The sequence below is a fragment of the Lemur catta genome, chromosome 1, assembly GCF_020740605.2.
Source record: "Lemur catta isolate mLemCat1 chromosome 1, mLemCat1.pri, whole genome shotgun sequence".
Lineage (NCBI taxonomy): Eukaryota > Metazoa > Chordata > Mammalia > Primates > Lemuridae > Lemur > Lemur catta.
Genome location: NC_059128.1, coordinates 116,844,777 through 116,960,116, shown reverse-complemented (window position 1 = coordinate 116,960,116; position 115,340 = coordinate 116,844,777). Strand labels below are relative to the sequence as shown.

Sequence of the window (115,340 nt, the reverse complement as noted above, 5' to 3'; positions counted from 1 at the left end):
TTCTCACAAGCTGGTGTGAACCAGCTTCGGTACACCACCAAAATGTGAAAAACACACGTACAATTCAAAGACTTGTTGTAAACAGGACCCATGTAAATCATTACTCAGATCTGGAAACAGGATGGTGTTAGCACCACAGATATCTCCCCGCCCCGTTTCCTCTTTCAGCCTAACCTCTCGCTCTCTTCAGAGGTAGCTGCCATCTGACTTTTGTCATCATCATTTCTTTCTTTTTCTCTTTCTGTCGTCTTCTTTTTTTTTTTTTTTGAGACAGGGTCTCACTCTATCGCCCAGGCTGAAGTGCAGTGGTGTGTTCATAGCTCACTGAAGCTTAGAACTCCTGGGCTCAAGCGATCCTCCTGAGTAGCTGGGACTACAGGCACATGCTACCACATCTGGCTAATTTTTGTATTTTTTGTAGAGATGAGGTCTTGCTATGTTGCCCAGGCTGGTCTCCTACTCCTGGCCTCAAGCGATCCTCCCACTTTGGCCTCCCAAAGTGCTGAGATTACAGGCGTGAGCCACCGCACCTGGACAACTTAAGCCAGTATCACTTCTTTGCTTTCCATTAATAGTTTTAACACCAGTGTGTTCATCCCTGACACAGACAGTTGAGTCTATTCCATTCTTTTTTGCATTTCTGTAAATTGCATTTTTTTTAAATCAAAGCACAACACAGTGGACACCTAGAAAAATTTTCACAAACTGAACACACCTCTGTAACCACTACCCAGGTCCAGAAATAGAACATTCACAGCCTCTACTCAGGGCAGAGGAATTAAGCTCCACCTTCTCAGGGGAAGAGGAATATGAAAGAATTTGAGTGTGTATGTTAAAACATCCACATTCATTGATAAATACTTGGGGTGAGACACTTTGAGGCTGTGCAAACATCCTGTTTCTCTTTAAAGTTTCCTGCACTAATTTTAGCGTTTATTGGTGGATCTTGTGTAGAAATTATAACTGTGGTGTTTACATCATAGTAATTATCTATGTGCCTTTTTCCTCCTATATTTACTATATATATATTTTTTCAAGACAGGGTCTCACTCTGTCGCCCACGCTGGAGTGCATTGGTGTGATCACAGCTCACTGCAGCCTCAAATTCCTGGCCTCAAGCGATCCTCCCACCTCGGCCTCCCAAAGTGCTGGAATTATAGGCATGAGCCACCACACCTGGCCAGCTATTTTAATATTACATGTGTACATATGTTCACAGAGACACTATTCACAATAGCCAAAAGGTGACAACAACCCAAATAACCATCCACAGGTGAATAAACACAATGTGGCATATGCGTTCAATGGAATGTTATTCAGACATAAAAAGGAATAAAGTCCTGACCCCTGCTATGATGTGAATGAGCCTCAAAAACATGATGTTGAGTGAAAGAGGCACATGAGCCCACATATTGTATTATTCTATTTATATGAAATGTCTGGAACAGGCAAATCCATAAGACAGAAAGCAGACGGCCAAGGGGAGGGGACTGGGGAGTGACTGTTTAATTGTTATGGATGTCTTTTGGGAGGATGAAAATGTTTTGGAACTAGATAGAGGTGGTGATTGCACAACATGGTGAATGGACGAAATGCAATGAATCGTGTACTTTAAAATGGTTAATTTTATGTTATGTCAATTTCACTTCAATTTAAAAATACAGCAACAAGGGCTCTGGTAATGGGCAGGTGTGGATTTGAATTCCAGCTCTGCCTCTTTCCTGCTGTGTGACCCTGGATAAGTCACTTAACCTTTCTGTGCCTTGGTTTCCTCGCCAGCAAAACGGGGAAGAGATAGCGAGTGAGTAAAATTCTTATGACAGTCTCTGGCTTATGAAGCAGGTGCTGTTTAAATGTTATTTCTGCTAGATGCATTCCCTTTGGATTAGAACTTTATCCCTTTGTCCTTTTCCCTGTCACAAACTCCTGGCCCATTACCCCCTGTCGGTGTCACAGGCCAAGGGCAATGTTCCAGAGGCAGAGGTCACATCTGATTGTGCCGCTTCTAAAGGGCTGATGAATAATACACTCTTTTCCTCTGCATCTGCATCTGCATCTTCTCCACGAAACTCCTCAAGGGACATACCCTTCTGCCCTGGTCTGGAGGTGGTGAACAACAAATATGCAGGAAGTATTCACTGCCTGATTTAACTGATGTGTCCAAAACCAGAAGCTTTTTTTTTTTTTTTTTTTTTTGAGACAGAGTCTGGCTCTGTCACCCAGGCTAGAGTGCAGTGGCATCATCATAGCTCACTGCAGCCTCCAACTCCTGGGGTCAAGCGATCCTCCTGCCTCAACCTCCTGAGGAGCTAGGACTACAGGAGCCACCACGCCTAGCTCATTTTTCTATTTTTAGTAGAGATGGGGGTCTCACTCTTGCTCAGGCTGGTCTCAAACTGCTGACCTCAAGCAATCCTCCCACCTCAGTCTCCCAGAGTGCTAGGATTACAGGCATGAGCCACCACGCCCGGCCTAGCATAATGTTCTTAAGGTTCATCCATGTTGTAGCATGTGCCAGTATTTCATTTAAAGGTAGCATGTTTTACACATTCTTCCACACCGTGCTTTTGCCCCCACTTACCAACAAATGCTAGAGATCTCCCCCTATTCAAACTCTCTAAGCATCGTTGTTATCCTATTTTATTTTTATTTTTTACAGCTGCATCGCATTCTGTTGTGTAAATGCCCCATAGTTAATTTCACTCCCAGAGACAAACATTTTTTTTATCGGTTTGCTCTTAGGTGAACACTGCAGTGAAGAACTTTGTACAAACATCATTTCACACATATGCAAGTGTATCTGTGGATAAATTCCCCAATGTGGGATTTCTGGCTCAAAGACTGTATGCATTTGTAATTTTTACAGACATTGCCAAATTTTTCCTCTCAGGGGTTTGATAAATTAACACTCCCTCTAGCAATGGATACGAGTCCTGTTTCCTTATAGCCTTACCAACAGAGGGTATTGTCAAACTTTGGATTTTTGCCAATATGACAGGTGAAAAACAGTATCTCAGAGTAGAGAAAAATTTGCATTTTCCTTACCACAAGCAAGGCAGACCAAAGTCCCATGTGCTTAAAAGCTCTTAGTTTCCTCTCTACTCTCTGATCACCTCCCTTGCCTATTATATATTTGGGTGGTTGATCTTTTTCTTCTTGATTTTATAGGAGATTGATTAATTGATTTACAGAGCCAGTACCAGGAGACAGGAGTTCTTTATATATTAAGGAAACTTACCATCTGGTTATGAAATGAGTTGTAAATATTTTTTCCCCAGTTTTCCATTTGTCCAAACTTCTTCTTTCTTTTTTTTTCTTTTGTTTTGTTTTGTTCTGGGAGACAGGGTCTTACTCTTTTGCCCCAGCTGGAGTGCAGTGGTGTCCTCATAGCTCACAGCAGCCTCAAACTCCTGGGCTCAAGAGATCCTCCTGACTCAGCCTCCCAAGTAGCTGAGACTACAGGCAAGCGCCACCATGCCCGGCTAATTTTTCTATTTTTTGTAGTAGAGACGGGGTCTCGATCTTGCTCAGGCTGGTCTCGAACTCCTGACCTCAAGTGATCCTCCTGCCTCAGCCTCCCAGAGTGCTAGGATTATGGGTGTGATCCACCACACCTGGCCATCCAAATTTCTTTAATAATGTCCACTAGCATTTATTAAGGACTTGATCCATGCCTGGTTTTGTCTTTTTCTTTTTTTTTTATTGGATATGCCTGGTTTTATGCTAAGTGATTTATACACACTATCTCATTTCCACTCTATTGATGAGTTTTTACCTCTAAATACTACAGCTTGCATCTTTGAGAAATAAGAACATTTTCCTACATAATCACAATACTGGTGTTTACAATCATTCCTCAGTACTATTTTATACCAAGTACATATTCAAATTTCCCTGAGTCTCTGAAATGACTTTTTACAGTTAGATAAAAGCAATGCTGGCCAGTGAAGCTTTCTCTGATGACAAAAATTTTCTATATCTGTATTTTCTAAAACAGTAGTCACTAGCTCCATGGGGCTATTGAGCATTTGAAATGTGTCTGGTACAAATGAGGAACCGAATTGTTAATTTTATTTCTTTTTAGTTACTTGTAGTTTTAATAGTCACATGTGGCCAGCGACTACTATAGGGGACAATGCACTTTAGAACCTGGCTTCCCAACCCAAAGACGTCTCACCTATACTCACTATCCTCACTTCTCTCTTCTCACCTGGCCCTCAGCCTATTGCAACGTGGTATCTGGCCCCCACATGGCAATGAACCCCAGTCCCATCCAGCCCAGCCTTTCCCCAAACTCTGTCACACTTTCAGTGGTCCACGAAAAACCCTCACTTGTTTAATCTGCACCCCTCCATCTCTAATCTCGAATCTAGGACCACTGCTAGCTTCTTCACTGTGTTCCAGGTAGATGCCCTTGAATAACAAGATGTTTCATTTTGTATACTTATATGTTTCTTTTGTCTGTTTGTACAAGTATGTTGTAATTTTCACAATAGCATTATATACTAGATCTTAGTGTATTTTATATACAGAGTATATCTCAGTGCTACATTGTTTCATTTTGGTTTTTAGAGTCAAAGCATTTATTAACTTACTTCCTTCAGGCTCTGCCCAACAAAATGTTGCCTTTCAGCAGGGGGAAAAAAAAGACAGGTTGATAAATGTCCCTGCAGATATGCATGTGTCTGGAGCATTTTCCCTAAAATCCCAGGTATTAATATTTAGGGGATTACCTCTCAGGTTTCGTTTTTGTTTTTGAATTTCAGTCCATCCCTTTCTTTCCCAACTCTTCCTTTAGTTAGGATGATGCAGCACCTCCAGGAGTCGATCTCCAAGATGGTCTTAACTCATCAAAACTCTGCTTGTAACATATTTTACAAAAGCTGTTTGTTTGTTTTTTTGTTTGTTTTTTTGAGGCAGAGCCCTGCTCTGTCACCCTGGCTAGAGTGCCATGGTGTCAGCCTAGCTCACAGCAACCTCAAACTTCTGGGCTCAGGCGATCCTCCTGCCTCAGCCTCCCGAGTAGCTGGGACTACAGGCATGTGCCACCGTGCCCAGCTAATTTTTCCTATATATTTTTAGTTGTTTGGCTAATTTCTTTCTATTTTTAGTAGAGACGGGGTCTCGCTCTTGCTCAGGCTGGTTTCAAACTCCTGAGCTCAAAGGATCTGCCCACCTCGGCCTCCCAGAGTGCTAGGATTACAGGCGAGAGCCACCGCGCCTGTCTGACAAAACCTGTTTAGGGGACTGTCCCCTGACACTAGATTCTATTTTATCCATGGATATATCTGCACAGTGTTTATATATTTAAACTTTTTTCTTTTATGCTATCGTGTACGTAGTTTGAAAACTTTGTTAGAAAAACCAGCCTGTTCGTCATTCTCTGCAACTCGTGTAGAGTAAGTAGAACTGTTCCAGCTTTTATGATGAATTGCCAGTGTCACAGAAGGACATCTTGTTCGCATTTTGACGTGCTAAGTGTCAGATTCTCATTACATGAATTGTCCGCACATTAGTGGGTGGTTTTTAATTTCTTTCTTTTTCTCTACCACCTCCCCCTCCTTTTTTGTTTGGCATAACAGGGTGGAGACCTCTTGCCACTGGTCTCAGGAGAGCAAGGTTGCAGTTTTGAAAAATGCTATAGTATCTGTGTCTCTCTTCATCAGTGCTATATATTTTTTTAAAGAGCTACTTTGTTGCTTTCACCAGTTTGTTTAGTATTCTGTCCCACAGCAGCCTTATTATTCAAACTTTCTATTCCCCCAGGGATGGACATCTACATTGCCTTTGACTGTCTGCCTTAATGAACATCCTTATCTGGTGCAAAACTCTCAATAAATGTAAATACTTGGAGCAAGACTATGTAGGTCTTAGATCTCCCAGTTTAACAGGGATGCAATAAGTGGCTTAAACAAGAGAGAATGCTTATTTGTCTCAGCTGGCAGACAGCCTGGGAACCCGGGGTCCTTGTTAGTTGCTTCCCCATCCTCCAGGGACAGTGGTTCCAGACTGGGGGTGTTGGTGGTTTTTTCTTTGTTTGCTTGTTTAGACAGTGTCTCACTCTGTTTTCCAGGCTAGAGTGCAGTGGCATCATTATAGTTTACTGCAATCTCAAACTCCTGGGCTCAAGTGTTCCTCCTGCCTCAGCCTCCTGAGTAGCTGGGACTACAGGTGTGTGCCACCACGCCCAGCTATTTTTTCTGTTTTTTGTAGAAATGGGGTCTTGCTATGTTGCCCAGGCTGGTCTTGAACTCCTGGGCTCAAGTGATCCCCCCACCTCAGCCTCTTGAGTAGCTGGGACTACAGGCGTAAGCCACCATGCCTGTCTAATTTTTCTATTTTTTGTAGAGATGGGGTTTCACTATGCTGCCCAGGCTGGTATCAAACTCCTGGCCTCAAGCAAGCCCTACTCCTTTTTTCAATAGCAGACTTGTCAAAGAGACTGGGACAGTTGTCCTCTAGAATACCTCACCTTCTGGATTTGCCTGTTGCTTCTTGATGTCATTTAACTTGTTCCTCTACCCCTTCTATTTCCTATAAACTGGAGGTTAGTTCAAGGGACTTGATTGGAGTCAGGTTTAACATCTTGGCAGGATGTGTCCTGAGAACTTCCTTGGGTCTGCTTGTGCCTCTGCTGTGATACTCAGCGTCACCACGGCTAACGCTGGTGACAGTCTGGCCTCTGTGGTGAAGTCCACTCCCCTACACCCAGCAAGCCCTCTGGCAGGTCATACTCGGGTGCCCTGAGCAGACCTTGTTTGCCAGTGTCCTCTCACCTTACGTTTTATAGCACCCATACATGATCACTGCCTAAATTGATGATTTTGTTGGCTTTTGAAAAATGGCAATTTCCTAATTCTCTCTTTCCTTCCACGTTTTTTAAATTTTCAGCTGGCTGTTTGGTGGCCTTGAAACACAACTACTACTGGGAAGACAAGACTATCCTAAATTCCTTCCTTGTAATTACCAATATTTCTAGGAAGGAGTTGGTTGAGAGCTGCTTCCAATGGCATCATAAATGCGTGTGTATTTTTTTAAACTGTTAAACAACTTGACTTATGTATTTATCTCACTGCTTGTGTCTCCCTTACTGAGATGCAAAGTCAAGGGACTTGTTTGTTTTCTTCACTTTTACAGCCCAGAGCCTTGCACCCAGGAAGCACAAAGTTAGTTGAACTAGGAAACTGAAGCTCAGAGAGGTGGAGCCACTTTCTCAATGCCAAGCAACAGAGCTGACATTAGAACCCTGGTGCTCTGAGCTTTTGTTTCTTTTTTTTCTTCCTTCTCCACCTTCATAGGGATAAAGGTGCAAAATTTAAGGGGGTGCCAAAAAACTCAGTAATCAGGATAATTCACAATTAAAAATTTATGTATATAAAACACACATAAAGTGCACAGATCTTGAATGAAGAGGTCAGTGAATCTTACATCTATACAGTTCCTCCTTTGGTATCCACAGGGCGTTTGTTCCAGGATCCCTCAGGTACCAAAATCTGCAGATGCTCAAATCTTTTATATAGAGCATAGTGTTTGCATATAACCTATGCACATCCTCCTGCATACTTTAAATCACCATTAGATATCACTTATAATACCTAATACAAATGCTATGTAAATAGTTGTTATACTGTTACTTTTATTGTTGTATTTTTATTTATTTATTTTTCCAAATATTTTCGATTTGTGGTTGCTTGAATCCATGGATGAGGAACCTGCCGATACACAGAGGGCCGACTGTATACGTGATGTGCAACCACTACCAGATAAAAACAGAGCATTCGTAGCCCCCGTCTTTTGTTTCCTGCCACGAAAGTTTATACTGAATGTTTTTGATGAAAGACATGTTCTCTGGGCTTGGCTGTGCACATCTTAAGGTTTTGGGACTTCTGGGACGTGGGGAAATGGGTTGGAGGTGGAGGTAGGGTTTCTAGGTTCCCTTGCCGACAACAAAGACCCCATGGCTGGTCCTGGGACAGTGATCTGCTTCACGGAAGAAGTGGCAGGGGCTGATTGACTTGCACTGCCAACTGGGATTTGTTCCTGTGGTGCCTCCTGTCTGGAAGTTTCATTAACTCTTGGGAGGACTCGTCAGCTGGCATTTTCAGGCGGACTGGGGCTGCTGCTACTGCTCCTCTCCCATTGCGGGTCACACCCAGGGCACTGGAAAGTCCCATCAAGGGAGACAGGCTGCCTGGGCTCTGTCTGCCGCCTCCAGCTGCCTAATCCTGGGGGAGCTACTTTCCTGCTCTGAGCCTACATTTGCTCACCTGTCAAGTAGGGGGGAATGTTACACTTTCTGGGTTTTTGGAAGGACTTTTCCGATCTCACCGCCTGATGCTTTAACCAGATGTTCCTGCCCTCAGCTCTTTCCCTCTGCAGTTCTCTCCACCTAAGCTTTATCAGGTTCACTTCTTCTCTCACCACTCAGGCTCATTCTAGGGGACACCTCCTCACATAACGCTGGCTACAAGATCCTTGCACCCAGGAAGCATAAAGTTGGTTGAACTAGGAAACAGAAGCTCAGAGAGGTGGAGCCACTTTCTCAACGCCACACAGCAGATGTAGAATTAGAACCCTGGGGCTCTGAGCTTTAGTTCCCTTTTTTTCTTCCTTCTCCACCTTCATAGGGATGAAGGTGCAAAATTAAGGGGGTGCCAAAAAACTCAGTAATCAAGATAATTCATATTTAAAAAATAAAAATTAATGCAAAAACTACCAAAAAATAAAAATATTAAAAAAATTTTTTTTAAACACAAGATCTGACTCTGAGCTTGCATGATTCACCTCACCCTAACCCCAGTGCTGGCAGATCTTGTCTTTATTTAAAATTTTGATGTTTTGTTGGTCATGGAATTCCCCCCGTTAATAAATCTTGATATTTAAAAAATACTGCATTAGAATACTATTTATGTTGATGACAGAGTTTTTGCGCCCAAGGCTCACCCTAGTCCGGGCCCTACTTCTGTCCCTTCTGCTCCTCCGCCTGTGCCTGGGCGGTCCTCTGGGGAAACTGAGGCACAGAGCGTGTGTGTGGGAGGGTGCGGTGTCCTGCTGGGCGGCTCGAGCTCCCCCCGGCAGAGGCCGGGCGTGACCTTTGCTTATCGCCCGCGGTGGAAGCCGATAATTAAGTCCCCCGCCTTGGAGAGACCTTTCCGGGGCGGCCGCGCTGCCTGCGGGGCCGAGATAGCTGCGGTCGCCCGGCAGTGGTGACCTTTCTTGGCCCGATGACGAGGCAGGGAGGGAGGATAGGACGCAGCGGCCGCGCTTTCGGGCCGACCTAGGCGGGGAAGCTGGGGGGGGGGGGGTCGCCGGGGCTGGGACCTGGAACTGGGACCTGGAACTGAGCCCCGCCTCGGTTGCCCGCGTCCACCGCGGAACAGCGCGGTAGGCAGTGGAGGACGTGCTCCCAGTGACGTCATCGAACCTCGGGCCCAGCGTCAGCCGCTGACGTCACAGAGGGGCTGGGCAGCGTTACCGCATTCTTTCCCTGTCGTCAGCGCAAGAGGCCAGAAACTGGCCCACCGAGGGAGCGAGAAGTCTGAAGGCGGAGAGCTTTCCTTTCTCGCCTTTTTTATTCGGTAAGGCCTCTAAAGTACGTAGGAACGGACTACAACTCCCGACTGGCCTTGCGTGGGGCGCGTGCGCAAGGCCTCCGGCCAGAGAGCGCGGCAATCCTTTGGATAGATTGACGTCCCTTCAGTCGAACCAGAAGGCAGATTTTACAGTCGCTAACCAATCCCAGCCTCACATATCCCACCCCTTTATTCTTAGTCCGCAGCTTCCTTGTGGGAGTGACGGGCTCCGCGGCCTTTGAAGGTTCAGTTTTCTTTGATGGACATTCAAACCGATGAATCAGAGAGCCGGGATGTCGAGAGGGTGTTGAAAAGCGTGCCTCGCGGCTAATAGCTTAGCGGCAAGGCCTGGCGCCGTCCAATCACGTCTCCCTGCGTCGCCAATCACCCATGGCCCCGCCCCCTGCGCGTGACGTAAGTAGGGTGGGTAGCAACAGTTGCCCCGGTGAGGGAAACGGAGGCGCCATAGCCACGGTAGTCGTGGCGACCAAGCAACCCGGCAACGCGAGTCAACAACAACAACCGACCGGCCGACCCCCACCCCCACCCCCCGGGCCCAGGGACCCCGGCACGTCCCGTCCCCCTCCCAACATCTACTCTGAGATCTCCGAAAAGCCCTTCCGCGGACAGAAAAGGGGAAAAGCCGAGGTAACTGGGGTGGCCCCGGGGAGGTGGGCCGGGCCAGGGCGGGCGGCAGGGCCGAGGCGGCTGTGTCGCTGTAATCACAGTCCAGGGGGAAGGGGCGGGCGGTCAAAATGGCGGCGGCGACTGTCTGGACCGTGGGGGAGGGGGCCAGGGCCCGGCTGGGGCGACACCACCCGCCCCCAGGTCCAGCGGCCCGGCCCCCGCGAGGGGCGGGCGCTTGAAGGCCAGCGGCAAGTTGAGGTCGGCTGGCCGGGGCAGGGGGCTTTTATAGGTCTGGAGATGCGAAGGGGCGGGCCTGGGGAGGCTGGGCCAATGGGAACGAGGGAGGGACGAGGTGGGGCCAAAGTGGATGGGCGGGGCCAGGCGGGAAGGTGTGGGCGGGACCGGCTGTCCCCCAGACCCCAAACCCACGTAGGGCAGCCACCACCCTGCCTTCCCGATTCCCAAGCGATCCTCTTGCCTTCTCCCTTAGAAGCCTCGCGGTTGTCCCCTATCCCAGGACTGAGAGCTTGGACAAGTGCCTGTTACATCTGAGGTCTCAGTTTTCCATCCTGTGAAATGGGGAGAATCACTGCCATTGCCCCTTTTCGACATTACAGGGACTCCTAATTCCTTCCAGGAGTTTTTCTAGGGCTCATCCTAGAGCCTTTTACGCCATCTGCTGTTTCTGAATGTGATTTGATAGATTAACTATTAGCTATTATTAATTTCAACACTACATTTCACTCCAAAACCTGCCTTATTTTCTCTGGGAGGAGGCGAAGGAGAGACAGTTTCCTGGAGTTGTGGGGCTAGGAGTAGACTTGTCTTTAGCCTGGAGAATTTGGTTCGCAGAAATCGAAGTCTATAGCAGAGATGAGTGATCGTTGAGTGACTGATTTAGAGGAACAGAAACCTGATTGCTTCTCCCTGGGCTGCTGTCTTAGACCTTGTGTGGTCCCTGGTTTAGGGGGCGGGGGACTTGTTCCTGGAGATGGGATGTTTACTTGTCCTGCCCGTCAAGGTATCCTGTTCTCAGAATGGGGAGCAAATGGCGCCTGAGGAATTTTCTTAGATTCCTTAACCCGCTTCTCTTGGCCAGACACATGTTTTTGTGTTAAGTGAGTGTCAACAGAATCATATGTCACTGAGGAGGTCCCAGCCTCCAGAGCCACGTGGGCAGGAGTGGTCAGAGGGAAGGGGAAGCTATCCACTTTTGTGAGAGAAGAATCTTTGCTACTGCTTTTCAGGGTGACAAGATCCGCCTGCTTGGGGAAGAATTTTTTTTTTTTTTTTTAAAGTAGCCAGCCAGGCAGGCCAAATCTACTTGGCTTGTTCCCTGTCTCGCTTTTGAGCTTGGCGTCAGCTGTGTGCAGGCGGCAGTCATTTTCTTTGAAATCAATCAATAAACTCCAACAAAAAGGATCATTTCAGGCTTTTCCCCCAATAATTTGAGTTTAGTCTGGGGAGTCTCACTTTTCTCCAGGGACTTTTCTTAGGCCAGGCCCTGTTTGAGAGGAGGCAGGACTCCTTGAACGTTAGGACAGGTGGAGATTAATTCTCGGTAAAAATATAGAAATACCAAGTTGCTAGGAAGATCATCAGCACCTGTTAGAAAGGCTATCTTTGAGCAGAAAGTGATGTTACCAATTATCTGGTCCTGTTGAGTGCCTCAGATTCCCCGCCCCCAATAACTTTTATAGGAGAAGGGCCAGAGCTCGAAGAGTCATTTGACTATGGTAGGGAGCACTGGCTTGGTTTGCTTGTCCTTGAAACAAGTCAACTGTTTTCTACTTGTATGCTGTTAAGGCAAGTTCCTTAACTTCTCTGGGCCTCACTTTGCTCTCATTTAATCTAGGGGCAGTAATCCTTGGTCATCATTTTAGTCTCATATTACTGTGCTATGGATCCCATAAAATAATACACGTTGGGTATCAAATGCATAGTAATTTGTCAAACTGTGTCAGCCTCTGCTGTCATTGTGACGATTGTCCCTTCCTGCTCAAGCCTCGGAATTACACCGTTGGCTTTTATTTTTGTCATTTTGAATCCAGTGAGAGCCTCGTGGCTTTTAAAACGTTGACTCACTTGCCGGGCCGTGTGGGTCGATGACAGGGATCCAGGAAGCCGGATGCCAGCACTCCAATTTGTAGTGGGAAAGTGTCAGTCCCTTTGCTGTGAAATGGCCTTTCTCTGGCTTTAGGAGAGTTGCCAGAAAGAAAAATCCTGCTTGGGCCCAGGCTCAGACTCAGTCTGAAGCCTCCCAGGAGGCAGCTGGGTGAGTTGGGGTATAATATCATGGGAGAGGTAGGGGGATCTGGGAAGGGTGTCTCTGAGCTGAGGTTTTCACCCTCCTCCTCTGTCACATGCCTGAGCATCTTGAGGCAGGGCATGGCCAGGCAGACCCGCCGGGGGACGCTGCCTTCGGATAGCAAGAGCACAGTGCACAGTCTTCCTAGGCTAGAGAAACTTTCTCCTCCTTGCTGCCCGGGCCTGTTCTGGACCAGCAGGCATCGCCCACCCCTGTAGCCACTTCTGGGAGGAGGCAGTAACTTTCTAACACAGTCTCACCAATCGATAGATTGGAACTGGCCTCTGATTCTCACTAGCAGTGTTCCTGGCACATTTATGCTCACCGGACAGTAGGAGTTGAGCCCCACCATGTGCCCCTCAGTTTTCTAGGTGCTGTGATGGGGACCTTTGGCAGTTTCTGAGCAGAGGTGTGACAAGATAGGATGTATGTTTTCTTTCTTTCTTTTTTTTTTTTTGCATTTCCAGTAAGTTTCCAGGTATGGATCTATGTTTTCAAAGGATCTTGTAGACTGTAAAGGCAAGAGTGAAGCCAGGAGCTTCATGGGTCCAGGCAAAAGATGACAGCAGCTCTGATCAGCCCAGTGTTGGTGAACACAGAGAGAAGTGCCTAGCCTTAGGAGAGGTTTTGGAGGAATAATTGACAAGTCTTATAAACAAATTGGATCTAGAGGACAAGGGAAACATACATCATTACATTTGATCTTCTCATTCTGGGGCAAATTAATTAGTGGAGCCATTCTATAGATGAGGAAAGTGAGTTTTCTTTCCATTTCCTTGGGAGGGCTTCACCCAGGATGTAAACTATTTGGTTATAAAAACTGGTATCTAAATCAGGGGTTGGCAAACCATGGCCTGCCACCTGTGTTTGTATAGCTGGTGAACTAAGAATCATTTTTAAATGATTAGAAAAAAAGGAATATTTTATGACTAATATTTCATGATGTGAAAATTATATGAAATGCACATCTCGGTGTCTAGAAATAGAGTTTTATCGGCACAGGTCCTGTTGTTTTGTTTACCTGTATTGTCTATGGCTAGTTTCAGACTACGGTGGCAAACTTGAGCAGTTGCAACAGAGACTGCCCACAAAACCAAAAATATTTATTGTCTGGCCCTTTATAAAAGTTTGCCAACCCCTAATCTAAAGTAATTGATTCAAATATCCTCCAAAAATAGTTGGTGGCTTTGAAGATAGGCGTAGCCACTAGTCCTTTTCTTGGCAGATTCATTGCCAAGGAATAGTTTCAGCAATTCCCTTGTTGTATGCGCCATGCTTCATAAAGAAAGGGGTCTCATGCTCAAATATATGGGGAATATACTTCATACTATGTAGCTATATGTGATTTATTGCTCTTTAGAGAGCACACCAGTGTAACTGCCTAATGCAGTCATCCACAAATGGAAAGAAAGTGTTCCGTAGTCAAATAATTATGGGAAACAGATTGACAATGAAAGTGCTGAGAAGTAGAGAAGTTGGTTTAACTCTTCATCGTTCTCCGGCTTTCAGGAACTCATCATTGTCTCCTCCCCTTCCCCCTGAGTGGAATGGACGAGGCCTGCTGGCTTTGTGTCCCTAGGGGGAGAAAGAGCCAGCCAATGAGGAGCTTTTAAAGCCCTTTCCTTGTGGGCGGGGCCACGGGGGGCATCTCTCTCAGGGCTGAGAAAGTCTGGGCCAGGGTTTCTCAAAGCATACCCTCAGGACCGCCTGCTTTGGAATCATCTGGGGGGCTAGCTAAAACAGACTCTGGAGCCATCTCAGACGGGTCCCTGGGCAGTGGGGCCCAGGAATCTACATTTTAACCAGCTCCCCAAATGCTGGTGATGCTGATGAATGCTAAAGTTGGATTTCCTCTTGACGCATCCTTCCGAGAATTAAAGGACCCTGTCTCCTTCCACCTTTATCCCCACCTGACATGGGTATTTGTTGAATGAATAATAAATAGCACCTGCCACTTGTGAGTGCTTCTTGGGTGCTGAGCTGATCTCCTTGGATCTTCACAGCAACCCTATGAACTGGTTGTTCTCATCATCCCCAGGTGACAGATGGGCAAACTGAGGCCTAGAAAAAGGTTGGTAACATGTTCCTAAGTTAAAAGACAGTGTCAGGGTTCATGTCAGGCAGGTCTGACACTAGGCAGATGGATGCTGATTGGCTACAGTGACTCGAGTACCCAAGCTGGGCCAGACTTGGACCCGAGGGTGTGAGGAGCCCCCAGGGAGGCAGCCTCTCTTTTGCTGGCAGGAAGGAGTTTTGGGGAGGGCAGGGACTCAATGAAGATGTATTCTCCTTGTGCAAGGCAAGCAGCAGCCTCTTTCTTCCCCAGGTGGGCAAGTTCCCTGCTGCCTGAGTCTCTGGGCAGGGGAGCAGTGAGGCTGGCCACCAGCCAGGTGGGGAAACCTCAAACAGTTCTCCATCCTGCCCACCTAGTGACCTGACCTGGCAGGGAAGGTGGCCCTAGGGCCCTGCTGGCTCTGCCCACACCAGCTAGCAGGAAATCCTCTGGCCCCTGCCCAGCCCACTCCAAGCCCAAGTGACAGACCCCAGTTTCCTTTGTCCTGAGCAGCCCAAAGCTCTGGCCACTGAAGGGAAGGCAGGGCCAGGAGGCTTTTTCATCTTTCCTGGAACCTTGTTAAAGGTTCCAGGGCAGTGTTGAGAGCCAGAGCCCTTTCCTGAGTGCTTCTGACATGCCAGATGCTTGGCAAGGTGTCGCCCACATGATCAGATTGAACTCCTCAGCAGCCATGCATGGCATAGCCTGCTGTCTTCCCATTTCACAGATGGGGCAGTAGAGGCCCTCCCTGAAAGCCATACAGCTAGGAGGTAGCCAAGTTCAAGTCATGCATCCGGCCCTGTCCAGGGCCTGTCTCTCACCTGCCTTGCCCCCTGCCGCCTCTTGAGTTTGGCATCACAGGGCAGAACCCAGATGCTGGGGGAGGGAGATACGGAAGGCATGAAGAATGTGCTCGGCCTCCCTGGGGCTGCTCAGGCCGGCTTCCAGCTCCCTCATCGCGCTGCCCTAACTAGGGCCTTGAGCGGGTGGCGTAGCCTCTGCAGGTGGTGCTGAGGTCTCTCCTTCAGAAAAATGGGGAAGATACCGTTTACCGATTGTGAGCAGCAGATGAGCCCTGCGCCTGGCATCCTGCGTGGGGCTGGGGGCTGAGAGCATGTATCTGGGGGCCAGAGAGACCTGGGTTCAAGTCCCTCCCTTACCGGTTGCTGCGAGGCTTTCAGCACTCCCTCCTGAGCTTTGGCTTAGCTCCCCTGCGAAATGGGCGTGCTGGTGCCTCCAGCATGGGGCTGCTGGCAGGAGATAATCCCAGTGGAGGGTTCTTGGAAAAACAATAATAGTTGTTTTTCTCCTCCTCCTTCCCTTAAAAATGTCCCCCTCTGGGTCATCCTGTGGCTGGAGGGCCGCCTGGGTGCACCGCACACAGGTGCTCAAGGGTGAGTGCAGAAGAGCCTCCTGTTTAGTGCCAGTGGGGGCTCAGAGTTGCCCAGGGTCACAGCCAACTGCAGGCAGGGCTCTCAGATGCAAACACCTCCAGACGCCAGGCAGGGGCTGTGACAGTGCAGGGGGTTGGAGCTTCTTCTCTTAAGCACTCATTTGTTCCACTGTCTCTCAAATGCTCAGGAGCTGGGGACAGGCTTCTTAGTGCAGGAGCCCCCAAACCATCTGCCCATCCCCTGCTGTGGCAAGAGTGAGCCAGAGGGAGGCTGTGCCCAGCCCAGCACCTGGGAGAAGGACCATGATCCTTTAGTAGCCAGAAAAGCTGCTTCTGCCACCCAGCTAGGCCCGCCCCATTGTGAGGTCAACAATGGCTTGTCCCCGGCCTCGGAAGGGCACCGTCCCCTGAGGAGCTTACATCTGGCATTGAGGCCCATAACCATCCCCAGGCAGAGGGCCTGAAAGCTCCTGTGGCCACAACCAGCTTAAGGGGGCGTTTTAGCCTCACATGCCTTCCCGTGTCTGGCACCCCACTGGGAATGATACCCAGTCGAGCATCCAAGTCCAGATGGTGGGCACGTAGGGAACTGGCATGGGTTTGCTGTGAGGGACGGCTTTCTGGCAGTAAGCTGACTAGTCAGGGGTGCAGAACACCCAGGGTTCAAAACTCAGCCCTGCCACTTACTTCCCTGCTGTGTGGCCTTGGGCAAGCACCTTAACTTCTCTGAGCCTCCGCTCCCCATCTGGCAGACCACACCCAAACCCAGATGTGGTGGTTGCAAAGTTTAAAATGAAATAACATAGGGCAGTGCCCAGCACAGTGCCCAACCTACACAGTGCTCAGGAGATGTCACCAGGCTCCTCGGCTGAGGGGAAGGAGGCAGGGAAGAGGCTGCCTCTAGCATCTGGGAGCCGGACCCAGTGAGAACTGTACCATTCATCTCCGGGTGAGGGCACAGAGCCACCAGACATGCCCGAGTTCCCCCCCCCCCCCCGGCATGGGGAAGTGTGACCCTACAGGATGTGGGGGTTCCCTGGGTGCCAGGGGCAAGGAAGGAAGAAGGCAGGAGTCCGGCCTGGGGTGAGCAGAGGCACAGAGTGCGGATGCAGCCTCGGTCCATACCCTGTTGTCCTGCTGGGATGGGTTGGATAGATCTGGCCACCAGCCTTGGTATTTAATTAAGTTACTGATGAACCCAAACGCATCTCCAGGGAGCCGGGAGGTGTCCCTGCTTTCTTCTTCCTGTAAATTAATTCCTGTTTTTCCTTCTTTTGTTTTTTTTCCCCTCTCCCCCCTCCCCTTCTTTCTTCCCAAGGAAGAGGAAAAAAAGCCTTATTTATTATCATTTTCCCCACCGTTGGCATGGCAACACAGGCGTATACCGAGCTACAGGCAGCCCCGCAACCATCCCAGACACCGCAGGCCCCGCCACAGGCCCAGCCCCAGCCACCACCCCCGGCGGCGCCGCAGCCCCCCCAGCCTCCCACCACTGCCGCCACCCCCCAGCCCCAGTATGTCACTGAGCTGCAGAGCCCCCAGCCCCAGGCGCAGCCACCGGGCAGCCAGAAGCCGTACGTGACGGAGCTCCCGGCCGCGCCCACACCCTCGCAGGCGACCGGCGTGCCCACCGCAACCCCTGCCTCCCAGCAGTACATCGTGGTCACCGTCTCCGGTAAGTGCCCTGTGCTCGAAGCCAGGGACTCTCTGAACAACTCTGAGAGGAGTTTGTGGGACATGGGGGCATCTCTGGGGCAGGGGTAGTTAGGCCAAGCAGGGAAGCCTTGGTCCCTCCACACCCCTTCCCACCAGGGCAGTTCTTACAGCTGTTTTTATGTCCATCCCCAAGTAAGACGTCACCAGAAGGAGGATTGGGCAGTGGAATCAAAGTTTGCGACAGCAGCGCACCAGCCCCCTGGCCTCCCTGCCCTCCCTGCCTGAGTTTCCTCATCTGTGAAGGGATCTTCACAGCTTCTGGTGCTCGGGGGACATGTGAGAAGTGCTCACAGCTGGGCCGGCCCAGAGTGGGCACTTCAGGGAGGTCAGCTGGGGGACCTAGAGGTGTCAACTCCCCTTCCTAGAAGAGCTGCCCTGTTGTTGCTGGCGGGATCTAGGGGCCAAGCTGGGCTGTTGGCTGGGCAAGTTTGTGAGTGTGTGGCTGTCCCTTGCAGCCTTGGGGATAATGACCAGGCACTTGGGTCATGGCGCCCCCAGGGTTTTGTCTCCCCCACACCCTGGTTCCTTCCAGGACATGAGCAGGCTGAGTGACAGGGAGCAGAGTGTAGGGACAGGCAGTGACTCCTCCAAGGGACAAGGGAGAAGGACTGGGCTCAGAATCAGGACTGGGCGCCATTAGTGGTGGTTGTTTTTTTCTTTAGTTTTTTCTTTATTTTGCTTTCGTTCTCATGACATACGCCGAGGCACACAGGACTTGGCAATATAGCAGCACTGCCCTGGGATGCCAGCACCTTTCTAGCTTGCCTGGGGCTGCCTGAGGGCAGGTCTCCGTCCCGCCTGACCCAGTGCTCCGAAGGGGACGGCAGCACAGCCCGGGTGTCAGGCTGGATTAGCTCAGTTTTTAATGTGCTCGAAGCTGGCCCTGGTCCTTCCTGGAGTGGAAAAGGAAGTGGCCAGACCGTCAGGGCATCCTGAGAGGTGTGGAAGGGGCAGATCACAACAGGGTTGGGGACCATCAGGCCATAGAGAGTCACCAAAATATATAGCAATTGACATGGACCTGCAGAACAGAAGAGATGGGGCTGGGGCTCTGGGTGGTGTCCCTGAGGCGTCTTGCAGAGTCTATATGGGAGGTCCAGGGTCCCTAGGGAAGACTAGGGGCAGGGACATTCAGGGGATCAGGGCAGTGACTACTGTATGGCTGGTAAGGAGGAGTGTCCACACTTAGTGCCTGCCTGTGTGGACACAGCCCTGCCTTGGTAGAGGTCACAGCCTGGGTCATCAGGCTGAAACCGCCAGTGGGTTCCTGGTGCTGCCCCACCCCGCCATGCCGTCACCTCTGTCACCTCTGTCTCATGCTGCGCTCCTGGTCCCTGACGCTACAGTTGACCTCATGGGGGACAGGGTACCATCAGATGACCAGAAGGACCCCTTCTCCTGCCCAGGTCCTGGGATCCATCTGCACCCACTTGCTCTGCCTTCTTGCTGCTCCTCAGGGGCAGAGGGGCCCCATGCCTGTCTCTGGCCACCCCCTCTAGGACTTGCTCCTGTGATTGTTCCTACTGATCCCCACTTTGTGGCTTGATCTTTCCCATCCACCCATAAAGGTGGAACAGCCCCACTTGCACCAGGAACTTCCAGTTCCTGCACCTCCTGCAGCTGGTCCCTTCCTCCCAGAGATGCCCTCCTATGAGGCCTGCAGGAGCCCACACTGTGCCCAGGGTCTCTGCCCACCTCCCGGTGGGCCCTTCTTGGTTCTCTCTGCCATGTCCTCCTCATCTCCCCAACCTCGTTAGCAATGGAGGATGAGTCCTGGGCTCACCATTAGTGGTGAGTAGTTTTTCCTTCATGGTGGCCTTGTCCCATGTCACAGCTCTCAGTGTCCACATTGAGGTCTCCACCCTGTGCCTCAGCCCTGAACCCCAGGATCCCGTGTGTAGCCACTATTGGCCCTTCTGCTCAGGGGACAACAGGCCTCTCGAACCAGCGAGGCCAAACTGAATTCTGGATTTCTTTTTCCCCTCTTCAAATCTTCATTCCTTGGAGATGTCCTTGTCCTTCCAGGCCCAGGGTCAGCTTTGATTCCTGTCCTATTCATCCTTGAGCTAGACCTCTTGGCTCTACCTCCTAAACCCATCCAGAACCTGCCTGCCTCTCCACCTCCACGGCCTCTGCCCTGGTCCAGCCTCTGCCCTCAAAGTCTGTCCCCCCACAGCAGCCAGAGGGAGCCTGTTCACTATTGTTAGTTAGGACCCCTCACATCCTAGCTCAAGGCAGGTGTGCCTGGGGCACTCTTTGAGAAACCCTGGCCTAGGCTTTCTCAGCCCTAGAAGAACTAGCCCTTTCCCCCCTGCCCCACCTGACCAAAAAAAGGGCTTTAAAAGCTCCACACATCCTTTGCCTCTGCTAACAAATGCCAAGCCCCCCACCTCTGGCCTCTCAGCCACCCAGCCCCACCCACCCCCTCACGTACTTGCTCCAGCGCCTCTGGCCTTCCTGCAGTTCCACAAACCCACCAGGCTCAGTCCCGCCCCCTGGCCTTTGCACTTGCAGTGCCCTCTGCCTGGAGTACTCCCCTCTCAGACCTTCTGGCAGCTTGTCCCTCATCTCCTTCAGGTGTCTGCTCAGATGCCACCTTTCTGACTTCCACACCTCTCTATCCTCCCTGCCGCCACTGTTCACTCTCTGTCTCTATTATTTTGCCTTATTCTTCCTAACACTTACCACCACTTAAAGTTATAATGATGATGATGGTGGTGGTGGCGGTGGTGCCCATCCCCATTGCCTGTGAGGGCCAGGGCTTTGTCTGCTAAGTCTTTGTAGAATGACTCCTGAACACCAGCCTGACCCAGAAGAGCCCTAGAGGAGGAACACCTAGCATAGCCATCGTGTGACCAAGAGCTTGCAGGAGGCCTCACCTGTCACCAGTGTGTCTGATTGGTCCTGCTCCTCCTGCTGGATGTGGGTCCTTGCTGCCTCAGGATCCGAGGTGCCCAGAGCAAGGGTCTGGAGGGGCATGCAGTTCCAGGCCCCAGCACATAGGAGGGACAAGGAGTCCCTCCTCTCCTTGCCTTGGCACCTCCAGCTCTTCCTGGTTCTCCCCCGACGAGGCCTGGTGCTTAGAGGTCATGGCCTTGGTGTGGTCTTTGGGTTGGACAGACCGAGGCCAAACTGTCACTAGCTATGGGGCATGGGCAGGTGGCCTCCGTCTGCCCACCTTGGTGGTGGTCCTTGCGGCAGACTACAGCAACCCTGCTGTCCACGTAACTCTCCTGGGCTCACTTGTTTTGACAGGTGGTAGTTTAGTCATCTATCACAGTGGTCCCAGGGAATTTCATTTCCCTGCTACCAGCAGGAGCGAGCCTGTCCCCGGAAGGGTCACCGGGCAGTGCTTCCTTGATTTGTTCTGGGGAAGAGGAGGTTGGCTTGAGCCCTGTGGTCCGCCCCCGCCTGCAGTGATTTCCTGGCCTTTCTCTGTGACCCTCCTAGGAAAGTGTCCCTTGTCATCTAAGGGCAGCCAGGGCCACGTGAGCCAGTCCCTGGGGGAGGGGGGTAACTGACACCAGCAAGCCACCTGGGATGCCTCCAGAGCCAGGAGCAATTGGAGATGGCCAGGGATGGCGGGGAGTCAGCAGGTGGAGGGAGGGAGGGTGGGCCCTGGGCGAAGACCTGGAACCCAGGGCTGGAGGCCAGCTGAGAGCAAGACCGCAGGCAGCTCCCCAGCCCTGTCCTGGCACGCCCTGCCCTGCCCTGTGGTGACTTTGGAGGTGGTGGGACGAAATCTCAGGTTTCCCTGGTCAGGAGCAATGCTAGATCCAGAGATCTGCATCCTTAGGCCATCAGACTCCTGCCCAAACCCCAGGTGGGAGGAGGGTGCTGCGGGCCCTGGCAGCCGCCCCCAGGAAGAGGAAACTGAGTTGGTCTGAAGGGGATAAGAGCCAGCCTGATGGAGGACAGTGTCCAGCCTGTCCTCCTGCTGTCTCTCACTTGGGCTTCTTGGGAGTCCAAGAAGACTTGTGTCCATGACAGGGAAGTGGAGGGTGTTTGTCAGCATCCTCCAGCGCAGATGGGGAAACTGAGGTCTGAGCAGACAAGGGACACAGGTGCCTGGGGCAGAAGGGGCCCAGAGGCGCTTCTGAGAGCCCCTGACTAAAACCGTCCCTGGGAGTAAAGGAGCAGGAAGGGGAGGGCCAGGTGGCCCTGTCTGTCCATGGGGAAGAGGGGCAGGGGATGCCGGGGCCCAGCCTGTCCCAGCTCGGAGCCCAGCCTCTCAGCTCCCTTCATCTTCCCCAGGTAGCTGATCTGAGGCGTGAGGAGGTCTAGATGGGGAAGTGCGGGGCCCAGAGACGTTCGTTTATCAGAGTCAGGGACAGGAAATCAGCCACCACTTCCGGACCTGAGACTGAGACAACAGGGGCTTCCCCGGCCTTGTGCACGTACCCAGAATGGAGATCTCAGGCAGGCAGATGCAGATGGCTGTAGACTCAGTGCTCCCCGCCCCATACACTTCCCTTCCTGGCTCCCCCACCCCAAAATGCAGCCAGGGCCAGGCACAGTGGCGGAGGGGCCCTGCCCTGGCCACAGCAGGCAGGGACGCACACACAGGAAGCCCCTCCTCCACGAGAGTAGACTCACCTCTCATCTTCATGGTATATCCTGTGGTGCCCTCCTGGCCTGGTGGGCATGGGGGTCCCAGCCTTGAAGGCTACCTCAGAAGCAGGAGACAGGCGGCTGAGGGTCCCACTCAAGAATCCACCAGCCCCCCACTCACTGCCCACCCGGAGCCAGGCAGAACCCTCCATGGGCTTCCTGGACCAGGCACCATTCCTTGGACTGGGCCTGGCTCGTGCCCACAGATGCCCAGGTGTGCAGGGCCCTCACGTGACTCAGGCCTGTCTCGGGTTTCTCCCAGAGGGGCTGTCTCAGTGAGGGCCTCCTCCCTCCTGGCTCAGGGAACCCTAAAGCAGATGTGAGGGAAGATTCCAGCAAAATATAGGGATGGAACCTGCCAGAATTGGCTGCACGGGCAGCTGGCTGAGCAGGCCTAGGAGTGTCCAAATGCTAGTGCCACAGCCCGACATGTGGCAGCAGGGAGACTTCCCCTGACACCTCCCATATCTGGCAACCTCTGTCCCCAACACACACACCCCGTGCTCTGCCCCCAGTGTGGCCTTGAGGTCCTTGCACCTACCCAGGACAGCCCTCCTGCCCTGGCCAGGCCCCTCCCCTGTGTCTCCTCACACATGCTCTGGATCTTAAGGTGTCCCCAAAGACCCCCAGCTTACTTTTCTTCCTATGCCCACATGCTTGAGTCTGCACAGCAGTGCCCTTGGGGCCCAGCCCATTCAGGACCAGTGAGTCCAGATGGGGGCCTGTGTCTTGGCCTGCCAGTTCCCAGCTGGGTGACCTTGGGCAAGTCACTTCCTCTCTCCTGGTCTCTGTTTCATTACCTGAAAATGGGTAATAAAAGCTCTTACTGTCTCCAGCTGCTCAGAAAGAGCCTAGCCTGTTACTCTGTCACTTCTGTCACTCCTCACCCACGGCCCTTCAGTCCTGCCAGGGCTAGATAAGCCCTCTGAACCCCCACTGCAGGGAGGGCAGGCACACGTTTGCCCACAGCTCAGCTCCACCTCTGGAGCCACTGGGGTCAAGCCAGGCCACGTGGAGGGAGTGGGATCAGAGGATGGCTGGAGCAAGGGTCTCCTGGCCAGTGCCTCTTGGGGACACTCCCTGTTAATCATGCAGGAAGATGTACATGAAATTTGACCTGTGCCCGCCTGATAGCATCACCGAGCACCAGCCTCCGTCCTCACCCCACAGCACAGTGCTGTCCCGGCCTCATGAAGGCCCCGCTTGGGAGAGGAGTGTTTATTCCAAGACGGCAGGCAGGTGCTCTGCGTCCGCTGGGGGGATTAGCTCCCCAAGGTTGTGGGTATAAAGCCACCTGCTCACCCTGCTGTTCCTACAGAGGCGGGCAAGGATCGAAGAGGGCCAGGCAGGCACCCCTGGACAGACAGACAGACAGACAGAGGGGGAGGGGCGGGCCAGCACCATGTTCTATGATTGCTTCTTCTCAGCTGCCTGTCAGCGTGAGTAACCGCCTCCCCAGCTCGCCCCACCCCACTGAGGACAGGAAGGCTGGGAGCGGCTCTTGGCAATAGGCCAGCGAGGCCCCCTGGAGACCACTCCTCTGACCAGCTTCCTTTTGTAGGAAGCCAGGGGTCATCCCAGGGAAGGTGGTTCCAGCGCTTCAGTGATTCCAGAGCTGCCAGGACCTGGGGGGTGGGTGTATCACTGCTTGTCCACAAGTCCTGTCTGCTGGGAAAAGGGGTCCAGCCCTCTGGGCAGCCTTGCTACTCTGCAGTCACCCCTTTTCCTGGTCTGGCTTCAGGACAAGGAAGGTAGGGGGGCTGCTTCCAGACCGTAGGGATCCTGGGCCTCCTGCCCCTCCTCTCCCTGCCACATGGAGCCCTGAGAGGCATGGTCAGGGCTGGCCAGGGGGCAGGTAGGGCTCTTGGAGAGTCCTGGCCTTGTTGAGGGGCAGCTTCAGCCTGTGTCGTCCCTGCCAGATGGGCCCAGGCTCTGGGTGGGAGCAGGGGCACAGGCAGAGCTGACCCGGTGACCCCTCCCCACAGAAGGTGCCATGCGGGCCAGCGAGACGGTGTCGGAGGCCAGCCCGGGCTCCACAGCCAGCCAGACCGGTGTCCCCACTCAGGTGGTTCAGCAGGTGCAGGGCACCCAGCAGGTAGGACATGGCCCTCCCCAGGGTGCAGGGGAGGGCAACTGAGGGGAGTAGTGCAGGCTGGAGCCCCGAGGGCCTTGTCTCCCCTCCCTGCCTTCCTGCCAGAGCCATCTGCTCACCTGCTCTTATCAAGATGTGCACTTCAGCCGCCCTCCACCCGCCGGGCCGGGCCTTCCTGGGGAAACAGCCTGGCTCAGCTCCTCACACCTTGCCCCCGCAGCGGCTGCTGGTCCAGACGAGTGTGCAGGCCAAGCCGGGCCACGTGTCACCCCTCCAGCTAACCAACATCCAGGTGCCCCAGCAGGTAAGGCCACCACATCCGGCCCTGGTCCTGGAAGCGTCCACCAGGGTGGAGGACCAAGCCCCGTGGCTGGCTTAGATCTGCCTTGGCCATGAGTGAGGACCTGGGCCCCACCCAGCGGCCACCACACCCCACCCCATCTCCTGGCTCTGGGGAGCCACCTCCACAGGGTGAGACTGTATCAGTCAGGGGCCACCAGGGAAGATGGAGCCACATGAGTCATTTAAACAGAGAGAACAGGATTAGTAGTTTGGAAGCAGAATCCAGGGCCAGGTTGGAGTTAAGAGCCCATAGCTGGCACAGAGAGGTCCATCCCCCAGAAGGCTGCAGACAGGGTGCCGGGCTCACCCCCATTTTCCGGCTGATCAGCACAGAATTGGACAAGGTACTGCCAGGTGTTGAAGATGATGACACACTCTACCTGGCCTGTGGAGCCAGGCTTCCTGGCCACCAACTTCGGCCCTGCTACTTCCTGGCTCCAGGCCCTCAAAAAGGCATTTTTGCCATCGTGAGCCTGGTGTCACCCTCCGTGAAGTAGGGGCAGTAATTGTGCCGCATTGGGGCTGTCAGGACGATGCTTTGAGCTAACCAGCGTGAAGCACTTAGAGCGTCGCAGTCACCTGGCACTGCGTAGGTGCTCCATTAAGCTGCACAGGCTGTTGTCAGTGATCCGTCCTCCCTCTCCCTCCCTGGCTCCAGGCTCTCCCCACACAGCGTCTGGTGGTGCAGAGCACAGCCCCAGGCAGCAAGGGCGGCCAGGTTTCCCTGACGGTCCACGGTACCCAGCAGGTGCACTCGCCCCCCGAGGTAGGTGGTGGCCCTGTACTCCCGAGTCCTGCTGTCCTGTGCACCCCAGCCCCAATGCCATTGTTGAACCTGGGCTGTGTGGTTTACCTGCCCAGTTTCTGGCCCTGCCAGCTCTGAGCTAAGCAGCTGTGGAGCCCTGCTCTGGGAGGAGGAGGTGGCTTCCCCCCTGGGCTGAGATGGCCCTCACAGCTCCAGCTCAGGGAACCACATTCCAGGAAACAATGGGCTCCTCTTCCCTCTGCAGAGTGGGTAGAGTCTCTTCTAGGAGGCCTCAGACCACAGAGTAGGGCTTGGGGACCACAAACACCTATGAGGATATTGAAGGCAGGCAGGCCTTAGATAGCCCAGAGCACAGGTGTCTAGGGCTCGGGGTCAGATGCCTGGCTCAGCTACTTACTCTGGGACTCGGGGCGGGCCTTTGAGCCTTCCTAGCCAGCTATTTCTATGTGTCAAAGAGCTACTGATTTCGGCCGCCCACTGGCTGGCTGTGAGAATTACAGCCTGTGGCACAGTATGGCAGGGGGCTCTGTAACTGGGCCAGCAGGGGTCAGCACTGTGTGCCACCACTCAATGCTGTGTGTCCATTCTGTGCCTCAGTGGGAAGTGGGGATGTGGTGGGGTTCCAGTGCATACATCTGACATGCTCAGAGCAGTGCCTGGTGGGAGTCAGCCCAATACCATGGTAGATGCTGCTGCTGTCGTTACTGCTTTGAGGGTCAGCCCCAAGACAACCTCAGATTAAGGAGGCTGCAGGTGGCCCTGAGCCTCTGGGCCAAAGCCCTAGCCTTGCTGGGGAGTGACCAGGGTTGTCGCATTTGGATGCATGGCATGTGTCCGGTTACCAGCCTAGGTGTTGGGACACATCCCTCTGCTGGCTGCCGCCCTCACCAAACAGCCCTCCTGAGAACGGTATTTGTTAGGCCCCAGGTGCCCCAGAGGGGACCTGAGCCAGCCCCAACAGCGCTCCCATGTCTCTCCTTTACAGCGGTCGCCGGTGCAGGCCAACAGCTCTTCCAGCAAGACAGCTGGGGCCCCCACGGGCACAGTGCCACAGCAGCTACAGGTCCACGGTGTCCAGCAGAGTGTCCCCGTCACCCAAGAGGTGCCAGGCCAAGGCGGGCAATGGCTGGGACAAGGGGTTCCCAGCCAGATGGCCTCTGCAGCCTCCCAAGGCTGTGCCTCTGGTGTGTTAGAGCCAAGCTGATGGGGGTCCAACCCCCTCGTGCCCCTGGGTCTTTGGCAACATCTCCATCTCTCTCCATACTCAGCGTCCTGGGGGAGGGGCTGCTGTGAGGACGAAAGTTGGACCTTGTGGATGGTGCCTGAGGCACAGCAGGCTCTGGGAACAGCTTGGAGAAACCACCTCGGGCCCATTTGCCCAGAGGAAGCTGAGAGGCCAAGTGCCAGCCCATCCCTAAAGGTTTTGGGGAGGTGCCACAGCTTTCCAGAGGGGCAGTCCAGCTCTGAGCCACCTCTATGGCAGCGGCAGTGGAGCAGGTTAAAAAGCTAGGACTGGCTGGGCGCGGTGGCTCACGCCTGTAATCCTAGCACTCTGGGAGGCCAAGGCGGGTGGATTGCTCGAGGTCAGGAGTTCGAGACCAGCCTGAGCAAGAGCGAGACCCTGTCTCTACTAAAAATAGAAAGAAATTATTTGGCCAACTAAAATATATATATATAGAAAAAATTAGCCGGGCATGGTGGCGCATGCCTGTAGTCCCAGCTACTCGGAAGGCTGAGGCAGTAGGATTGCTTAAGCCCAGGAGTTTGAGGTTGCTGTGAGCTAGGCTGATGCCATGGCATCACTCTAGCCTGGGCAACAAAATGACACTCTGTCTCAAAAAAAAAAAAAAAAAAGCTAGGACTGTCTGATTGTTACCCCTAAAGTTAAGGGGTTCTCAGTCCCTCAAAAAATCGGATGAAAGCCCTTCCCCAGATGAAAGCAGAAACTTCATCCCAAAGGAGTCACAGATGTCCCCCTGCCTGGTGCCAGAGCCCCTTGGAACCTCCAGACCTGGGTTGGAGCCCCAGGCCCTCAACTCAGCACTGCCCCACGCCAGCCTCTGTCCCTCACTCTGTGTCCTGGGGATAATGCTGGCATCTCCCCTAGCATGCAGTAAGAGGAGTTGGGGCAGAAGATAACCCAAGGCCTCCCCTGCTGGTTTCTGGCACCCCTACAGGGGCACTTGGTAGAGGGGGTGGAGAGCAGGGACCCCTCAGTCAGTCCCAGGTTCAACTCTCAGCTCTGCTGCTTCCTGGCAGCCTCCCCTCGCTGAGCCTCAGGTCTGCACCTATGAGTGGATGACAGTGTCTATGCGGGTAATGGACCCGGAAGGTGCTTGCTGCTGGGCAGGGCATGGGGAAGCTCCCTCCTCATTTGGCTGGGGAATAGCGGCCTGTTTCTTCCAGGGCCGCTGTGAAGCTTACCCAAGTTCACAGGCACGGGTGGGGGTTGGGCAGCCAGCACTGCCATAGTTATCATAGTCCCAACTGCCTTTCCCTTCCCAGAGGTCCGTGGTCCAGGCCGCTCCGCAGACGCCCAAAGCCGGCCCCGTGCAGCCGCTGACCGTGCAGGGTCTCCAGCCAGTCCACGTGGCTCAAGAGGTGTGTGTCCCCCTCACCTACCCTGGAGGCAAACTGGGGCTGGGAGACCTGGCCCCTGAGGCCGCAGGGAGGGCATGGAGCCCGAGCCTGGTTCCACCTCTGGCTGGGGGCTGCAGACCCTGCCCCATCTCTCCCCTTGCCCGGCCCCTGGCAGCTCAGGGCCCAGTTTCTGCTAAGAGAGACCTGGGTTCGAATTCCGCTTCTTTCTTGCACTGCCCTGGGTCACTTCCTCCCTTCCCTGAGACCGGGGCGGGGATCTTCCATCGGGTTGCTGCAAGGGCTGTCCCGGTGACCCCCCAGTGTCTCTGTTTGTCCTCCAGAGCTCAGGCAGTCAGTTTCCCGCTAGGAAGGCAGAGCAGCGAGAGCCCCGGCCCACGCCGCCGCCGGAGCCGCCGCCCTGGCCGCCCACGCCCGGGCCTGGGCCGGGCGCGCTGGGCCCCGCGCCGCCGCCGCCGCTTCCGCCCGCGTGCAGCGGCGAGGCCCCGCAGCTAGGCAGCCCCGAGCCGCCACCGACCCATTACGAGCCAGGCGCCGAGCAGTGGGTGGAGCTGGTGGGCATACTGCCCCCCCACCTGCTCCTGCCGCAGCAGAAAGTGGTCCTCGAGCCACTGCCCGGGCTCCCGGCCCGAGCCAGCCCCGACCAGAGGGTCAGGATCCAGAGAGTCCCCCAGGTGCTAGTGTTCAGCACGGCCGCCACGGCCCTCAAAGTAGGTGGCGGACACACGGGCGGGGGGCAGCGGGCGGGCAGGGGCGGGGGCGCCCAGCCGGGCTGCCTGCCAGGCCCCGCAAGCCCTGTAGACCCCATCTCCGCCCGGCAGGTCGGTCTCGGGCCCGCCTCTGAACCCTCCAACCCTGGTCCAGGTCCCAGGCTCTGCCCCGGCAGACGCGGGAGGGGGACGGAGGCTGGGTGCTCAGGCCCCGCCCTGAGGCCCTGCCAGTAATTCCAGCTTCTGTCCCACAAAACTGGGCCCCAGGCTCCTCCCCTCACATCCTGTGCCTGATCTCCAGGCCCCGCCCCCGGAACTCGCCTGCAGTTCAGGCTCTGGCTCTAGCCACCGCCTTGTCCCCTCGCCTGGCTCTGTCCCTGGGGTCCAAGCTTCACGCCCACTGTAGAGCCCTGTCTGGGATCCCCTCCACTGTCAGGCCCCACCCTTGCTGTCTCCAGTGAAGCAGAGCCCTGGCTTCCCTCACACGTGTCTTCCTAATTCCCACCTGTGGCACGGCCGGCAGTCGCTTGGCTTTTGACCTCTGGCCCCGTCCAGGGTGTGTTGTGCAGACAGCCCAGGCGACACCCACCCAGTCGGGGAGCTGGGTATCAGGGAGAGCCTGGGTGGCTGCCAGCCCTACAAAGGGAGAAGTGAAGGAGCCGGTGCACCCCTGACCCCCCACACGCCCTTCTTCCTGTCCCAGGTGCAGCAGCTCCAGCAGGTACCTGTCCCACACGTGTACTCCAGCCAGGTGCAGTATGTGGAGGGTGGCGATGCCAGCTACACAGCCAGTGCCATGTAAGTGGGTGGAGGGCTGGGGGAAGTGCTCAGGTCTGCTCTGGACCCTCCCTGGGCTTGCAGTACACTAGCCCCGAGCTGGCCTTCAGGGGCTCAGGTGCAGGACAGATGGCCGGGCACTCCTCAGGGGCACCAGCAGCCACCAGGAGGGGGCAAAGCAGAGGACTCCTGGAAGGTCAGAAAAGGCATCCTGGCACAGCTTAGGGCTGTGGAATCAGATGGGCCTGGTTCTTAACAAAAAAAAAAAAATTGGTTTTTAAATTTTTACAGGATAAAAATTTCCAAATAATAGAGAATATTAAACACTGGGAAAAAAAACCCACTTTCACTCCTGACCTCCAGCCCTGCCCCAGATGGGACACTGTGACTTGTTTCTTTGTTTCCTCCCAGAGATGCTCAGAATAGAAACTCTCCCCTTCCCTTGTTCAGAAACACAAGCAGCGTATTCCATGCTGCGTTTCTTCCCCCAGCCCTTCTTCTTCTTGTCCTCGTGGGCCCTGGTCACCCTCCTAACCACGGTGTCATACTCTTCTGTGCACGTGCAGCGGGAACGACATACCCCAGGCAACACAGAGGTGATGTTCCTTCCCTGGTACTGCACACAGTGCAGCATTAATGTCCTCGTGTGTGGGGCACATCCAAGCAGATGCCACATCCCTGGCCTGACCAGTCCCAGCTCTGGCTCCTTCTTGCCAGGAGTCCTCTGCACACCGCCTTCCCTCACCATCCTCCACACAAACAGTTCCAGGACTGTAGTCATTGTCGTTTTAGTTCCTAGAAGTTTCACTTGCTTTTCTCTGCATCTGTCTGCATTTTTTTCTTTTGTCTCTGCTACCTGTCCTTGTGGGCACAACACTGCAAAGCTCTTAAAGTGACTCAGTCCCTGGGGTGTCCAGGCACCTGAATTGTAGGGCCCCGTCCACGGCATCCAGCAACCTCCCAGTTCCATCAATTTCTTTCCAACACCACTAATTTCTCCCCTGTGCAGTTGACCTGAGCTGGCAGGGGCCAGACAGGGCATTGCAAAGAGGGGCCACTGTGATGTTAGAAGCGGCACCAAGCCACACAATAGCCCAGGCCTGGAGGGCCCGGGCAGGCTCCTTCTGCCTTCCCTGGTAGCATCTCTCCTTTGCTTCTGTTTGAATTCCCTGATTGTAGTGTGTGCGATCTCACCTAGTTCACTGCTATCAGAGTCTTCAGCTACATGAAGTTCTCGGGGGCCAATCCTGCCCTCGGCTGTGTCTTCTTTCTCTCTTCCCCAGTGGATTGTTCTCGGGTTCCCAACCCTTTCCAAGCCTGGATCCCTGCCCTGGACAAAGCCACAGCCCCTGGGCCTCTGTCCCTGGCCTTGTCCAGGGTGCATCAAGAGAGACACACATTTATTTACTTAGCAAGTATCTACTGAAGCAATGTTTTTGGAGCATGGGTTGCAATGCTGGACACTGGGCTGGGGATTTTTTAATTTTTATTTTTCAATTTTTTTTTTTTTAATTTTTAGAGACAGGGTCTCCCTCTGTCTCCCAGGATGGAGTGCAGTGGTGTGATCATAGCTCACTGCAGCCTCAGACTCCTGGGCTCAAGCAATCCTCCTGCCTCAGCCTCCTGAGTAGCTGGGACTACAGGTGCATGCCACTATGCCCAGTTAATTTTTCTTTTTTGGGGGGTAGAGATGGGATCTCGCTGTGTTGCCCAGGCTGGTCTGGAATTCCTGACCTCAGGCAATTCTTGCACTTCAGCCTCCCAAAGTGCTGGGGTTACAGGCATGAGCCACCGTTCCCAGCCTAAATTTTTATTTTAAAATTCTTAAAAATTTTCTATTTGAGATGGGGGTCTTATTGTGTTGCCCAGGCTGGTCTCCAACTCCTGGCCTCAAATGATCTTCCCACCTCTGCCTCCCTAGTAGCTGGTATTACAAGCTCACACTGCCGAGCCTGGCCTGGATTTTTAAATTTTAATGTTACATTTTTAATCACTGAAACATCGAATGTGTTCAAACATCAAAATTAGGTCCAACAATGTCTAGTGAGATGGCGAGAGAGGTGCCCACTGCCTGTCCCCTCTCCATGGAGCCCTCCACGCCCACAGATGACAGACATACATATGAAACTTGGTGGTGTCTTCCCGTCCCACCAGCCACGCCCTGCTCTGACTCTTGCTACCTTATGGTATGTTTTGGAGCTTGTTCTTTGGTAGAACCGCAAGACCTTCCTCATTATCTTTCAAACCTGTGTAGAGTCCATCATCTTTTAGCAGCCCTTAAAGAGGGACCCTTGGTGGTTTTTACTCACTTGCTACGATTTGCAGCCTCAAGCCTGCATCACCCAGTGCATGTCCAAGGATGGCTGAGGGAGAATTCTCCATTTAACACCTGGGCATGTGCTACCTTCTGCTGTGACCTCTGTTTACCTTTGCTCTTGGCCTCTCACCTGGCTCCCCGGGGGCAGGGGCTTTTCCGTCTCATCCACTGTTGTGTCCTCGGTAGCTAGAACCATGCCCAGCACACAGCAGGCACTCAGTAATTTCCTGGTGTGAAAGTGTGTGGTCCAGTGCAAGTTCCCCAACTTTTCCATCTCAGTTTCCTCACTCCCGACATGGGGAAGGTGACTCTGGTACGGAGGGCTGCTTTTGCAATGAATGAAAAACTGCCCAGCAGGCACTTGGGAGGGTACCTATTCTGTGGTAGGTGAATGCTGGGATTCCATCCTTGCTGCCCTGGGGCTGCTGCTTCCTCGGTCCCCTCCTGGGATCCCCCTCTCCCTGCAGGATGCCCCTCAGTGATGTCCCTCAGCCGCCCAGGTCTCAGCCCCCTGACACTCCCCCACCTCTGCCTCTTCCTAGCCGCTCCAGCACCTACCCCTACCCCGAGACACCGCTGTACACGCAGACAGCAGGCACCAGCTACTATGAGGCCACAGGCACAGCCGCCCAGGTCAGCACCCCTGCCACCTCCCAGGCGGTGGCCAGCACCGGCTCCGTGCCCATGTACGTGTCCGGCAGCCAGGTCGTCACCAGCTCTACCAGCAGCGGGGGTGGGGCCAGCAACAGCAGTGGCGGCGGTGGCAGCGGCAGCGGCGGCGGAGGTGGAGGCGGAGGCGGTGGTGGGGGTGGCAGTGGCAGCAGTGGTGGCGGCGGCAGTGGAGCAAGCACCTACGTGATCCAAGGTGGCTACATGCTGGGCAGTGCCGGTCAGTCTTACTCCCACACCACTCGTGCCTCGCCAGCCACGGTGAGTGCCTTGGCTGGGCGCCAGAAGGTGCAAGTGGTGGGGTGCCCTGGGGCAGACAGGGTGGGTGGTGGACACTAGAAGCCCAGTCAGTGGCTGTGGTTGCTGGCCATTGTTAGCAGGAGCCTGTGTGACCTAGTGATAAAGTGCTCATTTGCAAATGGCCTGCGATCAAATGCTTGCTGTGTGGCATCGGAGAAGTCACTGGGCCTCAGCTGATATGCATGAAGCTCTTAGAACAGTGACTAAAGAAGTGCCCTCTATTCTGATTATAATTGGTAGGGAGGACAGAGAGTGAGGAGAGAGAGAGGCAGGCACTGCCATGGGGGAGCTGCCCTGAGCAAGGTTCTTTGTGCATCTGGAAGGCAGGTGCCATAACGTCCCTCTGTCCAGAGGTGGCCTCGTGTACACTGGTATAACGTGTGTTTTACTTCTGAGTCTTTTATCGTGTGTGTCAATTTGGGAGGCCACCCCCATGGTCAGGATACAGAACTGTCCCATCACTCCAGAGATCTCCCACCCGCTACCCCTTGACAGTGACTTGCTGCAGCCTCCCTCCCAACACCCCCAACCCCCGGCAGCCATAAAGCTGTTCTCCATCTCTGTAATGTTGTCAGTTCAAGAATGTTCTATGAATGGATTTGCACACCATGTGACCTTTGGAGATTGCCCTTTTTTTTTTTTTTGAGATTGGTTTTTTTTCCACTCAGCATACATTAATATAAATTTGTATTTGACTAGCTGCATGTGTCGGCTGTATTGGACAGTGCAGTTCTAGAGAGTTCCTTGGGGAGAACTGCAATAGGATGTCCCTTATGGCTGGGCTATCAGGATCACAGAGCAAAGTAGATACAGACAGAGCACATAGCCACAGCTCTGTCTCAAGACACAGAAGCGATTCTGAATGATACACACCTGTCTTCCCTCCGGCCCCAGGTCCAGTGGCTTCTGGACAACTATGAGACAGCTGAGGGCGTGAGCCTGCCACGGAGCACCCTCTACTGCCACTACCTGCTGCACTGCCAGGAGCAAAAGCTGGAGCCCGTCAACGCCGCCTCCTTTGGGAAACTCATCCGCTCCGTTTTCATGGGTCTGCGCACCCGCCGGTTGGGCACCAGGTGGGGCCACCCATCCACCCCCACTGCCCTGGCGGGCTCACAGGCCATGCCCAGGCTGTCTGGGACACTCCACTCCAGCCCATTGGCCTCTCGGAGGCTCCTTTGATTCATGCGCTCATCCCACCCCAGGGCCTTTGCACTGGCTGTGCCCTCTGCCTTGTGTGTCCTTTCCACCTCCTTACTCAAATGTCCCCTGGCCGCCTTACCATTGAGCACCCTCCAATGTGCCTTTCATGTTACTTACTTCTCTTGTTTCTGATCCGTCCGAAATGCACATACCTTGAGGATGTGGGTGCTGCACACAGTTGGTGCTTAGGCCCTATGAGCTGGCAAATTTGTGCCAGGAGGCACAAGAAACCATCCCCTGAATCCACCCCTCGCTTCCTCTCCTGGCGACCCCCCCCCCAGGTTCCCGTACTCATCTCTCAGTTCCAGTTCCCAGCTTGGGTGTCACCTCATTCATTCATTCATGCATAACCTTGGGCCAAGGATAGGATCTCTCCTGACACCCACAGCCCCTTTGTGTCCCCTGAGCAGCACACCTGGCTCTGCAGGACAGGGGTATCTCCATTCAGTCCCCTAACAGTGAATGCGGGTGTGGTGTGAGGCCCCCCAGCCCGGCCCTCACCCTCCACGTCCCTCCCAGGGGCAACTCCAAGTACCACTACTATGGCCTGCGCATCAAGGCCAGCTCGCCCCTCCTGCGGCTGATGGAGGACCAGCAGCACATGGCCATGCGGGGCCAGCCCTTCTCGCAGAAGCAGAGGTAGGAGGTGGGGCCGGACCCCGAGTGGGGCAAGCAGGGAAGGGCGCATGGGGGCCTCCCACAGCCGGCCTGCTTGCCACCTCATTCTCAGGCTCAAGCCCATCCAGAAGATGGAAGGCATGACCAATGGTGTGGCTGTGGGCCAGCAGCAGAGCACGGGCCTGTCGGACATCAGCGCCCAGGTGCAGCAGTACCAGCAGTTCCTGGGTGAGCACTCCCTAGCCTGCAGGCCCAGAAGAGCACAGGGTTCCCAAAGCCAGCGGGGGTGAGGGTGGGGCATGAGGGGAGGGCTGGGTGAGAGATGCCTAGGGAGTTTGGTGAGACATCATAGTCCTTATCCACAGTGACGGTTCCATCCCCAGAAACCCTCTCTGAGGTGGATTCCCATTTGTGTCAATGGGCAGCTTTCCTCTGGGTTTCTGAACCCTCCAACAAGCCCCCTTTATGCCACATGAGATCTTAAATCCCACCCAAATGGACTTGGTTACTTGGATAGTCCATGGTAATCGTCAGTCCGAGATACAGCGGGGCAGTTACCTTCCCTCGTGGGCCCTTGTGCAGTCCGCAGAGCTGGGATGTCCATGCAGTTAGTACCCCTCACCAAGAAGGCAGGTGTGTGATGTCCAGGGTTTCTAGAAGTGAACTTCTAAAAAAAAAAAAAAAAAAAAAAAACAAATGCAAACAACAGTCAAGGAAAATGTGACAAAGTGATGCTAAGTAAACAAGCAAAGGCCAAGAACCCAGCATGTACCAGCCACACATCCTCAACAGTGACCCCGTGGTGGCCCACTTCCTGGGGCTCTCCTCATCACGAGCCCCAGACTCCCAGGCTGCCCTGTCAGGGAGGAGCTGACACTTCTGGTACAGTCGAGGGGTGTCACCAGGATGACTGTCCATGGCTGGGCCCTCCCTGGGGCCCTCAGGCTCAGGTCAGCATCCCTGTGGCCCTGGCTGGGCCCTGGGGGCCTGCTCCCTGGCCAGGTGGGTGTGGGGGTACAGCCTGGACTCAGGGTCCCATGTCCCAAGGGGGTGCCTGGTGCCACCACTTGGTAGCCAGGGCCAGGCCCGTACAAGGCCATCGTGTTCTCTGTGCTGAAAGAGTGTGGGCTCTGGAGTCTGCCCCCATCCTAGGACCCCTGGCCAGGCACTCACCCTCCCTGAGCCCTGCCATCCTTCACTGCATATGGGGGACCCCGACTTGGTGGGAAAGTGATGACAACTCAGTAGGCTGGTGGCGGGGGCTAGGCAGGCTGCGATGAAGGGCCTCATTGTGCCCCCACCCCCCAGATGCCTCTCGGAGCCTCCCTGACTTCATAGAGCTTGACCTCCAGGGCAAAGTGCTGCCTGAGGGTGTCGGGCCCGGGGACATCAAGGCCTTCCAGGTCCTGTACCGGGAACACTGTGAGGTAGGACAGTTGGGCGGGGGCCCAGCCATGAGCGGGGGAGGGCCATGCAGCCCCCAGACCCCCCTGAGCACCTGCCTCTCCCACAGGCCATTGTCGATGTCATGGTGAACCTGCAGTTCACCCTGGTGGAGACGCTGTGGAAGACCTTCTGGAGATACAACCTCAGCCAGCCCGGCGAGGCGCCGCCTCTGGCCGTGTGAGTCCCACAGTGTGACGGGCAGGAGGGCGTGACCCCTCCCAGGGGAGTCAGCCGCCCAGGGGTGGGGTGGCCTGACCTCTGGCATCATGCAGGAGTGGGACGCCTGCCAGCCCCCTGCAGCTTGTGGGGTGCACATGCCCTTGCCTTCCCAGAGCATGTGTGTGTATCCATCTGATGTGCCGGCCAGGGCGGGGCATGTCCCACCAATCCCAGGCGTGCTGGCAGGATACCATCTGCTCTCTGGGGTGGGTAGGTTCCGAGGCCCCTTTCATCGCATTGTGCAGGGGGGGAGTGTAGGACCCCCCTCTGACCCCTCGGGGGTCTGCACCAGCCTGACCCCGGGGATGCTCGGGTGGCAGCGAGTGCCTGCCTGACCGTAGGGTGGGGACTTGGGGGTGCCTGTGCTTTTCTGACCCTGGGTGCAGGACCATGGAGTGTCTGACCCCAGGGTGGGCTGGGTGCCTACAGGCACGACGAGTCCGAGAAGCGGCTGCCCAAGGCCAGCCTGGTGCTCCTCTCCAAGTTTGAGCCCGTGCTCCAGTGGACCAAGCACTGTGACAACGTGCTGTACCAGGGCCTGGTGGAGATCCTCATCCCCGACGTGCTACGGCCCATCCCCAGTGAGTGTTCAGCCACGGCAACCCCCCCAACCCTCCAGCACCTCAAATGCACCACCCCCTGCCCTGACCAGCCCCCACCATGGCCCACAGGTGCCTTGACCCAAGCAATCCGGAACTTTGCCAAGAGCCTGGAGAGCTGGCTCACCCACGCCATGGTGAACATCCCCGAGGAGATGCTGCGGGTGAAGGTGAGGGCGTGAGGGCCAGCCTGGGTCGCAGCCAGCTCCTCCTTCCTGCTGCTGGGGCCGGGGGCCTTGGTCTTCTCTGTTCCGTGGGGATACTAAGATTGGTCCCCACACCTGTTCAGGGGATGGCAAGCATGGGCATGGGGAACGGGGTCTCCGCATCGGAGAGGGCCCTGGGCGTTGTTCACTAACCAGCTTCCTCAGGTGCCCACTTCTTACACACAACCCCTTTGTAGTGTGATTTTTGGACTCAAAACAGCATCTTAAAAAAATTCAAGTGGGCCGGGCTAGGATCACGCCTGTAATCCTAGCACTCTGGGAGGCTGAGGTGGGTGGATCATTTGAGCTCAGGAGTTCGAGACCAGCCTGAGCGAGACCCCATCTCTACTAAAAATAGAAAGAAATTTTATGGACAGCTAAAAATATATATATAAAAAATTAGCCAGGCATGATGGTGCATGCCTGTAGTCCCAGCTACTCAGGAGGCTGAGGCAGTAGGATCGCTTAAGCCCAGGAGTTTGAGGTTGCTGTGAGCTAGGCTGACACCACGGCACTCACTCTAGCCTGGGCAACAAAGTGAAACTCTGTCTCAAAATAAAATAAAATAAAATAAAAATGGAATGCAAATTGACAGTAGTTCTCCTCAGACAGCTTGGCTAGAAAGCGCTTTAGGTGTTCAAAAATAGATAAAACGTTTCTTAAAAAGGCAACATCTGTAAGGAAACAGAACAGCCCTTTTCATCAGCGCTGCACACCTGCTAACTGCTTAGACAAGAGAATGGGCTGTGCTCGTTCCTGGAGGCCAGCTCTCGTTCCTGGGGGCCTGGAGAGCTGGCGGGCTGGACAGCAGGGGCTGGGTCCTGTGGGAAGAGTAGAAGCCCTTCAGGCGAATTGGCAAGACTTGTGTATTCATTTGTTCAGGCAGCACACATTTATTGAGCACCTATTTTGTGCCCAGCCTCATTCTCAGAGCACAGCAATTGACAGAAATGGACAAAACCCTTGTCCCTCTAGAGCTGAGATTCGAGGGTACAGTATTGAAACAAAATGAAAACAAATGTTTATTAAAGCAGTATTTGGCCTTGCTGGGAAGTGCCCTCCATGTTTTCTATTGTGTTCTTTCGTTAAAAAAAATAACGATGCTGGGCAAAACACAATAAATCGATTTTTTTTACCCACACTGGTGGGTTGACACCCAAAGTTTGAAAATCTTAACCCGCTGGTTTCGTAACAAAAGCAGGGCTGCGCATCCCTCCTTTTTTAGGAGAGGAAACTGAGGCTCAGAGAGGTTGCAGCGGGTGGGGCAGAGGCTGGCGGGCGGGGTTCTACAGAAGCCACAATCCCTACCCGCACGCAGGTGGGAGCGGCCGGAGCCTTCGCGCAGACACTGCGGCGCTACACGTCGCTCAACCACCTGGCGCAGGCGGCGCGCGCCGTGCTGCAGAACACGGCACAGATCAACCAGATGCTCAGCGACCTCAACCGCGTGGACTTCGCCAACGTGCAAGTGCGCGTGGGGCGCTGCATGTGGTGGTGGTGGGGCAGGCAGCCTGGCCGGGTGAGCCGGGGCGGGCGCGGCTGAGCTGCTTGTCTGCTCGCTGCGCCCTAGGAGCAGGCCTCGTGGGTGTGCCGCTGCGAGGACCGCGTGGTGCAGCGGCTGGAGCAGGACTTCAAGGTGACGCTGCAGCAGCAGAACTCGCTGGAGCAGTGGGCGGCCTGGCTGGACGGTGTGGTGAGCCAGGTGCTCAAGCCCTACCAGGGCAGCTCCGGCTTCCCCAAGGCCGCCAAGCTCTTCCTCCTCAAGTGGTCCTTCTATAGGTGCGCGCCCGCCGCGGCATTGGGCGGGAGGGCGGGGCCAGAGAGGGCCCCACCTCCCAGGTGAGCCAAGGGCGGGATCAAGAGAGGCCCGGCGCCCTGAGGCAGCTCAGGTGCTCTTCCAAACAGACGGGAGCCTACGGGTGGCGGACGGTGCCGGGACCTCGGCTCCCAAAGCTGGACGCCCTAGGGAAGCCTGTGCGGGGCCAGCCCGGGTCGTTGAGGTTGCTCGAGGCCCGAGGGCATTGCAGAGGGCAAGGGGGGCGGGGGCCGGGGGCCGGGCGGGGACTGATGGGCTGTTATACGTTGCTATCTCCAGCTCCATGGTGATCCGGGACCTGACCTTGCGCAGCGCCGCCAGCTTTGGCTCCTTCCACCTTATCCGGCTGCTCTACGACGAGTACATGTACTACCTGATCGAGCACCGCGTGGCCCAGGCCAAGGGCGAGACTCCTATCGCCGTCATGGGCGAGGTGGGCGCAGCGGGGCGCTGGGGGCGTGGGCGGGGCGCCAGGCGGCGGGGCCCTCACTCTCTTCTCCCCTCCCTCCAGTTCGCCAACCTGACCACCTCGCTGAACCCCCTGGACCCCGACAAAGGTAGGCGGGACATGTTCCCACTCAGGGCTGGGGGGGCGGCGGCGGACAAGGCGGCTCGGGTGGAGGAGGAGCTGGTGCCCCCCGCCCCCCGCCAGGCCCTGCGCTGAGCCGGTCCTGGTCCATGTGTCCCAGACGAGGAGGAGGAAGAGGAGGAGGAGAGCGAGGACGAGCTGCCCCAGGACATCTCGCTGGCCGCTGGCAGCGAGTCGCCCGCGCTGGGCCCCGAGGCCTTGGAGCCGCCGGCCAAGCTGGCGCGGACTGACGCGCGCGGCCTCTTCGTGCAGGCGCTGCCCTCCAGCTAAGCCCGTGGCCTCCCCCGCCCGCCCGCTCGCTCGCTCCTGCCCCCGCCGCCCCTCCACGCCAGGGTCCCTCACAGCTTCAGTGGCTTCGCTGTCACCGCTCCAGCCTCGGCCAAAACGGGGAGGGGCCTCCCCCTGCTCCCGGACGGGGCTGGCACAATCACTGGGCTGGGCGGAGCCGCAGCTGCAAACTCTGACACAAAAGACGTGCCTTAAGGAACCGCCGCCGTGCCCAGGTGCCCCGCGGGGCGTCCAGCTCGGCCCCTTGGCCCCCCACGAAGGCCGCAGCATCTCCCTCCCTCTCACTACCCCCGGGGGCAGGCAGGCAGGCCCCCTCCCCCGCGGAACTTTTAACTTATTCAGCTCGCTGGCTTTGCACAGCCTGACCTGGGCCCCGCCCTGAGTCCCCTGGGCGGGCGCAGGTGGGCGTCACCTGGGGACCCCTCCCCCAGCACCCCCACTGCTTCCCCTTCTTGGTATTAAGTGCAATTAAAGCCGTGGGTGTCGCATCTTCTCCAGCGCTGGGCTCTCCCGTGCCCCGCAGCCCGAGACTGGGCCCTGCCCACCCGCCTGGGGGGTGGGGGCGGCGGGGGCGGCGGGGGCACGGCTTCCAGCTTCCAAAGAGCCGCCGGCAGCGGAGCCGCAAGGTGACCGCGCCTGCCCGGCCTGGGCCGGGCGCCCCACGGCCTCCGCGCCGCTGGTTTGTAATGGAACCTTCTACTCTTCCCGGAGACTGTGCTTCTCCTCTGTGCCGTGCGCCCCCCACCCCATGACTATTGTTCGATTTGTGAGCGCCGCCCAAGCGGAGTCGGTAACTTGTTGGTTTTTTTTCCAACCATCATGGCCTTATCTGTTCCAGTTTCCTCAGTGTTTTCAACCTGTGAGATGTTTATGGCAAAAACAAAAAACGCAACAAAAAAGGAAAATCTGACCTGTTGTATAAAAATCACTATTTTGTGTACTCCGCGTGCTACAGCTTTTGGGGTAGCCCTGCCCAGGGCCCCCCCTCCTGGCGGTGAAAGTGTCCACACGTGTGGTAGTTTAGTGTGCCGAGCTGTTTTCTACCTTTTTGTAGTCTTTCTTAAAACACAATAAATTCCGCTGTGATATTTGTCTACTGCTGACTTGCCGGGCCTTGGTGGGGGCCTTCTGTTGGGCCCCCAGGTGCAGTCACAAGAACTCGCTTGGGGAGGTTCGGAAATTAAACATTTATTACATGAAGAGGACGGAAGTGGGGGTGGTCACCTGGGGGTGAGGGGCTGGGGGCGGGCAGAGGGGTAATGGGGTCCTTTTGGCCTCTTCGAGGGCAATGTTCACACCTGTAGCTGGGGAAAGGGGCGAATGCACAAGGAGCCTGGGCCCATGCCCAGCTTGGGGTGACAGCAGGGTGCTGGAGGCCAGTGGGGCAGGAGGCTCCCTCCCTCTGCCCCTTCCCAACTTAAATAGGCATAAATAGAAAGCGTCCAGACTCTCAGGCCACCAGGGGCTGCCCCGTCCAGCCCCCTTCCCACAGCCTAACACTAGTGCCGGTCGTGGTCGGCTGGCCAAGAAGAGGCCAGCCCGGGGGCGGCCAGCTCCCGGGCCGCGGAGGTAGTTGGAGTCAGTGTCCAGGGCGGCCGGGCCCTCACAGCACGATCCATGTGTATCGCTCGCTGTCCGCCAGAACCTTTAGTGAGCACCCTGCAGGGACAGGTGGAGTCGCTGGCTGTCTAGGCTCCACAGCCACCCCCCAACTGACTTGATGCTAGACCCAGAAGGTAGGAACCCCACTGAGTTCATCTCTGCCTCCAGCCTGCTGCCATAAATGCCTGTCTGTCGAGTGAATGAACAACTGGCTGAGGGCTCCCAGGCCCCACACCTGCCGAGCTGGTCTACGCCCCCCTCACCCCCATCCCAGGAGGTCCACTGGTATGGCCAGCCTTCCCATCCGTTCAGCCAACACTCATGAATCCGCCTGCTCTGGGCCTGGCCTGGCACCCAGGTGAGGGTGCACGTCCCTGCTGCTGACGGCCTGGCCCTGCCCATCCCAGGGTCACCAAACCCCACCTTTGTGCAGGGCCTCGTTGGTCATCCTGTTGACGTAGCGGCCGCTGCTCTCAGGCACCAGCCACTTCATGACCATGTCCACACAGCTCTTGCGGTAGGAGCTCCAGACGCTGCCGCTGTGGGGCAAGGGGATGAGTGGCTCTCGTGGCCCTACCTGCTGCCTCCACCCCCAGCCCCTGGCCCCACCTCACCTGGTCTGCCCTTTGACCTCAGTGAGGTCGCCAACGCTGACTGTCTCAAAGATGCCCGTGTTGAGGTCCCATGCCACCTTGAGGCTGGTATGATAGGTCTTTGGTCTACAGCAGGGAGGGAGGCAAACAGGAGCAGGGCTGGAACTACCATGTCTCCAAGCCAGCACCTAGACCAGCCTGAGGGGCTTCTGTCTTTGGAGAAGCAGTGGAGGGGCCCATCCAGGTTGTGGCACAAAGGGCAGCCTTCTCATGTCTCCTCTTGCCTAAACTGAAGGGTGTGAATGCGGCCGCTCTTGGGCAAGGGGGAGTGGGGGCTCCTGCCCACTCACCGGGGCTGGCCCTCCTCAGTGGGGGACGGGAATGCTAGGAGCAGCAGGCCAATGTTGATGAGGACCTGGTTGGTTTCCGGGCAGACCTGGGGGTGGTGGAGGATGGCATCAGCTGCTGAGGGGGACCTCAGCGTGCAGAAGGCCCTGGGCCCACCCTGCCCAGCCCTGGGCCCACCTCGAGAATGACTATGTCATAGTCGCTGAAAGAGCAGAACTGGTGGCCCCAGGTGGCGTCATGGCGGATGACCTCGTTGATGACATACTCGAAGTCCAGCGTGAGTTGTTCCACTGTCAAGTACTGGCTCTGTGGGCAGGTGGACACAGAGACCAGGGGAGAGTCACACCCACTGCCCCTCAGCAGGCGCCCTGGGGCTGCCACTCAGTCTGCCCGGCACCCACCTGGACAGCGGTCCGCTCCCGCATGGGCCGAAGGTTTCGGCCACGGAGATCGGTCACCACGAAGGGCAGGGAGATCTTGTCATCCTCGAACTCTGGAGAAGCAGGAAGTGGGGATAGAAGTGGTGGGTGGCCCAGGAGCACCCCCGCACCGGGCTGGCCCCCTCCCTGCCACTGGCAGGCTCCTTGCTCACCATCCTCTGGCTCCGTCCCTTCTCCCGACTCCAGCACATAGTACAGCTTAGTGTAGTTGACATAGCCAGGCTCGGGGGCAGGGGCCTCTGCTGCAGGGGGGCTGTCCTGGAGTGCTGCCTCCCCACATAGGGCCAGGGGCTCAGGGGGTGCAGGGCAGCAGCTGCCTGAGGGCCCTGGGCAGGGGGGTGGCCTAGCTTCCTCGGAGGCCCCACCCTTGGCCTCTTTGGCCCTGCGGAAGATGTCAGCCACGAACTCCTTGGCTTTGGCAATGGCGGGGGAGGGCTCAGGGGCACCAGAGGGCTGGGCTGGGGCCACGTCGTAGGGGCAGAAGCTGGGGAGGGTGGGGGGCAGCTCTGGGCTCTGGGGCTCAGGCGGGCTGGGAGATGCCGGGGGGCAGGTGGTGTGGTCATACAGAATTTGGCAGAAACTGCTATCGCCTGGAACAAGAAAAGTGATGAAGGTGGGAGAAGGGGTCAGTAAACCAGTTCAAGTTCAGGACATTCTTCCGCCTTCCCTCACTGCCGGGGCTCTTAGAAATCCACCTTGAGGAGACCCTTCTAGAAGACTTACCTATGTCTGAGAGATCACTTTGAAACACCCAGAAGGGAAAAGACCTTTACACACACATGTACCACGCACACGCATGTGCACAGACACATCCATTCAAACCCCCTTCCTGTGTATGCCCCACACCGAGGGCACAGGAGTGAACAGGACAGACAGAACTCCTGCCCTCGGGACGCTGAGAGTCTACAGTGAAGACGGGCAGAGCCACTAAGTGTCTACTCCACAGCCCTCTCCCTCCCAGCACACGCCAGGCCAGCGTGGCACAGACACGCTGAATCTCCACCCATCTGGAGACCACACGCTCCTCTGAGGACTGTGGGGGTCACATAGGGAACCCCAACATGTTCACTGAGCACCCTGGGGCTAAGCCCCACACAAGCAACCCTGGGAGAGGGGACCCATGTCCTCTAGACTGTGGCTCAGAGAGGGATTTGTCCAGGGTCACACTATGAGAGTCCAGGCTCCTGTCCACCACCGTGCTGGCCCACCATGCTGGCAGGGAGGGGGGTGAAAGTTGAAAATGGCCAAGGAAACACCCTCCGGTGGTATGTATGTATGCACGTCTTTGACACATGCCCCGTGGACATGCGTTCGGGGGCTCTCACTGCTGCTCTCCCAGCTGCCCCCCACCCCACAGGCCCTACTTTCCCAATACCCAGGGATGGATGCCAGGTGGCCCCCACCTCCGCCTCCGCAGCCTTGGATGTGTTCCTTATGGACCCAGTGAGAGTCTCCCAGAGGGAGAAACCTGAGTGTGGATCCACTGGGTCACAGACACAATTCCATTCCAAGTGGCCCCGAAAGCCCCCTTCTCTCCCACTGCTTCGAGCCGGCAGAATTATCTGACCTTCTAACATTTGTCACCATCAAGGGACATCTTGTGATTTGCACTGGCATTTCTCCAATATCAAAGATGTAAGACAGCCGTCTGCCCACCAGCCACTCCACGAGATGTCTCATTAGCACTGCTCTTTATAAGAGAAAGTGGTGCTTTGCTGCCCAGCCACATTGGGCTACTTCAACTTAAAATAACTAAAATTAAATAACAGCAGAAGCTCAGTTCCTCGGACACATGCGCCACATTCCAAGTGGCTACTGGAGGTGACCGTGGTGGAAACAACAGATATGGGACATCCGGGCCCTGCAGAAAGTTCTAGTGGATAGCTCTGTGGGGTGTGGCTGCGTTTGGACCCCAGCATTCCCACTTCCTGGCTGTGTGACTTTGGGCAAAAGGCTTCACCTCTCTGTGCCTTAGTCTCCTAGTCTGTATCTCGGGACTGGAACAGGACCAGCCTCAGAGCACTGCTAGGTGGAATGAGAGGATAATAGGCCCAGGGCCTTGCAGCTGGTGCTGGCCTGTCCTCAGACCACAGAGGACCTACCTGCCGAGTGGACTGAGACTGCGCAGGCCACCAGGGAGTAGCTGGTGTTGAGTAGCACCACCTGGTCCTTCTTGAGCTGGAAAGCGGGCTGGAAGGTGGGGAAGGGGTAGACCACCTGGTACTTGGTGTGCAGCATGAAGCCGTGCCGTAGGCACTGTGCGCTCGGGTCGCCTGCAGCAACACAGGCCACAGCAGCTCACCTGCAGCCCCAGGACAGGGAGCAGCAGCCTGCACCCCCGGGGTCCCCAGCCCCCTCACCTGGGTGGGCCCGGCTGGCATCCTGGCAGGCAGCACAGCGACCCAGTGGTGGCACAGCCACCGTGCTGATGTAGATGTCACGGTGGTTCTCGTCACTCATCATCATCATGTTCATGAGCATCCCATTGGCCGAGCGCGTGCTGGGGACCAGCACACCCTCAGCCACCTGGCCCACACCTAGGGGCTGGCTACAGCCCTCCCCTACCCATCCACGGCCTCCCCAGCCCCAGGTCTCACTTGAAGCCAAAGACGATGACCTTGGAGGCATCACTGGGCCACTCACACACTGTTAGGTACAGATCACTGTAGATCTCCTCGTCCTGGAAAAGCCGGACCTGCCGGACCTGAGCGGCATGTTCATGGTCAGTCCAAGGTCAGGAGCAGTCCAGACCTGAGGCTGCATGACGCCGGGCTGGAATCAGGGCTGGAACTGGGCAGGCAGCCCTGGCCAGACCCCTGGGCCTTGCCTGAGGACAGGCTGGGGAGGCCAGGCCCAGGACGGGACACAGCTGATGGGAGCCCTGTCCCGGAGGAGGGGACTTGGCCAGACATATTGGTTCTAAGCCCAGCCTACCCTAAAACCCGTTCACCTCTCTGAGCTCATGTGTAAACAAAGCTAACAGCATCCACCTCCTGTGGAGGTTCAAGGAGGTCAAGGTTAAAGCCAGTGTGGCAGCCTGCATGGCCCTGATACAGCTAACACATCCCACCTGGCCCGAGCCAATGATGTTCTATGGGCTTTATATGCTGTGCTGAACCAAATGGAATTGCCACCATTTACCTATTTTGAAGCATAAAAAAGTGGTAATTTCACTCTGGGAGGCCAAGGCGGGAGGATCGCTTGAGCTCAGGAGTTTGAGACTAGCCTGAGCAACAGCGAGACCCCATCTCTACTAAAAATAGAAAAATTAGCCAAGCGCAGTGGCGCACATCTTGAGTCCCAGCTACTCAGGAGGCTGAGGCAGGAGGACTGCTTGAGCCCAGGAGTTTGAAGTTGCAGTGGGCTACGATGACACTGTACTCTACCCAGGGACCTGGGGTGACAGAACAAAACTCTGTCTCAAAAAAAAAAAAAAAAAGTGATTTCATATGGTTCAACCTCACATGTGGAATCTTGACAATGACCTCATGAATACATTATGACCATTTAACACACATGGAATCTGAGGCTCAGAGGGGTGCTATGACCTGCCAGGTCACACTGTTTGAAGGACAGGATGACACTGGAACCTCCCACAGGGGAGGGTCTGGCCCTACCAGCTTGAGCTTGCTGTGGACGTTGAACTCCCACCAGTACAGGTGGTAGATGTAGAAGGAGAAGTCGTCATCCCCACTGCTGCTGGTGTAGGAGAGGACATAGCGGCCACACTTGGAAAAGCCCAGGAAGATGTGTCTGTGGGGGTGGAGGGAGCACAGTGGCCAGGTCAGGGCGAGCCCACTGCTCCCTGCCAGGTGCACCCCTAGCCCGGCCCCAGCCTCACCCTGCATAGAGAAAGTCCTCATCCACAATGTTCTTGAGGGACACGCAGACCCGGGGTGGCAGCTTCCGGAAGAGGCGAGGGGACAACTGCCCGCTGATCTGAGGAAGGGGCGGCCGGAGCTCTTCAGGCACCATCTGCAGCCCCCCAGCCCCCTCACCCAAGGCAGAGAGGCAGAGCGGCACCCAGGGGCCAGCCCAGATGCACAGGCCCACTTCCTGCCCGCCATAACAGTCAAGGGTAAGCCAAGCTCTGGGAGGTGGGAACAGCTGAGGATCGGGAAGCCAGGTGGACCTCACCTGAGGTTCCACCTCCACCTGAGACCCACCCACCCTCGCATCCTCACTCACATCTCTTCAGCCTCGGTTTCTCCTGCCTGACCCCAGTGTCACCTCCCCAGGAAGGCTCCTCAGTCACCTTGGCCCATGCCGGGCCACTTGGCTCCCTCCCTGAAGACTGTCCCATGGTGCACTAAGCTGTGGGTGTCCATCCCACCAAGGAGGCTGGGATGGGGGCCTGAACAGCATTCACCTGTCCCTGACCATCCCAGCCTATAAACAAGGGGGGCTCAGGCTCTTTGGGACAGCCCTGGCCTCAGCTGGGGGCCAGCTGAGGCAGACAGAATGGTGAGCCTAACCAATGACCCAAAACTCCTGCGGGATTCCCTCTTCCCAATTAACTGCTACCTTCCACCCAACTCCCTCATCCCAAGGAATGTCACCAAGGAAGGATTTCGAGGGACAGACAGGCATAAGCCAGGCACTAGGGGATCAGAGCACCTTGAGTCTTCCTACCCAGGTTGATGGGAGACAAGCCCTGCCTTCAAGGGATTCCAATCTGGTGGGAAAAAGCCCTGTCTGGGGAGCTCCCTGACTGATGGCAGAAACAGCCCTGCCCTCAAGGAGATCTCAGTCTGATGGAGGAAACAGCCCTGTCAGTGAGGCCCAGGCTGAAAGAAGACACACAATCCCAAGGAGCGTTCAAGCTAAGGGCGGAGCCACAGCCAAGCCCCGGGAGCTCCCAGGCTGAGGGCGGAGACTGTCCCAACTCAGGGAGCTCCCAGTCAAAAGGGGGAGACACAGCTCTGCCCTGACAGGGCTCCCAGCCTCAGTCTCTGTTCACAGAGACAGTCTTGCCCGTTACTGCCCACCTGACAGGAGAGTCACACCTTTGCCCTCCTAAAGCTCCCAAACGGATGGGGGAGATATCCCCCAGCTCTGGGAGTTTCCAGTCTGATGGGGAAGACAGAGCCCTGCTTAGGTAGCTCCCACTCTGCGGGGGAAGACTCGGGCCTATCCAGGGACCTCCCCCGCATGCAGTGGAGGAGGCCGACCCAGGTACAGGAACTCCAGCTCCCGTGTGGTCGGAGCTGGGACAGAGAGAAGGAACACCGGGTGGAGGAAGCCGAAAGCCGGTGGTAGGGGCTCTGCAAAGGGGGAGGGAAGGTTCCATGACGGAGGGGCCAAGGGAGCAGGGCTTTGAAAAATGGGTCTCAACCTGGATCGCCCATTCCTCTTGACTTCCTGCGGCCTCTAGGGCTCCCTCGCTAGGAGCCTCCTCCCCGGGGTCCCGCCCCCAATCCCCTCCATCCAAGCCCCTATGCTGGCGACTCGCCCCAGCCTCCTCCATCCAAGCCCCGGCCTGGGCTCCCTCCATTCAAACCCCCTCCCCGGGGCCCCGCCCGGCCCCTAATCCAAGCCCCCTCCCCTGGGGCCCCGCCCCCAACCCCTCACTCCGCGAACGCCCTCCCTCCCTCCGCCTCCCTCGTCCCTACTCCCCACCCTCCGGCGCCCTCCTCCCAGGCTCCAGGCCTCACCTTGACCCGCTCCAGCTGCTTGAGGACATGCTCCCGCCGCCGCCCTGCTGCGCGCTTCCCCCCGGCTCCCCCGGGGCCGCCGCCGCCGCTCCCGGCCCCGCTGTTCCGCTCCGATTTCGAGCTGGGCGCCATTTTCACCCCCTCCCTCCACTTCCGGAGCAACCGGCCCCTTCGCCCCACCCCCGCCGTCTCCTCATTGGCCCATTCTCGAGACAGCGGCCCGCCGGTTCAGTGAAAGCCCGCACTCGCGCTATGCCTGTCCATCAGAGCCGTCTCGGCTCTTGATTGGTAGCAAAGATAACAGCCCCTGCGGCCCGTCGCCGTATTCCCGCCCTCCCCCAAGGACGCACCAATTAGGAGCCCCGTTTGCTTTCCTCGCCCAGAAAACTTTGATCTGATAGGTGAAGATAGCTGTCGATCTCAATAGCGTCTCAGTCCCCCCGTGGCTAGTGGGTTTCCATGGAGACCGCGGGCGGTCCAGGTCTGTGGGCTGGGCGATGGGAGCCTGTGGTGCAGAAGGGCCAGGAGTCCCCAGCCCAGGGCTATCTGCGCCCAGACCCGGTGGGCAGAGGCCTGACTAGCATCCTTGGCGGCCGAGCCAGGCCAAGGAAAGGGATTTGCAAAAAACAAAATTAAAAAATAGAGAAAAGGTGAGATGCGATGAAAGCATCTTTCCTATGTGAGGGCTGGTGGGCTGATGAGAATGACAGTGATAGCATCAATCACGTATCGCTTTATATGTGCAGAACACGGTTCCACGCTTCCAACAGTTCTATGTGGTAGGGCCCTGTTATGCCCATTGTACAGATGGCGGTACTGCAAATAATTGTTGAATGTCAGCTGTGAGCATAGTCTTCGTGTACATTAGCTGATTTCATCTTCCGAACAGTCTTGGAGATAGATTATTTTATCTTCATTTTACACGTGATGAAACAGAAACCTAAAGTGTAGTTTTCCCGAGTACTTGGCACGTGTACACCATAGATGCAAGCTGCTGTTACTATAACCAGAGAGGAAATAAATGCCCCTCTCTCTCCCTGCTCTTCTAGGCTTATGCATTCATTTAGTCAACAAGTATTTATTGAACAACTACTATGTTCTACATTCTGGGGTTACAGCAGTGAGCAAGACAAATGATACACAAAGAAATATATATCTAATTCCAGTTAGGGTATGAGAGGGGAAGGAAGAAGATTGTTTACACAGGTCAGTTGGAGAAAGGTCCCACGAAGGTGAGGAGGAGGAATATTCCAGCAAAGACAAAATTTCAAGGGGGGCAGGCACGGTGGCTCACGCCTGTAATCCTAGCACTCTGGGAGGCCAAGGCGGGAGGATTGCTTGAGATCAGGAGTTTGAGACCAGACTGAGCAAGAATGAGACCCAGTTGATACCAAAAAATAGAAAAAATTACCAAGGCATGATGCTGCACACCTATAGTCCCAGCTACTAGGGAGGCTGAGGCAGGAGGATCTCTTGAGCCCAGGAGTTTGAGGTTGCAGTGAGCTATGATGACACCACTGCAGGTGACAGAGTGAGACCCTGTCTCAAAAAAAAGCAAAACTAAACAAAACAAAAAGTTTCAGGGGGATTGAGGTGGTGCGAATAAGTGATTTTATTGTATTTTGTTTTATTTTTGAAACAGAGTCTGACTCTGTTGCCCTGGCTGGAGAGCCATGGCGTCAGCCTAGCTCACAGCAACCTCAAACCCATGGGCTCAAGCAATCCTACTGCCTCAGCCTCCCGAGTATCTGGGACTACAGGCATGCACCACCATGCCTGGCTAATTTTTTCTATATATATATTTTTTAGTTGTCCAGCTAATTTCTTGCTATTTTTTTAGTAGAGACGGGGGTCTCACTCTTGCTCAGGCTGGTCTCGAACTCCAGAGCTCAAACGGTCCACCTGCTTTGGCCTTCCAGAGTGCTAGGATTACAGGTGTGAGCCACGATGCTCGGCCAAGTGATTTTAAATAAACTGGTTGGGCCACGGCAGGAATGAGCAAGGAAAAAAGTGGGCAAGGAAAACAGAGGACCTCAAAATATGTAGGGAGTTTAGGGGGCTTGAAGGTAAGTAAGCATATAGATTTTACCCTTAAGCATAAAAGGAAGCCACTAGAAGGTTTTCAGTAGATGATGGACTCTGATATGAGATTGAAAAGATCACTGTGATCCAAAGAATTAAATAAATACTCATGAGTTTATACTGATATAAATAAATGGTTGAATAAATAAATGGGAAGAGGAAGAACCAACCTTCCTTATAGAAGATGTCTTATTAATAAATGTAGAAGGAATGAGGGAAATGGAAAATCACCCTTAGGCAAACATCACAGTGATAACTGCAGCAGGCAAGATCCACCAATGGATGCTAAATGTAGTAGATGAAACTTTAAGGAGAAACAGGACATTTACCTACCCTCCATGTATCTCTCCCAAAATATTAATTACCAGGGGATTTTTAAGATATGTGCATAAATTATTTGCTACTCCTCCCTCCAAGAGCTTAATTCCCCTCCTTAAGTATGGGCTGGATTTGGTGACTCACTTCTAAGAAATAAAGCACTGAAAGGGGGAAAAAGGTAACTTGACACTGGAGACACCTGGAATCTACTGCCTTAACCAAGTAATCAAAGTCAACATCACCAGTCATGTTGACATCATGGGCCCCTGACATGTGAAGGGGAGGACACTTGGACCTGTCTGATACCATCCCCAAAACCTATAACCTCAATTGAATCATGAGATGGCATTAGACATTTGTCCCAAATTGAAGGACATTTTACAAAATACCTGACCAGTAAGTATACTTCCAGGTTGTCAAGGGCATGAGAAAAAAAAAAGACCAAGAAACTGTCACAAATCAGTGGATACTAAGGAGATGTGACAACTAAATGTAATGTGATGCTTTGGATAGAACCCTGGGCCAGAAAAAGGACATCAAGAGAAAATTGGTGAAATTGAAATTTAAGTCCACAATTTACTGAATAACACTGTAACAAGGTTAGTTAATCTCTTAGTTGTGACAAATGTACCATGGTTATGCAAGATGTCAACACCAGGGGAAGTTGGGTGACAGATATAAAAGAACTCTCTGTACCATCTTGGCAGATCTTCTGTAAATCTAAAATTATTTCAAAATAGAAAATTTTTTGGCTGGGCATGGTGGCTCATGCCTGTAATTCCAGCACTTTGGAAGGCCAAGGCAGGAGGCTTGCTTGAGGTCAGGAGTTCAAGACCAGCCTGGGCAACATAGCAAGACCCCACCTCTATAAAAAATACAAAAAATTAGCTGGACGTGGTGGTGCACACCTGTAGTCCCAGCTACTCAGGAGGCTGAGGCAGGAGGATTACTTGAGCCCAGGAATTCTAGGTTATGGTGAGCTGTGATTACACCGCTGCACTCCAGCCTGGGCAACAGAGCACGACCCTGTCTCAAAAGAAAAGAAAAAAAAATTAAAGAGTGGGGCAGGGGAAGGGTTTCAGGTACTAACAGTGAAAATGGAGAAAGGTGGCCATATTCAGAGCAAATGGGTCATGTTCATGGACTAGATATTGGGACAGAGGCAAGAAGAGCAGAATTAAAGATGACTTTAGCATTTGGGTGGAATATTTCGCAAAATGGTACTGCCATTTTCTGAAATGGGGAAGACTCAGGAGAAGTTAGTTAAACATGTATATAGGTGAGAGAAAAATCAACCTGTTTTTCTGCCCAAGTGCAGTGGCTCACACCTGTAATCGTAGCACTCTGGGAGGCTGAGGTGGGAGGATTGTTTGAGGTCAGGAGTTCGAGACCAGCCTGAGCAAGAGTGAGACCCCCATCTCTACTAAAAATAGAAAAATTAGCCAGGCGTGGTGGCTCGCACCTGCAGTCCCAGCTATTTGGGAGGCTGAGACAGGAAGATCCCTTGAGCCCAGAAGTTTGAGGTTGCTGTGAGCTAGGCTGACACCACAGCACTCTAGCTGGGGGGACAGTGTGAGACCCTGTTCCTCTACGCCCACAAAAAACAGTTTTTCCTTCTATACTCACATCACTCTCAGTGCTTCAGTTCTGACACCAGATGATGGTGGGGGGATGCTTCTCCTCTATCATACAATCCTCCAGGACACCAACTTGGTGTCCTGCAATTTATCCCAATTCTGGAAGGATCTATCTGGAGATAGTATCAGGTTAAGGGCTCAGTCCCACAAGGCTTCCCCCCCTCCTTCCTTATGGTTAATCATTTGCTAGAATGGATCATGCAACTCAAGAAAGCACTTTATTTACTATTATGCATTTGTTATAAGAGGACACAACTTGGGACCAGCCATATGGAAGAGATGCCCAGGGCAACATTTGCTCTCTGGGCACACCATTCTTCCAGCCCCTCCACGTGTTCTGCAGCCCAAGAGCTCTCCAAACTCTGACCTTTTGAGGTTTCATGGAGGCTTCATCATGTAGGCATGATTGATTAAATCACTGGCCATCGGTGGTCAGCTCGACCTTCAGCCCCTCTCCCTTCCAAGGTTGAGGTCGAGGGTGGGGCTGAAAGTTCCAACACTCTAATCACAGGGTTGGTTCCCCTGGCAACCAGCCCCCTTCCTGAGGCCCTCCAAGAGCCCCCAGCCACCAGTCATTTCCTTAGCATACAAAAAGACACTTATACTTTGGAGATTGTTAGGTCGGGATCAAATCTGCTGGTGACAGATACAGGCCAAGAGGGCAGTTCCTAGGAGCAGAGAAGTGAGGTAGGGGGTTGGGGATGGAACCAGTCAGGAAGGGACTCCAGGAAAACACCAAACACTTGACAATCGTGTCTATTAATCATCTGGTAACATCCCACACCTCCTGTAAGCCCTCCCCCAGACCAGGCTAATAAAAGGAAACCACCTGGGAGTCCTTAACCTCCACTCGTGGAGACTGACCCATTCCTCTCTCTGGAACGTATTTTCACTTTGTGTAGCTTCCTTCTTTTCTACCATCTTGTAGCTTTCTTCTCTCTTCCTTCTTTTCTACAATGACAGCAGTTTGTGTGGAATTCCTTCCTGTCTGTGTTCACTCCCTTGCACAAGCCCTGCTTGTGATTCTTCCAAGCAAGGAGCCAAAGAAACAGGACAATATTTCTCTCTCAAAACCCAGCCCTGACAGAGATTCCAAGGGTTTTAGGAGCTGTGTGCCAGGAAAGCTGGACAAAACCAAAATATATATTTCTTATAATATCACAATAACAAAGTGTGTCTTTAGCAGGAGGTTCCCATGCCTCCTGCAGACCCTAGGTCCTTGGGGAACAAAGCCTTCCCCAAGAGTTGTTAGAAACCCAGGCTAGGTGACTTTCCAACACTGTGGCCAAGTTTCTCTTGTCCTGGCAGCCTCAGGTCCTCTCTGCCAGTGACCTCCTTGCCTGGAATGGCAAAACTATGCAGGGGTCCCCTTCATCTCCTTTCCAGACCCTTGTCTGTCCTTACCCTAGTGGAAAAGATTTTGTATGAGTTCCTGTGTAACAAACAACCCCAAATACAGCACTGTAAAACAACAATACCCATTTATCATTATTTTTCTTTCATAGTCCTAAGTGCTGACTAGGCTCAGCAGGGTGGTTTTCACTCCAGGTCTGTCAACAGTTATAGTCATACAGTGGCTGGAGCCAAAGCCACCTCAGAGGCTTCCTCACTCACTTGCTGGTTGTTGGCAGGGACCTCAGCTAGAACTATTAGTCAGAATAGAACAGAGTGGATTCTCCAATTGTCTTGGGCTTCCTCACAGCATGGCAGCTGGGTTCCACTGGCAAACCCTGAGAGACAGAACCAGAACCAGAAAACATTTGTATCACCTGTCATGACCTAGACTCAAATATTGCAATGTCTGAGGCCCACTAGACTCTATTGATTTTATTAGGCACAAAGATCCACCTGGGTTGAAGGGAAAGTGATTTAGAAGCCATTCCTTGATGGGGGAAGCCAAGGGCACACTGTAAGAAAAGCACGTGGTATATGAGATATTGTTATGGCCATCACTGAAAATCATAATACAATCTACCCACAGGCATCTTTTATCAAATATTGAGAATATACAAAATATTTTAAAATATATGTACACTCCACCTATATAAGAAGAAAAATATTACTAGTATCCTTGAAGACCCCTAACCTTATCCTCTGCTAAGATAACCACCTTCTAGAATTTTGTTCTCTCTGTCCCATAAGTTTGTATCTGTACATGATATATTATTTGTTTTGCCAGCTTTGTCCTTTCATACAAATGGACTCATAATGGTGGTAGTCTCCTATAACTTGCCTTTTATACTCAACAGTATGATGCTGGGAATTAATCATATTGTGTGTAGTTGGGGTTCATTCATTCTCACTTCCATGTAGTGAATGTCCTGTGATGAGAAATGTGGATATTTCCAGTTTGGAGGCTACCATATTAAGTGCTTCTAGAACACTCATGTACATATTTCCCCAGGAAAGAGTTTCTCTGGGGCACATACATTGGAATGGAATTATTGGTATGTGCCCAGTTGTTTTCTAAAGTGGTTATACCAATCCACACTGGTAACAATATAGGAGCATTCCAGTTGCTCTGCATCCTCACCAACATTGGACATTGTCACAGGTTTTTTATTTGTTTCTATTTTTTTTTTTTAATAGACGGGGTCTCATTCTGTTGCCCAGGTTGGAGCATAGTGGTATGATCATAGCTCACTGCAGCCTCCAACTCCTGGGCTTAAGTGATCCTCCCATCTCAGCCTACCAGAGTAGCTGGGACTACAGGCACACACCACCACATTCAGTGAATTTTTTTTCAGAGATGGGGTCTCACTATGTTGCCCAGGCTGATCTCAAACTCCTGGCTCAAGCAATCTTCACACCTTGGCCTCCCAAAGTGCTGGGATTACAGGTATGAGCCACTGCACCCAATCAGTCTCAGTTCTTTAGATAGGTCAGAAACACAGCAATGATGTATCATTTATTCCTGTTGAGAGCATCCCGATAAATTTATCCATATTCTAGTTATTGAAAAAAGATGTAACTTTTTCCAGGCAGCCTCCTGAGACCTCCATCTTCCAAGCTGGTTTTGGTGCCCTCTTTGTGCTTTCTTCTCCTTTCATATCATTGCTACTGCCTCAGTAGAGCTGTGGTTTATGCACATTTAAGATATGTATCTTCTACTAAACATGTAAAACATATAGAAGGACATTGTAGCTCCTGAAGAGGAATCCACCTGCCAGTACACTTGCCTGGGGGTGGCAGGGACAAGCGTGGGAGACTGAGGAGGGCGCGTGACCCGCCCCTCAACTTCCATTTGTATCTCATTGCATAAACATCTTGCTGCCCAAAGTGAAATTTGGGGGCTCATAGGTGAGTTTTTTGGGTATGCCATAGCACCATGGTTTGAATGTTTGTACCCACCAAAACACATGTTGAAATCTGATTGCCATTGTAACAGGAAGGGCACTAATTCCATTCATGAGGGCTCCACCCTCGTAACCTAATCACCTCCCCAAAGCCCCACCTCTTAATATCATCGCCTTGGGGGTTAGGATTTCAACATGAAACTGCCCTTTATAAAATGAATAAAAGGCTGCAAGATGGGAACTGTGGTAGGGGCCTGAACTCTGCAAAGCTACAGGCATGGTTACAAAAAAAACAAACCTAGCCATTGTTCCCTGGCTTGCCTTCCTGTATTCACTTACTGCTTAAGAGTCATGTATCCTTGACTGGTGTGAGATCTGTGACTTCCCCAGTCGCGTCTATAGATTGCTATTGTAAAATCTAAGACTAGTCTTTGAGATACCTTCCAGACTCTGCATTTGGGAAAACCAACAGATACCAAAGGGACCAATGGGCATATGTGGGAACCGATCCAACAGATCTGGCAACCCTCTGCCCCAGATGTCTCAGCCAAGAAGACAATTTCTGCTTCCCAATCCTATGAGTTCATTCCCAGTCCCCTCCCTTCCCCCCTCCCTTCCTTCTTTTTCCTTCTCTCTCTCTCTTTCTTTTTTTTTTTTTTTGAGACAGGGTCTCACTCTGTCATCCAGTCCTGAATACAGTGGTGTCATCCTAGCTTACTGCAGCCTCCAACTCCTGGGCTCAAGTGATCCTCCTGCCTCAGCTTCCCAAGTAGCTGGGACTACAGGTGCATGCCACCAAACCTGGCTAATTTTTTTTTTTTTTTGAGACAGAGTCTCACTTTGTTGCCCGGGCTAGAGTGAGTGCCGTGGCGTCAGCCTAGCTCACAGCAACCTCAAACTCCTGGGCTTAAGCGATCCTACTGCCTCAGCCTCCCGAGTAGCTGGGACTACAGGCATGCACCACCATGCCCGGCTAATTTTTTCTATATATATTTTTAGTTGGCCAGATAATTTCTTTCTATTTTTAGTAGAGACAGGGTCTCGCTCAGGCTGGTCTCGAACTCCTGACCTCGAGCGATCCACCTGCCTCGGCCTCCCAGAGGGCTAGGATTACAGGCGTGAGCCACCGTGCCCAGCCCAAACCTGGGTAATTTTTAAATTTTTGGTAGAGACGGGGTCTCGCTCTTCCTCAGGCTACTCAGCGTTTCCCATCCCTGTGTCACTGCCTATCTTCTCTGGAATAAATGCACTCAATCCTCATCTCAAACTCTCCTTCTGGGAGACCCCAACCTCGTCCCTGCTCTTGCCCAGCCCAGCCTGGTGTCTCAGCCACTCCCAAGCTGAGCAGACACCAATCTTAGAATGTTCTGCCACTACCTCTTTTTGCTTCATGACAGCCCTTTGAGGGAGAGGGCTCTCTGTTGTCCCCATTTTACGTGTGGGAAAGCTGAGATTTGAGCAGGAAGGGGACTTGATTGAAGTCGCCCCCTTGGTAAGTGGTGGAACAAGGGGATTTGACCTTGGGCAGAGACTGGCTTCCTCACCACCATCCCACGGCACACCCCACTCCCATGTTGAGGCTTCATCTGCACCCCCTCATTCAATCCTTACACCACCACTGTGGCGTAAGACAACCACGATCCCACCTTACAGAGAGGGAAACTGAGGCCCAAAGAGGTGACAGGGCCCAGGTTTAGACCCAGGCAGGCTTGCACTGAGTTCACACCCTTAACCACCAGGCTGGTGCCTGGATACATGTAATTTCCTTTTGAGTGGCTGTGGCCATTTGGGGAGGGGGGTGTCTGGCTGCCAGCGGGACTGCCCAGCAGAGGGGAGGAGGGGCTGAGGCTGCAGACCTGGTCCAGAGCCCACCCACCCCCAGGCTGGTGTCTGGGTGGGAGGGCTGAGCCCAGGCTCCCCTCCTGACCCCTCACTGCCGGCCCAGCTCCTCCTTGGGGATGCCCCTGTGCCCCAAAGCCTCCCCCACGCCTCCTTCCACACCCCTACTCCTGTGGTCGGCCCAAATACCAGACAGGGCGAATCTCAGCTTTTCCCCAAACATTCCTTGTTCCCGAGGCCCAGCCCAGGCTGGCTGAGGTTACGAAAGCAGAGCTGGGGTGGTTGTTGCGGGGGGGCGAGGGACCGAGGGGACGGGCTGGCCTGTCCTTACCACCCCATCCGGCCGCCTGCCCGCCCTCCCCAGGGCTGAGAAGCGGGTGGGCCAGCGTCCCCTGAGTCCTTGGGAGAACAGGCTGTGTGTGTGTGTATGGGGGGGTGGCCTGGGCTGAGAGATGGGGGGCGGTGGCAGCCACAGCAGAGGCTCCAGGAGGTGACCGCCTGGTTTCCATTAGGAAGCCCTGGTCGGCAGCTCGGGCGAGACGGCAGAGTGGGTCCGGCTATGGTAAGGTGGGGCACGGGAGGTTCTGAGGGTGGGGCCTGCCTGCCCCCCCCACCCCAGCTCTGCCAGCTGGCTATTGCCACCCATGCCTGCCCTGCCACCCAGTCCCTCCCCGGAGGAGGGGATGCTGCAGTCGCCATGGCGACCCTGTGCCCAGCCTGGGGACCCGCTGATCCCTCCCTCCCCTCCCAGTGGCTAAGCCTGCTGCTGCTTCTGCTGTGGCTGGGCCCCCTGGCCACCCCTGGCATGGAGGATGCCGCCTTCCCCCACCTGGGGGAGAGCTCGCAGCCCCCGCCCCGGGCCTGCCCTCCGCGCTGCTCCTGTCCCCGGGCAGACACTGTGGACTGCAATGGCTTGGACCTTCGGGTGTTCCCAGACAACATCACCAGAGCTGCGCAACACCTCTCTCTGCAGGTGGAGCCCCGGGAAGGGACTCCCCGGGAAGGGTGGGGATCAGGGGGGTGAGACCCAGAGGCCAGAGGTGCTGGCAGGGCGTGCACAGAGCCCGCCTGCGGGAGCGAGTGAGGAGGTGGCAGCGCTGGAGGTTGGCCTTGACCGCGTGCCAGGGGACAGAGGGGTTGGGGATAGAGACACCACGTGGGCGGGGCTGAGGGTTAGGGGGTGTTGGGGTCAGCATCTTGGCGGTTATGGGGTTGTTTGGTGTCGTGTGATGAGGAGTTTGGGGTTGATTATGGGGGCATGGGGTGGTCAACATCTTGGCATTTAGGTGATGTTTGGGTGGGATTGATTGTGGGGTGATGGGGTGTTGGGACCAAGGTCTTGGTGGTTATGGGGTTGTTTTTGGTCAAGGTCAGTTGATGGGGCATTTGGGGTCCACCGTTGAGGTGTTGGGGCATTTGGGGTTGATGGTGGGAGTCTCAGGGGCTCAAGGCCTTGGCAGTTACAGGGCTGCTTGGGGTCAGGGTGACTGGGGTGTTGGTTGGGCTTGTCTGCCTTCATGGGGAGTTGAGAATCAGGGTTTGGGGTCACTTGGCAGCGAGCGGTCCCAGGGTCAGGGGTGTGACCGTCCCCACCCCCGTCCCACAGAACAACCAGCTGCAGGAGCTGCCCTACAACGAGCTGTCGCGCCTCAGCAGCCTGCGGACCCTCAATCTCCACAACAACCTCATCTCCTCCGAGGGTGAGGTCGCAGCTGCCGGCCCCCTCCCCCGCCCAGGCTGCGGGTAGCTCTGTGGCAGTTCCCAGAACTGCCCTTTGCTGAGCAGGACGGAAACTCGGGGGGGGGGGGGGGGCCGCGGGGAGGCTGGAGGGGGCGATGTGGCTTTCGAGTAGGGGTGGGGGCAGGAGGACTTGAGAGCCGGCGGAGCCTCTGTCAGTTCTCAGCGTGGGGCCCTGGGGAGCCCAGCCCCCACCACCACCACAGCCAGCAAGGCCAGGCCTGGGGGCCCCTCACCACCCCCGCCCCCCGCAGGCCTGCCCGATGAAGCCTTCGAGTCCCTTACGCAGCTGCAGCACATCTACGTGGCCCAAAACAAGGTGAGTCCCCAGCTGCATCGAGGCCCCGCCCAGCCAGGGAGCAGCCCAGGGAAGAGCCCGGGATGGGATGGGACGCACAGGGACCAGCGCTATGGGCTGTGCTCCCGCAGCTCTCCGTGGCCCCCCAGTTCCTGCCCCGCTCCCTCCGCGTGGCCGATCTGGCTGCCAACCAAATGATGGAGATCTTCCCCCTGACCTTCGGGGAGAAGCCGGCGCTCAGGTAGCCCCTGGCCCCGCTTGGCCCCAGCCCCCCACCCTCAGGTGTGGCAAGGGTCGCTGTCCCATTCTGAGGGGCTGGGGGGGCGGTTAAGTCCTTTCCCTGGGGGTATGTAAGGGGGCAGAGTTCTACCCTGGGGTCCAAGGGTGCAGAAAGGGCCCGCTATGCTGTGTCCGGAGAACTGCAGGCTGCAGGCGGGTACACACATGCACACACATTCACATACACACACGCACCCACACACTCACATTCACATGCACACCCACCTATACGTACTCTCTCATACACACATCCAACACACATATATACACATGCACACACACACTGATGCACACATCCAATGAACACACTCACATATACATACATGTGCATTCATTCACATACACACCCACCTGCACACACAGTCTCACACTCATCCACACTAACACACTCATATATACACACATGCATATTCTCACATGCACACACGTGTGAGTGTACTCAAACACACTCACAGGCTTACAAGTGCCCACACAATTACACACACACTTGCACACACAGTTGGACACTTACACACACACTCGCACGCTGAAGGTGGCCCTGAACTGGGTTTGGGGTGGGAGTAGGGGGCTGCGGGGAGGCGGGGGGCTGGCCGGTGGCCGGAGCCTGGCTCCCCTCAGGTCCGTGTACCTCCACAACAACCAGCTGAACAACGCGGGGCTGCCACCCGACGCCTTCCACGGCTCCGAGGCCATTGCCACCCTCAGTCTCTCAAGCAACCGGCTCAGCTACCTGCCACCGAGCCTGCCGCCCTCCCTAGAGCGGCTCCACCTGCAGGTGCCCCTCCTTCACTTCCCTGCCCCGTGTTCCCACCGGGGCTCAGGCCCCCTTCACCTCTGCCCTGGGGCACCCCTCACTTTCCATTCTCCCAAATGCCCCCCAAATCCCAGCAGTCAGAATGGCCTTTCTTTGAATCACTTCCACTGACATGGGTTGTTTGCAACACTCGCTGGGCAGCCTTGCTCAAGGCCAGCTCCCTGCCACTCCCTTACTGAAGAACCTTCTGTGGCTCCCCTCTGTCATCTCTCCCAGACCCTCTGTCTCATCCTCTTCTCCCTTCTCCAGAACAATCTCATCTCCAAGGTGCCCCGCGGAGCCCTCAGCCGCCAGACACAACTCCGTGAGCTCTACCTCCAGCACAACCAACTGACAGACAATGGCTTGGATGCCACAACCTTCAGGTGCCGCCTCATAGGGGTAGAGGAGCCTGAGTATGTATACTTTGGAGGGTGTCCCAACCTTCTGTCCCCCTCCCCTGTATGGCTCCTAACTCAAGGCCTCATTTGGTGAGTGCCTCCTGCACACGGGGCAGGTGTCCTTGTTCCCTACTACCTTGCACTGAGGTTTCATTAGCTGATGTCACAGCTGCCACACCCATTTTTCTTGGACCCAGGACTGTCTCCTGGTCCTCTCCAGAGCTCTCAGGCTGGGATCTGCCCTGAGCACCCCAAATTTCCCTCCCACCCAGATCCCCCAACTCATGACCCTCAAGTTGAAATCTCCAGCTTAAATCTGAGGACCCCTCCCCATCATTGTCCCCTGCAAGATCTGTCAGGTCCCTACTCTGAGTGCTTGGCCCGAAATTGACCCTCTCTCCCACCAGCAAGCTGCACAGCCTCGAGTACCTGGACCTGTCCCACAACCAGCTGGCCACGGTGCCCGCCGGCCTGCCCCAGACCCTGGCTGTCCTGCACCTGGGCCGAAACCGCATCCGGCGGGTGGAGGCGGCTCGGCTACGCAGGGTGCGGGGTCTGCGGTACCTGCTACTGCAGCACAACGAGCTGGGAAGCTCCGGGCTGCCCACTGGGGCGCTGCGGCCACTGCGGGGCCTGCACACGCTGCACCTCTATGGCAATGGGCTGGACCGCGTGCCCCTGGCGCTGCCCCGCCGCCTGCACGCCTTGGTGCTGCCCCACAATCGTGTGGCTGCGCTGGGCGCCCGTGACCTGGCCTCTACGCCTGGCCTGGCGGAGCTCAACCTGGCCTACAACCGCCTGGCCAGCGCCCGCGTGCACCGCCAGGCCTTCCACCGGTTGCGCAGCCTGCGTAGCCTCGACCTGGCTGGCAACCAGCTGACCCGGCTGCCCATGGGCCTGCCGACTGGCCTGCATGCTCTGCGCTTGCAGCGCAACCAGCTGCGGGTGCTCGAGCCCGAACCACTGGCCGGCCTGGACCAGCTGCGGGAGCTCAGCCTGGCGCACAACCGGCTCCGGGTCGGTGACATTGGGCCCGGCACCTGGCATGAGCTGCAGGCCCTCCAGGTCAGGGGCAGGCTGGTTAGCCATGCTGTCCCCACCCCTCCGCTGCCTGCCAAGTTCTTCCCCATGCCAAGGGCCTGTCCCCACTATGGGCCAGCCCTGGGGTAGCTGAGACAGAATGGGCCACCAGGACTTTGCCTCTGTTGTCCTTGACACCTGGTCCTCTGCCACTATCCCCTCCATCTCCCTAGGGAACACCTCAGCTTCTAGCTTCTGGCACTACCATTTCCACTTCTAGAAGCATCTGTGGGTGCCAGGCACTGCTCTAGGCAGCGGAGATGCAGCCACTGGGCACTGAACACCACAGCTCTTGCCCCCCAGCCTCCCAAAACATCTCAGTTACGGAGCAAGGCAATAGATGGCCATCAGGCCATCATAATCAGTAAATGACAGTGTTAGAAGGCGATGAGGGGTGTGGTGTGGAGGAAATGCCACCTTCGTCAGTAACTCACTGAATTAGGCGGGGACCTGTCTGTCTGTCCCCAGTGCCTGGAACACGGCCTGCCCCAGGAGGGCCTGTGAGGAGAGGGGCTGGGGGCTGCTGAGCCCAATGGCCCAGGGACCTGGGGCCACCATGTAGCTGACTCTGCCCTGCCTGCCCAGGTACTGGACCTCAGCCACAATGAGCTGTCTTTTGTGCCCCCGGACCTGCCCCAGGCCCTGGAGGAGATGCACCTGGAGGGCAACCGCATCAGCCACGTAGGCCCTGAGGCCTTCCTCAGCACGCCCCGCCTGCGCGCCCTCTTCCTCAGGTGCGGGGTGGGGGGGCAGGGGAGGGCCCGGGTGGGTCAGGATGGTGGCCACCCACCCCTGCCACCTGCCCTGACCGCCTCTCTGTCCAGGGCCAACAGGCTTCACATGACGAGCATCGCCGCCGAGGCCTTCCTGGGCCTCCCACATCTGCGCGTAGTGGACACGGCAGGTAACCCGGAGCAAGTGCTGGTGCGGCTGCCGCCCGCCACCCCACGTGGGCCACGGGCAGGAGGCTCCTGAGCCTGGAGGGGCCCAGTGGAGCAGCCCCGACCCCTGGGGCACTGCTGGGCCATGGACTGAGGACACAGCGCCCACCTAGGGCCCCCTGCCCAGCTCTCCCGGGCCTCAAGGACTGGGCTTGCTCTGCTCGATGCTAGGGCATGGGGGAGGGGCTGAAGCATGCAGCTGACACACCCCAGGTGCACAGACCACAGTGGCCCAGTGGGACACACCCTCCCACCCCCCCCATGCAGATGGAGATGGCAACAATAAAGCCTAACACTCTGAGTGCTCACCATGGGCCAGGCACCATCTGGGGGGCTCTGCCCACTGGCCCTTCCCCACAACCCTGCAGTGGCAGCTCTCACTCTCCTCTAGTCCAGCTGGGGAAACTGAGGCTCTGGGATGCCAGGTCCAGGCCTCTGGGCCAGTGAGCAACAGGGCTAGATTTTGAGGTCCCGAGGCACACCAAGCAGCACCACTCATGACCCAGCCACATGTAAACCCAGAAACGCCTAAGGCCACCTGCTGAAGAAACACAGGGTGACAGATGCATGGACCCTCCACAAGCACACTGTCCCACCCAGGCCTGCTACTCTGGAAGCACCTCCCCAACCACCCTCGGGGACACTGGGGTAGGGTGGGGAGACCCAGCCTGGCCACCAAGGGCCAGAGCAAGGAACAAAGACAAGACAGAGCTGAGCCGGGTGTGGCCCTGGCTGTTTATTCTGAGTGTTGGTCCTGGGGGTCCAGCTGGGCCAGGGCAACCCCCTGCCAGCCTCAGCGCTTCTTTGGGGTATAGGAGGGTTCGGGGTTAAGGCCAGGGAGGGACAGGAAGTAAAGTGCTCACAAGGGCCCTTGGGGCTTGTCCCAGCTGCCCTCTCCTCTCTGGGGCAGGCCAGAAGCCACACACCCCTGGACTGTGCAAACAGGACTCTCGGGGGCCCCCAGCCAGGCCTGGGTGAGGGGCTGGCCAGCATCGTCCCGACACTCCCAGCAGGGAGGCTCTGGCTGGGCTGGAGGCCGACTGTCTGCTGATTGTCTACGTGTCCGGTGGGTGGCCATGTCAGCTCTTCCCTGGGCCATGGGTCTGCTACCTGCTCCTCCAGGGGCCGCCTGCCCCGTCGGGCCCTCACCTGCGGAGCCGCTGCAGCTGGGGGACAGGCCACTGGGGTCAGGGAGGGCCATGACCACAGCGACCCCAACCCCCACCTTCTGAGCCCCTCACCTCACTCTCGACCAGATTCCGCCTGTACAGCGCCTCCTTGGCAGCCTCCTGGGGGGATGGGGGGTCAGTGGGCGATCCCTGCCAGCCCCACCCTGTGGCCACCTGGTGCCTACTTGGCCCGTGCCCAGCTCACCCTGCTGCCATCATTGCCCAGGCGCCGTGCAGCCTCCGTGTAGAACTGCAGCTGCCGCTCTAGCTGGGCTGCGTACTCTAAGGGGTGGAGGGGGGTCAGGGTGGGAGCAGGAAAGTGTGGACATCCAGTGGGGGAGGGACTCAGGGTCCCCGCTCCCCCACCGTGCCTGTCCCAGTCCCCTCCCCCATCAGATACCCATCCCTGAGCCCCTCCCCCCCAGATGCCCATGTCTAAGCCCCTACCCCGCCGGATGCTCACGCCTCCCTGTTCCAGCTGTGCCCTCTGCCACTGGCTGCGTTGCATGATGTCTTGGTACTGCTGGGCCACTTCTGGGGGCACTGGCCGCCGTGCCTGCCGGAGGGCCAGGATCTAGAGAACACAGAGGAGGCTGTCAGGTCCCTGCCTGGGCCTGCAGACCCCCAGTACTGCCCCACCGAGTGCAGCGGGGCGGGCACTCACCTTCCGCTCCAGACGCTCTTGGTCGAAGGCCAGCACGCTGAGGCTGTGCAGGTTCCGGGCTGATCTAAGGGGTCGGGGAGGGATGAGGGGCTACAGGGACTATCCCTGCTCAACCCTGTCCATTCAACGTGCTGGGCATGGCGCTGCAGTGGCAGACAAGCAGTGTTGCGGAGCCCACAGCTTAGTGGGGATGATGGCTACACACTCGGGCAACTCTGATGCCTAGTGGTCAGAGAAGGTTTCCTGAAGGAGGTGACAGTCAACTTGGGACGCAAAGGAGGAGTCAGAGTTGGTCAGAGGAACAGGAAGCAAGGGTGGTGGTGGGGCACTCAGGGTACTGGAACACAGAAGCCCAGAGGCCAGTGACAACTATGCATGGCCATGACCAACAGGAGGGAGGGAGTGGGGAGAGAGAAAGCAGGGTATGTTGATAATGGTCAGATCACAGAAAGTCTTAAAGATCAAGCCAAGGAGTTTAAACTGGATCCTCCAGGAGGAGGGGTGCCAGGAAAGGTTTTAAAGCAGGAGAGGGACATGGTCCAATTTATGCCTGCTGGGAAACTATCCAGGAAGGGCTGAGAGGGTAAGAGTGGGTTCCCTCCAGTGTGGCCTGGCCCAGTCACCTACCTGTTTCCTAGCTCCCTTGCAGGGACAGGCACAGCGGGGGCCTTCCCTTTGGGCCCAGCAACCTGCTTCAGAGGAGAGAATAAGTCCTGTGAGTCCTGGGCCCCCTGAACCAAACCTCCCCCCCTGGGGTTGCTGGTGGGCAGGGGTCTCACTGTGGGCACAGCTGCTGGCACAGGGTCGATGACCAGCCACCTCTCAGTTGTTGTCTCCAACTGCTGGGCTGTCAGCGGTTCCCGAATCCGGACCATCACCTCGAGCCGCCCCCCTGTGGGGCGGCGACCATCCAGGACCTAGGTGGGGGTGAGAAGACGCTGCAGGTGGGAAGCAGGAGGTGGCTACAGGCCCAGGGATAGGGCCAGGCAGAACCAAGGTGATTTCCAAAGTACGAGCCCACGGGTATGGCTGGGACTTGACCCTAACAAAGCAGGGTGCTGGAGTACTTAGCACTGGGTGGTAGGGCTGTCTGGGACCCTGAGGGAGGGGCTGGGTCAGCAGAGGGGCCCTTGGGGACTTGAGGCAGGCAGTGTTTGAATAATGTTAATGCACAGCATGGCCATACCGGCATGTGTGGATGAATGTCCCCTCTCACCTCAAGGACCTCCCGAACCTCGCACGCTGTCTCCAGGGCATCCAGCTTCAGCTGTGCTGTCCCCAGCACCCGGTCGGTCTTGAACAGCCCCCTGTATGTGTGTCGTAGGGGGACAGGATGGTTGGTCCAGGACAGCTCCCCATTCCTGGAGCCCACCCAGCGCCTGTGGCCCTAGCTCACCCCTTGTGGACCACTTCGAACTTGATGCCTTTGGTCTGGATGGCCCGTCGGAAGCCGCGGTGGCTGCGGTTGATGCAGAGTTTGAACTGCTCCTTGAACTCTACAGGGGGCGCGGAGGAGGGAGAGGGGAGAGGAAGTTGGGTGGGATCAGACCATGGTTGCCTGTTCCTTCTCCTGCAGGGGGAGAGGGCTCACCAGGGGCGTCAGTGTTCTTGATCACGTTGGTCTTGTCTTTCTGAGCTTCTTCCTGTGACCAGAGAGGAGGGCCCAGGGCCTGGCCTTGAACAACCCACCTGTCGGACTCACCTCCTCGCTCACCGGGGCTCCAGCCCTCTACTCCCTAGCTCCCCACGTACCACATTGGGATAGGGGAAGTCGAACCGAACAAAGACATCCAGGTCGCCAGGGGACAGCCCTGTGGACAAAAGAGGGTCACAGCTAGGCAGAGAGTGGTGCCCACGACCCTGACCCCAGCCTCCAGCCCCCTCACCTGCGGGCGTGGGCAAGCTGATGCCCTTCATGATGAATAGGAGCATGTCGTTGCTACTGAGGTCAGGGAAGATCCTTCCGTGCAGGCGGGTTGGCAGGGAAACAGAGGCATCTCAGCCCCACTGCCCGCCTGCCTTCTCTTCCCTCAGTTGGGGCAGAGGATGGACCCCACCCTGGTCTTTGGGGATGTCCCAGCTCCTGGGCCCGAGTTTTAGAATCAGACAGATTAGAGTTCTCTGTTCAGGTCTGCCATTGGGTCTTTTCTTCAGTCTGCACATATTCAATTAGTACCTACTATGCACCCACCAGTGGCCTCACTGCTGGAGGACCTTCCCTTCACTGAACAATATTTCTTGAGCACCTACTGCGTGCTGACCAGTGTCCTAACAGCTCAGGACCATTCCTTTGCTCAATATTTCTTGAGTACCTACTGTGCGCCAGCCAGTGGCCTTGCTGCTGGGGGACTTTCCCTTCATCTGACAATATTTCTTGAGCACCTACTGTGTGCCAGTCAGTACCCTAGCTGCTGGGGGACCACCACTTCACTTGCTAGTTCTTAAGTGCTGTTAAGCACCAGACAGTGTCCTCGCTGCTGAGGGAACCTCCTTTCATTTAACAACACTTTTTGAGCACCTACTATGCACCAGCCTTGCCGCTGGGGATGTAGAAGTAAATCAGACAGTGCAGGTCCCTGTGCTCAGTCTAGCTGAGCGGGCCGATGACCACAGATATACAAATGGAGAAAAACAGAGCAACTTTGTAGAGAATTCAAACAGGGAAGAGAACGGAACATGCTTGGAGGGGCTGCTTTAGACGGGGTGGCCAGGGAGGGACTCTCAAAGGGGAGGTGACATTGTAGGTGACTCTGGATGTCAAGAAGGAGCTGCTATGTGCTGGGTGGGGATGTACTTGGTGAATGTGAGGGAGGGAAAGGGGTTTTGTGCAGCAGGAGCTGAGTGGACGTGGGGGAGCTGGGGCAAGGGGTGTGGGTCATCCCAGGGGCGGCTGCACCTAACCTCATCTAGACACTGGAGAAAGCAATTTCCACTCCTCAGGGTGTAGAAAAACTTAATAGAAGCAAGACCAACAACCACCAAAACCGTACGACGTCTCTGGGCTCCCTCGTCCCCAAAAGTATTCCAAATGTGTCACTGTTACTGCCACCTTCATCATCCTTCACTCGCACCTCATGCCTGCCCCAGGGCCTTTGCACATTCTATTCTCCCACCACGCACCCGAACTTTGCTCCAGAGGCAAGTCCTGCACTGGCTTCTGGGAGCACAAACCCCTCCCCAAAGGGGTGTCCGGGCCAGGGGGTCATCGGAGCCTTACTTGATGACACTGAAGGTTCTCTGCTCAAAGCGGGCGGCAGGTGTGGGGAGACCCCGGGCGAAGGCTTGTTTCAGGGTGTCCATGCTTCGCTTACAGTCTTCTGCCAGCTTCTCGAACCTGCCAACAAGGGGGCTCCGCTCAGGTCCCCAGCCGCAAGGGTGGGCTGGGGGTACAGATGTCTGGTGGAGGTGGGGCACTTACTTGCTGGTTTCAGCGATGTTGCCCAGGTGGGTGAATTGGTTAGAGTGGTTCAGACACATCTGGGAGAACAGAAGGGGCAGTGAGGGGAGGGGAGTGAGGGTCATGACCGTGGGGGCACAGCTGGCTGCCCCGGGTTGGGGGCCCACTCACCTCATGCTGCTGCCTTATCAGCTTGGTGAGGTCACCATAGTGCCGGATGGCCTCCTGAGACAGGCCGGGGCCAGGCCGCTGAACCAGGGCAAAGTCGTCCTTGTTGATGGGGGCAGGTGGCACCTGGGGAGGACGAGGCTTATGGGCAGGGCCCACCGAAAACTCTACAGAAATGTCACCTCTCCTTGGGGAGGCCTTCCCTGACCACGGCTCTGTCCCCTGCCCCCTACTCTTTCCTCTTGGTCCTTCCACTGTCCAACATCACAAGATCATCCCTCAGTCATCCAAGAAATCATGTATGGAAGCCCCACTACGCTCCAGACTCTGTTCTGGGGCTGGGGACAGAGCAGTGAGCAAGAGAGACCAAATCCCCTGCCGTCGTGGTGCTAACGTGCTCTTGGGAGAAATGAGTGATATTCAGAAGAAATCAGTAAATCACATGCTAGAGTAGAAGGTGATAACGGCAACAGGAAAAGCAGAGTTGGGAAGAGGAGCAGAAGGTTCCAGGTTAAAGGGAGGGATTTGAGATAGGAGGTCAGGGGAGGCCTCCCAGAGATGGTGATGTTTGAGCAGAGACCTAACAAGGGGAGCAAGTGAGCCAATCAGGTACTGGGGGGAAGAGCATTCAGGCAGCAGGAACAGCATGTGCAAAGGCCCTGAGGTCATACTGTGAAGAGGAAGTGATGAACAGATCGTGCAGGGCCCCTGGGCCACGAGAAGGGGCTGTATTTATTTGTGTGTTTCTGTGGTCACCCAACTAGAATGTCTGCTCTATGAGGGTGGGAATTTTTATGTTCTGTTCAAGGCTATGTCCCCAGTGCCCAGCACAGGGCTGGACACTGGGTTTGTGTTCCATAAATATTTCCTATTGTGGATGCTACTCCATGGCATGAAATACTGTGGCTGTGTTGTTGTTGTTGTTTTTAAGCAACAGGGTCTCACTCACTTGCCTAGGCTGGAGTGCAGTGATGCAATCATAGCTCACTGCAGCCTCCAACTCCTGGCCTCAAGTGATCCCCTTGACTTGACCTCCCAAAGTGCTGGGATTATAGGCATGAGCCACCATGCCCAACCTCTTCTGGCTGTTTTTCTTGGAGGAGGAAAATAATGCTCAGAGAGAAGTGAATGGTCCTGCCCAAAGTGGCAGAATGTTAATGTCTCCCCAAATCTGATCCCTTCTCCTTCCCTAGTAATGGAATTCTGGAAGGACATATGGTGGCCCAGCAAGAAACTACATGTCCCAGACTCCCTTGTAGCTAGGTGTGGCCATGTGACTTTGTTCTGGCCAATGAGAGACAAGTAAGTGATGTCACTTCCTTTAAAGGAAACCACTAGCTCTACCTTTCTCCCCTTCTCAAGGGGCTGGACAAGATCCGCTTAGATCATGTGGACAAGGACAACCTCCCACAGTGTGGCAGAACAGTAAGATGGAAAGAACCTGGGCCCTAAAGGACCTGCTGTTGCAGAGCCCAGACTGTCCTGAGTGTTACATGCAAGAAACATTAAATGTCTGTCTCATTTCAGGCTTAGGGGGGCCTATTTGTTATGGCATCTTAGCCTGGCCCCTGACTAATACATTCCAGGTCATGTGGCTGCTAAGGGGGCTGGAGCCTGACCAGCAGGTGCCTGGGCAGTTCCCGCAGAGGGCTGGGAGATTCACCTTGGCGATGTCCACGGGCAGCCCATTGCGCGAGGCCTCCAGCATGGGCTCCAGTCCCTTGGCCTGGCGCAGGTGCATCTTGGCACCCTCCACATCATTTTTCTGCTTGGCTCGCAGCGCGGCCTGTAGGAGCTGCTTCTTGCGGCCCTCCAGGAAAGCCAATTGTTGCTGGGCTGTGGGCAGAGGGGCCTCTGTGGGTGCTGCCCGGCCCACGGCCAGGAATCAGGCAGCCAGGGTGCAGAGGGGGCACCTACCTCTGGTGGATGCGCCTTTGGGGGCTGCTTTGGCTGCAGAGGCTTGTCCTGACTGGGGAACCCTTGAGGATGGGGCCTTGGGCTGGACCGTGGAGGCCGCAGGGCTGTTCTGCTGCTGACAGAACAGAGAGGACATCAGAGATTTCCTAGCAACTGCGACGAGTCCACTCCCCAAGGGTCAGGGCCCGACACTGACCACAATGGCCACCTTAACGGATTCCCAGAACCTTGCCTGGCTGCTGTCCCCTGCCTCAGCCCCAGACCCTGGCCCCTCATACCTTCTTAGACACCTCATCCTCTTCATCCTCTGGGCCTTCATCCTGGTTGGCCAGCTTCATGGCAGTCTCCAGGACACCCACCAGGCTCTGCGGGGAGGGCTCAGTGGCCTCCAGGCCCTGGATGGGGGGAAAGCCTGGGCGGCCAATTGGGGCCTGGTCAGGAGGGAGGGCACCTGTGCCATCAGGGCAGACGTGCATTTCCACCCCCACCTCTGGAGTGGCTTTTGTTTTTTAATCGAGACAGACTCTTACTCTATTGCCCTGGATAGAGTCCAGTGGTGTCATCATAGCTTACTGCAGCCTCAAATTCCTGGGCTCAAGAGATCCTCCTGCCTCGGGCTCCCAAAGTGTTAGGATTACAGGCGTGAGCCACTGCGCCTGGCCATCTTGGGCCTTTAAATCTACTTGGAACCCAAGGACAGAGCTGCTGCTGGTCCTGTAGATACCAGGCTGTTCCCAACCTCCCTCATACCTCTTGGCTTCTCTTGCCTGACCTCAGGCCTTGACAAGGACTGGGGCGTCCTGTGCGAGGTGGTGCACTAGACACTGGGCCTGGAGGGGTCCTGGAGGACCAAGATCCAGGGAGATAATTGCTCTCTGAGCTCTGAGAACTCAGAGGAGGCCTCCGACCCACTGGGGGCTGATGGGAAGCTAAGCAAGTGTCTGCTGAGCTGAAACCTGAAGACTGGGGAGGAATGAGTTGAACAAAGGAGAAAAGGCCAGTGGTGGGCTGGTAATAGGCTCTCAAAAACATCCCCTCATTTTTAGCGTTTATTAGTTCCCATTGTGTAAATGCTTCTGTTATGAACAATGTCAAGCTATGAATTGTTTAACAAGCTTGCAAAACTCCCGTGTGTGTAGCAGCCAGCTCCTCGAGCCTGTGCCGTCAGAAGGAACAGCATTGGCAAAGGTTCACAGGCAGGAAGGGCAGAGGCTGGGAGTGGGGCCTTACCTGGGGGCACAGGCAGCTCTGCCACATCCACTGCTCGGCCAGCCTTGTGGGCTCGGATGGCGTCTTGGTATTGCTGTGGGGGATGCAGGTGTCAGGGCTACCTGGGGGAGGTCTCTGGGGGCTGCCCACTCACCTGCCCGGCCCCCTCACACCTTGACGATGCGCTCATGCATGCGAGCCTTGCGCTGGTCGCCTTTGCTCTTGGCTTGGGCCGCGGCCATGTGGTACCGCTCCATCCGCTGTTCCAGAGCCTCCAGCAGGGTCCTTGGGGCTGGGGGGACCTCTGGCCCAGACAGAGGGCAGGGTTAAGAGTCGAGGGAAGGGGAGACTGTCTTGCCCCAGCCTGCCCACCCCAGAGGGTCCCGGGAGTCTACCTGGTGTAGTGGGTGCTGTAGCAGGAGTTGGAGGCTGTGGTGTTGGTGATGGTGGGTCTGGGGGCAGCTGGTCTGGGGACAGAGAGGTCCAGTCCAATGAGGGGCTTTGCTTGCCCACACCCACCCCAGGCTGATCTGGCCTGAGGAGGTCTCTGGGCCTGACCAATGGGGCCAGCAGCATCAGGGAGAACTTAGCAGATGCCTCAAACTGTCCCAGAGGGTGGGCAGGACGGGGTCCTCACCAGGTGGAGGGGGTAGGCGGGACACGTCCACGGGCTCCCCCCGGCTCAGAGCCTCCAAGATGGCATCAAAGCTCTGGGAGAAAAAAGGAGATCAGGGCAGGAGGTTGCAGTTGGGGGCCAGGACCCTGCAGGAGCCCCCACGCCCTGCCATGCCACAGAGGACTCCTGGCTCTATTGCTTCTTTTGCTTCATCTTGCTCAGTCCTCTTCCGATACTTACACCCATTTTACAGAGGGGGAAACTGAGGCTCCAGGAGGTACAGCAAACTATAGCTAAGGAGTGACCAAGCTGGGATTCAAACTTGGGTCTGCTTGACTCAGCAGCTCAGGGACTTGGCCACCATGCAATGTCAGGAGCATCCTGCTCGCCCCCCAGGGCTGTCTGGACGCACCTTGGCCACGCGGAAGTATCTGGCGGCGGCAGTCATATCTCCCTGCTGCTTGGCATGGAGGGCAGCCAGCTTGTATTCATGCTGGTGGCTCTGCAGCTGGGCCGGGGGGCTAGGGCTGCAGGGACCTGGAAGGGGAAACAGCGTACAGGAAGCCTCTGTTGCCTGGGCCAAGTTCACTGCACAAACCATTTCTATTTACATCTCACAACAAAGACTGGGGTTTGAGGCCATTTTACAGATGTGACAATTGAGGCTCAGAGAGTAGATGTTGCCTGCCCAAAGTCACACAGCCTACAGACGGCATGCTGAGGACTCACTGCCCCAGGCCTGACAGGCTCTAGAGCCACTGTTGTTTTGTCCCCAAGAGAATTTTGGAAAACTTTATTTATGCACCCTTCCATGCTTTTAACTTGACGTCTGTCATTTTTCATCTTGAGTTTAAAAAGTGGCCAAGGTTTTTATTTCCAGTGTCTTGCAAATACTGACAACTTGAAAAGGAAAACTGTCACACCACACATTTAAATGGGATTAATGTCTTTTAACTACTTTGGCGAGTTGAAACTCACCAACATACCAACATTCACTTCTTACTTTTTTTTAAATTCTGGTAAAAGACACATAAAATTTGCCATATTTTTTTTTTTTTTTTTTTTAGAGATGGGGTCTTGCTATATTGCCCAGGCTGGTCTTAAACTTCTGGCTTCAAGCAATCCTCTCACCTTGGCCTCCCAAAGTGCTGGGATTACAGGCTACAGGCATGAACCACTGCACCTGGCCAAATTTACCATCTTAACCATCTTTAAGTGTGCAGTTCAGTGGCATTAAGTACATTTACATTGTGGTGCAATCATCATCACCATCCATCTCTAGAACTTTCTCATCTTCCCAAACTGAAACTCTGTCCCCACAAAACACTAACTGCCCATCCCCTTCCCCAGCCCCTGGCACCCATCTTTCTACTTTTTATAGATCTGACTGTTCCAGGAACCTCACATAAGTGGAATCATATTGCATTTGTTTTTTTGTGATTGGCTTATCTTATTAAGTGTAATGTCCTCAAGGGTCATGGATGCTGTGGCGAGTGTCAGAATTCCCTTTCTTTTTAAGGCTATATAATATTCCATTGTATGGATAGACCACATTTTGTTGATTTACTCATCTGTTGATGGACACTTGGGTTGTGTCCACCTTTTGGCCATTGTGAATGATGCTGCTGTGAACACGGATATGCAGGTATCTGTTTCACTTCCTGCTTTCAATTCTTTTGGGTACATACCAACACTTTTGAACCATACCCTGGGTTCTACTTTCAGCAATTGGGAATCTTCTCCTCTTATTTCCATCCATATTCCCTACAGCATTTTATCCTAACATGATATATCTGTGTCCTTGAAAGCCTTTTTTGCCTACCCTATCATATATTTATACAACCAAAATAGATTTATGCAATGTGTTTGCAAAAGTTGGGAAATCCAGGACTTGCTCCTTTTTAAACAGTGTGTTAGTTATAGTTTCAAATAATATGCTCAATGTTTTCAGGGGAAGTTTCTCTAAATTTAAAGCCATAAATGCAAATTTTTTTTTTTTTTTTTGAGACAGTGTGTCGCTTTGTTGCCCTGGCTAGAGTGAGTGCCATGGCATCAGCCTAGCTCACAGCAACCTCAAACTCCTGGGCTTAAGCAATCCTACTGCCTCAGCCTCCCGAGTAGCTGGGACTACAGGCATGCGCCACCATGCCCAGCTAATTTTTTCTATATATATTTTAGTTGGCCCGATAATTTCTTTCTATTTTTAGTAGAGACGGGGTCTCGCTCTTGCTCAGGCTGGTCTCGAACTCCTGACCTCGAGCGATCTGCCCGCCTCGGCCTCCCAGAATGCTAGGATTACAGGCGTGAGCCACCACGCCCAGCCAATTTTTTTTTTTTTTTTTTTTGAGATAGACTCTTGCTCTGTCACCCAGATTAGAGTGCAGTGGCGTCATCGTAGCTCACTGCAGCCTCCAATTCCTGGACTCAAGCGATCCTCCTGCCTCAGCCTCCCAAGTAACTGGGACTACAGGTGCCTGCCACCTCACCCAGCTAATTTTTAAATTATTTTTTGTAAAGACAGGGTCTTGCTATGTTGCCCAGGCTGGTCTCAAACTCCTGGTCTCAAGTGATCCCTCCTGCCTCGGCCTCCCAAAGTCCTGAGATTACAGGTGTGAGCCACTGTGCCCAGCCTAAAATGGTAAATATGATATATAGTACCATAATGACACAAATACCTCTCTGTGTGTCTGTGTCCCCCTTGGAAAGTACTCCAGGGACATGAGGACTCCCGGTCAGGAAATGTTGAAAATATCTAACCATCAGTGCAAGGCCTGCACCCCTACAGAGTGGCCTACCACTGAATAGCCCATCCATACCCCACATGAGCCTGGCCCTGCCCAGCCTACCTGGCGGCAGCTGGGGCTTGACTGAGGCTGGGGATGAGGCTGGGGCGGTGGGAGGAGGACCCTCCAGGGTGACCCTGGGCTCCGTGGCTGGTGGGATTGAAGGGGCTGGCTGGGTGGGTGCAAGGCTATGGCTGAGCATGGCTGCTGGGCCCTTCCCTATGGCCACGGGCGGTGGGATGTCCTCTTCGTTGATAGCGTTGCCCTTCCGGATGGAGGCCAGCAGGTTTTCCAGCGTCTGAGACAAGGCATTAGGGTGTGGCTGGGAGAAGCTGGGAGCTTGGTATGGGGGGGTCCCAGCACCCTGCCCTCTGCCTACTCACATTAAGCCCCCGGTCATAGCGCCGCATCTTGGCGCTGTCTCCAGCTTGCCTGGCACTTTCCATTGCTGTCTGGTAGAGCGCCAGCCTCTCCTGCAAGGTGGCCTCCACCCCCGGGGAGGGGGCTGAGGGCTTCGTCTGCAAGAGGGGTCAGGGGCGGCGTAGTCTGGGTGGTGACCCCACTCGGGCTGCTGCCACCAGCCCCTCCCCACACAAACAGTCAGCCACAGGTCACCCCTGGGCCAGGCTCTCCTGCCTTGGTGGGGCAGAAATCCAGGTCCCTGTTTCCCAGTGGAGGAAAGTGGGGTCAGGGGCATCATGTCACACAACCGAGAGGGACAAGGTGGGCCTTGAAGCCCAGGCTGTTTGTGGGGCTGCGGTTCAAAGGAGCAGGGCTGTCGGAGCTGTACCTGGGCCACAGGTGGCTGGGGCTCCGACGCCTTTTGCTCTTCTCCAAGGACCTCGTTCAGCTCTGCCTGCAGGGACACATGGCCAGGGGTGGGATGTGAGGGCCCAGTGGGTGGGGGCAATGGATGAAGAGCACCCCTCACCCCGCCGTGGGTGCTTACAATCAGGTCGTCATCCGCCTCCACGTCCTCCTCTTCTGTCCCCTCCTCCTCTTCCTCGTCCGGGTCTCTCATGCACAATCTGGCCATCTTCTCGATGGCCTCCATGGGCAGGGGGCCTGGCAGCAAGGGGAGGCCACAGCTGGACCCAGATCCTCCAAGAGCCGCCCACCTCCCCATCCTGGAAAGCCCTGGGCCCGCCCTGCGTGACCCCACCTCTCTTCCTCATGCAGCCCCAATTCCCGGACCGGGCCACCTGAGTTTGAATCCCAGCTCTGCAACTTTCTCACTGTGGGACCTTGAGCAAGTCGCTTTCCCTCTCTGGGCCTCAGTTTCTCCATCTGTTAGATGGGGGTAACAACAGTTTCCCCCTTATAGGTAGGTTGGGGGGATGAAAGGTAAACAAAGCTCTTAGCACAGCGTATGGTCAGTATCTTGTTATTTGTGTTAGTCTCATTATTTGTGGTACTTATGTGCTATAAAGTGGCCTTGAAAACTGAATCAGTGGCTCCACGGGACCATTGCTCCTAGGGGAGATTCAGGCTTAGGTTCCTATGAGCCTCCAGTCACCACATTTTCATCAACTGATCAATACTTTATGTGTGTTTCTGCTTAAAGACACCTTCTCAAATATATATATATATATATATATATACACACACATATATATAGTTAATTCATTAACTTTAAACGCACAGCCAATAGCACAATAACTCACGCCTGAACAAAGCTTCTCTAACACTCACACTTTCTGCGTAAGGCACATAACAGCCTTCTGGCGCTTAGGCACACTAGACAGCCCTTCTGCGTTATGTCTGGAGCCATTATGAACAGCGAAATTACCAACAAAAAGCCCCAAAATGAGAAAAATATGGCACTGAACAGACTCTAAAAGAGACCCTTGTTTACAGTATAAAAGCCGAAAGGAGAAGACATAGCGTTGTTCCACTTTATGCGTCAGGCGATTCAAACTTTTCACTGCTCTTCGTGCATCCATGAATGACCACTAAAGGGATGTACGATTATTGATTTTGGGCTTACAAACAAATTTGAGGGAGTCGTGAATTCACAAATATGAAATCCACCAACAATCGGGATTGGCTGTATTTACTAACATGTTTAAAGTTTCCACTTCCCCTCTGGGCTTCAGCTCCACTTGATCCCTTCAAGGTCCTCTGCCCTCTGCCATCTGCCCCAGGGCCTTTGTACCTGCTATGACCCCTCCTGGAAGTGCTCCCACCTCTTCACCTGGCTCTCCCCATTGTGGGTACTTCCTTTAGCAATCCCACGGCTACTCACAGGTCTCTCCTGCAATCCCAGACCTGATCAGTGGGTTGGACTGATGAGGACATGGTCTTATTATGTGTCAGGTGGCCCTGTGTGAACTACTTATGGACCCTAGAAGATTAACTCCTGTCATGTAAGCATGGTTATTGTTCCCACTTTACAGATGGGGAAACTGAGGCCAACACCAGGCCGGCCATTAAGTGGCACAGCTGGAGTTCAAATCCCTGTCTGGGTGCAGAGTTGATCGCTTACCCTCTTTCTTACCCAGTCTGTGGGGTCCTAGAGGGCAGGGGTCTTATCTGTCTTCTAGCCCCCATATCCCCAGTGCCCATCTCTGAGTCCAGCCCACAGTGGGAGATAAAATGTTCAGAGGTTGTTAACCATCTTACCTTTGCCTTTAAGCTTCTCCAGGGCTGGGGGCTGGCCCCCCACCAAGGCCAAGAACTCAGCCTCCAGTTCCTCATTGTTAACACTGTCCTCAGGGATCATCAGGCCATCTGGGGAGAGGTCAACCAGCAGGCCCATCTGGGGGAACAGCGAGGGTCCAGTAAGACCTGGGGATGCACCACTAGGCCAGAGGCAGCCATGATGGACCCAGAGCCTCCTTGGGAGGAAGAAACCAAGGTCTCCTGGGGAAAGCTGTTTCCTGGGAGACTACCAGGAAGCTGGAACAGGCCCAGAACAGGTGTCTCAAGATGGGCCAGGCCTTCTGGCATAGATCAACACGGGGCAAAGGGCAGGCAGAGAGACCCAGCTCCCTGCTCTGAGTCCACAGCTGTGATGTTCTGCTAGCCAAGTTCACTGGGAGAAGCAGGCCCCACACCCAGCCAAAGCAAAGCTGCTCTGCACACCTGGGCTTTTCCTTCTAGCATCCTCATGCAGGAAGCCTGGAGCATTAAGAACAACTAGAGCCCCTGACAACAACGTAGAAGTCAAATGTGGGGTCTCTGTCCTGCAGACTTGTCTTTCTGTTTTGGTTGATGACCACTCATGATGCGATAATATTACCTTGAACTGTATGAAGTTGCCCTTCCTTTGGTCAAAAATGGCCAAATATTGGCAATTACGTATGATTCCACCTAACAGTAATAATGATGACATTTATGGAGTGCTATGCTCTAGCACTTTCTATAAACTATCTCAATGCATCTTCACAAGTGTCCTGGGATGTGGGGGTCTCTAATGGTATCCATTTTACAGATGAGAAAACTGAGGCTCAGAGCTGTGAAGTCAAGTGTCCAAAGTGCAGAAGCCAGGAGGGAACTTTAAGTCAGCCAGACTTGAATATCTGAACACTAAGCTACGCCCTGGGCTCCTTCCAGCAAAGCTGAGAAAAATCAAACTCCCCCCATGCCTGGGGCAGAGGAGTTGGAGAGTAAGAAGGGGCCCAGCCACAGTCCTGTGGGCTTATGGCTGTAGCTCTGGATTTGCATTTAGATCTGGGCAAGCTGTTAAGCCCTATGACCTTGGGCAGATGTTGTCACCTCTCTGAGCCTCAGTGGGTGCCTCAAGGAGTCTGACATGGCCCGACTGGTGCAAGGGTTTGACAAGCCAGGTCCGAGGACTGATCCTCCCCTCCCCTCCCCGACTGGAGCTGCTGTGGCAACAGGTGGCCTCGAGCCCCGGGCACGACGCCAAGTGTTGGGGGGAGCCAAGGCCACAGGCCGCACATTGGGGGCGGAGCCTCATCTTGGGGGCGGGGACTGGGGCTCACTTGGGGGGGCGGAGATCGGACTTCCCTTTGGGGGGGCCCTGCCCAGGGCCTGTGACGAGGGTAGGCAAGGATTCCCCCGTTGGGACCGTGGAGCGCAGACTCACCTGGCGGGCGGCAGCGGCGCCTCGGCCTGGGGGTCCCGGGGGTCCCTTCCTCCTGTGCATCTTCCAGGCTTGATGCCCGGACCACCGGCCCCGACGCCCGGCCTTGCCCTGCCTCCTCCCCGGGGGCCTGTCGTCGCGCACGCGCCCTTCCTAAGCCCTGCGCCCCTCTTCGGCGCCTCGCGACCGCCAACCCCGTGCCTTCGCTTCCCGGGTTGGTCGCCCACTTCCGCCTCGGCCTTTGGTCGCTTCAACACCTGAGCGCAGCCACTGGACGCGCCGGGCCCGCCGCACCGAAACTACAAATCCCGGCAGGCCGTGCGCGGATGCGCATGCGCCCGGTGGGGCGGTGCCGCGAGATTCGCGGGGAAAGAGGCGGGGCGGGTGTGAGCGGCGGTGCTGGTATCGCGCGTGCGCGGGGCGTGGCCTCGCGAGGCGCGGGAAAGAGGTGGAGCGCGCGCAGGTGTGAGGGGTGGTGTTTGCCCCGCGGTTAACTGCGCGCCGTGGTCTCTTACGGGCTCCAGGCTCATCTGGGCTCCGGATGTGAGGAATCCCCCCCACTTTTCGGTTGCCAGGGTATAGTGTTAGTGGGCAACTGGTCACCAGGAGCCGGGTCCACAGCGCCCAGGCCTCGGGCCTCCTTCACCTCCTGACTCTCGGCCCAGGCTTCCGCGAGGACCAACTTGGTCTTTTATTTTTTTCAAAAAAGTGTAACGCAAATAATTTAAGCGACTTATCCCCCAACAGGCCCAGGCAGACTTTGTTCCTGATAAGGACAGAGAGACTTCAACGACTTCTGCGGCCCAGGTCCGTTTGGGCTTGCCTGGCCCCCAAGGCTGGAAGAAATCGGCCTGTGCTGACTCCTGTCCCTCCAAGGCCCTGGCTGTTCCTGGAAGGGCCCCAAGTGGCCTCTCTAAAGACCCCAGATAACCTTGAAGGGCCCCAGACGACCCCTGGAAAGACCTCAAGTGTCCCTGGAAGGGCCCCAGATACCCCAGCCTGGATAGAGGGGCTTCAACCCAGGGACCAGAGTTGGGGTCCCCAGGGCTTCCCATGGAGGACTCGCCTGGGCCCATGTACCTCTCAGACCCTGGGCTGAAGAGGGGCAATCCCCTCTGCAGCGTGGAGGAGGTTTGAATTCCTACCTGGCCATGGCCCTAGGTGGCTCTGATCCTGTGTCCCACCCTGTGTCCTGTTGGGGCTCATCTGACCCCTTGGGGCAGCAAGATGGGCTGAGTTGGAGGTGGAGGGTAGCCTCTTTCCTCAGCCAAGCCCACTGGATAGGGACAGGGACTGCTTATAATGATGAGAGATTCTGCTTGTTTTCAGATTTTTCAAGGGACAGATAAAATGAGTAAGAGGAAGAAGCTTCGGACCTCAGGTATTTTGTTTATTCAAGTTGACACTTCTTGATGGGTGCTTGTGCTTATAGGAGGAATATGGGTTTATTTATTGCAGAAATGGCTAACATGACACCCCAAGCTCCTTAAAACAAGGATTTAATACACGCTAAAAAGAAAAATAGAAATTACAGAGAAGGACATACAGGAAAAAGTAAAAGTTTTCTGGAGCTTCCGCCAGTCCCTGATGGGGTCCCACAGCTTAGGGAAGGCCCCCCAGTCTTCAGAGCAGGGACACCGTGCGAGATGACCCCTGAGTAGAGCTTGATGTGCTGCAAAGCCACTGGTATGTGGCCATTTCACTTTGGGATCCAAAACCTGGGTTCATCCCAGCTCTGCTGCTCACTGTGTGATAGTGGATGGCGTACTCTGTGCCTCAGTTTCCCCCTTTTGTAAATTGAGGGTAATACAAGCGGCTACCATTTCCTTTAGAGCAGTGGTTCTCAACCTGGTGGGAGGGGTGGTTTGCCCCCTAGAGGACAATTGGCAATGTTTAGTGACATTTTTGGTTTTCACGAATGATTGTGTGTGTATGTTGTTTGGTGGGGGTGATACTGGCATCTAATGGGTGGAGGCCAGGGGTGCTGCTCAAAATCCTACAATGCACAGGATGACCCTGACCACAGAGAAAGATCCAGACCCAAACGTCAACAGTGCCAAGGTTGCGAACCCTGCCCTAGAGCACACATGTGGATTAGTGTATGTAAACCACCAAGAGCAGACCAGAGATGGTACCCAAATGTATTCTGCGGTTAACGATCATCCTTCCAGACTTTAAAAAAAACTTTTTATTTTGAAATAACTGGGGGCTTACAGAAAGATAGCAAAAATGGTTCAGAGCTCTAGCTACCCTTCCTCCGGCTTCTCCTAATGTTAACATCTAGGACAACCATAGGACGATGATTAACTATAATACAGTACGAAAAACACCCTGATCTCAATACACTGCTTCTTCCTAGAATTATACTGTGTATACATGAATATGGTTTTACTGGAAAATAGAATCATCCCACTGCAACCGCCATTTTTCACTTGGAAGTAGAGTGTAACCATCTTGTCAATATATCTATAGAAAAGAAAAACACCCAATAATGATAATATGGCTCCATTTCCCTGTCATTCTCTTAAAGTAACTTCTTAAAAGTTCAAAAACGATTTTTTAACTTAGTGATGAATTTAGGGAGTGGTGCTCGTTTTCTCCCACAAGATGTGGGACAGAAAAATTATCAACAGATTGGAAATGTTTTGTAGAGAGATGAACAACAAGCTGCTTGGAGGCACAGGAATTTCTCTGACCTTGGAGAGGGAAACTGGGGAGAGCCAGGCCCACCCACGGCAGGTCATTTGGGGCCTCTCTTGGCAGTGGACTCCTCATCTCCATGGACCTCTGGGCTGGCCCTGGACAGCTCTTTCTGTGTGTCCTGGGTGGGGTGGGGAGAGAGGAAGAAGGTTCTGGCAGGTGGTGAAAGAGTCCTTTCCCCCCCCAATCTCTTCAGCCTGTGGTGTTGAACACAAGGTTCTGCCTCATTTTTTCTTAAATGAGTCCCATGGGGACAGATCACAGGAAGGAAATAGGAGGCTCTTTGCTTCTGTTGATATTTTTGCTTTTTATTTGGTACAAATGTCCATTGGATCACCCAAGTGAGCAAGTGTTTGGGAATCTTAAGAAACCAAATAAACAAAGCTGCTATAATTTGCCTTTTCTGGCAGACCACAAGGTGGGAATGTGTTTGTGCAAGCAACATCCATCAGAGGCTTACTCAGGGTGCAGGGCTCACTGGGGTAGGCACCTGGGGGGGGGGGCGGGGTAGGGTGAGGATGAGCTCAAAGGGTACAGGAGACTCAGCTCCTGCCCTGGGGACCCTCAAGATATGGTCACGGGGGAAAGGAAAATGCTTCTCACAGAGATTGCTAATCAAATACACAGCAGTGGGATGAGGTTCTCAATGGGCACACACACACTGTAACTGAGTTAGAAGAAATTACAGGAAAATCGCTGTGGTTTAGTGGAGCACAAACAGCTGAGTGAGGACAGGGGAAGACTCGAGCAATTGATGTTGGAGGCAGGGGGACTCATTCAGAGGGTTTACTTGGAGATGTATAGGTGTGTACGGAGCTGGAGTTAGGAACAGTCCAAAGTCTGCCTGGTTTTTTTTTTTTTTTTTAAGAGATGAGGTCTCGCTCTGTCACCGAGGCTGGAGTGCAGTGGTGTGATTATAGCTCACTGCAGCCTCGAATTCCTAAGCTCAAGCAATCCTAGCCTCAGCCTCCCAAGTAACTAGGAGTACAGGTGTGCACCACCAAGCCTAGTTATTTTTGTAGAGATTGGGTCTCGCTATGATACCCAGGCTGGTCTCGAACTCCTGGCCTCAAGTGATCCTCCCTCCTCAGCCTTCTGAGTAGCTGGGATTGCAGACACGCAACACCTTGCTATCAGTTTCTTTTTTTTTGTTCTCACTGCCTGGTCAGAAGCCCAGTACGTAGCAGGTGTTTGGTCACCTGCTCAAGTACTCTTAAGTGTGTCACCTTTGGAGGTGGCCTGGGTCCCAGTCTTGGTTCCTTGGCCTGCGTGTGCCTCAGTTTTTCCATCTGTAAGGCAGGCATAACAGCAGTACCCTACCTCGAAGCTTTATCGTAATACACATAAGTTCTTAGGACTGTATCTAGCGTGGAGCTCATTGGGGTCAACCGTTATCATTTGCTCATTGAATATGTGATTAAATTGGGGCCAGGTTTGGGGAGATCTTACAAGCCAGCTACTATTGGCAATTTCTATGTAAGGGAGTTTCCTTCATTCAACAAATAGATATCAATAAGCACCTTTAGCCTATCCAGTATAAGAAAAAGACATACCCCAGTTGCTTTCAGTGATGGGGAAGGTAGAGCAGAGATGCAAGGGACCAAGAGGTAGCTAAGGTATCACCTCTTTAGCACCTGGTGACTCTGGGTCCGTTTTTCCAGGATGGATATTCTGCAGGTGTTGCGGAAAACTAGAGTGGTGCGTAATTTAGTCTTGCCTACACCTGGTGATGTGCATTTTCTACATGCATTTATTCAGTCATCTACTAAGTATGTATTGAGCCCTGACAGTGTACTAGATGTTCCTCTAGGTACTTGGGACCCAGCAGAGAGTGAGATGGATTAGGCCCCTCCTCACATGCAGCCCAGTTATAGTGGAGGGGGCGAGGGAAGTAGATGACCCTGTACAAGGGATACTTGCATAAAAGCTGAGAAGTGACTATTACAGACCCATGGGCCAGTAAGAAGATGCTCTATGGAGAAGTCAGGGAAGGCAGCTGTGCAGGGCCATTTGAGCGGAGACCCACCACACACCTCTCGCCACTTCCCCAGAGAGAGAGTCTGCTGAACCGGGTTGTCTCATGTAGTTTGGAGCCAGGCCACACCACCTCAGGAGTCAGCTCAGTCAAGGCCAGTCCATAGGTAAAAAAAAAAAGCCCTTGAGTAGTCCCAGCTACTCAGCAGGCTGAGGCAGGAGGATCGCTTGAGCCCAGGAGTTCACGGCTGCCGTGAGCTATGATGACACCGCTGTACTCTAGCTGGGGTAACAAAGGGAAACCCTGTCTGTAAAAAAAACAAAAAGGCCCTTAAATCCCGTGGCCATGCAAACTTGTAGGTCCCACCTCCCGGATGAGGTTCTATCCCATCTTTTGCTCACTTGGTGAGCAACAGAGCAGGAGTTTCATGCCCTTGCAATAAGCTTGCCCACTTACAGTGCAGCAGTGGCCTTGCCAAGTTCGATTGTCAGCCATGCCAGTGCATGCTCCCAGTGTCTGCCACCCCTTCATCTCCCTCCTATCCCTAAACCAGGAGAAAGAGTCCGTCCTTTAAAACCTCCAAAGAACCCAAGGCTAGGAGACTCTGACGGGGGCCCTCAGAGTTCCAAGTCGGGCCATTTGCGTCACCTTGAAGAGTCAGAAGGCAAGCCGGGACCTGCTTCCTCTACACAGCACAGCAGGGAGGAACCGGGACGGGCAGTCTCCAGGTACGTGGCTCAGAACATTCCAGCAGGCCTCCTCACTGATACACACAGCCGCCCAGTGACCAGGGATGCAGTGGGAAGGGAACCAACATGACCCATCCAATGATATGAGCTCCCCCATCCCTGGAGCTCAGGGCCCTCAGATCTTGCTTCTGGTAGCTTTCCTCGCTGGTAAGAAAGGTTGTTATTTTAACTACAGGGCAAAGATAACATTGAATTGTTCAAGGTTACAGAATGAAACTCATAATCTGTCTGCTGCAGGTCAAATATGTATTTCCTCCACATTCCTCCTCCTTAACCAAGAAGGGATGGAAGGAGTCACTGGTCTGTGAAATAATAACCAATAAAAAAGGAAAACAATGAGTATGTAACAGGCAGTGTGCTCCTAAGCTTATTAAATCCTTATGTCGCTATGAAATATGTTTTTTTAATCCCCAATTTACAGGTGAGGGCCCTGAGGGCTTGCCCTGGGCTGGTGAAGGCAGGCTGGGATTCTGGCTGCATCCATTTCCTGTGCTCTTGACCACTACAGATTCCTGGGTCCCTCATTTCTTTCATCAAATATGTAATTAAGCCTGGTGGAGAGGAAAGAAAGACTTCGAGAATGGTTCAGTCTGTCCACAGGGGTTAAACTGCATACATGTTATTACAGCAAAGTAGGAAGAGTTAGCTGGAGTTAGGAGAAGCAAGCTTCCTGCCAGCTGAAGTCTTCAGAGAAGGCATTGTGGATTGGACTACCAAATTTCCTCAGGAAAAAAAATTGAGGCACCTGGTTCAACCAACAGAACTGTTTGCTGGGGGGAGTGTGCATATGTCTGTGTCTGTCTGATCTTAGGTCATGACAATATTAGGACTAAAGACTAGATCACAAGGCCACAAACATTCAGGACCTTTGGCAGCCCTGCTGTGTGAGCTGTGTGAAGAGAGGCTGTGTGTCACACCTAGTCATCCTCTCAGACATGTGACGGTGTCACTGTGCTCCTCTCTCTTGGATAGGCCAGTGGGCTGTCATGCTCATGGCCGCTGCCCACCCAGCCTTCTAAGTCCACAAGAATGGTGAATTCTGTGGAGTCCCACCCTTTGTTTGTTTGTGTTTTAAACATTGCATGAAGAAATACCATGTACACAGAAAAAGAGGAAAAAAACAACATAAAGCAAACAGAGCTTAAGATATTTATGTTGGAAAATGAAATCTTGCCAGTGCCCCAGAAACTGCCCCGATGACCCACCCCAATTTTAAATTTTCCAACAGACTCTTCGTACCCATGCCTTTGTAACCTCCCTGGAACAATTCAGGCCCGTTAGGGTATCTTCATGCTCTTCGGAGCTCCACTTCCAAAGTCAAACTTACCTGAAATTTTAGTTCCAGATATTGATCCTTTCTTTTCTTTTCTTTTCTTTTCTTTTTTTTTTTTTATAAAATATACACGTTTATTTAAATATAACCCTGTCTCACCAGTTTTTCTAGATGTATTCTTTTTTTTGAGACAGGGTCTTGCTCTGTTGCCCAGGCTGGAGTGCAGTTGGCATTGTCATAGCTCATTGCAGCCTCCAACTCCTGGAGTGCAGTTGACATTGTCATAGCTCATTGCAGCCTCCAACTCCTGGGCTCTGGTGATCCTCCTACCTCAGCCTCCTGAGTAGCTGGGACTACAGGCACTGGCCAATATCGTATTTCTTGTATTCACAACTTCCTTTCTCTACAGTGTGCAATATTGGGGGCTAGAGTGTCTGTCCAAATGACAGTCCCCATTCTTGGCAGGGTGTAGTCGCTCATGCCTGTAATCCCAGCACTTTGGAGGTGGGAGGAGGATCTCTTGGGTCCAGGAGTTCGAGGCTGCAGTGAGCTATGATCATGCTGCTGCATTCCAGCCTGGGCGACAGAGAGATACCCTGTCTCTTTAAAAAACAAAACAAACAAACAAAAAACCTCTGTTCTTATGTCAGGAGTCAATTCCTGGGATTTTAAAAGTGCTGCCAAATTAGGTCGTTTGTATTGTTGATGTGAGACTCTGTGTCCTCCTTGGCAGTTAAATATGATCAGGCCACTCACTGCCCTTCCTCCATCCCACCCTTTTGAACTAGGTCTTCTGGGGCCTCCCATCTAGGAACCTCTTAGCACCCATTTCCTCATGTATTTTATTTTCTGTTTGTCTTAATACTTGAGTTGACAGCCTGGGGGGACTTCAGGTGCCCCTCAGTTTTGTCTCTGTACACACAGCTCCCCTGATGAGGAAACAGGAGCTCCATGCAGGCTCCTTGGGCCACCAGAAAAGGAGCCACCTGCCCTTCCTCCTTCCCAGGTGAGCCTGTTCTGTGGCCTCGGGGATGTGTAAGAGAGGCTGCCTCCCTTAAGCTCAGGTTCCCTGTCTCTATTCATCCTCTAGAGCTGCTCATGGCCTACGGGGGCTGGAGGGAACTGTGCACAGGAGGGCCGGAGGGCAAGGACCAAGTTCTTTCAAGGCCAAGAGCAAGGAACCGGTTTGGGATTGTTTTTTTCCTGAGACCTCATTCCTTCCTTATCTTTATTGCTGCTTTGTTCTTATTGTATCCGGTTTAACAGAACTCAGTTGGGAGGTTTGTCCCCCAGTTTTCAAACCCCAGGAAGACAATGGCAAGAAAAGCAGAGACCAGGGAAGAGGACCTCGGGAGTGGGGCCTTCAGCCTGGTAAGGCCCTACAACCCGACCGCCTGAGAGCCCCACACACATGTAGCCTCTTGGCCCCGCCTCTGCAGCCACGTTGAACCTTGGTTTTCTTTGGCTATGGCTAGGTCTGCCCCTCCCCACCTCTAGTGCTCAGTACATGGCAGCTACGGTTGTCTTGTTGGGTGTGCACCTGCCTTGGTGTTGGGAGCTCACAGGCCTGTTGGATGCATTCAGAACAACTGCACCTGCGCTGCCAGGGTCAAGGCCAGAGCCCTCTTGCCTAGGTTGCATGGAAATAGTAGATCTCAGAAAGGCATTATGTGCCAATTAAAGATAATAATGTTTTTTAAAAAAGGCAGCCCACATTCTATCCCTGATCCCCTCTGTTTCTCAGGGGCCTTTGTGCAAGTCAGGGCCCCCTTACAGGTCTCTTTTCCTTCCCATCATGAGTTCTGGGGGAACTCATGATGAGCCTCTGGCAACACATGCTCCTAAAGAAAAGTAGGTGGTGAACATTGCCAGCAGTTGTGTTTGCCATCACCCCAAACTGGGAACACCCCGGATATCCTTCAATGCATTCAACGAACCGTGGTCCATCCACTGGGAAACAAGACTGAGCAATCAAAAGGAACAAACTCTAGTTAGTGATGCATGTGACAACTCGGGTGGCTCTCCTGGGTGTCATGCACAGTGGGAAAAGCCAGTCCCAAAAGGCTACCTACCATAGGATCCCATTTACATAACGTTATTGAAGTGACAAAATTAGAGAGATGGAGGACAGATTCGTGGTTGCCAGGGGTTGGGGACAGCGTGGGTGGGGCATGGGAGTTGGATGCAGCTAGAAAGAGCAGCTGGCGTAAAAGGATCCTTGTAGTGTTAGAACTGTGCAGTTGCTTGACTGTGGAGGTGGCTACGCAAATACACAACCTGCACAGGTAACAGAACTGTGAGGAACTTAATACACACCCTCAAACAAGTTTGGGAATGGGAAGATCTGTATAAGGCCAGTGCATCTTATCGCCGTCAATATCTTGCTCATGACACCATGTTTGAGTGACACAAGAGGTTACCATTGGGGAAACTGGGCAAAAGGCACGAAGGATCTTTGTGTATTATTTCTTAAAACTGCATGTAAATCTACAATGATCTCATAATTTAAAAGTTTTATTGAAAACAAGAAGGGGCATTAGCGTCACCATGGATTGAAGATGTGTGATAAGGGCTGTTTGTAACTCAGCAGGCTAACAGGTACATTTCACGTTAGGTGTATTTTACCACAATGTTTTTATTATCATTATTATTATCAGAGTCTCACTGTGTTGCCCAGGCTGGAGTGTGGTGGTAAGATCATAGCTTACTGCAGCCTCAAAATCCTGGGCTCAAGCGATCCTCCTGCCTCAGCCTCCTGAATAACTGGGACTATAGGCACACACCACCACGCCTGGCTAGTTTTTCCTTTTTTTTTTTTTAATGGAGATGGGTGTCTCACTATGCTGCCCAGGCTGGTCTCAAACTCCTGGCCCCAAGCAATCTGCCTACCTCAGCTGCCCAAAGTGCTGGGATTACAGGCGTGAGGCTTGTGCCTGGCCAAGTGAGTTAAAAAAAAATTATGGTAAACTAGCCTGGGCAACATAGTGAGACCCCATCTCTAAAAAAAAAAAATTAAAAACTTAGCCAGGGCAGCTGAGGCGAGAGGATTGCTTAAGCCTGAGACTTTGAGGCTGCAGTGAGTTACGATGACACCAGTTCACTCTAGTTCAGGCAACAGAGTGAGTGAGACCCTGTTTCAAAAGAAAAAATAAAAGTTAAGATGGCACATTTTATGTGTTTATTTTACCACAGTTTAAAAAAAAAAAAAAAACCAGTACAGAGAGAGGTTCCAGTGTTCCCTCTCCCAGCTTCTCGCATTGGTAATGCCTCCTGTAACTTCTGCCCCCATCAAACCCAGGCAGTTGGCATTGGTACAATCTGCATGCCACCTTGGTTTTTATACCCCTGACCCTCCAAGTGCCCCAGTGCTGGCAAGGAGAAGAACCTGGTAGAAGAAAAGGTTTCCGTACTGGTACTGATGCCTATTTCGGTGCACAACAGTCGGTGCCAACATCTGAGTCTTTAGACAGGGGCAATCAGGACTAGAAAATTCTTCAGAGCACTTGATGATTGAAGGCCCCCAGGGCTGAGTCTTTTTGTCTCCACAGGAAATACCTCCAGAGCTCAGTGCCCGGCAGGCAGGGAGCCAGCCGCCAGAGGAGTCCCCAGGGCTGGCTGTCCAAGAGGCCAGGGACCCGATGTGGGCAGATGGCGCCTGCCCTGAGCAGAGCAGTCAGGAACCCACGAACCCCCTGCCCAGCCGTGGGGATGCTCGGCCCAAGGCCTCTCTAGAAGGTGGGGCAGAGCCTGCTGCCCCGGAGACAGCCAGCCAGGACCACCTGTCAGAGCCAGGGACCAACGTGCTGCTTGGAGGAAACTTGGGGAACAGCGGCCCTGAGACAGAGAAGGCCTGGGTTCCAGAAAGTGGTGGCCAGAAAGGGTACCTGCCGAGCAGCGATGCTGAAGGGAAGGAGCCAGATGCAAGAACCCCCCAGGGGGGAGGTGCCCAAAGAGGGGTAGAGGCTGACCTGCCCGGAGGGTCCCAAGAGGAAGGAGGTGATGTCCTCAGCACCCCAGCATCAGCTTCTCCCTCAGACCCTGCTTGGGGACTGGGCCCTGCCACTTGGTGCCCAGAGCCCAGGTTTGTGGCCCAGGGTCCCCCTGACCCCTGGCAGATACCCCATGGGACTGGCGGCGATGCAGAGCGGAGCCACAACAGCCCAGAATGCTCCGCCCTGGGGGAGGTGGTCATCGCAGACCTGAGTGTGGACCCCCCAGAGCTGGAAAAGAGGGCCCTAGAGGTGGCCAGGCTAGATAAGCAGGCCAACGCCAGGTTGCCTGCCTCTCCTGGGGGGAAGGTCCCTGACGGAGGCCACAGGATGGCCCTCCTAGGCTGCACACCCCTCACCAGGGTGACCGCAAGAGTCAGAGGGGAGGTGGGGCAGGAAGACAAGCCCCCCAGCAACATCCCGGTGGGCCCTGCGACCTCCCTGGCTCTGGCTCTTGGGAACCAAGAGTCCACAATGGGCACTGGAGATTCTGGCCATCTAGCCCCAGATGCAGGTCCAGGTGTCAGTCAGAAACAGGTGCCAGGCCCTGACCAAGAGGCAGCGGAGTTAGGCAGCCGGAGCCACGAACAAGACCCCAAGGGGCTCAGTGTGTCCCTTCAAGCCTCTGGTCTGCTGGAGCACAGAGAAGCGGCAGATGGCCCTCAGGAGACCCGGGCCCTCCAGGACAGTCCAGACACTCCTGTGGACCCAGGGACACCACAGCCCGACCACCCTCATCCTGCAGACCAGGCCACCTGGGGGGACTCCTTAGCCGTGGAGCTCGACTTCCTGCCAGATAGCCAGATACAGGAGGCACTGGACGCCTCCGACTTTGAATCCCTGGCTGAGCAGGTAAGAGCTGCTCCGAGTTACAGACTGGCCCAGGGCAGGCGCCGAATAGCCAAGAGCCTCCTCCCCAAACCGCCCAGCGATGGAGGGAAGGTGGGGCTCATAGTGTCCCATGTACATAGCAAACCAGGAGTTGGGGTCGAAGCTCTGCTGGGCAGGCTTTCCAGAAAGGGCAGACCTGCCTTTCTGCAAGGGACCTGTCCGTGAGGTTGCTGAGGAGTCCCAGGGTGGTGACACACAGGTACTTTGTCAGCCAGGGCCCTCCTACACTTGAACTGGAACCCCCAGGGGTGCCAGCCCATGGCAGCTCCCTCATTAGCACCTGATGGTGGCCACAGGCTCCCGAGGGGTATACTGAGGGCAATGGACCCAAAGGGGTGACCCAAATAAGCCAGTTATGCTCTGGTTTCTCTTCAGATTGTATAAATCTTTCGCCTTTTACCAAATAAGCCAGTGACTTCACAGCTGGGCCTGTGGAGGGGAGTTCACTCTCAAGCTGGAAATGAGCCTTTGCTTGTCTACTTAGGGTCACTGGGGAGTCCTGGTATGATTCTTTTTCAAACATAAAGAATTCTGTTTTTCTGCTGGAATTTCTAAGGGCCTTGCCTCTGCCCACTGGCAGGCTGCCCGGGTGTTGCCTTCCCTGACTGCAGAACCTGTGGCAGTTGCTGGTGTTCACCTGTTGAGGCAGGTGGCAGCATGACCGTCCCACAGTTGGCACACCTGAGCCTGGGCTGAGGGCTTTACCGTTGGGCCCTGGGAGGTAGGCGGTTCCCTTCCCACACACTGGGTGCGGCAGCGAAGAGGCTGCAAAGAGGCCACGCACCTGCCAGAGGTGAGGCAGGTGGGAGGGCAGGAGGCTGGGTTGGCACTCGGGTCCACCTGAGTCTGAAGCTGCACCCCAGCTGCCCTGTTCTTGAACACGGAGCCCAATCAGCTTTTCAAACGTCAGCCTCTGTTTCTTTGGGTGTCTCTGTTGAGATGTTAAACAAAATTCATTCAGGCTGTGCGTGGTGGCTCCTGGCACTTTGGGAGGTCGAGTTGGGAGGATTGCTTAAGGACAGGAGTTTGAGAACAGCCTGAGCAAGAGTGAGACCCCATCTCTACAAAAACTAGAAAAATTAGCCAGGTGTGGTGGTGCCTGCCTGTAGTTCCAGCTACTTGGGAGGCTGAGGCAGGAGGATCGCTTGAGCCCCGGAGTTTGAGGTTGCTGAGAGCTATGATGACGGCACTGCACTCTGGCTGGGGTGACAGAGCAAGACTCTATCTCAAAAAAAAAAAAAATTCATTCAGTATGTATATTTCTTGAGAGCCTGCTCTGTGCCAGGGGACAGTGGTGAACAGATCAGACATGTCCCTGCCCCTATGGGGTCTATGGTAGCCCTGTTCCCGCCTGCATCCCCCAGAGCGAGCATTTTATACCATCTCATTCCGGCACTTAAAGAGTGTTTTCATAGGCCACATTCCCCGCATGCAAGTGAAGGATTTCATCTGGTGCTCAGCTGAAGAGGCAGCAGCTGTTCCCACTTTGGAGGGGAATGTGGCTGGGTCCAGCTTGTCAAGAGGGTGGCTGTGGGTCTCCAAGGCACTGCTTTCCTAAGGGATTTCCAGGGGTCCTTTGTGACCCTCTGCGGTGCCAGCCTGTGCTGTGATTTTTCAGCCCCTCCTGCCACACAGAGGGCACAGTGTCCCCTCTCTGCCATCCTGAGCTCCTCAGGCCCACCGGTTTCAGGTTGTTGTCATCACCAGATGAATAAGATCACTGAAAGCAAGTACGGTGTGGTTCAGCCACAGTTTAAACACCAGCGCTTGGGAAAGGTGGGAGCTCAGGTGCTGGGCACGGGTGAGATTTTATAACGAGCCTCATCCCTTGAAAAATGCAAATCCTGCACTCGGGGAGAAGAACTGCCTCCGTTGCCTCCAGTCTCTGGCCTCACAGGCAGCGGCTAGGAGAGAAGGCTGGGACGTGCTTGGGACATGTGGGGTCGGGCATGCCCAGGTGGCATCCAGTAGGTGAAGAAGTCGGCCCCCCACAGAACAGGTCGCCAAAGCTTCAGAAAGGTCAATGAAGTCAGGACTTTGGGGGACCCGGGACAGACAACCAGCGTCACCGCCTTTCCCCAGCTGGGGGAGGAGGTGCCGCCCTGACACACCACCGATGCCCGGGCGTGTTTGGTTTTGACACTGGGTGTTCCCAAGCAAGTCAGGGCAACCCAGGCAAGGAGCATGTTCCCGTGGGAAGGCTCCAGATGGCCCCTGGCGGGAAGGCAGAGGCACCTGGGAACAGAGCAAAGATTGACCGAGAGGACAGTCACGGTGGCCTCCTGCAGACCTCACCAGAGTCACATGCTGTGTTAGAGGAGGGGACTCAGAAGTTATATAGCAGTGACACAGGTTTTGATCCTCAAACCAGAATTTCCTCACAGGAGAGTTTGGTTTCACCTTCTCATAGCGTCTTTGCACCCACTCTCTGGCCAGTGAAACTGGCATAGGCTGCACACGGACTCATTTAAGAAGCTAAGGCTGGGCACGGTGGCTCATGCCTCTAATCTGGCACTTTGGGAAGCCAAGGTGGGAGGATCGATTGAGGTCAAGAGTTTAAGATCAGCCTGGGCAGCACAGCAAGACCCCATCTTTACAAAAATTTTTAAAAAATTAGCCAAGCATGGTGGTGCCTGCCTGTAGTCCCAGCTACTCAGGAGACTGAGGCAGGAGGATTGCTTGAGCCCAGGAATTCGAGGCTGCAGTGAGCTATAATCTTACCTCAGCACTTCATCCCGGGTGACAGAGCAAGACTTTGTCTCCAAAAAAAAAAAAAAAAAAATATATATATATATATATATATATATATACACACATATATATATCCAAGCTAGGTGCAGTGGCTCATGCCTGTAGTCCCAGCTACTTGGGAGGTTGAAGTGGGAGGATCACCTGAGCCCAGGAGATGAAGGTTGCAGTGAGCTATGATAACGCCACTGCACTCAAGCCAGGGTGACAGAGCGAGAACCTGTCCCCAAAACAAAACACAAACTTGCAGAGACTGCGGCAGGGTCAGAGCCAGAGAACTTGGTGGCATCACCCACTACACAGCAGCCTGCGGGAGGGTCGGGGCCCAGCACTGCCATGTCCGCTTTCTTTATGAGGGGGAGGGTGAGAGCAGCCCCAGCTAGGCTACTCACCCCAGGTGCAGCCATTGCGGTCCCCCCACCTCTGTGCTTCTCCTGCAGAAGTCCTGGTGTGAGTTTTGCTTCCGCCTGCAGGGCTCACCCAGTCGGTGTGTCCACAGACTATGCTCTCTTTCCAGCTGCTTCCTGTGGGGAGCAGGCTGGGCCCCTGCTGGCCTGGCCCCAACCCATGTAGCAAGGGAGACCCCATCGAAGTGGCCAAGGCCCAGCCAAGGTAGGTGCAGAGTGGGTGGGACACAGCTCCAGGACCCTCACCCATTTTCCCAAAGAGGGTGATGGACCTCAAGGGCCTTCCTTTTCTCCATCCCATAAGGGAGCTGAGCCCCATCTTTCAAACTGTGGGTGCCCCCTGCTCCCAGACGTGGGAGACCAGCAATCTACATCCAAAGCAATGTCTCCCTCCAGGAGTCCTGGGATGATGCCCCCAGCCCTGCGGGTGGTTTCAGTCCACGCACGTAGGTCTCTGGGAAGAGGGGCCAGAGCTTTCCCTGAACCTCAGTGGAGGGGAAGGGGACACAGGGCTCAGAGCCAGGAACTGAGACAATCTTGGCGCCATTCTCAGGGCTGGCACTGGGCAGGGGCTCGAGGGACTCTGACCTGCCCTTGTCTCCTTACCTCCCCAGTTGACTGCACCCCAGGAGGGCCACGAGGTGCACCGTCTCTCTGGCCCACTGTGTGTGTGTGTGTGTGTGTGTGTGTGTGAGAGGAAGGCACCTCCTGCTCCACCCCACACCTTCCTCTCGCGTCCTTCCTCAGCCCTGCCTGCAGCCAGCACTGGGCAGCTTTTCTCTCCTATTACCGTGTACTTGAATCTGCCTCTGCACAGGCGGCAGCTTATCCATTATTTATGGCCAAGTTTCTGTTTCTGTCTGGCAAGCATGGAGGAGGACTTGGGACACAGCCCTCAGCCATGTGTGGCCCCCCTCCTGCTCCTCTCAGCAGAGGGTGGCCGAGTTCCTACCTCCTGCCCTCGCACACTCCCTGGGACCTGTTGTGTTCCTTGCACCCCTATACACAATCTGCACGTGGACCAGAGGCAGGTTGGTCAAAGTGACCCCGCTACCGTTTGAACGAAGAGGAGGGAGATTTCATGTCTGAATCTCCAACAGTCTCACTGGGTCAATGTGACCCCCTTCCATGGATGTCTGGAAGCCCCTGGTGAGGGTCCTAGGGTCCAGTTCCATATCCCGAGGCTGAATGAGACACACGGGGCGCTGCAGGCCGGTGCAGTAGGACCGGGCTTCCCTCCTGACAGCCCTGAAGGTGTGGCCAGGCCTGAGCTGTGGCGTCTTTAGGGAGGGCAACTCCCGCCCAGACAGGGAGGCCACCACGCTCCTGTCCGTCCCACATCTGAGGGGGTACAGAGCCTCAGGAGGGACTACAGCTGGGCCAGGTGTCCATTGTCACAGCCCCTGGTGCCGTGTGGCAGGCAGGCTGTAGGGAGAGGAGCTGGGAGCCAGAGGAGGTGGTGGCAGCCGTCATAAGTGGTTGGATTGTGGGTAGAGCTTGGGGGCTGGGCTCTCAGGGCTCTGCTGGTGACCAGAGAAGGGCAGGCTGTACATCTGGAAAAGAAGATGGCCCAAGGCCCAGCGAAAGCCCCTCCTCTTGACTTCCTTCCTTCTCTTCCCGCCAGTACCCACGTGGGGATCCAGGCCCGTGAGGCCCCCGGGATGGAGGATGCCACAGATGTCGTGCGCGGCCTCGTCGTCGAGCTGTCCAACCTGAAGTAAGGGCTGGGCTGGACCCACAGGGGATGGGGAGAGGGGACGGGGCATGGGGAGGGCCCGGCAGGCCAGTGAGAGACTGAGGCGCAAACCCCCAAGGTGGGCGGCGAGGGCTGGGCCTCCACTGCGGCTGCGCCCTTGTGCGTAGACCGTCCGGGCGGAGCTGTTAGGGTGGGCAGAGGGGCCGTCCCAGCCTGCTCTGCAACAGGCCAGTTCTAGCGTGTGCACGCGTGTGTGAGCAGCCCGGACATGAGAACCTGCTTGCTGTGAGGGGCGGCTTCCTCCATCGCATGCGGAGCGTGCCGAGCCCTTCACAGCCGTGCTCGTTTCCACCACAGCCGGCTGATCATGAGTGCCCACCGCGACCTGGAAGCCTTCAAGCGCCTCAGCTACCGCAAGGCAAAGCCAGCAGGGAAAGCCCCTCTGCCCTACTCCTCCAAGGGGGCTGGGAATGTCCCCCGAGGGGAGCAACCCTGGAGGGACTTGTAGGCTGCTTCCCAGGGGCCTGTGTGTGCACGCATGCAAGTGTTTTCCTCTGCACCCCAGCCCATGCCATTGTGGGCTACCTGGTGTTTTGTTTCCCCTCCAAGATACTCCAGGGGGTCCTAGTGGCCCAGTAACCTCCCCTCAGCCAACCTGGCAGTCAGCCTGGCAGGAGCTACACACAGGAACCCTGGGGTCCTCCCCGACCCAGCCTGGCACGGGGGAGGGAGCCTGTGTCCACCCCCCCCCCCCCCCCGCCATAGCCGCAGGGCAGCCGCTCCAGGTGGCCCCTGATCTGAGGTTATGAAAGGTTCAGAAATTGTTTCTTTCCTAAGTAGAAAAGTGCTCCTTTGTTGTCTTTCTCCCCATTTTCATTTTAGTTCTCCTGGGAAGACCAGTAATAAATGATCTGTCACGAGGCCCCCCAACCTGTTGCTTGGGGTTGAGACATTCCGGTCTTTCATGTCCCACCAAACCTCCCTGACAACTTCTTTCTCCTGGAGTTTCACTCCTTGGCCTCCCTGGGAAGGCCAGCTGGGCGAGTCTCCCTCCAGGAGCAGGTAGCTGTGCGTGCGCACTCCAGCACACATGAGGTGTCTGTGGAACAGTAAGCCCACTGAGACGCCGTGGGTGACCACCCAGCTGGAGAGCTTCAGTCCAGCGCTCAGATGGCCCGGCCCGACCTCCACGGGACAAGCTGCTTCCGAGCGCCCACCCAGGAAGGTGGCGATTCTGGGAGATGACACAGCTCAGGGCACACACAGCGCCAGATGCCGTCTTCCCCAGCTTCAGAAACTGGTGTCTCTGTGAAATCGCTCACTGCAAGGCTGACCAGACCTGAGATGTCATTAGTGGCTCTGCCTGTGGCTCCTGTACCTGGCCTCCCACGGCCAAGGCAGAGTCCCCACCCCGAATCTTATACCCAGGGGATGCAGTGCAGAAGGACAGCCAGGCAGGCCAGGGCCCCCCACCTGCAAGGCCACACCCTGAACGCTCTGACCTATGCAGTTAGCAGTTTGTATGCAGCTGAGAGGTGGCAGGGTGTTGTGTCCCACCCAACTCAGTCACAGACCCTTGGGGCTGCTGGGGTCTTTCTGTGTTTCCTTCCTTCCCCTTCCTCCTCCCCTCTCCCCTGCAGGTCTTGGCGGCAGGCCCTCCTCAAGGACTGTTAGTAGCTCCCATGCCCAGGCAGAGGGAACCCACGAAGTCCAATTCCTGCTCCCATACCCAACCCTGGGAGGCTAAGTGGGCTGGAGCCCAGGCCCTGGGGCGAGTTTAGGGCATGGCCATACTACCCTGGTGAGGTCTGGAGGTGGAGGAAGCAGGTGGGGAGGGGTTCCCCCAAGAGCAGCCACTGACACCCCCAGAACTGGGTCCCATTGCTCTTGAGCTCCTGCCCAATCCAATCCCTCAGGACATAGTCCCACCCCTGCCCCCCATGTGTCGCCTCCTTGTCCTGGACTGCCTTGACTCCTGCACTTGACTCCTAGGCACTGGGGCATCCAGTGACATAAACAGTCTCCGAGGGGCTCCTCAGTGAGGAAGCTGGGGGAAGTCTCGGCCTAATTGGCCCTCAATTTCCCCCTCAAATCAAGCCCCCACCCCCAATGCAGGGCTTGTGTGTCAACACGCAGGGGGTGGCTGCGATGTCTGGAGAAAGGGCATCCCGATGCTGACCTGGCCCCAAGTGGTGTGTTCGGAGGGCCGGGCTGGACGGCCTCCCGGAACCCCACAGCTACGCTGTGGAGCCCACTGCTGTTTCTTGGCACCAGGCAGCTCCTCTACAACCTGGGGTGAACCGAAATTCAAACAACCGTGGGGGTGGGGGAAGGAGGTCCAGGTACAGGACCTGTCTTTGCAAAGTTCACATGACCTTGTCCCAAGACCGGGCCTTTTCGGACGTTGGTTGATCCATTCATAAGCATTTATTGAGCGCTGAGTGGGTGCCTGGCACCGGCAGAGATGATAGCTGTGAGCAGCATAGACTGTCACTGGGCTGTCAGCTTGGCAGGGAGGGTAGGGTGCCCAAGAACCGGCTCCTTACGGGGGAGGGAAGGGAATGGGGGCGTGTTCCCCGACCAGCCTCAAACAGCCGTCATGCCCCCCACACATAAGGAAGGGTCCAGGGGTGCATCCTCACAGGGTAGATCTTCCCGGAAATCCAGCCTCCACCACAGCGCCTGGGTCCACGTCCCCCGGGGAAGGCGGCCTCCTAGGTGGAAGTGGAGGGGCAGCAGGAAGAGGGCGATGGTCCAGGCTTCCCAGCACCTTTGGAACCTCGATGTTAAAGCAGAAGGGGAGAGAGAGAAGCACTTAGTCACGGGTACTGATCAGTCCTCCCGGAGTACCCTGGGTTCAGCCCACATGGCTGCTGGGGCTCTGGCACCACCCAGGGGCTGCTCCTAAGATAGCAACCGGTGACATTCCTGGCCTGGGTGGGATCCAGAGCCCAAGACAAAGCACAGGAATTCCAACTCCGGTGACCATGCTGCCTCCTGGTGGCTGCTGGGCTCTGGGGTCCTGGGATCTGTTATACCCAGAACAAGTTAATCTGGGTGGCTGGGCACTGGCAGCCTTTCTGGGCCAATATGGTGGTCATCTCCACTCCGGTAGGCAAGTTTTCCTGTTCCCCAGGACTTAAGCGGATAAAAGGAAAAATCTGAGACCATCATCAGCTTCTAGCGACTGGCAGTGGGCCCTAATCGGACCTCCCAGGGAATACTGTCTTCTTCTAGAGGCACTTTCATGCCTGACAAGCCTTCACTGCTGGCTGCGCCACTGGGAGGCGGTGCCCAAATGCGCCGAGTCAGACCCAAATGCGCCGAGTCAGACCTGCCGCCTCTGTTGGCTGGCTTCCTCCAAGGCCATTAAAGTTGCTAGAATGGGTTTCTCTTAAAACCCCACAGGAACTGAGGTCTTCTGCATTTATGATAGTAACTGCTGCGATTTCAGCCCCAGGCTGAAAGCTTCAGTTCCCCAAGCAGCTTAGAAATGCAGATGCCCGGGCCCCACCCACACCTGGGGGTGGGAACCTGCATTTGAGGAACAAGACGTGCAGTCTAAGGAGAGCCTGCCTGCTCAGGCCTCCTGGGTACCGCTCTGTCCTAAGATTCAGCCCCACCTGTCCTCCTGAGCTTACCCCACACACAGCAAATTCAAAACAGGGTGCAGCACCTGTCCAACCTACTGTTCCCCTCTCTTCTCACTGCCTTGGACACCTCTGCCTGGAGGAACATCACAGCTTCCAATGCCCTCGAACCCAGTTAGCTGTGGTCTAGCTCACTGCTGCACACAGCCCTGGTCTTGCCCCCTGGCTCCCTAGTGCCCAAGTCCAAACTTTAAGTGACCCCCCCCAAGGACCACAAGGACACTAGCTGTCCCCTGAAATCTGACACCTCCCCTCCACCTTACAAGTACACATTTCCTCACCCCAGACACCCTGAACTTCACTAAGCTCCTGAACAAGCCCCAATGCCTAAGCCACACTTCCCAGCCCTCCAAAGAACTGAATTAGGCTACCAGAGAAGTCACTTCTTGCAGGACGCCCTCACCTGCATCAGGTGCTTCCTCTAGACCCCCTCATTAAGCACTCTGTGTTTTAACTGCCCCCTCCCGTCCACCTTGTGCACTGCCAGGCATGCAAACTGGCGTATGAGTGAACACATGGTGAATCCAGATTCAGAGAGGCTGAGTAACTTCTCTCAGGCCACACAGCTCTTAACTGCCAAGCAGAACTGGAATGCCTGCTGTACCTGCCCCAGGGTCTCCCTGCCAGACCACTCCATACCTGGGAAAGGCCGGCATTTTCCCCGTGGACCAAGAGAAGGAAAGTGACTTGCCCAAGATCACACAGCAAACCCTTGTCCCAGCTCCCCACCCTGGCAGCACTTCTGGAATGCTGTTCTAAGCTCTCTACACAGATGATCTCCCCCAAACCCTCAGGGGTGGGTGCTGGTACGGCCTGGGACAGGTCCCCTCCACAGCAGATTCCCACCACCTGTGCAGGCACCTGCTCCTGCTGCTGCTCCTCCTCCTCCTCCTCCTCCTCCTCGGCGGTGTCCGGTGTCCTGCGTCTTCGCCTTGTCAGGCCGAACCAGCCTCTTGCCGGCGGAGTTTCGGGTGGTGTAGCTGTAGACGGAGGTGTAGCCCTGGCCGGTGAGCGGGCAGAAGCGCCGGGTATGGGCACGCTCACGCGTGGCGCCGCACTGGGGGCACACGTAGTCCCGCAGGATGGGGCACAGCACCCTGCCCGCCTCATCCTTCAGAACGTGGGACTGGTAGATGGCCCGGGACTCGCCGTTGTGTTTGCAGAAGGAGCACAGGCGTTCAGGGGCTGGCGATGACTCTGGGCTGGGCTCCTGACCCTCTGGGCTTGGCACTGGCTCTGGCTGGGGGTCTAGCCTGGTCTCAGGCTCCTCTTCCCCGCGCAGAGCCCCAACCAGGCCTGCCAAACCGAAGTAATCAGTCCACAGGTCAAAGGTCCCCATAGCTGGGCCACAGGTGCCAGACAGGGGCAGAGAGGGAAGAAACCCTGCCTGGCCCAAGCTCCCTCTTCTGCTCCTGCCCCACTGCCCCTCCCTTCCCCTTTCTGGAGCCGGGGAGTCTGGGCTGTCTATTCCCTCCTTTTACCTCCAAGGGGGTGTGAAGGGGGAGGAGCAGGCTGTGGGAGGTTCTCTATTGCCACAGGGGGGCTTGGTGCCCCATTAATGCACCTGCCAAGGGGCTTCATAGTCTCCAGGTGGGTCAGGGGACAGCAGGACAGAGGCTGCAATGGGCACCCGGAGATGTAGTGCCACACACCCCAACACCCCCAGAGCACAGGGGGCTACCCTGCCTCCCCGCCACCCCCTCCAGCCCCACTGGATGATGGAGGTGGGTAGCTGGCTTGGGAACACCTCCCCCAAAGACTAGCACTGAAGTGACCAGTAACTTAGTAACTTCTTTCTTCCTGCTTTGGGCTGGGGAGGGGCCAGGTGCCCCTGGGCTCTTTGTGGGGGATATACTGATGCTCCAACTGTCTCTGGAAGGAGGGTAGCCCCTGGCTCAAGGGCCAGAGTGACAAGGACCACCCTCCCCAGCTCTGGCCTTCCTGAGGAGTTTTCGCATCCATTGTCTCAGTGGAACTCCCATTTAATGGATGAGCAAATTGAGGTTTGAAGTCACCGGTCCTTGGGGTTATGTATAAAGATAAGCTCAAAATCTGCCTCCTCCTCCCAGTTACTGGAGCCCCCGAAGCTGGGTGCTGGGGAGGCAGCAAGGGGCCCGGGGTGGGGAGGGGTGAGACAAAACACTCTGAAGGGGGGCGGGTAGGGAAGAGCAGAAGCCAGGTGGGGCTAATAGGACCTCCCAGCACTTGCAGCTCTTTGGTTCCCCCCAGCCCCATCAAATGAGACCTCAGCTCGCTCTCAAAAGGGTGGGTGTGCCCAGGAGTCACCCGGCTGACCCCAGCTGGAAGGATCCAGCAGTGTCAAGATGTGTGGAGAGTAAGGGTCTGGGGACACCCAGTTAGGAGGGTATAAAGCTGGGCCCAGAACTTGGACACAGAGAAGACGGGCTGTTCCGCTCACATACCCCAATCATCCATCCATGCAGCCACCCACCCATCCATCCATCCAGGAAACCTTCACTGAGTTCACTGGGGAGAAGAATTCACTGCCCCCTTTCAGAAAGGGTTTCCCCGCTGCCAGCCCCCAGCCTCTGCTTTTCCCCACCCCCACCTCCAGGATTTACGCCCCAAATCCAATCTGCATCCATCAAGATTCCAGACACCACCCTCCTCTCTAAGGAGCCCCAAGTGCCTGGCATCAGGGTAAGGAACAGGCTGAGTGATTTGGGGGGTAGGTTGGTACTCACTCCTTTCCCATCCCCCTTAGGCCATGTCTGGCCCAGGCACAGTGACATTCATCCCCCGGTGGGTCTGGCCTCTGTCCTCACAACCCACCGACAACAATGAATGTTGATTGTGACCTTCGTTGTGGCCTAAGGGAGAGGAGGTGCTCAGGCTGGATCAGGAGCTCCCCCGATCGCCCCAATCAGGAAGGTTGGGGGAATCACAGCTGGATGGACGAGTGGACGGCAGTTCCAGGCCTCGGGGTCCACTCAACGGTCGATGGTTTGCCTGAGCTGCCCAAACTCACCGACAGGTTGAATGTTCCCCCAAACCCTTGGCAGATCTCGGGGACCTGGAGTTGGGGGCGGGAGGGGGGAGGGAACCAGATAGGGTGATGGGGTAGCAGAGAAGGGAGTTAAGGGTCCCACTGACTTTCATTAAGTCAGCAAACTGTTATTAGGTGGTGCCAACTGTCTACTCCTAGATCTGGGAAAAACACAAGGCAAATATATTAATAAACAGTAAATATTTATGTAGCCTTTGCTGCACAGATATAGCAGTGCCCTCGAAGTTTACTCAAGTAATCCTCAAGACAGCCCTGGGGGTGCGTATTATCCCCATTCGTCAACTGTGGAGACGGAGGCCAAAGGGCACTGCTATAGCGAGAGGTGGAGGAGGAGGAGGGATTCCAAGAAGTGGCCCCGGGAAGTCTGGCCGCCGGGGGGCATTGATGCAACATAGAGATAAACAAGTCATTTTAATACAATGTAATACCTTCCCAGAGCCTCGCTGTGTTCCGGGCACATTGTTTATGAATCACAACAACCCCCCAGGGGTTGTCAGCCATCTCCACTTTGCAGGGGTCCTAGTGGACAGGGGAGAGGCCACTGCCTGCGGGTCTCAGCACCTGAACTGGAGTCAGCGCGCAAGCGCACAATCACGCTGAGTTCGGCGCCCCCCTCTTGCGGTTCCTCCCTCCTCTCGGGTGTCCCCAGGTCCAGGCCTGCAGCAACTCCGTCCGCAACTGTTCAAGCAGGCCGCCCCTGGTCTTCGTCCCCAGAGCCCACCCTTTCTGGCGCCCCAGGTGGCCGCTCTGGCAGCGCTCCGGGCCACAGAGCCCCGCCCCCGGAGGTCCTGCCCCTAAAGCCTGCTTTCTCAGAGCCCCACGCTTGCGTCCCTAAGGGGTCCCCAAGGCTGCCCCCCTAGAGCCCAGTCCACCTAAGGTCCACCCCGACCGGGCCCTCCCCCAAGCCGAACTATCTAGGCCCCCCTTAGAGCCAGATCCCAGCAAGATTCGCCTTCATGAAACCCCCGAACTTTATGGCTCCCTCCCCGCCCCTAGGCTGCCCTCTCAGCCAGGGCGGGGGTCTCCGTCACGCAGTCACGTTCCACCCCCCCAATCTGGAGCTCGAGTTGGGACGCCCTTCCCCACCCCGGCCAGCAGCTTCCCATTCAGATATGGGGGTATCAGAGATGCTTCTCCTTGCGCCCCCCAAAGTATTCAGGTCCCTCCCAGGGTGAACAGGATCGTGGCTCTAAGGAGGATAGTGGCTCTAATGCCCAGAAGGGAGGAGGGTGAGTTGGGCCCACCGAGGTTATCTTTACAACAACGGTAACAGTTTACAGACATAGCCCTGTTACTAGGATGTCTATGTTATCGATGGGAAGGTGAGGCTCAGAGTTCAGTGGTTCCCTGAGAGCTTTGTTGCTATAATGAGGCTGACCGGGGCATCAGGCATGAGACATTCTGGCCACACTGGCAGGGGTGGGGGGTGTCCCCAGATACCTCTTCTGTGTGTCCTCTCTGCTCTCTCCGGGAACTTTGGCCTTGACCTACCAAGGAGGGAGTGCCCTGTAAGGGGTTTCCCCAAGACAGAGGAAGGCACATTTTAGGGAGGGGGGGTTCTCATCTGGGCAGGGAGGAAGGCAGGGCTGGGGCAAGAGGGCCGGGCTTGAGCCAAGGGGAGGGGACCCGGAGTCTGACTGTCTCCCTTTGTCTGCTTGTGGTCCCGGCAGGTTTCCCGCCCTCTGTGTCTGTCTGGGTCCGCCTGTGTCTTTGTCAGCTCTGGTTGCCTGTCTGGGTCTGACTGTGCCCTTCACGTGCCTGTATTGGTTCTGGGTCTCCTGCCCTGCGTGTGCGCCTGTCTGGACTGTCTGGACCTGCCTGTTTGTGTGTCTTACCCTTTACACTCGATCTCCCCTCTGTGACTGGTGACTGTCCCCTCTGCCCAGCCAGGGCTGGCCGGTGGCTGGGTGGACAGCCCTGAGGGTGTTGGCAGCCCCGCCCCTCTTGTCTGTCTGCAGCTTACTGTCTGGACCTGGGGCCGGTAGGCCGGGGACTGACTGTTGCTGGGGCCTTGTGGAAGGCTCATGGGGCCTCTGGTCAGTGGCTTGTCTGACTCTGAAGTCCTTCAGGGTGGGAGGTGGGAGGCTGTCTTCTCCCACTCCCACCCCGAGCCCTGGTGCAGGAGGGAGTGTCTTTCAGGAGACCTCTTCAGCGCTAGTCCCTAGGATGCTGTAACCCCACCCCACCCCACCCCACAGCAGCTGGGAGGGTCTGTCTGGGCAGGGGGGTGCTGGTGACAGGGGTAGGGGAGCAACCCTCCAGAAGCCACACTGACCCAGGGCCCTGCCCCCACCCCCACTCTGAGCACCAGGAAGGTAGGGCAGCTGGCCCAAGTCTCAGGGTCAGGGTCGGAGGTGAGAGGTCCCACTGGAGCCAGATAGCAAGCCACGGATGAAGGCTGCTTGGCCGTCAAGTTGAAGAACAAGGGATAGGGGTTTCCAGGTCAGACTCTCCATGCTCCCAGGGGGTGTCTGGTGGTCTGTGTGCCCGTGTGTGTCTGTGTGTGTCCGTGTGCATGTTTCTGTATGGTCATCCACGCATGTGTTCCTATATATGTGCCCCCTTGTGTCCCTGTGTGTCCCTCTGTACATACCCTTATGCATATACGTCCCTGACGTGTCCCAGTGTGCATATGTCCTTGTGCGTATGCCGTTGTGTGTGCATGAGCCTGGGGTGAGGGGGACTCGGGGTGGGGTGGGGGGAGGCAGTGTTATTGTGTATCAGGACCTGACAGACAAAGAGCCTGTTATGGGGGTGTGCAGCAACAGCGAGAACCCTGCGGGGGTCTCCGTGGGGTCACGTCGATGGCCCAGGCTGTCTAGATTGGCGGGCAGGGGTTCCTCACTGCACTGACACCTGTGTGGGCTCTCAGGTTCCCACCCCGCCCTCCGCAGGCGTCTCCCCAGCTTCCGTTCGAGCTGGTGGAGTCTTTCATGCCGGGGTCCTCAGACAAGGGGCTCTTCTGTCTCACCCAACCCGGGGGCGGTGGGTGGGCCTGGGACCAGAACTTCCTTCCCAGGCCCGCAGGATGTGGAGCCAGGATGTGGGGCCAGGGCTGGGGGAGGTGAGAAGGATTCTCCCAGGTTGAGGGCTATGGAGGGGCCGGGTTTTTGAGAAATTCAGACACTTCTGCAGCTTACGGTGCAGGGTGACCTGGGTCTGGGCCATAGTGGGCTCTGTCTGCAAGAATCTTGCAGCTTCTTCCTATGGGTCTGTTCATGGGGGGTTCCCAGTCCAAGCTATTCTGCTGGGCTGTTTGGGGGGTTCTGTACATGTCTGTAAGTCCAGGTGGATGTGTGCTGTGGTGGGTGGCTGTCTTGCTACCCGTTTTGGGGGTGTGTGAGTTCCCACGGGCTTCTGTTTATGCATGGATGTCAGCATTACCGTGGGTGTGCGTCCGGCTAATAGTGTGTAACTGCACGTCAACATGTGAGCCAGTGCACATGGGTGTCTGGTGTGTGTTGGTGTCACTGTGGGTGACTATAGTCTTGTGTATCATCTGATTATGGTGTTTGTCCCCAACCCCCTACTAAAATGCCAAGTCTGGGAGGGCAGAGATTTTGCTTTTGTTCACCGATATATCCCCAGTGCTACAACAGTGCCTGGTACGTAACAGTTACTTAATAAACAAGTATTGGGTTTGAGGACACCCAGGTGACTTGAGATTTCTGTTTCTTGTGTCATTTCCCTTTGGGTCTGCATGTGCCAGTGTGTGCATGTGTTATTGTGTCTCTGTGTGTGTCAGTATTATCATAGGCGTGCAGGTGTCTGAGGCATAAGCAAGTCTTAGGGTAGGCAACTATGGGTATATGAACATTCAGGTGTTCGCATCTGTTTATGGTTGACAGTGTCGTCATAGGTGTGGAGGGGAGTCCATATTACTGTGGGCAGCCGTGTGTCAGCATGTGTGGCTGTTCTGGGGGGTCTGTATGACAAGATTACTGTGACCTGCTGGCAGATGTCAGTTCTTCTGCAGGCCTGTACCATCTGTGTGTGTGACTGTGTGCATGTGGGTGTGTCCTTGCTTGGGAGGGCACATGGATGTCTCTGTGTGTGTGACCCAGTTATTGTGGTTAATGACATCTGAGTGTGCCTGTGTCGGGGCCTTTACAGATCTGTGGTTGTCACTTTTACTGTGGGTGACAGTCTGTAGGTAAGCATCCATGTGTCTGTGTGTTGGTGTTATGTGCAAGGCTGTGTCTATGTTGTGGCCACTATTGTGGTGGTTGCATTCTTCGGGGTGGCACTGTTTCAGTGGGCATCAGCTGAGACCTTGTGGGTGATGTGTGCGCACGTGGCAATGTTATTGTGAGTGACTGTGTACGTGTGTGGGTCAACGTTACTTAGGGTGATGTATTAATCGGAATGCTGTATGTCTGTGTACAGTGTGTGACTTTTGGGGTCTTCATCAGGGACTTCAGAATATCTAGTTGTGGCTCTGTAAACGTGAGTCTGAGCAGTCTAGAGGGATGGGGGTGGGTGGGAAAGGAGATGGGGGAGGACAACCGAAGTGTGGGGCGGTAGGGGGGGACTTTTCAGCCCCTATCAGCCAATGAGGTGTCTTCTCCATCCCCCACCCCCAGCATGCCCTCCAGGGCGAGGTCCCCGTGAAAGATGCCCTGTCGCTTTAAAAGGGTTCCCAGGCAGTGGGATTCGGGGCCATTTTTCCTTTTTATGGCCAGTTTTGGAGGGTGGGTTCCCGTTAGCAAATCTTGGCCCCAGTAAATACCCTGCAGCCACCGCCGGTAATGACGGGCCAGCAGGCAGCCCGCGGAGGGTGCCAGGGCTCCCACAGGCAGTGCCGCGGAAGCAGCCCACCCCCTACCCCCACCACCCCGGCCCGGCCGCAGCCAGTCCCGAGCGGGGGGGGGGGGGGGCCGCCGGGATCAGTCTCTTCAGGGCCAGCGCAGGCCCGAGCGCCCATGAACTTGGCCGGAGGCGCCTTCACGAACGCGCGTGCTGAGCCGGAGCCTCTCCCAGCGCTAGATTGCTGAGGGCTCCATCTGCTCTGCGCCCCCCAAGAACAAAGCTCGCCGCCGTCCTGGCCCGTGGCCTCCCCGCGGTCAGGTGTTGGGGCGGCGGGGGACACTGCTGCCCCCAAGCTCCGCATCGTGCCTCCCCGTCCCGCAGGGACATCTCGGCCCGCCCTGCCCTGGCGGCCCCGTCTAAGGGACTTGGGGGCCCGTCCCCTCTGGAGGGTCTGATCCTCCCGGCGCCCCTTCTCCGGGAAGGCGAGACGCGGCGATGCCGCTGGGGCCTCCCCGCCCCCCTTCCCCAGCCGCAGCAACAATGGAGGGCCGGGCTGCAGAGGCCGGGGCGCCAACCCCGGGGCCGCGAGCAGGTGCGCGAGGGGGCTGCAGCCGCGTCCCGCCCCGTCGCGCCCCGCCCCGCCGCACCCCCTCCCCGCGGGCGGCCCCCGCCCCGCCCCGCCCGTGCCCCCGGAGCCCCCGGCCAGCCCCACGCCCAGCGCTCACCTCGTTTTGGGCCGCCGCCGCATTTCCCCTCTTCTTTCCAAAACCCGCCCGGAAAAGCCCCCCGAGCCGCGGCGCCTGCACGGGAAATTGCATTTCGGCGGCTCTGAGGCCGGGCGGGGGCTCCCCAGGCCGTGGGCGAGGGGGGTTAGGGGGAGGGGGCCGCGGGGCTCCGGCGCCGGCTCGAACCCGTGGCCGCCGCCTCCCGCCCGCCCGCCAGTCTGTCTCGGTGACGTGCCCGCGCTCCCCGCCGCCGCCACCCCCTCCTTCCTCCCCGCGCCGCGCCGGGCGGTGGGTCCAGCCGCGGCCGTGCGCGCCCCGAGGCCTCCCGCCAGGCCCGCCAGACGCACGCGGGGTTGTCCATGGGTCTCCAGGACGCAGCTCCCGGGGCCCCCGCGCGAGGGACACGAGGACACGGGGGCGCGGGCGGATACACGCAGGGACCCAGACGCACGCAGGGGGAGCACACGCGCACAAAGGCACGCGGACCACAGACACAGGGAAGGGCGTGCAGGGGGCTGCGAGACACACACCCACGGGAGGGGGTGGTGGGACGTGCAGGCGTGCCAGGCTGCACAGGGATGGCCATAAAACCGGCCTACACACACAGGGACACCCGGGGGCACCAGACACATGCAAGATACACAAATACACCACATCCAGGACGGGAGGGAATGTCTTTAGAACTGGAATATAAACAGAGACAAGCCCAGGGACACACACAGCTCACACAAGATGCACAGACACACAGGGATACACACAGAACCAAGATACAGCCCCCCCTACACACAATGCACACAGCCATGGGAAGACCCCAACACACACAAAATACCCTGCCTAGCACATGGACATATACATAGAACCACGCCCATAGAGACACATCAGGTACACGGTCACAGGGGCACGCATAGACACACAAAGTTCACAGACACAAATACATGCACCGTCACTTATAGTCACATGGACCAGGGACAAAGACACACTGGATTTCATAGAACCAACACATGACCCCCCCCCACAGGTGTCCTGAGCCGCAGGGATCCACACACAAAATTCAGGAACATGTGGGGACATGTGTACCTGGGACTGTCAGGTGTAAAGATGCACACAGGCCAGGTGCACGGGCCACAGACAGGAGGTGAAAGTGCAAATTGCAAGCAGGATGGGGCTCCCCGATCCCCTGGTGACACAGACCCACACCCTGTCCCCCCCCCCCAAGACACACACACCAGGTACAAAAGCACACACACCAGGAATCATTGCACAGGGATAGTCACACAGGACACCCCCCCCCCCTTATACTCCCCAGCACACACATTCCCTGCCAGAGGAGGCCACGGTGGCTAGTAGAGGGAGGTCACATCAGGGCAAACCATGGCGCCAGGCAGTCTCCCATTGGCCCTGGCTGAGCTGATGGATTTCTCATTCTGTTTGTTTATCCCCCGCCCCCGTGTGAGGGGGGTTGGAAAAAACTTTGCCTCTCCCCCTTCAACAAGCCCAGGCCTTAACACTGTGGGACATGGCCCTGCCCCACCAAGCTGAGCCCCTACCTTCCCTTCAGCCCTCTCACCTCCATCGTGCCTCAGTTTCCCCTTGACAGTTCCCCTTCCCCACACCCTCCTACCTTCTTTCAGGTCTCACCTCAGAAAGCCAAGCTCCAGCGGGTCCAGGAAGGTGGATGTCCCCAGGTCCCCCAGAGGCTAGTAAGTCCAGCCCCACTGTACACCTAATGCCTCCCAAGTGGGATAATCCCCCTCCCCAACAATCCCAGGGCAGGGTGTGTGTGTGCAAGGAAGAGGATGGCAGTCAATAGTAATTGGGACTCCCTGGGTGGGTCAGCTTTTTTGACGTCGCTCCTGTGGCCCGCCTGCTCCCCACCCCTTCCAACTGCAAAGGGAGAATTGGTTGCTCTGGAATGTATAGCATTCATTCATTCATTCATTCATCCATCCACAGACATGTGTAAGCCATATCTCCCACCTGGACCAGGGCAACCCTTTGAGGAAGGGACTATTATTCCTATTTAGAGGAGTGGGACCCAAGGCAGAGGGCTCCCCAATTTTACTTTTGACCCTCCTTCCCTGTCCCGGAAGGGCTGACATCATTGCAGACTTCCCAGCAAGCGAAGGGAATGAATACTGTCCTTTTTACGGGTGGGCAGGTGAAGCACAGAGAGGGCCTGCCACTTGCTCAAGGAGGCACAGCTTGCAAGGGACAGAACTGGGATTCTTTCTGCAGGAGGCCTTTCCTCCACCCGCCCCAGCCCCCCATCTCTAGGACCTGCCCGCAGACGGGCCCGCTGAGATTCCCCGAGGCCGCCAGCAGGGGGCAGCAGACTCCAGCGCCCTCCCCGCTGCGGAGGCAGGCTGGAGGGTTCTCGGCTCCCTCTCCCCGCACCGCCGCTGAGGACTCTGCCAGAACTCCCCAGGCTGGAACCTCCACTGCCGAAAAGCATAGGTCACAGAAGGAAGGAGCTCTTGTTAAATAAAGCCCCTAGAACTGCCGTCCCCACCAATGCCTCCCTCCCCACAAGGTCTCCGTGTCTAGCTCGTCTCCTTCTTGCTGCAACGCATTTGCTGGGCCTGGGCAGGCAGCCTCTGCATTCCTGAACCAGGTCAGACCAGGAAATAGGATTCCTGGATCCTGGCCCAGTGGGCTTCTCACCCCCAGACTCCTCTGAACGTCCCCGGAGCCCAGCACAGGATGGGAGGGGCAGTGGGGAAGCCCCGGTGCCCCAGACGCCTGGTTCCTCCAAGCGTGGGAACTGCTCCCCCCCAACACCCTCAGCCCCCGGTTCCGGGGGCCCCTGCCAGTGCTGACTCATAGGGGGAGCCCAGAGCTGTGACGCAGCAGCTACTCTTCCTGAATCTCTCCCTGAGAGATTTCCAGCCCTTTGTCACCTCCTGTGCCCTTGGGGGTCTCCTTCAGAACCCACAGGGGAGCCAAGTGGGTGTGTGAACCAGGCAACCCCTCTCAGCTCCGTCAACCTAGAGCCCCAACCCCCAAAGTCCCCTAAGGCCGCAGCCACTGGACACTGGGCAGATGTGTCAGGGCGTGGGGGCCGTTGGTGGTGCCCATGTGTGCCCAGATGTGTGTGTCATTTGCACACTGAGGAATCAGGCCAGAGAACGCCTCAAGGAGGCAAAGCCCAGGCGGTGTGGGTGCCCTTTTCCGCACCCCAGCAGAGTCCCGGCAGGGACACGGCAAGGCCAGAATGAGGCCGTGGGCTGGGAGCTCACTCCCTCAACCGCAAACCAGCTTCTTCGTCTTGCCCATCTCTGGAAACGGCAGCTCCATCCTCCCAGCTGCTCAGACCAAACACTTTAACAGATGCTATCCATTAACAATTTTGGTTACTGTCCCTTGTAAAGGCATCCAGATTCCTGCCCCCTTCAGGGGCCCCAGCAGGTTCTGCCCCTACCATTCATCTCTCTACCCTGGAGGAGTCCCAGTTACCACCTCCCTGTTCTCCTCGTTCCCCAGAGCCTGTTCCCCCCAAGGCAGCCAGGGGGCGTCTGTGGACACGCAATTCAAGTCCCGTCCCTCTTCTGCTCAGAACCCTCCATGGCTCCCACCTCTCTCAGCCAAGTTCTCCACCGGGCCCCTAAGGCCCTGCACCATCTGTCTTCTGTCCTCCCCACCCCCATCCTCTCCACTCCCCCCCTCGTTTACTCTGCTACAGCCATGCGGGGCTCTTCGGACCTGTCCTCAAATACACCAGGCACAGTCCAGCCCCAGGGCCTTTGCACAGGCTGTTGTGTCCCCAGATTCCTGCAAATCTCTCTCCTTCACTATTTTTTTTTCCGAGACACACTCTCCTTCTGTCACCGGGCTAGAGTGCAGTGTCATCATCATAACTCACTGCAACCTCCAACTCCTGGGCTCAAGCGATCCTCCTGTCTCAGCCTCCCAAGTAGCTGGGACTACAGGCATGCACAACCATGCCTTGATAATTTTTTCTGTTTTTAGTAGAGACGAGGGTCTCGATCTTGCTCAGGCTGGTCTCGAACTCCTGACCTCAAATGGTCCTCTCGCCTCAGCCTCCCAGCATGCTGGGATTACAAGCGTGAGCCACTGCACAGGGCCCTCCTTCACTCTTTCAGTTCTTTGCTCAAATATCACTTCCTCAGCGAAAGCTTCCCTGACTCCCCCATTTCAAATTGCACTGCCTTGCTTTATCCTTCTGTATTTATTTTCCATAGCCCTGTCACCTTCAAACACACCACATGTTTTACTGCATATTTTGTTTTCTTGTCTGTCTCCTGTACTCACATGTCAGCTCCTCTAGGGCAAGAGCACCTAGAGCAGGGCCTTGGTGAATATCTGTTGAATCAATGCATCGATAATTATCATGGTTCCGGCATGTCGGGAATCAAAACAGACAGAGAGCCTGCTTGCCACTGTCTGGCCAGGGGACAGTTATGTAGCTAGCTGTTACAACAAAGAATTTTCAGTGCTGAGAGCTGGGGCCCAGCCTGGAGGATGGAGGTGAAATCAGGGAAGGCTTCTGAGGAGGTGAGGTCATGCCAGGCCTTGACAGCCAGTGAGGAGTTTGAATTTAAGTAAGAGGCCAGGAGTTTAAGACCAACCTGGGCAACATCTACTTGGGAGGCTGAGGCAGGAGGATTGCTTGAGCCCAGGAATTTGAGGCTGCAGTGAGCTATTAATATGATCACACCAGTACACTCCAGCCTGGGCAACAGGGTGAGACCAGACAGGGACATCTGAAAAAGAAAAAATTAAAAATAAAAAGATTTTATATATATATATACATATATATATATTTAAAGAAAAGATACAGCAGAGTCCTTGGAAAGTTTTAAGCATGTGCATTGGGGCCTTGCATATGACACAAGGGACAAGGGTGGAAGCAGAGGGCTGGTGGGAGGAGCAGTGTGGCTGTCCAGGCAGAAGGACACTGGACTGGGGGGACTAATGTGCAGGGACCGGGGGAACAGGTGGGAATGAACACCTTTAGAAGGTGGGGATGGTGGGTCTTAGAGGTGGACAAAATATGAGGGGGGAGGAGCCAAGGAGGAGGGGCAGGGTCCACTGAGGCACACTGAGTTGGAGCCACCTATGGGAAATCCTGGAGGAGATGCTCCAGTAGGGCCATCAATATGTAGCAACCAAAGCTGTGCCCAGGGAGCACAACATTTGAGTGGCGGAAGCCACCTCACAAAGAAGACTGAGAGGGAGGGGCACCAGGAGAATGTAGTGTCCCAAGGCCAAGGGGGGAGTAGGCAAAGGTGACAGATACTACATAGAGGTCAAGGACAGCGACAACTGAGAAAGTTGGCCTCAATTGGCAATTTGGTGTCAGGAGTGTGATCACCTAAGAAGCAAATGGGAGAGAAGCCAACAAAGGCAGTGTCCAAAAACACACACTGAACCACCAATGTGAACCACATGTGTCATGGAAAAATGTTTCAGTAGCTACATTTAAAACAAATAAAAAGGAACAGGTGAAATTCATTTTAATAATATATTTTATTTAACCCACTATATCAAAAAAAGTATCGTTGTACCATTTCAACATGTAATCAAGATAAACAAATCAACATTCATGAAATATTTTACATTCCTTTTTTTTTCTTTTTTGGTACTGTCTTCAAAACCTGGTGTGGATTTCATACTTACACATCTCAATTCAAATTAACTGTGTTTCAGGCACTCGGTAGCCAAGTGTGTGATCAGTAGCAACCTTGCTGGAAGGCACATTCTAGCTATACCTCTGTTTTGCCCTTGTGGGACTCACTTTGCTCACCTTTCTCTAACCCCAGCCCTATAGGATCTTGTCTTTCTTTTTCTTTTTCTTTCTTTCTTTCTTTTTCTTTTTCCTTTTTGAGACAAGTTCTCACTCTGTTACCCAGGCTGGAGGGCAGTGGTGTCATCACAACTCCCTGCAATCTCAAACTCCCAGGCTCAATTGATCCTCTTGCCTCAGCCTCCCCAGTAGCTGGGACTACAGGTGCACCACCACGCCTGGATAGTTTTCCTATTTTTTGTAGAGATGGGGTCTTGCTTTTGCTCAGGCTGGTCTTGAAATCCTGGCCTCAAGCAATCCTGCCTTGGCCTCCCAAAGTGTGAGGATTACAGGCGTGAGCCACCACCACCTGGCCTAGGATCCTGTCTTTGTTGAAAATTTTAATATTTGGTTCATGGTGGATTTTTCATGTTAATTTCGATTTTCAAAACTATTCCACTAGGGTATGCTTTAATTTCCCACACAAAAGCATGTACACCAATGTTACAGCAGTGTAATATATCTGAGCCAAAAAGTGTGAACAACCCCAAAGGCCTATCTATGGATTAACTGATTTTAAAAATGTGGTATATCCATAGTACATATTATTTAGCAATAAAAGGAATGAAGTACCCATACTTGCAGCAACATGAATGATCTCAAAAGTGAAAGAAGCCAATCATGAGTCACATTGTTTGACTCCATTTACGCACAGAGACAGAAGGTAGATTAAAGTTGCCAGGAGCAGGGAGGTTGGGGGAGAAACAAGGAGTGACTGCTAATGGCTTTGAGGTTTCTTTTTGGGATGATGGAAAGGTTCTAAAATTGACTGTGGTATACTTGCATAAGTCTGTGACTATTCTAAACACATTCCATTGTATACAGTAGTCTCCCCTTATCCGCAGTTTCGATTTCCTCAGTTTCAGTTACCTACAGCCAACTTGGGTCTGAAAATATTAAATGGAAAATTCCAGAAATAAACAATTCCTGTGTTTAAAATGTCTTGCCTTTTGAATATTGTGTTGAAATATCCCACAGTCCCACTGTGCCCTGCCCTAGACGTGAATCATCACTTTGTCCCCCTCATCCATTCTGTCTGTATATGCCACTGGCCTATTAGTCACTTTGGAACAATCTTGGTTATCAGTGTATACATAGCGTATATAGGGTTCAGTGCTATCTGCAGTTTCAGACATCCACTGCGGGTCTTGGAATGGTTTCCCCTGTGGATTAGTGGGGGCTGCTGTACTTTAAAGAGGCTAATTGTATGGTATGTGAATCATACCTTAATAAAGTTGTTATGAAAATATTTAATATTGAAGCTAGGCATGGTGGCACGTGTCTGTAGTCCCAGTGACTCAGGAGGCTGAGGCAGGAGGATCCCTTGAGCCCAAGAGTTTGAGGCCTAAAAAAAAAACAAAAATTAAAAACAATTAATCTTGAGGACCAAGTTTTTAGATGCTCCCTTAAATTTTTCATCCCATAGGCTGGACATGGTGGCTCATGTCTATAATCCCAGCACTTTGGGAGGCCGAGGCAGGAGGATCACTTGAGGCCAGGAATTCAAAACCAGCCTGGGCAACAGAGCAAGACCTCATCTCTAAAAAAATTTTTTTTAATTAGCCAGGAGTGGTCGCTCGCGCCTGTAGTCCTACCTACTCAGGAGACTAGGGTGGAAGGATCACTGAGGCCAGGAGTTCAAGGTTACAGCAAGCTATGATTGCACCACTGCACCCAGCCTGGGCAAAACGGAGAGACCCTGTCTCTTAAAAAAAATGTTTTTTGTCTCAGTGCCTCTTCCAAGTCCTGGCCTGTTGTCACTTCCACACCAAGTGCAAAAGGGACAGCTAAGGTGAGGAGAAGGTCCCAGGGT

General features: G+C 55.1%; 6 protein-coding genes across 13 annotated transcripts; 3 read left to right on the top strand and 3 right to left on the bottom strand.

Annotated features, from left to right (window-relative positions):
- The first annotated feature begins 10,044 nt into the window (after positions 1 to 10,044).
- RFX1 (regulatory factor X1) lies at positions 10,045 to 40,407 on the top strand. Its single transcript, XM_045550674.1, has 21 exons — positions 10,045 to 10,220; positions 17,272 to 17,628; positions 24,266 to 24,375; positions 24,593 to 24,676; positions 25,373 to 25,480; positions 26,466 to 26,582; positions 27,986 to 28,081; positions 29,492 to 29,586; positions 32,425 to 32,812; positions 33,746 to 33,927; positions 34,574 to 34,693; positions 34,785 to 34,900; positions 35,981 to 36,099; positions 36,186 to 36,295; positions 36,767 to 36,918; positions 37,009 to 37,106; positions 38,461 to 38,610; positions 38,713 to 38,921; positions 39,238 to 39,391; positions 39,470 to 39,515; positions 39,648 to 40,407. Exons 2-21 carry the CDS (start codon positions 17,319 to 17,321, stop codon positions 39,815 to 39,817), a joined length of 2,934 nt encoding a protein of 977 aa, XP_045406630.1. The 5' UTR covers positions 10,045 to 10,220; positions 17,272 to 17,318; the 3' UTR covers positions 39,818 to 40,407.
- Positions 40,408 to 41,003: 596 nt separating this feature from the next.
- DCAF15 (DDB1 and CUL4 associated factor 15) lies at positions 41,004 to 48,637 on the bottom strand. The gene is made up of 13 exons (XM_045550670.1): positions 48,473 to 48,637; positions 46,660 to 46,757; positions 46,436 to 46,571; positions 45,416 to 45,522; positions 45,179 to 45,318; positions 44,921 to 45,091; positions 42,971 to 43,408; positions 42,780 to 42,871; positions 42,556 to 42,684; positions 42,381 to 42,466; positions 42,052 to 42,156; positions 41,861 to 41,976; positions 41,004 to 41,494 (listed from the first exon to the last, which is right to left on the bottom strand). Exons 1-13 carry the CDS (start codon positions 48,602 to 48,604, stop codon positions 41,439 to 41,441), a joined length of 1,806 nt encoding a protein of 601 aa, XP_045406626.1. The 5' UTR covers positions 48,605 to 48,637; the 3' UTR covers positions 41,004 to 41,438.
- Positions 48,638 to 58,395: 9,758 nt separating this feature from the next.
- PODNL1 (podocan like 1) lies at positions 58,396 to 63,535 on the top strand. The gene is made up of 9 exons (XM_045550669.1): positions 58,396 to 58,617; positions 59,251 to 59,344; positions 59,636 to 59,700; positions 59,811 to 59,920; positions 60,577 to 60,733; positions 61,022 to 61,137; positions 61,560 to 62,217; positions 62,818 to 62,966; positions 63,057 to 63,535. The coding sequence occupies exons 1-9, from the start codon at positions 58,450 to 58,452 to the stop codon at positions 63,205 to 63,207; spliced, it is 1,668 nt and encodes a 555-aa protein (XP_045406625.1). The 5' UTR covers positions 58,396 to 58,449; the 3' UTR covers positions 63,208 to 63,535.
- A 344-nt stretch (positions 63,536 to 63,879) lies between these two features.
- On the bottom strand, positions 63,880 to 79,492 carry CC2D1A (coiled-coil and C2 domain containing 1A). 8 transcript variants are annotated; one of them, XM_045550664.1, is made up of 29 exons: positions 79,148 to 79,492; positions 77,719 to 77,854; positions 76,046 to 76,161; positions 75,887 to 75,952; positions 75,480 to 75,614; positions 75,160 to 75,394; positions 72,726 to 72,850; positions 72,335 to 72,407; positions 72,093 to 72,164; positions 71,871 to 72,001; positions 71,719 to 71,791; positions 70,767 to 70,900; positions 70,489 to 70,603; positions 70,235 to 70,407; positions 68,575 to 68,697; positions 68,425 to 68,483; positions 68,224 to 68,340; positions 66,893 to 66,966; positions 66,759 to 66,817; positions 66,598 to 66,649; positions 66,403 to 66,502; positions 66,223 to 66,313; positions 65,786 to 65,923; positions 65,634 to 65,698; positions 65,007 to 65,070; positions 64,790 to 64,916; positions 64,548 to 64,624; positions 64,415 to 64,462; positions 63,880 to 64,339 (listed from the first exon to the last, which is right to left on the bottom strand). In XM_045550664.1, the coding sequence occupies exons 1-29, from the start codon at positions 79,205 to 79,207 to the stop codon at positions 64,319 to 64,321; spliced, it is 2,859 nt and encodes a 952-aa protein (XP_045406620.1). In that variant the 5' UTR covers positions 79,208 to 79,492; the 3' UTR covers positions 63,880 to 64,318. The 8 variants fall into 8 exon arrangements, 6 of the variants coding, with proteins under 6 accessions (XP_045406620.1, XP_045406621.1, XP_045406622.1 ...); XM_045550665.1 differs by having other exon boundaries at positions 70,489 to 70,600; XM_045550666.1 differs by having other exon boundaries at positions 65,634 to 65,695; positions 70,489 to 70,600.
- Positions 79,493 to 79,579: 87 nt separating this feature from the next.
- On the top strand, positions 79,580 to 96,294 carry BRME1 (break repair meiotic recombinase recruitment factor 1). The gene is made up of 9 exons (XM_045550668.1): positions 79,580 to 79,607; positions 79,892 to 79,951; positions 80,474 to 80,525; positions 84,373 to 84,547; positions 86,766 to 86,847; positions 87,108 to 87,212; positions 93,987 to 94,081; positions 95,501 to 95,593; positions 95,930 to 96,294. Exons 3-9 carry the CDS (start codon positions 80,495 to 80,497, stop codon positions 96,078 to 96,080), a joined length of 732 nt encoding a protein of 243 aa, XP_045406624.1. The 5' UTR covers positions 79,580 to 79,607; positions 79,892 to 79,951; positions 80,474 to 80,494; the 3' UTR covers positions 96,081 to 96,294.
- Positions 96,295 to 98,158: 1,864 nt separating this feature from the next.
- NANOS3 (nanos C2HC-type zinc finger 3) lies at positions 98,159 to 100,561 on the bottom strand. The gene is made up of 2 exons (XM_045553138.1): positions 100,084 to 100,561; positions 98,159 to 98,286 (listed from the first exon to the last, which is right to left on the bottom strand). Exons 1-2 carry the CDS (start codon positions 100,559 to 100,561, stop codon positions 98,159 to 98,161), a joined length of 606 nt encoding a protein of 201 aa, XP_045409094.1.
- Positions 100,562 to 115,340: the final 14,779 nt, after the last annotated feature.

What these genes read in the sequence shown, in the direction of transcription:
- RFX1 (XM_045550674.1), top strand. Translation starts at nt 17,319, where the DNA reads ATGGCAACACAGGCGTATACCGAGCTACAGGCAGCCCCGCAACCATCC. An exon ending in AGCTACACAGCCAGTGCCAT is followed by an intron (nt 29,587 to 32,424) that starts GTAAGTGGGTGG and finishes GCCTCTTCCTAG; the next exon opens with CCGCTCCAGCACCTACCCCT. An exon ending in CCCTTCTCGCAGAAGCAGAG is followed by an intron (nt 34,694 to 34,784) that starts GTAGGAGGTGGG and finishes CCTCATTCTCAG; the next exon opens with GCTCAAGCCCATCCAGAAGA.
- DCAF15 (XM_045550670.1), bottom strand. Translation starts at nt 48,604, where the DNA reads ATGGCGCCCAGCTCGAAATCGGAGCGGAACAGCGGGGCCGGGAGCGGC. An exon ending in AGCAGCTGGAGCGGGTCAAG is followed by an intron (nt 46,758 to 48,472) that starts GTGAGGCCTGGA and finishes CCCCTTCCTCAG; the next exon opens with ATCAGCGGGCAGTTGTCCCC. An exon ending in TGCCAGCCGGGCCCACCCAG is followed by an intron (nt 45,092 to 45,178) that starts GTGAGGGGGCTG and finishes GTGTTGCTGCAG; the next exon opens with GCGACCCGAGCGCACAGTGC.
- PODNL1 (XM_045550669.1), top strand. Translation starts at nt 58,450, where the DNA reads ATGGAGGATGCCGCCTTCCCCCACCTGGGGGAGAGCTCGCAGCCCCCG. An exon ending in CAACCTCATCTCCTCCGAGG is followed by an intron (nt 59,345 to 59,635) that starts GTGAGGTCGCAG and finishes CGCCCCCCGCAG; the next exon opens with GCCTGCCCGATGAAGCCTTC. An exon ending in GGGGAGAAGCCGGCGCTCAG is followed by an intron (nt 59,921 to 60,576) that starts GTAGCCCCTGGC and finishes GGCTCCCCTCAG; the next exon opens with GTCCGTGTACCTCCACAACA.
- CC2D1A (XM_045550661.1), bottom strand. Translation starts at nt 79,207, where the DNA reads ATGCACAGGAGGAAGGGACCCCCGGGACCCCCAGGCCGAGGCGCCGCT. An exon ending in AGGATGAGGTGTCTAAGAAG is followed by an intron (nt 70,604 to 70,766) that starts GTATGAGGGGCC and finishes CTGTTCTGTCAG; the next exon opens with CAGCAGAACAGCCCTGCGGC. An exon ending in TTCGAAGTGGTCCACAAGGG is followed by an intron (nt 66,314 to 66,402) that starts GTGAGCTAGGGC and finishes ACACACATACAG; the next exon opens with GGGGCTGTTCAAGACCGACC.
- BRME1 (XM_045550668.1), top strand. Translation starts at nt 80,495, where the DNA reads ATGAGTAAGAGGAAGAAGCTTCGGACCTCAG. An exon ending in CTGCCCTTCCTCCTTCCCAG is followed by an intron (nt 86,848 to 87,107) that starts GTGAGCCTGTTC and finishes CCGGTTTAACAG; the next exon opens with AACTCAGTTGGGAGGTTTGT. An exon ending in GGAGTGGGGCCTTCAGCCTG is followed by an intron (nt 87,213 to 93,986) that starts GTAAGGCCCTAC and finishes CTCTCTTTCCAG; the next exon opens with CTGCTTCCTGTGGGGAGCAG.
- NANOS3 (XM_045553138.1), bottom strand. Translation starts at nt 100,561, where the DNA reads ATGGGGACCTTTGACCTGTGGACTGATTACTTCGGTTTGGCAGGCCTG. An exon ending in AGGAGCAGCAGCAGGAGCAG is followed by an intron (nt 98,287 to 100,083) that starts GTGCCTGCACAG and finishes ACTTCCACCTAG; the next exon opens with GAGGCCGCCTTCCCCGGGGG.